The following is a 120,885-nucleotide window of genomic DNA, read 5'->3' as shown; positions in this document are numbered from 1 at the left end:
TTTATTAGTAAGGTCACGCTTAGAACATGCAATGTGACAGATGCTTTGTGACACTGTATGCAGTTTTACAAAAATATTTCACAAAGCGCGCATATAAACACGAATTGCGAATTAACATTCTTGTACATATGTAAATGCATGTCTACTAGTGTTTTTTTAGGAATGATTTCCTTCAAGTATAAACAACCACGCGAATCAAAGGAGTTGACTGACAAGCGAAAACAAAATGACTGACAAGTATTGTTTCTGATTCTTGTTATTCAAGTTCTATCTAATACATATGCATTCAACCTTTGACGTTCTCTTTTAGATGCGAGCAAAAATGCATGTCCATGAACGTTATAATTATAAGCATTCCCTTTAATGTGCTCCGATACAAAACTATATTTATAATGCAAGCCCTCGTCAAATGCTGCGTGATAATTTACCATTTTACATACGTTATGACATGTGTCCTAAGACCCTTTACGTTTAACAAGAATGTGTCACCAACGCGTGCATTTTAAATTGTTTATTATTAAACGTACTAACATATATATTATGTTTTACATATGCATTATATATACATGTATTTGCTAATGCATGCTTAAAAAATCTTCAAGCTTCTATTAAATAACAAATAAACACATGTCGTGTAAAAATACAGTTTCTTTACAGCTTCGCTTCATGATTACCATTTAATCTATCTTATCTTTGATTTGTAATCGCAACTCAAAGAGACAATTTAGTTTCATGCACATTACAAACATGTATAGGTCGTTTGTTTTCATGTAAACATGACATTTGCAGTTCAAATCTGAAATGAAAAATTATATTAAATTTTTTTTTTTCTGTTAAAAAATAACGTTATGTTTTAGATATTTCTATCCTGATGTGCTTTTAGAGGCAATATAATGTGTCATTAATTTGGTTAATATAACAAATATAAATAATGAGTTATATTTAATCGAATGCACAGAAACATCTGCGAAAAGTAGAACGCGATGATTGAATTAAATTAATAATCTTTACAGTTTGTCTTTCATAAAAACATGCCAAAAATTCATTTTGATTCCTTTTGAAATATGGGTAAATAAATGGGGACAGTTAATAAGTAACAAATAGTTGATAAGTACATGTCTATTTCAAATTTAACACAATATCTCAAACAATTTGCGCAATGTTCCTTAGTTGAAAGCAAGGATAATGCTATTCATGTATGTTTTTGAAAAGTTCATAGTTTGAGAAATATAACAAAAATAATATCTTCGCTTGAACTGCATATTTGTAGCAATGCACAAAGCGCGCATGTATATTTTAACACTTTCTTTGCAATGAGTGACACATTTTACATTTTAATGTTACAGTTGATTTTAATAAATAGACATCAAGTGTTAAATTACAGAGTTGAAGAAATGTCACGATTGTATGATAAGACTATGTTTTTTTTTTAATCTTATCATTTTTTTGAAAAATATTATATTTAAGATGACAATACTGTTAGTTTCAAATTTTGCTTTCCCCCGAGAAGTTTTGTTGAGGTTTTGTTGAGGGTTGGAAAAACAAAATGTTGTCCTACATCCAAGACAAAACTCCCCTTTCTTGCATTTATCCCAATTCTTCTATTTCGGAACATGATCTGTTTGGATAAAAACATTTCTTGGTGAAAACTTTACAACTATATGAGACATTTTGACATCGCTAAATCAACTAAACATTCGGTGTGTACCGGTATTTAGAAATAATTTCTCATTATTGTTTTTATGCAAACAAGTAAACAAACTTAAAAAAGATGTTTTGTTTGTTTTGTAATTAATATTTGTAGTTTGAAACTTGTTTTTCTATGAAATCATTTGCAGTTTAACAAGAATATTTTACCAACGTGGGCAACAAAACATGCATTATGATTTAACATTTTGGTACAAATGTTAATGTATGTCAATGAATGCATGTTCGAAGAGCCTCTCAAGCTTGCATCAACAACATTAATAGTTTACTAGCAAAACAATAAATAACATGATATTGTTGCAGTCACACCTTACATGATATCTCAATTATACAGTGTTATTATTTTTTTCCTTTATTGTTATTGTTGATAACATTTATATTTTCAACTATATACTTTTACAATGTGACAATGCCACGTGACTTCTCTGGTATGGGAACACGCCTATTTTCCGCTAGGTTCAGGAATGTTTTTTTTCACGCAAAATGTTAGTGCGTGTTCTGTACCAGTAAAGCCACTAGACCTAGCGTCTACCTTTACCAATATTGACAATATTAAATGTGCAGTTCAAAAATTGCAGAATCGATAAGCATGGCTGATTTTGCGTCACAATTTTCGGCAAGCAGAAGACAGATTGATCAAATGCACATTTTCAATATTGATTGGGTTTCGATGACAACGATTTCGATGAAATTTTAAATCCGAAATAACAAGCTATTAAGTAGTGCATTTGATGCTTTAGTAAACTAATAGTACATGAAAATTACAGACTTTGTTTGATTGACTCTGTTCATAAGGGATAAGGCAAAGTTGCAACATCCCTCCTCTCCCCTAGCACCGGCTTATCTGGTATTTAATCTTCATCACTAAATGTGCTTGAGTAAATCATCCTTAATGAAGAGAAAAATATACCTAAACTGAAAGCATATATCTAGGGTAAATTCTCTTGTTTTGAATTGTTTATCTTGTGCTAGTCCTGTTAAGTACGTCATAAACTATAATTTTATATCTTTAATCATTACGATTGTTAGCCAAAAATTTTATTTTGATGTTTAGTTCCAGTTTACTTAGAATCATCGTCGGATACCCGTGGGCCGAACCATTAACATTTATCAGTCGTTGGATTTTTCAAGTCGATTAGAGGTGTGTCAAACACAGCTTTGTCATTGGTTGCCTCACGATTTCATGAGGCTATTTAAACCGATCAAATCGCTTGTTCCATATGATGTTTTGTGAAACGTTAATTCTTGAAAAAATATCACTGTTGCGGTCTCTGCTTATAGAATAAATTAGTTTGGGGATAATTTTGCCTTTTATATTGGCAAGACATGTGAAACAGGTTTACATCGTGGGCGCTGCTATTTGGTTTCTGATAGTTGTTAACCTTTGCTGTCGAAGAATATAAATTTTAAACATGATTTAATTGGTCGATATGCTACGCACCTCTTGCTGTATATCGATGCAATTTGATTCACTTTACCCACGGTTAATAAACCGTGGGTATCCGACGATGACTTAGAATGTACTGGTCCAAAGTCAAAGCTGACAGAATCAATAACAAAAAGGTAAAGGACAAGAACTGAAAAAGTGTCCGCACATTTGCGCTCTCTTTAAAAGCATACCTTAATGATACGCATTAAAGTGACAGATTAAAATTCTAATTTAGTATGATTCCCTTTCAAGTTTAATCTTATATTTAAGTTCTGAATGGGGAGATAAACCGGGAGAAAAAAAGTTAACTTGTAGGCACAGTTCGGTCATGTTCATGAGAGATAATTGAAAGTCCAGAGTTTTCCACGCCAACTAGCAACGATCCACAAAATACCCAGTCCTAGACACAGAAAGAATCGAAATAATGGAAAAAATATAAAAATCATGAAGTACAAAGTAACGTATTTCAACTGCCTAACGGTAATTAGGCTTTTATAACTATATAAATATATATTCGTATATACAGTATATGACTGCTTACGCAATGTGTCATAAATAGAAGTTTTCCTCGAACAGAGACTGGTTTTGTAAAAGACTGGTTTTGTAAAAGTCTTGTTTTATAAGAAGGTCGATCGTAATTATATTGTCCTTGTTTTACACAAATCCCAATTGCATCATCTCGGCAAGATGCTAACAGCAAATTTCTGTTTGTTTTAAAATTAAATGCTGCGTGATAATTTATTAGTAATATTCTCCTTGGACTTTCATTTTGACAAATGCCCTTTGACACTATGTTCAGGTTTAAAAATATTTCATCGACGCGTGCATGTTAACACAGTTAAGAAATGCTTTCACCACCTAGAATTATGTGAGTGCTTACCAGCTTAAAAATATTATAAACTTCCTTTAAGTGTAATATTACACAATCAAAGGATCTGGCAAAATATCGAAATATCATGAGTGACACGTTATTTTCTATTAAGATATTTCTCAGTACCGCACCAAATATGCGATACTATTTATTTTCTCTTTGAATGGTCATTAAAACTCAGACTCTAGCTTAAATATAATTAGGTCCTCGTCATTGCAATGTCAAGGAGTTGAAACCTTTTCAACGATATAAAACTGATTTTTAACGAAAACTTAAGCTTTTTAGCTATGTTTTGGTCAAGGGCTTTACGACGGAAGTGTCGAGGGCTCTCATAAAAAATATCACCAAAATGTAAAAGAGCCATTTAGTAGGGGTGTATAGGAAGCATACATTTTAGAACTGCCTTTCTCTGTGGTTTTTATTGCAAATGTGTTATTTAAACATCATATCTCAATTACATGTTTGTTTCGATATTAAATTCTGCGTGATAATTTACAGTTGTAATACATGTTATGACATATGTCCCACGACTCTGTTTACATTTTAAAAGAATGTATCACCAAAGCGTGCATTTTATTAAACGTACTACTAACAATGCATTACATTAATATGTATTTCAGCTAATGCATGTTTTTTTACAAAACAATTCTTCAAGCTTTTATTCAATAACAAACAAACGAATGACATGTAAAAATACAGATTGAAGTTTCATTTCAAGAATACGATATAATTTATTTTCTCTTTGATTTGTCATCGTAACTCAAAGATATATTTTATGTATTATTTATATAAGAAGCATGTATGAGTCGTTTGTTTTTATATTTACATAACATATGCAGTTCAATTCTGAAATGAAAAGACTTAAATCCAATTTCCTCCCTTCTGTTTGTTATCTTTTAGATAATTCACTAGCACAAAGACACTTTAGTGCTTTCTGGAAAGAAAAATGACAAAATTTTGTGGTGTCAGTATAATGTGTCACTTTATATTTTGTTCATTTAATAAATGCTTAACATGCAGTATAATTAATCGCGCATACCATATACATCTGTGAAATTAAGGACGCGGTGATAGTAGTAAATTTAAATTTTTTACATTTCATCTTTTATAAAACATGCCGAAAAATATGGAAACAGGAAATATGCTTCGACAAAAATAAAACCCGTATAATCACTACTTCCTAAATAATTTAATAACCAAGAAAAAAAATCTTTACTAAATACGGGAGCAAATTTATCTCATGGTTTTGCAAATTGGGATGTATGAAAACATTTCATAAATTTTGGCAAAGGGGAATATACTTAAACAGCAATGAAACCAGTATAATTACTGATACCTAAAAAATTTAATTGCCAAACAAAAAATTCTTTACTAAATACGGGAGTTTATTTATCTCATGGTATTGCAAACTGGAATGTATATTGAATTAAAATGTGAAACATTTTATGTTACAGTTGATTTAAATTTATAAAACTGTCACCTGTTTGATTACAGAGTTGAAGAAAATGTCACCCTATGTTATGTTAATTATTCATTTTTAATCATTTTGTTTCAGATATGATTAGAATGATGATTATATTGTTAAGTTCAAAATCTGACATTCTGCTTTCTCCAAATAAGTTTTGTTTATAGGATTGGAAGAACCACATGTTGTCTTACTTCCAAGACAAAACTACTGTTTTTTGCATTTATCCCATTTTCTCCATTTCAGAGCATGTGCTGAAATTAATACATAATGAATATTTCTTGACTGCATGAGACATTTCATTATCGCAAATCACTATTTTTTCGAAATACATTTTGACGTAATTTCTCGATAATGTTTTTATGCAAACAAGGAAATAAACTTAGAAAACTTTTTATTTTGATGTTAAATGGTGCAGGTAATTAATATTTGTAGTTTGTCACTTGTTCTTCTATGACAGTATTTGCAGTTTAACAAGAATGTTTTACCAACACGTGCATCAAAACATGCATTATGATTTAACATTTGGGTACAGATGTTAATGTATGTCGATTAATGCATGTTCGAAGTGTCTTTCAGGCGTATATTAACGACAAAAATAACTGTTTACTGACCAGCAAAACAATTAATAACATGATATTGTTGCAGTAACACATTATTTGATATACTCAATTTAACATATATACAGTATAATAAATGTAATACTTTATTGTTATTGCTGATAACATTTAAACTGAACTATATATATTTACATTCTGACAATACCACATGACTTATCTGGTATGGGAACACGCCCTTTTCCGCTTGGTTCAGGAATGTTTTGTTTTTCACGCAAAATGTTTCTTGTTCTGTACCACTGGTATTCGGCGTCTACCTTTACCAATATTGAATGTGAAGTTTACAAATGGCAGTATCGGTTTGAATGGTTGATTTTGTATCAAAATCTTTCGGGAAGCAGAAGACGGAATTAGTTTAAATTATTTAATGCACTTATGGTTTAGATGACAACGAACCTTATTGAATCCGAAATAACAAGCTATTAAGCAATGCATACTGACTTGATGCATCGGTCAACTACTAGCTACATAAAAAATCAGGAAAAATGAAATCCCTCGGTAGCAATTAAAGCAACAAGTATAACATGAAAATTGCCGACTCGGTTTGATGGACTCTATTTATGAGAGATAATGGAAATTTGCAACATCCCCCACGCCCCCTAGCACCGGCCTATACGGCATTCAATTTACAACACTAAATGTGCTTGATTCAATTATCTTTTAATGAAAAGAAAATATAACAAAACTAAAGTCATATATCTAGGGCAAATTATCTTGTCAAAAGTTTTCTTGTGCTTTTCGAGTTAGGTACGTCATAAACTACTATTAATTTATATGTTTTATATATGATTTATATAAAACATGATTCATGTATTAAATGGCAATAACAATGAATTAGAGTAACAACTTAGTCAGGTTTGGTGAAAAACAAAAGAAAGTGTTTTTCTTTTGACTTTTGTAATATACATATATTTATCATTACTAATTTTAAAATTGTTCACATTAATTATATTCTACCCCCCACCCCGCCTGTTAATATAATCTACGTGCTAAAACCAGTTGTTTATCATTATATTAAATGAAAGTAGCAAACTAATTTACATAGACAATTATGTCACAATTACAGTTTCCTGGTGACCTTAAAATAAAACGTCCCGTCAAGTTTCTGGTTTACTGCCTGAATGATAAAAATAAATGCAAATACTTCTCACTTATTATTTATATAAACAGCGTACTCATTCTTTTTAACTTAATATAAAAAATCATCACTTTTCATATTTAGCGCGCATACATGTCAGCGAAAAAAATCGTTTCCGCTGGACGGTCATGCTTTCTGTCCGTTCCGCTACAAGAATATATTTTGCAATCATCATCTTGGAAAGGAATTGCATTACATAAATAAAAGCATAACTTTAATAGATTGAAGAAGGACATTTGCACAACTAAATCATATTGTATACGGATTTAAACGTTTAGTGCTTGTTAAAGACAGAATGGGTGTAAAGGATAAATTGCCAATTAACGGTAAAAAGAAACAGAATTTTGTTGAATATAAAGTACTAAGTAAAGGGTAAAAAGAATTAATTAAATAAAATTACAAAAAATAATTAACTATTTTGCATAAGTATGCTTTATATTTTTTGTTTCAATTAATGTAATAACATTTTAATTATTAAATGCTATTTAAGTCCCCAAAATGTTTACAATTTTTATTTTTCTGTGCAGTCTGATATTATGTTTTCCGAATGGCACTATGAAGCTGAACAATATGTTTTGCATTTGGTCATTAATAAACTTGTAACGATTTAGTGTTTTCGCCAAGAAGACAAAATACCACTTTGTTCACGTTAATCAATTATTTCACATTTAACACTGATTTGGTAACGTGCTGACATGCTATAAATCCATATTAAAACATTTATTAAAGAGAGGTTTCCCTTTACTTCAGAGTAAAAGTCGTTTTCATTTCTTTGGTTAAATTTGTGTTTAATAAATGAGGACAATTATTTGTACAATGGGAAAAATCCTTACTTAATGTTTCAGAAATTGTCTTTTAGTGAAATGATTTTCTTTTGAATGTTATATCATCTAATGTTTTGTAATTTCGGTTTTACATAACATTGGCAATTCCTCAGATAAATTGCACATGATTGATAATTGATTGACTTATTAATAATTTATTTCGATTGTTTTAAAAACTTTAGGAAGGTTATCAATATAATTCTAAATGAAATATTGAATACACTTATACCTGTAACTACGTGTTTAGATCTCAGTTTGTTCTGATGAATTTCGACATAATTTTGTAAAGATACGTTTATCTTTAAATTGATCTTTACGCTGAAAGGCACATTAATTATACCTTAGAAACAAAAAAGAGTTCCTTCTTTAAACAAAGTAGTATTTTGACTATCACAAAAATACTCAATCACTATACCTGTACGTAAAAATCAACAGAAGTCAAATATTGTTCAGATGATTGTCCTATGAGTAACCTTTTTGACATTTCTATTGGTAGCTTATGTTTTTGTGTTTCGATATTATTAGTTCCAATTAACTTAGAATGTACTGTTCCAAATTCAAAGCTGACAGAATAAATAACAAAGTTTCAGCAGATTAAGGATTAAAATTGAATTAGTTTCTGCATGCATTTGCATTCTCTATAAAAGCATTACTTAATCATATGCATTGAAGTAACTTACAGACTAAAATACTAATTTAGTATGATTCTTTTTTATGTTTAATCTAATATTTAAGTTTTTGAAAATGGAGATCCATAGAAAGAGAAAAAAGGAAGTGACTTGCAGGCTCAGTTTGATTATGTTCATGAGAGATAATGTAAAATCCAGCATTTCTCACGCCCACTAGCACCGGTCTAGGAAGAATTCAGTCCTTGACACAAAATGGCCACACATGACCAGAAAATATAACAACCTTGAGATGCAGTACAGAGCAACTTATTACAGCCGCCACACAGTACTTAGGCCTTTATAAGCTAACTTTCGGATCCAATCCATTTTAAATAATTCATGTTTGTCTCATATATGTGATGTGATTTTGTTGGATAAAACTATAAGTATTTCTGTTACTTCATATTGCAATGTATTATAAATAGAAGTTTTCCTCGAACAGAGACTTGTTTTATAAAAGACTTGTTTTGGTTAAGACTTGTTTTGGTTAAGACTTGTTTTGGTTAAGACTTGTTTTGGTAAAGACTTGTTTTGGTTAAGACTTGTTTTGTAAAAAGGTCGATCGTGATCATTGTCCTTGTTTTACACAAATTACAATTGCATCATCTCCGCAAGATGTAAACAGAAAATTCATGTTTGTTTCAATATTAAATGCCGCGTGATAATTTATAAGATATATTCTCCGTGGGACTTGCATTTTGACAAATGCCCTGTGACACCATGTGCAGGTTTACAAAAATATTACACCAACGCGAGCATGTTAACACGGTTAAGAAATGCTTTCACCACCTAGTACAATGTGAATGTATTTCAGCTTATATATGTTTTAAACTTCGTTCGAGTGTAAAATAACAACAATTTAGCATGGAGCTGACACAAAAGCGGAAAACAATGTCAAGTATTTCTCTATATCGCCGCAAATACACGATACTTTTCATTTTCTCTTTGAATGGCCATCACAACTTAGACTCTAGCTTGAATAACATTAGATCATCGGTTGCTTTAATACAAAAATAATATTATGTTACAATAAAGGCAATATAAATTTTGGTTAATTTGACACGGAAATGAAATAATTATATCAAGTCTTCCTTTGAAAAAAAAAACCAACAACAACAAAAACAACAACAACAACAACAACAACAAAACAATCCGTTTTCATTTGCTTTGATTTGCCATTGCAACTTCAGGGAGTAGTCATTCTTTGCAACGATATAAACCTGATTTGAAAATAAATTTTTACTTCTTTAAATCACTGCAAGTCAAAACAAATGTATTTTTTAATTAAAAAATAAAATGAATAAGAATAAATAAAAAATATGAATAAATGATAAAGTATTATTTTAAAAGGACGTCTGAATTAATAAAAAGAAAGCGTTAGTTCGCCGTTTAATACAACAGAATAATTAAAATTATTAAAATTATAGTGGTAGACTTACGTCAACTTATGTAAGATATAGGGTAGTTTGTTAACAATACCTATGTGATATATGTAAACTAATATAGCGAATTGCTGCTTTAGCCACAAAAAAGTGAAAGAAATATATTACAATGTCACTAAACTAGATATATTTAAATATCTCAGCGGGTGTGTGTGCGTCTATATACATTGTTTCATAGTTTATGCAAAATAATCTTAGTACTTGTAATTTCAAAGGACACCACCTTTCGCCGTCAGTAGTCACTGTCAAACTGAATGGAAGAAATTAACCAAACTGAATGTTGTTAATTGATGTTGTCAGCTTACGTGTCGAAATAAACTACTTACTTAAAAGATTATTTTTTTTGAAAAACGTTATTTTCTTAAATACATGAATATATATGTATATCCATCATTTACTCGTGATCAAAGACAAAAACAAGGTTATGAGCATAAATAATAGTTCGTCCATTTAATAAGACAAATAAAATGAATTCTATCTTTCGTTGTCCTAGAAAAGGGACAGTGTTATCCAAAAATAAACCATACACATTCATTTTATTTATACTTCGTCAACGAGCTATCATATAAAGTCACGAATAAAAATGGTTAAATATTTGTACAAAAAACACATAAAGATGACAAAATGCTGGATTTTCAAGGGTTACGTATGATAGTGTTAACTGTGTTATCTTGAAATGAGAACATTGGTCCAATGATAATAACGCTTTTTTTTGTTTTGCTTTCTTCATATATGATATTATGATAGTTCGTTCTCTTACTTTTGATATGCTTCCTTAACTTTTTAAGAGGCAACTCTTATTATTATCATCTTTTGATTAAAAAAATTAGAAAGCATGTTAGATGATAATAACATAAATAGTATATAAATAAAGTAATTTAAGCTAACGTGAAAGCACTTCGATTCCCAAATTAAAATACTTAAAATATATATTTATATAAATATGCCTTAAAATATGCCTACAAATGTGATATGATAAAATATTAGGGTTTTAGTATCCATAAAGCGTGCACAAGTTCATATGCACATGTGGCACTAACGTGTCACATTGAAGGTTCCTTGATAACCGCCGTATGAACACAACTGCGGATGTTTCTAAATTCAAAACTTCACCATTTTCGTGCTTAAATGTTGAATTTTACTTAAGCCGGTACTAGGGTAGTTTGCAATTGACAGTATCGTCCATAAACAGGCTTAAACAAACCGAGCATGCAACGTTTTCAATTTTTCCGTTTTAGAATTTCTTTAGGGTTTCCCATTTTCTCTTTTTGGCAATATATTTGTATTATTGACGACATTGTTATTTTTAATATCCCATAAGATGTTCGAGTTCCCGGATGTTGTTCACAGAGATGGATTCTTGCCTACGTTGGCTTTTTTGGATTCGCCGTCTTCAACTCTTTGCGAGTAAATCTGAGCGTAGCGGTCGTTTGCATGGTGAAGACTCCAAAAATAGACTTTGATGCCATCAAAGGTGATATAATTATTAACTTAAATAACATTCAGAATTGGAAACACGTTTTTTTTAATTCATATAAAGAAAGTTATTTCCTTTATGGCAATCTTTGATATTGTCTTCTTATGTAAGAATAATGTCCAGCTCTTTGTCATACATATCTAAGGCCTATAGCAGATATTTATATTGCGATGTTAGGCTGGAACACGTTAACAAGTATTGCCTCAACATATCGAGTAATCATTCACCATTACATTCTATAATGTCTGTCTGTTTGCCAATTTCCTATATAAGTCTCACTTTTATAATATCATAATCGCCATCACCATAAACTCCATTTGCAGATAACAGATAAGTAATGTCATCATTATTTTAATCTGTATTCAAATGATATTTATATTTATACTTGGATACAGGTTATTCTTAGCTTTACATGCATTGTTGTATTTTTTTGTTTAGAAATCAGAATTAAAGCGTTGTTTGTTCACCGCGTTAAGGCTATTTTTGGTCAACATATTTTTTATAGGCCCTTTCATTTAAGATTCTATAAGATTTCAATTAATAATATGATATTGTATTAATTCTATCTGTCATATTTTTGTCATTTAGTCATATTTTATCAATATGTCTTATGAACGCTATTTCATTTTAAGGATTGAAGAATTATACTAACGGGACTGTTTTGCCAAAAGGATTTGATTTGAATTGTATCAAAGAAGAGGAAGAAGCATCGCATTCAAGTGACGTAAAAATATTTTGACGTCATCGACTTAGTCTTAAATTGCAATTACATACATATTGTAATCAAATATTTGATATATTCAAAAGTGTGACAATTTAGGGAACTGAAAAATTAAAACGGATTCGAATCATTCTGATATTTAGTTAACAGATCAATATGGCTGTAAAAGAACTGCAAAGGTACTTTGGCATACATACAGTATTAAAATTCAAGGGCAAAGACCTTACTTAAGATATATTAATCTAGTCAGATTGACATTCAGAGCTACATTGTAATTGAGCACTTTGGTTGTATTGCAAACGTATTTGTATAAATTCGTAATCCAACAGATTTTCAGCAAAACTGTCGAAAATGATTCTTAAAATACAATTATATATGTTTGTTGCTGTTGAAATTTAAAACATTGGATTACTTATTCCAGATCGGTTAAAAGAATTCAATGTTTGATTGTTCATATAGACCTACTGGAAATGAAATGAAAAAACTACAGTTTATGATATACATGTATCCCAATTGTTCTTATATTATTTAGAGAGCTGAATTGGAATGGGATGTGGCAACAAAGGAACTTATACTGGCATCGTTTTATTACGGGTATATTATAACTCAAATTCCAGGAGGCTGGCTGGCACACAGGTACGTGATAAGGACACTTCTCTCATAATGTTTTCAATTTATGTTGCTATATGTTAAAGGAAATTAAATATGTTTACCATCAAAGTTTAGAAAAATATTTAATCCTTCAACTGCAACATGGTCCTTTTTTAAATTGGTCTTGATCTGCAACATTATTGGTCTCTAATTTTACAGAATATTTTAGGTAAGAAACACAATGTCACAGCGTCTTATGGTCTGTGCTGCATGTTATTCTGTGTTTTTGTCAACGAGGCAAACAACTTTGATAATTTTCTAATTTTTCCTTCATATCTATATCCTTGTACATGACATTCTTTGAAGTTATGAAGCAATCATATTTGGGGGTTTGTTTTATGTTAAGTTGATAGTTGATATAATACATACACCTGTTTATTTCAATTGTATACATTTTTGACAACTTTGTCTGCGATAATAAAACAGTAAAATTAATAAGACAAATTGATCTTTTGCTGTAACTAAAAATATTAAAATTTAATAATAATGATAAAAAAACCTTGATAAAATTAAAGGGACTCCACTGAGGTTTGTTTTTGACATGAAGTTTCTGTAAATTTTGTTTCCAGATGTTCATACCATTTGTAGCTTTATGTGCAAAGTGTCAGACCGTTCGCTCCAAAATAATATCCTTTATTGTGCAAATTGACCTATAAAAGAAAAGCGTTTCAACGCTTTAAATAACTAAAATCAGGTCAAGAATCGCACTAAATTTCGATTTTTCAATTTAATCCTGTGTATACTTCTTTAGTGTCTTCCTTTTTATTTTCTCAGAAAAATGTTAGACTTTGATTGTATGTTTTTATTTTTTGGTTTTTGGACTTCAGTGGAGCTTCTTTAATTTTAGGTAACAACTTTTGAACACTAGTTCAATGTCTTGCGTTTTGTTTCCTAGGTTCGGCGGGAAGAGAGTTTTGTTCATTTCAATATTTGCTTCATCTGTTTTGACATTACTTGTTCCATTATGTTCCCGTACCAGTGTTTACCTTTTGTTTGCTCTCCGAGTTTGTATTGGTTTGTTTTCTGTAAGTATGAAAGCTGAATGTTTCTTTTAACAAGAACAATATTTGCCTTGTGCTGAACACTTCCAGCTCAAAACTATTTTTTCCATTTTTTAAAACTTTTATAAATATAAGGGGTTTGAGGTTTCCTTGAAAAGGATATACCTGTTTTATGATTTACTGTGTCATTTGTTTATTGTTAATCGTCAATGAATGAATGGTTGAAAGAGGCAATTACCATCACAGCATATGAGAAAGCATTTATTTAGGAATTGAATTTTATAAAGATAAATTGGTAAAATAAAAAAAAACGAAACATCTAGTGAAGAGGCTCCAGTTGGATGTTATGCCATCGACTTCAGTGTATCGTCAATAACTTGGAATTAAGTTTTACAACTGAAACTCAATATAATATTATAATTTTAAATGCAACGCTTAATACATGTTCTAGCTAAAGAGATACATTTGTAAAATAGATAAAAAAACAACAACAAAAAACAACGAAAAAACAACAAAAAACATACATGTATTTTGATTCTTTTCCAAATAACATCTTTTTGTTGTATGTATCATACATATATTCATATAACAATATGTAGGCAATGACGTTTCCTGCAATGCATGACATGTGGGGGCAGTGGGCACCGCCTTTAGAGAGAAGTAAACTCACGGCGCTTTGTTATGCAGGTTAGTCAAGATTGTGCTCTATTTTGTGACTCCATGCAACTGGAAAACCATTATATTCAGAACCTGTAGGCTTACTTTAATAGAAAACTGGTTACCAAACCCAAGGGAACCAGTTAATGCTATTATGTAAAATCGTGACTTGCTGGTTTATCCCTTTATCTGGTGATTTTTTTTATTTATTGCTCTAAGATTTACACTATTTTAAATTGGGTTTAACAGTTTATTCGCAGTTGAGGAATTTCAATATTTAGATATATAAGTAATGCACCAACTGTATAAAGTCTGAGGACTGCCAAGGTGGCAAAAGTTCTAAAAGATTATAACGATCCAAAAGCAAATAAGTGTCTTTTTATCGACAAATTTTAAGAAAACACAACTAGATTAAACCAAATAAAGGAACTAAGAGTTTTTGAAAAATACATGTCATTTGTTAATTAAATTTTAAGGCGCCACATTTGGAAATGTTTTGACATTTAGCACTTCCGGTGTACTGTGTGCTTATGGATTCGACAGTGGCTGGGGCTCTATATTTTATATAACAGGTAAGAATTACGAAACAATCTAACTTTATGATTGTACTGACTATCAGTTGAAAAATATAGACTGTGACCATTTAGGAGGTAAATTATCTAGACTAACTGATTTAAATAAAAACTTGTTACCGCAATATCCCTGCAACTATTTATTTTGTTAGAGTCCCTTTTTTTCATATCAGGTACTTAAAGTGCAATTGGCTTACTCCACGAAATTGGATAAAAGCCACTAGTGAAAATATGAAATTTCACATAAAAAATCGGAGAAAATAAATCGTTGCTTTTCATAGATCGTTCTGTAAAAAAGGTCATAAATAAAAGAATAAAAGTATTTGGCCCACCCAGTTCACAAATCATGACCAATTGTCCAAACCCAATGCTTTTATACATTTATAAATATAACGTCAATGAAATCAGGCGAACACATTTAGATACAAAAAGTTAGGCGAGATGGTTTTGACCCCTGGTGTTGATTTAAGTTTGTAAAAGGTTAGGCAAACTTTCGGCGCCATATGACCTAAATTGTGTTGGTGCGCCATAAAACCAAACAAAAAAAAATAAAAAATATAACAATCTTGTTTTTGTATTTTATATTTGTATATTAAGATAGTAATTATAGTATAAGTTATGACAGTAATAGTCTCAAAGAAAGTTCTATCTTTAAGAACAAGTTCAAAATTAAGATAAACTGTTAAAAGTGAATTAAGGTGATATTGTGAGTTAGAAATTTTTTTACTTGCATGTAACATTTTAAAATATTTTTTACAAAGCATCACGCAACTTTCTAGACTTATTAAGATTTAATCATATGAAATACATCATTTCAGGCTCTCTCGGGATAATATGGACGGGGTTATGGCTGTTATTTGTTGCCAATAACCCGGCATCACACCCGAGAATAACAGCAGCTGAAAAATTCTACATCATTGACAGTATTAGTCATGGCAAAAAGAATACGGTACTATAAAACCACATGTTTATAAATAGTAATTCTTTCATTAAATAATCAAACTTTTCCAACGGAAAATTGTGGTTGGTAGATTGGTGAATGTCGGTAGATGGCTAGGCGTTCACATTTTCTCGTACCTTTCCCCGAGGGATTTCATCAAGTGAATATTGCCGAGATTTCAAAATTTGATAATTTTCTGGCAGATTAGCGTCTCTTTGTTGTTTCTCATAATTATGTAATATTGGATGAGTGGCAATCTTGTTTTTGTTTAAATTCAAATTGTTCAGTATAAAATTCATTAGTTGATTATCGCCTCATCTTTCTTCATGCTTTTTTTTCAGTATACCATCGTGCCTTGGTTGTCTATAATAAAGTCACCGTGTCTGTTCGCTTGTTTGACAGCCCACGTGTGTAACAACTGGACGAACGCTACACTGCTCACAAATATACCAACATTTATGAAAGACGTTCTTCATTTTGATATAAAAAGTGTAAGTTCATATAATTGTTTAAACGAAGTGATTACCTGAAAGAGTTATCGACAATTATCATTTCGATTGGCATGATTTGATCACCACCATTGTTGGCCAACGTTTATGCCTTGGAGTATGCACTTATCTAGACGAAGAGAGTTTTACCAGCGTTGCCATGCCAAAGATATGACAGAAACGGAATATGAGTAATATTTAACTAAAAATATCATCTCCTAGCTAGCTTGTTTTAAATAAGATATTTTATGTATGTTATGTAGAAATGTTGTCCACAAATATGAAGGCGTACTGTAACCGGTACTGTTGGCCTAGTGGTTAAGGCGTAATTCAAGGATGAACGTTTCTCGTGGGACTCGTTCCGAAATGGCCGCTTCGTGAGCCACGAGGTATTTAAAATGAATGGTTACCGATTTCTATCCGCCTGGTGCCTTGCATAGTGGTAGGAGTTGGGAGGTTCATGATATGCAAGCAAAAGGTGTCTCATAAGTCAGAAATGGCTGGCCCTTACAGTAGGGGTGACACTATAATAAACAAGACCTTTACCTTTTATATGATATGCAACATGTTTCGTTTGTAATTTCAGAATGGGGTATTGTCAGCGGTACCCTACATTTGTCAGTTTTTGTCAGGAATATTGTCAGGCCAATTCGCTGACTTTCTTAGATCTAGAAAATATTTATCAACAACTGCCACGAGAAAGACTTTTCAAACATGCAGTAAGTGAACTATGATAAAGAGTATACATCCTGAAATGATCTTACATAATAATGAAAAGGTTGGCATCGTATCACATTTAGTTGCAAATACATTTATGTAAGGTATATGCTGTTTTTTTGTTTTGTTTTTGTTTTTTGTTTTTTAATGTTGAAATGATTTTATTCAGTAAATCTCACGATTAATTCAATATACAAACATGCAATTATTGCTTATGTTTTATTTGAATACAAATGTATAAGTATACATAAAAATGCATTTTTGTTTCATGTTAGGGCATAATAGTTGTCACAATATTAGTCTGAAAAAAGTCAAATATTTTATTCAACTGCCAGACTTGAATATTTTATTGCTAAAGTAAACTTTGTATTTTAATCAAGATACATTCAATTAGAAATATAACGTTATCTGATGTCTCAATAAAGTTACCGAAGGAACTTGAAATTCTATCGAATAATCAATAAATTAACAATACTATCCAAAAATACCCCGGGCTATATAGTATTAAAATCTGTATCTGTATCTGTATTTTTTGGATATAACTGTTGATATTGATAGAATTTCAAGTTCCTGTGGTTACGGATATGCACATCTGTTTATTTTGGGTTTCGGAAAGCAAATGATTCACATATATTTCAGGTTTTATGGGTGCTGCAACATGTTTAATTGGAACAGGTTTTTGTGCATGTGATCATAGAACATTAGCAGTAATATTGTTGTCTTTAGCAATGACCTTCATGGGACTCGGGCGTGCTGGATATATGGTCAACCACGTGGACTTTGCACCTGCGTACATTTTTAATTTAAATTTTTACATCAAAATAGTATACATTATATTTACTTTTATCCACGTTCCTAGGCATATCTGTTAAATAGAAATTATATTATGATTTTATAATAGTAAGTAACTGATTATAGGCAGTATACTTTAGATAAGCCGAGACCTATATTGATTCTAAATTGGTTGGAGTTATCTATATGATGACAAGTTGATGTCGGCTCAACGAGGGCGCGATTTCATGAATATAAAAATTTAAATCTCTAAAATGTATTTGAAGAGAAAATAAATCGCACTACACACAAGTATTAAAAATGATTCCCCTAACAACGTTTCATTTGAAAAAGTTATTATATCTGTAAACATTGGTTGTTTGAACAGAAATTGGCCTTTTCTAATTTGAAAAAAAGTATTATATCTATAAACATTTACATTTGTTTGAAAAAAAAGTATTATATCAGTTAGCTATGTTGGCTGATATGGTACGCTTTTGTGCGTAGCGTTGGCGTTAGCGACAACACGACGAAGCGTCAAACGGCGTGTTGTCACGATGTCACATTGTCGCTCGATTCAAATTGAAGGATTGGTTTATAAGCCAAGCGACAGGGCGATATCGCAAAAAAGGGGCCGCACGACAACGCGCCGTTTGGCGTGCCGCGCTAGAGACAGGACGACAAGACGACAGTGCAACAACGCGCCGTTTAGCGCTTCAAATGGCGTGTTGTTGCTAGCGACAGGGCGACAAGACGACAGTGTGACAACGCGCCGTTTGGCGCTTTGTCGTGTTGTCGCTAGCGCCAACTAGGCGCACAAAAGCGTACCAAATCAGCCACCATAGCTAGCATATATACATTTGTTTTACATCAATCTAGGTATGCGGGAGTCTTGTTTGGAATAACAAACACTTCAGCTGCACTGACAGGAATGACTGCGCCATTATTAGTGGGATATCTTACACCAAACGTATGTATCATATTCCGCTTTTCATTTTTCCACTGTAATTCATTACCCTGAATTGATCTATTACATTTATTATTTCATTTAGGAGTAATGAGCCAAATAACTTGTCACAAGAATTTCAGAAATAAAAATTTTAAGATAGTATATTGAGAATCATGTATCATCCTGATATTCTTCTCGTGCACTTGTAAAAGAAAGTGTGCACTTGGTTACAAGGAAATTTTGTATACTGATATAAGAAAACTATTGGCATATTTAGTATCAAAATGTGCAGAAATATATTGACTGTTGGGTGGTTTATACTTAATTGGAATTTTATTGTTATCAGAACTTTTTGTAACATGCAAACAGCTGAGGGATGAAAAATAAAAGTTGAAGAATTGTGTATTTTTGTAAATACACATTTGTCTTTGGACACTTTTTAAGGTTTGAATGGAATAAGGTCATATGACGTTGCGGAGGGTCCATGCAGTCTTCAACCTTTTTCTTGATCCATAGATGAGATGAGCCATCAAATATTGATAATTGGTCACGTAACGAGTAAAAAAAATAACTTTTACTCAACACCCTGCCGCTATATACACGTAACCAAACTTCTGATAATTATCAAATCTCAATACAAATCAACCATTATATGGTTAATATATTTCTGTAAATATTGATACATGCACTAACTTTGGCACTGTACTGCCTTTGTATACAGAATTTCTAAGTAACCTAGACATGCAAGCGCACACTTCCCCGAGTATATAAACCATATTAAAAACGGGACAGACTAGGGCGGGACATGCTCAGTGGTTAAGCTGCGGTCTAACTTACTCCCGGCAGAGCCCAGGACCACACCGGTAAGTTACTAAATGATCCGGGACGATCCGGGGTGAAATTATTGTTGCGGACACACTTACCCCGGCAGCACTACGGTAATTTCCAACTAACCACTCAGGATGCGCTCCGGACCATCCAGGCAGAGCCCAGGTGCAGCTACGGTTCATGCCGGTGCTTCCCCGGTTGACGCCGGAAGAGCCCAGGTTGACCCAGGCAGAGCCCCGGTCGATCCAGGCAGAGCCCATGCAGGGCGATCCAGGCAGAGTCCCGGTGGATTGAAAACGCGCGAAAATGATAACATTTAAACATATTTTTTATTTAATATAATATCTATTGTTCCAGAACAGTAATTCATGATGATTTTCTAAAAAATCCTTATGCAAGACTGGATAGAAGGGAAATGGGAAGGGTTTTAATACAAACAAGTGCAATCATCGCAAATTGTCGTGATTCTTTTGAAATGAACCGGGCTTTACCGGGATCAACCGTAGCTCCATCGTCATCCTCCGGGGCTCTGCCGGCATTCACCGGGCTCTGCCAGCATTCACCGGGGCTCTGCCAGCTGTATCATACCCCGGATCATCCCCGGTTTGTGCCGACAGAGCTACGGTGCTTCCCCGGTGTCACCCCGGTCGTTCCCGACAGAGCTAAGGATGAAGCCGGCAAAGCTATATTTCCCGGACCACCCCGGTATATGTAGATCAAGAAACAAACTGTAATAGCCAAATACTACAAGATATAATGGGGAAAATGTAATACAAAAATCAATATTAATGTCATTCTAATTTATCACTTATTCCAGGCAAGTGCCTCCGAGTGGCGTAACGTATTTTACGTGTGTGCTGGTTTCGACGTGGTTGGAACTATAATATTTGCTGTTTTTGCTTCTGGAGAACTTCAGGTATTATGCTTGAAATATATCTGATACCTAAAATTGAATTATTTTCATAACATTGATATTGTCCTTGACTTGTTTGGAAGGCAGAATCAATCAATCAATCAATCAATCAATCAATCGATGAACACGATTATAAGCCATGTTAAAATTCAAAAGAAATTTGTACTTAATTGTGTACGTACCATGGTGAAAAGATCTCTTTATAATAATGATTAATATAATATGAATAACTTTCTTTCTAGGAATGGGCTAAACTTACAGACAATGTAAAGTTAGAAGCACATTCAAATGACTGCTGTGATGAAAATGTGACAGAACCAAACTATGCACGTGCAATAAACAACATATCAAAAGAGGCAGATACAAGTTCAAGTGAAAGAAAACACAAGTATATTGAATCTGTGGATTATGGACAAAGTGGCAGTGTTAAATCAGAACAGCTAAGTGACGGGGGAAATAGTCATGTTAATTACGGATGTGAAGACGATAATACCCTTCATTGCAGGCTTTAACATATATCTAAGTGACCCTGTTGTCAAAGAAGCCGAGCAGTTTATTCAAACTAATCATAGCCTTAATTGCAGTTACAGCAAGGAGCTAGTAAATGAACAAAATAAGACTGTAGAGCTAGTAACAACGCTTAAAAAAACTTTACGTACAAAAAAATCAAGCTTAAGTCATTAATACAAATTAAAATAGCTTATACCGTATATATATAATTTATATATTTCTTTTTGGCAGAATTATATTTCATATATAATACATTTGTATAGCATGATGTTCCAATCCAATATGAAATACATACTACAAAATTTGCAGATTTCTTTTCTTTCAGCTTTAGTCAATAACAATTTCAAACACTACATCACTTGCCTCTTTTAATGCAAGGAACTTAACCGAGATCCAAAAGCCTAAATTTTAATTTCTTTCATAGATAAACGCTGGCAGTCCCCAGTATACATTATGGGCAGTGTACATGGACATGAAATGTACATAATGAACGGGGTCATCTACGGGTACTATCCGAGATGCATGAAGTTATCAAGCATGTCTACAAACATTGGTAGACCATTATGACTGTACTTTTAAATTATTATCAATAACCATAATACTTTTAAATTATTATCAATAACCATAATACTTTTAAATTATTATCAATAACCATAATACTTTAAATTATTATCAATAACCATATTACTTTAAAATTATTATCAATAACCATATTCATCTAACCTGATTGTTTTCTTTAATCTTTATTTCGTTTAATCAGATGACCTATGTAGTTGCAGAGTGGCATAGAAGAGGTCCGAGTAATATGTTGGATGTGCACAGCAGGCAAGATGTGTTTAGCAAATCTAATGATAGATATACATGATTTAAACGTGAGCAGTCCCATCATGTCAAAACACCTCAGTGAAGTCCCTTTAATGTTACAATCTGACCTTCGGAGGTAACCGAGTATTGACTGAAAAGATAATCTCTGGTCAAGAAAGAGAACAAAACAAAACACATATTTTAAGATGGAACATTTATTTGCCTTCTAGTGGTCACAATATGGTATAAAATTAAAACAGCATTTCAAACAATAAAAGTCATTAACCCTTGACCTGCTAAATATCTTAGATGAACTTGTCCATTTTTCTATCTGGACATAACCATTTATCATCTTTAGGGAGAATTTCAAAGTAAGTACCAACTGAATAGCCAATAGTGCAGACCATGATCAGACAGCAGGGATGTACCGGCTAGTCATGGTCTACACTAGTTGCATGGGTAGCTGTTGCTGTAAGCAGGCTAAGAGTTATTCAAAACCTTGATTTAATTATAATCTTAACAGAAGGGATTAAAAAATGATAAAATTTTATAGTTTGTCTTCATTCTACTAATCCAAAAAAGACTTAACTTACTTTTTTTAAAATCCTAAATTTTATCAGAAATAGAAAGATTTTTTGTTGGTATTTCATAGGTAACATCAATGAACCAATATCCTATAGAATGTCTCATATAAATTATATATCATGACAAAAAAACCTCTTTTGCAACCCAGCATGCAATTCTTCTCAAAAAGTAACAGTTAAGTTCCATATTAGGGAACTTTTTTTTGCATTCTCTGATTTTAAACTAAACCTTACCCACCTAAATATGAGCCGCGTCACGACAAAGCCAACGTAATGGGTTTGCGACCAGTATGGATTCAGACCAGCCTGCGCTTCCGCGCAGTCTGATCAGGATCCATGCTGTTCGCTATCAGTTTCTCCACTTGTAAGAGAGTTGGTAACGAACAGCATGGATCCTGATCAGACTGCGCGGATGCGCAGGCTGGTCTGGATCCATGCTGGTCGCAAACGCACTATGTTGGTTTTGCCGTGACACTGCTCATATATTTATTGGACTTGTTAATTATTCAATCCGGACAAAACCATTCATCATTGTTAGAGGAAATTCAAAATAAGTACGGACTGAAAAGCAAACAATGCAGACCATGATCAGATGCCACAGATTTGCCGGCTGATCTTGGTTTGTGTTAGTCACATGGGTAGAGTAAGGTGTCACCAGCAGGCTTAAAGTAGTTCCTGTGCAATGAACAAGAAAGTAGTTCCTGTGAAAATGAATGTAAGATGAATGATGAAAATGAAAACTTATATCTTGCGATGAATAATTGAAAATACAACATCAATAAAATCTGTTTACTCAAATGGATACATTATTTGACTATTAACGAAACAAATCGGACAAAACTTCTAAAAGACAATTGTTTAAGACATCAACAAAAAGCAAAAATTCAAAATTTCTTAAAAAGCTAGATTATCCTTTGATTTCTTTGTGATAGAATGTTTTGCTTGTTTTTAAGGTTTTCTACCAATAATACAGAGATGTTTTTGAAAAGAAAGGCCATAACTCTGCCAAAAATTTTCAAATTATTTAATTTCGATAATCATCCTGTGATGGTTATGGTTAAAAACACTTGGTAAATGCACAAGTTATATACAGAAGATATTATTAACACTCAACAGTCAACCAAATGACATTTACCAATCTAATAAAACCTGGTTAATGTGCCAATTTACTACAAATGACAAGTCAACATTCATAACTATACCATACCATACCATACATTGGTAAAGAAGTCATAAACACTTGGACAAAACTGAAAATTACTGCAAAATTCTTATATAGTGATGCATGTATTTTTAGAAGGACAACATTGGACATTTTTTTAGTTTCTACCCCTAAAAGCAAACACAAATACTGATCATTCACACTTTAAAAAATAAGTTTAAAGTCATTTAGAGTAGAAAAAATGGAATGTACATGTCAAATAATTTGACTCCAATGCTGTTAAACTGAATTTTTTTTTTTTTACTTTTAAACTTTTTTTTTTCAGTTCCAAAGATCTTGAACATGAACAGAGAAAATACCCAATAAAACACCATAATCATTTACAAAGTGCCAAAAATATTTCTATAACCGTAACCCATGTTTATTCTACTGTGCTTGAGATTAGAAATTAAAGTTGACATGGTCTTCAAGATAAAACATAAGCCCTGTGATAGTGAAGCAATTTGGAACCGATAATATTCCATTAATCAAATCTTTGACCTTGAGCTCTGACCTTGACCTCAAAATGATATTGTGACCTTGGCCTCAAAATGATATTTTTAAAACTGGCATCTTGGTTGCAATAAAATGAACTCAAATAATCAAGTTAAATCACTCTGGGTGCATAAAAATGTCACAACAAACATCTCCTGTTATAACTAAACTAAAATCAAGTTGTCCATTCACTCAATAGACAAGAATATTTTACACCGAGCTCTAGGCATGTGACCTCTATGATTCACAAATAACAATTCTTATTCTAAACGAATTTCTTTCATACACTAATATCACATCTACAACAATACTTTTACATAAATTCATAAAAATATCAGACTTTGAAACATTCAAATAATGAACATTTCATGTTACCATGTGTAAGTTATTCACCGATTGCGTTTAAAATCAATACATTAATCTCAGTTTCTTGAATTTCTAATATGTTCACAGCATCTGTTTATTTCACTCATTTCTTGCCATTCAATTTTAGCCAAAAATAATTTGTTTTTCTTTTAAAAAGGTCCAAAACATGCAAACATAGCCGTTTTTAACCAAAAATAGTATTCTGTCTTTTACAGTACTATTCGTACATCAGTTTATCAAATTTCCCATCATTCAAATAAAAGTTTTTTTTCTTCGCTTCATTCCACTTCCTCTTTCACTTCTAGCCTTGGATCATCAACTCTATCCGGTGAATCGTTACCGTTTTGCTCCGGACTTTTTGATTTCGACTTTGATTTCTCTTCACGTTCTCGTCTTGGGGATTTGGAGGACGAATGCGCTCTTCTAGACTTGGATCGACTCCTTGACCGACTTCTGTGAAAATGGATTCATTAATGATAAACAGTAAACGCATATATAGGTACTCAAAATGTGAAAGAAAAAAAAAACAAATACATTTTGTACCAATACATGAATTAATCAAGTATCAAGGAAAAGCAATGAATTATGAAACAATACTTAAGGAAAATGGTTACCATATCTACATATTCATGTGCATAAAACTTTTAGTACTTAGCTTTTTACATATTTAATCTTTATTGTATAACAGTGTTTAATTTTTGTCTTAAAGTTACGAGAACAAGTACAAGAGCTGTCAGAAGGACAGCGCGCTCGACTTTTTTAGTGCTTGCCTATAAAACAAAACTTTGACAGTTAAGGGCACACAAGACTTTAACTAGGAATTTCTAAGTACAAATCAAGAAACATTTTCACAGAGTTATCTTCTCTTGCTTACAGATAGGTCTCATGATGGCACATAAGAACTCCAACTTCCAAAGTAATATCTCAAATGGTTAAGTCAACAAGTGGACAAGAATGAAAATCTTAACTGAGTTTCTAAGTCAAAAAGGGCCATAATTCAAATAAAATCCTTAACAGAATTACCTTCTCCTGCCCATGTTTTGGGACCATGATGGTAAAGAAGTATTCCAACTTTCAAATTAATATCTCAAACAGTTCAGTCAAAAAGTGGACTGGTACTAAAAACTTAACCAAGATTCTAAGTCGATAAAAGGCCTTAATTTTTAAAAACAAATCCTTGACAGAGTTACCTTCTCTTGCGTACAGATGGGGGTAATGATGTGAAATAGCATTAAAAGTTTCAAAGCAATATCTCAAAGGGTTAAGGCAATAAGTGGATTTTACCCATATTCAATGTATTTTCTAAGTCAAAAAGGGGCATAATTCTGTCAAAAACCTTGACAGAGTTATGTCCTCTTGTCTGTTGATGAAGGTCGTGATGGTAAACAAGTATGGTCAGTTTCAAAGCAATACCTCCAATGGTTTTGAAATAAAGTGAGGTGGTACAAAAAACTTAACCAAGCTCAATACACTTTCTAAGTCAAAAAAGGGCCATAATTCTGTCAAAAACCTTGACAGAGTTATGTACTCTTGTCTGTAGATGGAGGTTATGATGGTGAACAAGTATGGTAAGTTTCAAAGCCATACTTGTAATACTTCTGAAATAAAGTGGGGTGGTACGAAAAACTTAACCAAGGTGTGACGCCAACGCCGACGCCGGGGCGAGTAGGATAGCTCCCCTTTTCATAGAAAAGTCGAGCTAAAAATGAAATATATTCAAGTTCACACAGTAAGACAAATTTTCAATACCTGCTTCGGCTGTCTCTCCTGCTTGTTTTCCTCTTCCTTTCTCTACTCCTTGACCTGGACTTTGACCTACGCCTTTCCCTTGATCGTGTCCTCGATCTTCTCCTTTCCCTTTCCCTGGAGCGTGACCTTGAGTAACTTCTTCTTGGACTAATCAAATAAATACAATACTCTATCAGTACTAGAAGTTTTCAAATTTTTCTAGGTCAATCTTAATTACTGTCTACAATGACATTATCCAGAACAAAAGTCTGACCTGGTTTTGTACTTGTAAAGGTCAAGGTCAAACAAACAGGTTCTACTTTGAAACAATCAAGAGAGACTATCATCACTGGATAATTCATTGACACTACAGTAAGCCTACTTGTTAAAGGAAGAAGCATATAAAGCATTATCCCAAGACATCACAGTTTATTTGGCAAAGTTTGTAAAGGCTCAAAGGTTACCCCCACCCACTCTTTAGTAAAAAAAGAAATCCTTACCAATTAAGTGAAGTAGAAGAGTAAAGATTGGAACATAATAACATATTGCAAGATGTTACATCTGTAAATTATATCTCTGGACCAATTTTTTGTCAAATCTTATCACGTTTACAATCATTGGAATGGATTTTTTCAGCTTATGAAATATATCAAATTTAAAAAAAGAAAAGAATTTAAATCTTGGTTAGAACTGGGCCAAATTTCCCTTGAGGCAATTGTCCATGCAATTCATAAAGCATGACTATTTTTCTATATTTACAGCATTAAAATCAATTCCATATTTCATACCAATTAAGTGAAGTAGAATAAAGTCCAAGGCTTCTGTCAGAGCTAGACCTGCTACATATCACAAATTATCACTATTGACTATTTTCCCTAAATTTTAACCTGATCTAATTAAGCAATCATTAGAACATCTAATAAGAGTTTTGTTTCATATTTCAATTTTCAAATTCAAAAATTTATTCAAAACATTCTTAAATACATACACAGATTTCAAAAAAAAATCCTGGATTTTTTCTTCTTATGTAATTAAGGCAAAAAATTTTCCCACGCTAATATTAAGCTAGTTGATTTTAGTGGGCTAAGGAAAATATAAGAATATAAGTTATAGCCCCTTTATGTGATTCTGTTCATATTCAACTCTTTTTAATATTTTGCTATATACAAAATTTGTTAATTATTCACATGCATGACCTTACCATATCAATTTAATTTATTACACACATGTACATTTTTTAAGTAAAACTTCTTCCCTAACATATTTCAAGTCACAACCTTGTAATCTTTCCCTGTTAAAAAAATGTCTAAATTACAAGCAAAGAAAATAAAGACATAATTTAGCAAATAGACTGGAAAAAAAAATAAAAAAAATAAGTGAAACAAAATGCAAAATGAACTGTGATGCCAGCATAGAAGCAGGAAAATGAAAAATAACATAAATTGAAAAGGAGCATGCAGTTTTCATTGTTCCTTAATAGATTTAAACATTCACTACTTTACAAAAACTTTACTACCAACAATACAAAGCCTGGTCAGTTTGCCAGAATGTGCACCCTGGCCTGGCTCTATACTTCTGGCAAAGGCTAGTCACTTACGAATCCGGCAAGCTGAGGCGTGAGCCTTATATTTGGGAACAAAATGATAACATGCATGACATTATAAGTTAAGCATTATTTCTACTAGGTTAAATCATATAAGACATCAAAAGTGATGTTTCACCTCATATTAACAAAGGCCTTGTAAAGGTCTCTTCTTCCTGGATATTTTCTTCAAAATAATGCAGTTTTCCATCAGCTTTTCTATTTCCAAATTAGCAAATTTAGTGATAAGTTTTCCCAAAATCAAGAGGCCAAGGTCTATTCCCAATTAAGTGAGAAAACCACAGAACATTTTTACTCTTGTTCTTCTAGTGAAATGGACATGACCCTAACCTTTTGATGTTTTAACAGATTTAAATTCACTAAACCAGTCAACAGCATATAGTCTGGTCAGAATGCAATCTAAACTGACCACGCATTGGTAGTATAGGCACAACTTTTCCATCATTAATACTTAAAGGGGTCTAAAAATGTAAAATTAACTTAGACAGTATGCTCACTTGCTTTCAGAGAACAAGCCTGTAAAGGGATTAGAAAAATGTTTAAAGGGTTTTGATCAAGACATATCATATTAACATGATTTGTGTGAAGTCAATGGCAGCTAGCCTGATTTACAAATAAAACTTCCATTACAAATTTTCTAAAATCGTGAGTTATGAATATGAATCTTGAACACAGACTGATATACAATTATGTTCCTGAAGACTTGTTTCAAGACAAAAAATAACCAAGAATTCTAAACAAAAACTTTGGTCACAGCTAGGATGAACAGAACATACCAATGTTATACCAAGTTTTAAAATAGTGAAGCTGAGAACACTTGTCATTCAATTAATCAAATAAGCCAGTCTGTTGCAGTGAATAAAAGAGGTGGGGGGGGGGTAACTTTTGGTGATCAACTTGGAACAGGGTGGACTAGCCTACTACATACACAATGACTCTACATCTAGTTTTTTATGGGTATTTAACAAAAATAAATAAATACACATAACCAAAGACTCATAACAAAAAAATCACAGACAAATAAAAAAAATATATTATGGCTTTGCTATAGGTTGCATAGAATAAATAAAATATTTGCTACAATTATGCAAAAACAACATATTATATATTTTAAAATATAAAAATGCAAAACAAAACATATGTAGCCAATGTATAATTTAAACACAAAATATACATATAAACAAGAAAAGTCAAAACATAAGTAATAGTTACATGATCCTTTTGATTAATTACTATACTATAGATGTACATTAAAACCTTCCACTTCATTTTTTGGAGACATTTTACTTTAAATGTTAATATATTAATACAGGCTCTTTCAAATTCAATTGCAAAGAACCTAACATTTATATATGATATTATATAGAAGTTCTTATTATTCCATTTCCAGTCACATATCCTAGCATTTTAAATAGCATTAATTAGGATAATATCTTCAGTTATATGACTCCCATAATTATTATATCCTTCAACAAATAGCTAACATTTCTATCAGTTTGAAAAATAACACACTTAGCACTTTGCAGAGGAAACATCCAGTCTGATACAAATTTTTACATTTGTACTAAATGACACTTTATCGGGTTACTTAAAGAAGAAAAACAATAACAAATGTTTAGAAAAAAAAACCCCAATAGAAACTGTAATTCAGAAGTTGGAGTAATATTAAATGTCCCCAAGCAAATACTAAATGCAATATTTTGCAGACTGTATAATTTGGGAATCTGCATAAAGAAATGTAATACTATATGTCTGCGTGTAATTATATAAACAATACCACTATTAATACTTACCTTTAACTTCACAAAGTTTTATAACATCTATATATATACATGTACATGCACAGTTTGTATGTATGAGTGTGTGATGATAATTCCTTCCTCAAATCTTTGAATTCTTAGTGGACACTACTTTTTTTCAAATATTCCTTCTTTTGTTTTTTTAAAATACATACCTCAAAGACATCTTCCACTATAATTCAAACATATCACTTACAGCCAATCAACATCTGGCTGACAAAATCTCCCACAATGCCATATCCATTGATAAAAGCCCTCATTTCATTGGCTCTCATTCCATCAGACAACCAACCAACCAATCAGGGATGGCAATACAAACATTCCCACCACACACCATACCAATCTTTTCATTTATAGAACCATAAACCACAAGCCTGATGAAAACAATTATAGCGGAGTAATAAAAATATTCAGTTATTTTTTTCTTTAGTTTTCTTTTAGATTTTGTTGCCGTCAGTGATTTTTTGAACTCTTTTTTAGCAACAACCCAGGCCTTTTGATTTATTAAATTCAAGAGTAGTAACCCTAAGAAATTGGGAAAATTTAACAAACCTAATTAACATTTACCTTTTTCATATGATAATATGCATTCATATGTATTAACAGTAATATATTTTTTACAAAAAGCCATAAATTGGGAATCTATAACAACTTTCATTATTTTTCTATCCTTGGTCTTACGATAACATTTTAAGTCCCAGTCCTATATAATTTATATACCTGTGTTAATTTAAGCACTTTGGTTTTTAAGTGCCAAGATAAACCAATTGATTTTTTTTTGGAACAATTATGACTTTTTACAAAATGGAAATATTCAAACAATTTTGTCACCTACAATGTAGTTTAGCTTTACTGATTCTTATTATTTAATCACTTGAATTTAGAGCCTTATGTACACTTAATATCAAACATGTCAACTTGTATAAAGATATGTGATATATGAAACAGGTTTTCTATCCTTTGCCTGCACAATGTTTACTGAATCTATCCATGCAACCAGTGCAGACCAATATCAGCTGGTACATCTGTGTGCTGTCTGATAATGGTCTGCACTGTTTGCTATTTAGTCAATACATATTTTGAATTTTTCTCCTAAATGACATAAATGATTTTGTTCAGACTGAAAAATGGACAAGTCTATTTAAAATTCATATGCATTTAGCATGGTAAGTTATTAAATGTTTCTTATATTTCATGCATTAGCTCATAGATGTAAAATGTTTACCTACACTTTTACACATTTGCAGCTGTATCTTATAATAATCTACTGCTGTGAAAATAGCTTAACTAAGTTCATTCTCTTATTTCATTGCTTTTTCAATCCGTATTTCCATGAGAAAAGGATGTTTTTTTCTATAAAGTTAACATCAATTTACATTTGATAAAATTAAAATCAATGAAAATTGATGAGCAATCTTTGAGACAATATTGGATCATTACCAAGAAAGTTATTTATCAGATACCCTTGAAACATGTCCTTGAAGGCAAAGAATTTCAAAGTTTTAAGCCTTTATCTTTTCAGTTATGCTTGACAGTAAGACTAATTACATGAACTGATCCATTTTTGATTTCCCTGGCATTTTTACTGTGTGACATAAGCCATATGTTGACACCGATGCATAGATGAGTACAATAGCTCTCCCCATTCTTCCAATAGTTGAGCTAAGAATTGAAACTGAATTAGAATATTGCATCCAGCATTATGAATACCTGATCAAACTGCATTGTCAGGAAAGCTTGGCACACACTAATGGCATAAAGTTAAAAGAGGTTAGAGCGGATAGAATTCAATATGTCCAAATCAATTACAACTGGTTAAAATTTGAATTATATCATTATACAGCACATTTTTGTTCATATATAATAAAAGCAACAACTTTGAAACAGTTTGCCTTCAACTCCTTCAACATGAAATGTTGGGACTTTCTATTTAAATGAGCATGCAGAAATGGTAAGGGGGTTTGGATGCTTGGATATTTACCATTGTATACCCCAATTAAGAACTTACACAAGTGCATTTACATAAATAAAAAAGATTTAAGTTGAGAAAAAAATAGAAAGGTTTGAGGTAAACAGTGACACCTGGAACCATTTAAAAGAATTACAACAACTTTTAGTCATGAAAAATGGAAATAAAAAAATAAAAAACCTGTAAAAGAAATAGATTAAAACATAGAAATAAAATCTGTCAATCTTGGTGACAATCCTTATGCTAGCAATACATCATTCGGACTTGTGGAGTATCAATATTCATTCACTGGGTTTTTTGAAGTTACTTGTTTAAATCTCACTCTTAGTTTTTCAGAGTGACAAAACCTGTCTGAGTACCAACTTTTTTAAATTCAACTACAAATGTTTACTTCTCTAGGAACATTACTAATACATACACATAAAACTGAAATATACTATGAAATACTAGAAACTAAAAATAATCACTCCCCTACACAGTTTGTATTTCATCAAAGATATTCTAAACACATAATGCTTAAAATTCTCAACAGTAAACATGTGTGCCGTACCTGCGTCTACGTTCTCGATTTCTTCGTCTCTGTCTCCAGATCTCATCACAATCTCGTGAAAAATGACCCCTCTCACCACACTGGTAACATCTAAGACTTGCATCAAAACCGCCGCGCCGTCTTGGTCCACCACCTCGCACACGTGGCCTAGCATATGAACATCTGATTCTTCCACCTGACAAAACCCTGAAATATATAACAGAAACATTTAATAATTGTTTGTTTTGCCAAAATAAAGTTTCATAATTATAACAAAATATATTAAAATAGATTTATACTTCACCCAGAACATGTGCAAACAGTTTTATACTCTGTTCAAGCCATGTATTAATAGTTTTATATTCAGCACAGACTATAAGCCAAAAGTCTTAAAACTAAAGTTTAGATCATATATTAACGGTCTCGCTGGCTTGAACTGTTCACTATTTAGGGGAGAAGATGTGTAAGCAACCAGATACCTCAGTCAGTAGAGCCTCAAAACTGTGTTCTGGGGGTCCCAGGTTCGAGTCCTAGCCAGGCTGCTAAATTTTTCTCACCCAGACAAATTTTGCTACATATAGCTCAGAGTTTAAAATCATGTCTTTTTACATATTGTTTCATATTATGATGCTTACATGCTCAATCTACTGTTGTGTAGTTGTATTTTTTATGTTTGAATGCATTGTGATTATATATCACAGATTAAAATCAGCTCCTAATTAAAGCTATGCATAAGGATCTGACAAGCATCTATAGGAGGTCACCTTTCTGTGTGCCAATCATTGGCAAGCTTTCACAATTTTTAAAAAGATGCAGTTTCTTTTTTTCTTTTTTACCACTGGAAAACCAATACTGAGTAGGTTAGTTTTATGATTGCAAGAACAAACATGGCATTGTCCATATAACCAGCAGTCAAACTGGCCAAACAATCTTACCCATGGCTAAAAATAGCTTTCTCGGGGAAATTCGAATCACAATGAAGGTGAAACAAATATGGACGCAGTCAGATATTGATGCCAGCAATAACTTTTAAGTAGAACCAAACTTCAGTCAGACTGATACAAAAGCAAGTGTCTGGTTATTTAGACAAACAATTATAAATGTGAAATATTATTTTTAAAAATAATAATTTTCATGTGCATATTATACATATTGATTATAGTGATACATTCATAAATTCATAATTTTAGAAAAAGAAATCAATTTTCAATATCAGAAGGACGCTTTTTTTTTTATAATTTTCATGTTACCAGACCAATTCACAATTAAGGGAAAAGTCAAGCCAGTTTAACTTAAATTTACACTTACTGTCCATCCATTTCCCTGATGGCATTGTCAGCATCTTCTTTATACTTGTAGACAACAAAAGCAAAGCATGGTGGATTCCTGGCTACCCACACTTCTATCAGTGGTCCAAACTTCTCAAATGCCTTCTCAATTTCCCTCTTGCTAGGATCTAACCCAAGATCAGCAACATGAACCCTGTTGTAAGCAAGACTTTGTCTAAAAGTGTAAAAAGTGGTATTGAAAAAATGGACCGGTTACCCACGATGTGTTTCGCAAATTTCAAACTGGTCTGGTAACCTTTTGGCCAGTAGTGACTAAGAATAGTAAGATGTATGACAGAATTTGTGTATAAGAAATATATAATAGGTTTTTTACAATATTTTTTTTCCAGTTACCAACTTCTGCATGGTTTTGCAAAGGCTGTTGTTTTTATGACAGAAAAGCCTTGCTTCATATCCATACACAAATCAATATTGGGTCACCTTACCTGTATGAATCTGGTGAAGAACTGCGACTTCTACTTCTGCTGTAACTGCGGCTACGCCTTCTTCCCCGACTTCGTGACCTTGACCTAGTATGTGATCTGGATCTTGATCGTGAACGACCCATTTTGAGTGATAAATGCTTCTTAATCTGTTAAAACACACAAAAAAAATAAATTGACTTCTTGCAATTTAATTAAGATTGATACATTTTCTATGAATTTACCCTACATTTTTCATAATTGGTTATGATATATTTTACTTTGTTTAAACTTTAATGAAATTTTATTCACATTTGAGCTGCACCATGACAGAACCCTATTACAGTTGATTTCATCCGATAATTAAAGGATAAACATCATACTAATATTTCATAACCAAATAACAACGAACACCAAGAAAACAATTGTTCTGAATTGTCAACTTTGAAGAACGTTTATCAACGATTTTTACGAATTAGGTCAAGAAAACTGATAACATGCATCGCGAAAACACATTCCATAAATTATACAACATTTACCGAATAAAATAGATAGAATGCAAGTAAACAAATAATGTAAGTCGAAGTTAAAACATAGAAATAAGTATATAACCTAGTAAAAAACCTGTCTCAAAAGAAAAGTTTCTAGAAATTCGTGTTTTAGAAATTCATTTTCTTTTCCTCGTTTCAATCGATGGTTTGCTTGATTACTAACACGTGTAAGAAAATTTGACCAGTTCACAATTCTAAATTTAATCGAGTAAAATACGTCAGAAACATTACGTGATATGGGGTATATTTACCATTGTAGACTGTATGTCTACCTAAGTACCTTTCCTAAATGAGGCTTTGTAAAATCAAGTAACCCCTGGGACTAGGGTCATTTTTTAATAAATGTTAAATTTTATGACTTTAACAAATTTTGTAGTAGTGCACTAGTATAAAATGCTACCAACAACATATTGAAGCTCTAGGTCAAGCAGTTTTACTAAAATCAAATCCCCTCCCACCAGAGCTAGCTAATTTTGACCCCAGCTAGGGTTAAGCTTAATATTTAGTGGTCCGCTATACAATATCACAGCATTATATTTAATGCAGTTATAGAATATAGAAGATTTAAATTAATAGTGTTATTTTTCCTAAATGAGTTTAATAAGTGAAGTTAACTTCAAGCAGGGTCAATTTTGGTCACAGGGTCATGATTTGAACCAACATACCTCTGGTGTAAGACATGAATTAAGACAACGCTACACATCAAATATCCAAACTTTAAGGCTTAATTGCTTTATTAAAGATTGTGCTTTTAAGTTCTATTTTTAGCTTTTGTGATAGGCAATGTACAGAACGATACACTTGTTAATAACTTTGACAGGAAGGTCTTAGGCAAGTTTTAACAAATTTGCCCATGTGAAAATGTGTATGTATATATACAGTGGAGATGTCATTTAAAACAGATGTGTACAAATCCTAAATGACGATCTTAAAAGCGTACCATGACTGTGCTCAGTTGAACTTAATAGACTATTGTACCTTTTAATCAAAAGCGCACGAATCTCTGGCCAAAATAAAAATAATCCATGTATTATTTATTTCCCCTGATTAGACCAGAAGCGCCGCGTGAAAGGTAGGCCAAAATGAAGGTGAAATCGGAAAGTATGAGAACTAAAATGTATAAAGCAATATTCGACATCTCATTTCGTCAGTGCTTTCGGTACTTTGATTTTACAACGTTCTACTTATTAAAACATCTGTTACGATGCCTTCATCTCAATATGATTCATCATTGTTTTATATAATAAAGATCTGTATACATGTATGTGTAACGGGTTAACATTGTTTACTACACCATCACGAATGTCGCTTTAAATAACAAACGATACGTCACCGTTAACAAATTATACTAAATTAACTTTTACAAAGATTTATAATGTGTATAATCTAGCTCCGTGACTTTAATTAAGACATGAATTATAAGTTAAGGTATTTATATGTACCTCTTGCCTCCGAAGTGTATTTTTCTTTTAAAAAGACAACATGTTTTTGTATCTTACATCAAACCCTATGATTTTTATAGCTATCTATGTTTTAATATCGGATATACTTCCTGTAGCAAACAGTAATCGACCTCTTCAAAGGTAGGAAATTACTAATTTCAATTTATTAAAGACATAAAACATACCGAATGTCACAAACGACCCAGTTATTAGTTACTTTTATAAAATTTTCACAAATGTATCATAATTATAGATCTATTAATGATATTGAGAATGTATTTTATTAGTTTTTTTACGTTTGATAATCATTGTATGTGTATATAAAAAACAAAAGAAACGACATTAAATTTTACTGTTTATTGTGTAAAGTTCGTCCAACTAATTGTATTTTGCGATGATTTATTGTGCTATTTTGTGTATAAGCGAACAAATATATCTCAGAATCCAGCATTTGCCACGTCAATATATTTTGACAACGTGAAAAGTATGCCATTTTGTTGCAATGACAGCATTGAGAAATATCAAATATTGACGAAGTTGACACTGAGAGGGTAACGTAGACAGTTCATTGATTAAATTAAAGGCCCATTAAGTCCCAAAAATGCTATTTCTGATTTATTACGAACGTTTTAATTTTTGTATTCTGTTACGATTTCTGAAATAAAAATACTCGTTACCATCATTTGCTTTTCGGCAATTTGTATACAATTTATAGTAACAGTGATTGAGTATTTTGCATGAAAGTCAAAATACCACTTTGTTTATGTTTTAGAAATTATTTAACATCCAGCACTGCTTTTTTTCCAGAATAAAGCATCCAATATAACCCAATATGCTTTAAAGATGCATGCCTCCAAATTCAAATTCTGAAAATGTGTTTAAAAGTAAAATATTGTGAAGTGAACCAAGAAATTAATTTACACATTGAAATCGGCATTTACAATGTAATAAGAATTCTTGACTCTTGAATCCTAGCTTTGGCTTTTCTTAAAATTTCAATTATTTTTCTGAAGTTTGCTTTTCTTGAAGTATATTTTACTCATCTGCATGGGGGCATGCAACTTTAAAATATCAATTATTAAACACATGTTTGCCCCTTGTAGAGGAGTAAAAATATATCTATCTATGAGGCCTAAGGCGTAGCTTCCCATTTATGCATTAAGCACTGTATATAACTAACTACATTGTATAAAATATCCCTTGTAAGGAAACTTACTGGTTACATAGTTATTTATTATACCGCGCTGACTGATACATATCTACGCGAGATAGGCGACACTGTCCTGTACAATTATTTGATGTCTTCGCTCTGTCTATGGTTTCACGAAAACAAATGAAATTGGTAATTAGAGATTTTTTCCTTTTTGGAAATCGGAACTGCACGAATTGAAGACCACGTGAATTTACTTTTTATACCATTAGCGCGAGATTGTATGCCAATGAAATCAAATGATTTCACAGTTCTATGCTTTGTTTATTTTTTAATTGATATCAGTATGCCTAGGTTAAAAACCTATTACAACTTAATAATATTTAATGGCAAATTATTGATTTTATAGTCCAAGGATACCTACAATAGTCACAACTCAGGCATTGAATGAATACATCAACAAATATCCAACACCTTCAAGGAAAGTCAGAATAATCGAAACATCGTTTAATTTCAATCAAGCAAACAACTACCCACTGGAATATACAAGGTGAGTAATTCAAAATTTAATTTTAATCAAGCTGGGGTATATAAAGGGTGAGTAATTCAAATTAATACAGCTCCGACTTGAAATATTGTACACCCGTCTTAAATGGAGAGTAGTATGTGCAGCCAATAAAAAACACAAAGGCAACCATAATGATATATAATCTTTCTTTACAATTCCACAATAAAACAAATGATAATTCCTAACGGAGAGAGACATCAAATTATGTCAGTTTGAGAAATTGAGTTCATGCGTGAAAAGAAATATCTTATTTAAGTTTAAAGTTCCAGAAGTGCTTGAGAAAACTTTCGTTTTAAAAATAATATTATTTCGTCAATATTTTATTATAGTTATTGTATAATGTTTGTATAATACTGTGAAATATTCATTTTTAATATTTTTATATTGTTTTCCTTCTTCTGCAACAAGTTTTTCTAGAGAACTGCTACAAGCAGTCAGACACTACTTATATGTTTGGTAAAGAAATGACAATATTGACTTTTAGACTATAACATAAATAATATAGTGCCTAAAGGACAACATGATATTGAAAAACTTACGGTTTTAATAAGGTGATTCTAATTTACTTCCCTCACTATACTCCTTAAAAATATCTGTATGTATGATAAGCCAGTTTAACCAGCGTAAATGATGAACTGGACCAACTAACATCATACCCTCAAAATATTTATATTTACTGTAGCAAGTATCTATATATAAGCAGTTGAAATGCTCGGTTAGTCTGTATATGAACAGTAAGTCACATATTTATGTGTATATAAGTCTAATAACGTCCCGTACAAAGTGTTTTCTGGATTTCAGTGGACATATTCCTCAAGCAGTCTACTTTGACTTGGATAAATGCGTCACTAGCACGGCGGAAATACCGAGAAATCTGCCGGAATTGAAATGTTTTACGGATTATATCCAATCCTTAGGGGTATGGCCAGAAACTCATGTGATAGTCTATACCCAAAGAAGCATTGCCCAAGCCTTTAGAGCGTGGTGGACTTTCCGGGTATAAAATTTTCATTATACATGTACATGACAAACCCTTCAACTGTTTAAAAAGTACGAAATCAAATTATTTTCCAATGGATGCATATCGTCAGTACTATTTTACAAAATAAGATATTTTATAATGGATTGAATCCTGCCGACCATTCTTCATTCCCTAGTGGTTAAGGTGTCTGCCTCTCAACCTAGTGATGGGTTCGAGCCATAATTCTTCATATGAATCCAGTACTGGTTGGTTCCAGGAAGCAGACTAGAAAATGATTAATATAAGTTGCAAGAACTTGTTTCGCCCTCGAGCTTAGATAAATGTGTTTAAACCCAAACAAACATGTCTGCCTTCGGATTATTTCAGCTGTTTGGACACAAGAAAGTATCTGTTCTGGACGGTGGTTACCAAAAGTGGATAGCTGATGGATACAATACTACAGCAAACATCCCTCGTGTAGAAGTATGTTCACATGTATATTTACTTATACAATAAAAATCTGGATAAAATGTGATCTTTCAGAAGCATTAATCACAACTAAATTTCATGAAAGTTTCAGACTCGGTTTTATTGAGTCTGTTAATGAGGGATAATGAAAAGTGCAACATCTCTCAACACTTAAAATTGTTGTAACCAATAATCCCAAAGGACCAGAAAAGTACAACACTGAAGTGAATTATGTGCCAACTTTTACAGCTGTCACACAGCACAGTTGACAACTGCTAAATTGGCGTGGCTAAGTTGAAGTTAATTTAATAGACAGTGAGGAAAATACTTTTATTATTGTTAAACAAATAAGGAAACATTCTTTTCAGATTAAAGTAGGTGTACCATATTAAATGATTGTTTCTATAGGAAACTTCTAACATTTGTACCTCTTTTTCACTCTGTCGTACAAACTGTAATCGTACATTAAAATAATGATTCTTGTTTTGGTACTTGTAATAACTTATTTTAATTTTTTGTTCCTTCAGCGTTCAAATTTCAAGACAGAGTTGGACCTATCTCTTATACGGACATATGAAGACATGGTTGCAAATGTTGCTTCAAAGAACGAACAGCCCATTGATGCAAGGTCACCATCTTCCGTATCTGGAAGTATGTGATTTAACTGATAACATATATAACTTTTTAATACTTTTTAGCAAGTCTTTATTCTTCTGACAAAGAGCTGTTGTTTAATGAATTTCATTTTCTTTCCCAAAACATGTTATTCAATGAAGGATGTACTGTGACAGTGGTACGAACCAGCTGATGTGCATAGTTGCACGATCATTTCTTTTTATACAGGTTTTGTAACACATTTTTATTGTTCAATGGATTTTGAAATGATGCATTAATGTGAAGCATGTATGGGCGATGTGCCGCATGCAAGAACCAAATGTTTAGGTCAAAGGTTATGGTCATTTCTTTTTATAAAAATGTCATTGAAGGCAGTGTCAGGTCAACAGTTCCGATGTTCGTTTAATTTAGAATAACCAGGCATAAACGTGTTGGACATGAAGGCAACCTGTTGGAAGTAAGAACCAGGCCTCTAGCTTAAAGGTCAAGGTCACACTTGTACGTAAAAATATATGATTGTGTATACATTGTCTTCTTTTGAACATACATTTGTAATTCATGGATTGATTTTGAAACAAGTATACGCACATATAAGATTTAATATTTAGATAGCATGGTGAAAGTGAATAAGAGCCAGTTTAGCAGTCATATCTTTGTCATTCATTAGAAAAAACAACAACAACAAAAACAAAACTTCGCTTATGTAGTAGTTTGAAACAATGTGAAATGACCCAGAACATCTTGTAGTTTAAAGACCAAGGTCACACTGAGATTTATATGGTAAAAATTTCATAAAAGTACGTCGATGGTTGTTACTAGTCATCCATTCCGTCATTATTATATAGAGGTACATTATGCACATTAAGAAGACATGTCACGTGCACAAGTCAGATTGATAGCTTGAATAGTGTAGGTTATCCTTGAATGTCAAAGTAGAACATTGACTGTTTTGTCTGGTCATATATTTGTCATTGGATGCTTTGAAAAAAAAAACGATTAAGCATACAGAGTTGATGAAAATACATGTTTATGTTTCTTTATTCTTGGAACACCCCTTTTATAGTCACCATGCTTCCGTTAAGTCAATGGTCATGGTACCTTTACTGGGCACAGCTTAGGACGCATTTGTCTGTTTCCAAGGACAAGTCTTTTTTTCTCTTTTCAGATAGACGTGGCAGCGGTATTATTCCGGGGGCCAAGATCGTTTACTTTGCAACATTGATTAATGGAGATGGCACAATGAAAAATAAGACAGAAATAAAAACGAGTAAGAAAGTGTACTGAATTTTGCTGCTTTGGCTTCAATTTTTATTTATATTTGAAGTGGTGTTGAAATATGTTTGATTTATTATCACACCACCCGCTCCCCGTTTCTTTTCAATACAAGCAGCAAATATTGCAAATGCATCTCATTTGTATATAGTTATCAAATACAAGCGAGGTCATTCGTTTCAAATTTGTTTATGTTGGGTGCTGTCAATTTTGTTAAACAAACGCTGGAATGAACGCGAGTTAATTAACCGTCTGATGTTTACTTTTGATAACCACAAAAAGCTGTTTCAAATTGTTTTGATTAGGAATTTCATGTAGAGTAAACGAACATTTCATAGAATGGAGTTTTCGAAGCGGATGTCTTATATCAATGCCGCTATAAACAGGTCGATTTGAGATTGTAATAGCAATAGTGGCGAACTAGATGTAGCCTCAAATAAATTAGACTTAGAAATATGTACTTTTGTCTAAACCTATTTTGGACCTTCTATATTTGATTAAATAACACATGATATTACATAAATTCACAACTTGAACTTGAAATTCTATCAAATAACGAATATTAACGATAATATTGAAAAACCTCCTCCTATATAGTATAAATAAATAGTGCTTATTTATACTATATGTATATTTTTCAATCTTGCTCTGGTTCTCTGGAAAAAATGATGAACAACACATACTGCAGACATATTGTAACATCAGAATTATTGTATTTCAGTTTTTGAGGACAGAGGTGTAAATCTCACTTCACCAATGGTAACCTACTGTAACAGCGGGATGACGGCGACCATTGTCGCCGGGGCGGCTCATATCCTTGGTCTAGACATACCTGTATATTACGTAAGAATATTTCCTTTTAACAGAATATTCTTTTTCGTAGCGTTTGAAAAAAAGATGTTCTTCCTATTGTATGAAATAATATCATGACAAAGTAGAGTATTTCATTTATTGCGGAGAATCGCATAATGTACTTTTCTTTTTTTTTTAGGTTCTAAAAAGCTAATACATCACTTTAAAAGTTAACTTTCATTGCCAGGCTGCTTTCTCACGTCTTTTTGGCATATTATTCTGTGTTTTCAGCTGAACAACATACGGTAAAATACCCGGTATGATTTACGCAATACTTTTTTTCAATAATTACATTTATTTAAGTTTTGTTTCGTTTCAGGGCTCTTGGAATGAGTGGAGACAAAGGGCTCCGGATCATCTTATCCAGCATGTAACTGTGTAGAATCAGTGGATTATATCGACATATTTCTGTAACAATAAACGAATGTTGTGTGTTAAATACAGTGCATCTGTTTTCCAAACTTTCAGTTGTTCATCTAGCTTTGCTGTTAGATAGCTACACAAAACAAATACATCACTTTTTCATATGAGACCTTCTCGATTATATCGCATGGTCTCAGGTCTAATCATGATTTTTTGTTTGATAAAATTTTTCCAAAAGTTTGCAAAACTATATTTAAATACTGTCATCTTGGAAATAACTTCACACGAGAACCGGCTACTATTAAGACAATGCGACATTTAAACGACCGCTACACACCGCTTATCTTCGCCCAACATCCTAGACCCATGACACTAGATAAACTTTTCTTCAATCTTCAGAAACTGTTCATCAAACTATACGCTGTACCAGACTCTTTACCAAATTTAACACTTTGTCTCACTCTGCTGGGACCGAATTGAGGGTCAGGTCATCTTGCATACCTAAGCTGTATACTGATGGTAGATCCACAGGTGCTTGTCCAGTCTTGGTGCCCATATAAAAAAATTGAAGTTAAAAAAAAAAAAAAAACAAAAAAAAAAACAAAAAAAAAAAACAAAAAAAAAAAACAAACAAACAAACAAAAAAAAAAAAACATCAAAATAACTATTTTGGGTTGAGTGTAAGAAAAAAAAATTTGGAATTTTTTTTTCCTATATACCATTACTACGTAGGAAAAGGTCACCTAGTCGCCGTAACGCTATGGAGCTTTACTAGCTAGGACACGCTGTGGAACAACCACAATGTCAAGTTCTGTAACAATACAAGCTATTTTGTTACTCTTTACACATCATGCATTTAGAAAATTGTTAACATTCTTCTTCTACCTTACATACAATCTTAAATAACTTACATTTAAACTCGGACACTCCAATTTGTCAAAATCTTGCAAAATTCCGTTGATGGTCGGCCATTTTGTCGAAAACGAAAGTACAAAACCTACATCGTACTGGTCCGCTCTCCTGGTTTCCTACGACTACGTGCGCAGAACAGTAGACAACGGTAACCATTAATTTATTGGTTAATGTTGTCTATTGTTCAGCGAACGTAGTCGTAGGGGACCAGAACAGCGAAACAGTACGGTGTATGTTTTGTACTTTCGTTTTCGACAAAATGGCCGACAAACACTGTTGTTTTACAAAATTTAAACAATTTGGAGTGCCCAAGTTTAAATGAAATAGTTATTTTGATGTTTTTTGTTTTTTTTATTTTATTTTTTTTTTTGTTTTAACGTCAATTGTTTTTATATGGGCACCAAGACTGGACGAGCACCTGTGGGTAGCTCAACTATCTATTTTGATATTGTAATCCCTTAAACTTTGAATGGACTGATCCAAAGTCAAAGCTGGACACATTTATAGCACAGGTTCAGCAGAGTTTTATTAATTATAATGCCAGTAAATAAATATTAATCAAAACTAAATTGCTTATTATCTTGACAGTGCTCCCATTGTTATATATCTCTCAATAAACAATGACTACTTCAACGTTTTAATTGTTCCCATATTGAAATTGATTATATTGACGAATGTCAAAAGTTTGGTGACATTGTATAGATCTAGAGTGTTATAAATAAAAAAAAACCGACAAAGATGGCGCACAATACAATTTACACACTGTATGTTGAGGGACACTTTTTTTGCAATTATTGAAATGGCTAAGAGCTGAAGTCTGGTGAACAAAAGAAGTTGTGTGTGAAATAGGGTAATGGAATAAACAGTTTATTGTAAATTTAAATTTATCATAAATGATCTAAAACGGTTTCTATCTTTCTTGTGTGCTTGTGTGTTTCTTATTTAATATTTTAAACATGGATTGCTAGACATATATATACCTGGATGAAAATAAGAGTTTAATTTTCGTTTATCAGGTAAATTAAATTTACATCTGTCTGTTTTACTTTATAAAACACAGATTTCTATATTAAAGTGGTTAAGGTTTTTATCCGAATTATCGAGATATTTATAAATGATGTCCGAAGTTAGACTTTGCATGCCTTAAAAAAGGTAACAACTTATCAACAGTTTCCCAAACCCAACATGCACGAAATTTTAATTTTGGAAACTTGTGACTAACAATGGAGACATTAACAGATTATTAGAGCGGCAATACTTTTACTAGTTGAATCGCACTTTCAAAAAGTGAAGTATGCCGATACTGATTTGTTTCCAAAGCGTACTCTTATGTCATGTAGAAGCAACGGAAAGAGACTTAGGGCTGGGACAAAAAGTAACATTTTTTCCAGCTTAGGGATAAGCCGGATTCCCAAGTTTTTCCTTTGTAGATTTACATTGTAAGGCAAAATCTTAGAATTACATTTGTATGAAATTATAAAATATGTGACGTTTTTGAAGTGAGACTGATATAGCTGAGGCAGAACAATCATGACGGTATATAGATAGGAGCAAAATTCTTCCGCCGAATGCCGTCGTACATGATTTTCTGTACGAGTCACTTATTAATTAATTATGTCAAATGTAGACGCATTTTACTGAGACACAAAGAAATAGTAACTGTTTAGCATTTTCTCTCATCTTTATATTTTTTTTAACGAAAATGGAATAATGATGAAGTGGCGTATAAATTATGGAAACACAGTTATAGTTGAATTTTTATGTGAGAATTAATTCATATTCCGGGAAAATAATGCTTTTAATATAACCAAAAAATGTACATTAGTACTTTAGTTCCATGTTAAAAACGTCACATCTTTGTACAAAATCCTAATAACTTATGCTTTTTAAGCTGTGCTATGTTAAAGGAACTCTGAGGGTTATTAACATGACGGGACTGAATAAAAGAAGCGTTTAAAATGAGCTTATAACAGCATAAAAATACGATTTTCAATTTAATTTGGAGTACATATTTGTATAATGTTTTTCCTTTATAAATGCCCAAGATAATATATGTAATAATTTCTAATGCATGTCTAAGGCTTTTGGACACAAAATATTATAAAATAATTGCCTTTTTTGAAGTTCAAACACCGTATGTGGAATAAGAGACGAGATAGTGGAAACATTTTAAATTATTAATGAAAGAATTCAACACTTCATAGAGAAAAACCATGATAGTTGTATAAATATTCTCGGTTTAACACTTGCATACGTACAATCAGAAATGTATTAAAATGCTAAATTGCTACTTGATATGTGTAGTTTAAGGTCTATTTAATTCACAAAATAGTCGGGTAATTATTTCTATTATTAGTATGCCCTTTTGTATAGGAAATCTAATTGAATGGATATACTATTTAAGACCTTGTATATCATGTTAAACCACTTTGCATAAATCTTTATCCAGTATTTATTGTAGTAAGAATGTGATAAAATGAAATGCAGTTGACAAAAATTGAGCTTAGCTATTTTCGATTTTTCCAGTACAATGACGCATATCATATGTTTACTTTTCAATGAAAAAGGCGTGTGCTTTTTTTCGTAGAACTTTATTTTTTTTTTATTTTCTGTGAAATTCTAGCGGTTCATTTTTGAAAACTTTTCGTGTTTATTTTTCCTGGACATTTAGTGTTGTTGCTTTTTACTGGATATTTAGTGTTTTGTCGTCTTCATCTGAAAGGTAAGTAAGCTTTCCACGTAATGCTAACAAAAATCAGTGAATATTATAAAAGATCGAAGGTACCATAGTATTGTTAATAAATGCTATTTATAAAGTTTGCAGCAAATTAAATGAATCAAAATGTAAAAAATATTTTTTTTATTAAAACCGTTGAAAATTTTGAGCAAACAGAACTTTTTATTTTTGTTATATTTCAAATATGACTCTTTCAGATGATTTGAAAAAAAAAAACAACAAGAAAAACCGAACGCGACTTGCTTGCATTTTTTCCCAGGTGCCTGTTCGTAAGGTCAGAAATATCTGTTTAAACTACACGTAGTATAGTTTTGAAAACTATCGAGAATATAAATATCGATATGATTTAAAACTGTTGTGTTTAATCAGCCTGTATAAGGCGGGCAAACAAACTGACAACTTTCATTTCATTTTGTTATTTTAAATAAACCTTACATTTACGTTTTTGATGAACAATAATTACACAATACATTTTGGGATTGGGCAGAAGTTACGAAAGCTTACGTGTGTCTTCTGGCAGTTTACAGATATTATACCAAAATGTCGAAAAGAAAAATAAAAGAGAAAAAAAGACACAAAATGGAGGAAAAAATTATATGACACATTGATTAAGTTAATAAATGCAATGTTGCAGTTTCACATGGGTGTTTTTACACGAAGTTGCCAAAGTTGTTACGTTTGCGTGCATCTATTTCTCTTACAAATCACAAACTAAGATAAAACGATATGCTTATTGGTAAATCTTTCAGCTATTATATATATTTTATGCTATCTGAAATAATTATCAAAGGTGCGGACATTATCTCCCTAAAATTAAATGAATGGAATGAATTAAGTTTTGTCAACACCTGACGAAACTGATTGTACTAAAGTATTGACCATAAAATTAACATTTTTAAAGTATGAACTTAAAACAGGTTATATATTGAATGTTTATAAAGATAATAAGGAACGCAACGTAAAAAGAAGTGTTTCGGATAATCCAAGATTATACGATTAATATAGAGGTATCCTAAACCTCTATTAAAGTTAGGAGGGTATAAAAGCTAAGCTTTCCTATCCTGATTTTTATGTTAAAAAACGTCAACTGATTTATGATGTAAAGTTATGACGCTTTTGTTCAACTCGGTCACATATTACGCCATCTTTAGACAGAACAGAAGAGAAGGTTTACAAAACTTCCGGCGGGTTTAGAAATGTTAGAATTAACTATTAGCCTAGTGGTGGCAATATGACCCGTGCAGACCAAGATTATCCATGCCGCCATCTGAGCATGATCTGCACTGTTCGCTATTTAGACTGTACATTTATTGCATGAAATGTCTAAAAAGCTGCACGCCTCCAGATGAGCCATTATATTAAAAATCAAACTTGTGAAAAATGCACTAAGATTTTAAGATTTGTTGTCAGCAAATTAATTCATATCAAAACAATGCATATACGATTCATGCGCATATTCATGCGCATACGATTTATGAAAACGTTTTTCACCATGGCATCTTTATTTAAAAAGTTTTTGCCACCGTCCATAGTAAGTACATCATCGGTGTGTATGATCTTTTCCGTGAAAACGTTCACGTTCTGCGAAGAATTGAGGTATTAATGGAGAGTCCCAATCGCCTTCCTTGAAAATCAAAATCAAACTTGTGAAAAATGCACTAAGATTTTAAGAAAAGCAAAGCGATTCAACATTCAAGTAATAATTTTCAAGTTTTGTACGATTAATGACTGATTTTTCGTTATTTATCGCGATATTTCTATGGCGTGACTAACGCATTGTGGGTTATGTTTGCATGTTTCGGCTTTTTTTTTTTGGGGGGGGGGGGGGGTAAATTACGTGGATTGTAAGTGCCGTTTGCCATTTATAAATTACTTTCTTTGTTCATTTCACAATATTTTACTTTTTGATTTTTTTTCCCAATATTTTCATGAAAATTAGCATGAATCTGGAGGCATGCTGCTGTAAAATAAGTTGATTTTAAAATGTAACTTCTAAAATCTCTTTCGCACATTATGAATTTTGGAACTCTTTATCTTATGCAGATCTATAACATGTGCATTGTACTAGCACGGTTATAAATTAAGTACAATTAGTACAAAAATTGAAACATCTATATACTTTAACAAGGTACTTTGACATATATTTAATTGCAGTAGTATATCAAATTATGCGATGCGAGCAAAAGAAATGTATTGAGGAAATTGGGTTAAAATGTATTTTTTTCAACATAAGAGGACAGCTGAAGTTTTATTAAATGTTGCTTATATGAACATGACAAAGTGTTAATATTTCGCTCCATTACACAAGACAAATGTCTTCACGTTTGAGCAACATACCATAAAAAATCCTGTGTTGTTCTGTCTCCGTATATATTTATATAGTAAATGTATGAGTGTATACATTATGTTTGTGCTCAGATATTAAAGATATCGTTTTCAATAAGTTATTTTCACAAGATATTAAATTGTGTATATGGATGTATTTGTCACCAGGGGGGCAGATGTTACTATGTATAATGCTATCAAATTTGTATCAATTCTTTGGGAGACCAACAGAAACCATCAAACAACAGCTGTTAGTAAACATATTTAAGGTTAATATTGGATCTAATGTTCTGAAATATACTCCTTTCCAATTAGCAAATATCTTGCATTATCGAAGGCACAAAAACTATTGTAACTTCATTCTTTTTCATTTTTGTCCAAAGAGGTTAAAATCTCACAGCAAGTGTATTCGGGAATAGTAAATGCGCAGGTTTTAGTGCGCATGTACTTCAACGTCACACAGACAGATGTTCCATATCTAAAACCTGCAAATGATTACCACGTGAACACGATACATTTTCATATATACCGTCAAATAAAGCAATTTCACGCATTTGCATTATGTCAAATTTTAATTATATCCATTTACATAATTTGGACAACACGGCGGGAAAAAAAAAAAAAAAAAAAAAAAAAAAAAACATCAACAACCCCACCCCACCCCCTCCCCATCCCCCCAAAAAACACCCCCCCCCCAAAAAAAAAAAAAAAAACAACAAAAAAACAAAAAAACAAACAACAACAACAACAACAAAAACAATAAAATAAAACAAAAACGATGTATATCATTACTATTAATAAATCTGAACTTTCATATTTAAGACCACTTTAAGCTTATCGTAAAAGATATCTATCTGTTTTTACTATAATAACAATATGTGTCAAACGGTCAGAGATCTTACGAGTTGGTTAGAGAACTTGTATTAGTAGAAAGGGTGTATTCACTTAGGTATTTATTGTATAGCAAATTAGTGTACACCCAAATGGTTTCATTATAAATTTTAAGATGGGAATCTTCACACTTAGTAAGCAAAATAAATTACTTAAAAATACATTGTTACGTCTAAATTGAAATTTAACCCATTAACCTTCGAATAATCAGTGTTTAACGCTTGATTACATTTATCTATAGATCTTAAGTTTTTTTCTTTTTAAGATACAAATCTCTGCCATTAATGTTTTGAGGGTTGTAAATCACCGAACGAGTTTTCGCACAGCCCTGATTAATCATCGAAATTAAATTGTTAACAACACATGAAACATGATGAAGGATCGTTAAGAAAAAATAATTTGGGATGTGTAAAACAGTGGATATATAGTATATATTTTGACATATTTTGACTTCTGTATCTGTTTTATATGTGAATATATATAAAGTATATAAGAAATTCCCGTTACGTTTGGCATGTTTTATATAAATGACATAGCAAAATAAAGAATTTGATTAATTTCACATATAGGATTTATATCATTTGTATATTCAATCGAATCGTAAGTATAATTTATAATAAGTTCAACACTAGATTTAGGCACCTTTTATGTACATAGTATCTTAAGTACAATGTAAGTTCAACACTTGATTTCGGCATCATTTATATGCATAGTATCTCACGTACGCTTAATTAAGGTATAATCTATATGCATAGTATTTTAAGTACAATTTGAGTTCAACACTTGATTTAGGAATCTTTTATTTACATAGTATTTTAAGTACAATGTGAGTTCAGCATTTGATTTAGGCATAATCTATATGCATAGTATCTTAAGTACAATTCAAGTTGAACACTTGAATTAGGAATCTTTTATTTACATAGTGTCATAAGAACAATTTAAATTCAAGACTAGATTTAGGATCCATCTATATACAAAGTATACTAAGTACGATTTAAGGTCAGCACTATATTTAAGCATCGTCCATAAGTATATAGACAGATTCTTAAGTACAGTTTAAGTGCAATACTTTATTTAGGTATCATCGACAAATTTTATTTAAGTTTGACATTTTATGACACACAATCTTTTCAAATGTGTACAGTAAGGTCGAAATACTCGAAATTTAAGGCAGGAAAATGTAAAACACGTAATGAATCTAATTTATTGCTTAATGGGAAACAAAAAAGTAAGTAAGGCAATGGCAAGGTTAAGTTTCTATATTTCAAGGGATTTATGAAACGATTCGTCGTAATAGATTACACATCAATTCATTTAAATTATACTTTAGTCTTTCACAAATTAGTACTTATGTCTACTTTTTCCTGTTTCCTTAACTATAAATGTTATATACCAGTGTAAAGAGAAATCTGATGAAAATTTCTGACCAGTGTTGGTGCGGATACCAGTTTTCTTAAAGCGTTTCTTAAAGATTTACTTCAGCTATTTTGGTTATTTATTTTTCTAGTTTTAGACAAGGTTAAACATTACTTTAACTAGATATTTGTAGGTGTTTGAGACTTGCTACGGTCTCGCGAGATATCAATTTTCCAACGCTGCTCGTAGCAAAATACAAAGCCTCAGAAAGCTACTACAACATAATATTCCGTATGTATTTTATACACAAATGTGTCATTCATCTACTGGCTGTTTTTTTCTTACAACCAATTAAGATTTTACATTATTTTCGTGACAGTTATTGATTTTGGATGCAACCTTAATGCAATCTTTTTGAAATATCAGTCAGAATGGATCTAATATATCAAAATGCACTGCCTGACATTTAGAAGTACACTCGACAATGTATTTATGCGTTTAAACAATATCTCAAAGAATTTATTTAAAAAAAATCATTTCAAACAAAAAATAACAAGTATGCTAATGACATTGAAAACAAATGACCCATTTATTCGCTCACTGTCATTCAAAATAAAGTAGAATATTGTATGACTAATTTCGTTTTGAAAGAAATTTTATTAAACATTTGTACTGGTACAAGGCATATTGTTCTACTTTTGAGATTCTTTGATTGTTAAAGCACGAAAATAGACACATCGATTTATTGATAAATGCATAACACAAATTGTTTTGGAAGTAAAAAGATTCATAAAGTAATCACTTCACTGTATTAAAACGTTTCCAGCCACTATAGATTTGGACGTTTTTATATAAAAATTTTCCCAATAATTATAATATAAATGAGAAAGCTGGATATTAATACATGTATTTCCACAAAGTGAAAGGCACACTGTGCTTTCCAAAAATCCATATGTTTTAATTCTTTAGAAATGTCAAATATTGGTTTAATAATGTTTAAATAATGGATTAAGAGCATGTTAGATGCTTTACAACTGACAATGAAAAGCGCTAAACATACAGTTTTGTGTCGTTATGGTAATAAAATGTAAACAAAGTAGTAGTTTGACCTCCATACAAAATACTAATTCACTATACATGTAATTACAGAACTAACGATGCGAAAGATAGTTCATAAATAAGGTTTAGATGTCTGCATCTCAACCATGGGATCATGGGTTCGAGCCCTAATCATGTCATGACCATGTTTCTTCATATGACAGCAGTACTGGTTGGTTCCAGGACGCTGACTCGAAATTGATAATTATAAATCGCAAGAACTTGTTTCACAATCGAGCTTACATTATGTTTTAAACTAACATCTTTTGATAGATAAAAATGACAGCACTTCCGAGGCATAATGGACCTTTTATTGTCCAGTAAAATAGTTATACAGCAATAAAACGTAAGAAATTGGAGCCGCTTTTCATATTCAACAAGACTGAATACTTGTATACTATACTTATTTTTCGAATTTTTGCATTCTTGAGACGAAAATGGGAGAGGACGACAAAATTGGCCGAACTGCATGTTGTCGCCTCTTATAAACGTTTTTGAATTTTAGCTTCTTCGTTCGCATTTTTGCATTGTTTTTCAATTCGTTTTTTTTTTTGCATTGTTGCTTTTTTGCATCTCCGCATTACGGTTACGCATGCCACTGTTGATTAATGGTTTGAATGATATATTAAGCATTTTATCAAAAATTATATGTTATCATATTTCGCACGCTCTCGTTTCCTTTTATACTGATGTGCGCTTGTACTTGTTACCGGGACGCAAATATGCAACAATGCGAAAAAGCCAAAACGCAAAAATGCGAAAATGAAAACATGCGAACACACGACAGAGTTGTCGTACTTTTGTGTTTTTGCATTAATGCATTTTCATTTTCTCTACGAAACTGCAAAGACACAATAAAGATACAACAAATTTGGAACTTGTCGTGTCATTTTGTTTTCGCATTTTTTGCGAAATGCGAGTAAACGACATGGTGTAAATCAGCCACCATAAATTAGGACCTTATACATGCTGAACTACTATTTCCAATATAATATAATATTTGTTTATACATCTTATACATAAACCATATAGGCACTTGGTTTCGGGATAAATTCTCTTTTGAGAGATTTGTAGAACTCAAATTTGATTGAATGGAACATATTAATTAGTAACATTGGAAAAATGACGGTTTTAGAGGTTTTAGAATCGAGACATCTACGTTCAAAATTCGTTACATTCAATCAAATTTGAGTTCTACAAACCTCTCAAAAGGGCTTCCATCCCAAAACCAAGTGCATATGACTGAAACTTGTGTTTTCACTTGATATTTGCTTGAGTATTCATTATGTATAAATATATCGGTACTTCAACAGAGTCCTCCAGTAGAAACGACTCATGGATTCCAAGATGAGCACGCCCAGACGTTCTGTTGGTCGGTCAGACAGTTTCAAATCTTTAAATCACACCTTAAACCGGTCATACCAATCTATCATCAGTTCCGGCAACAAGGTCAACCAGTACGACACACTAAGGGAGCGAGCACTAGCAAGGTAATTTCTTTGAGTATCATAATTATGTAACATTGATTTGACATTTCCAAATACGTGTCAGTGATCATAAAACACTTGGGTAATATTAAATTTTATTAGTTGATAGCAAATGTGTTTTTATTAACAGAATGTGTTTTTCAACACTCACATATTTCGTTTAAAAATTGTATCATTTTGCTGTGTAATAACTAAGGGATGGACGTCAAGTACTGTCTATGAGGGATGCTACAACAAACGTATTGCACATCAATAATAAAGTGGAATCTATCCTAATAACCAAAAAAAAAAAAAAAAAAAAAAAAAAAAAAAAAAAATACACACAAGCACAATAACAATTAAACAAGATGTTTTCAGCAAATTAATGCATATCCAAAATAAATGCATATTCATGCGCATACGATTTATGAAAAAGTTTTTCACCATGGCATCTTTATTTAAAAAGTTTTTGCCACCGTGCATAGTACATCATCTGTTTGTAGGAGCCTTGCCGATGAAAATGTTCATATTCTATTAATGGAGAGTCCCAATCGCCTTCCTTAAGTGTGCTAGCGAGTCCAACTTGTAACTCTTTAACTGTCGTATTCATTATTAGGAAATTGAAAAATAGAAAACTGCCAAATCAGGAGAACCTCGAATGTTCGAAGAACCGGAGAGCTACTATACTCACCCAGTCGTCTGCGTCACACTTAGGTTAGGTTTTTGTGACAAGTTGGTATTTTCAAAACTACTAAAGGGAATAGGTTGAAACTTCACGAACTTAATCTCGGTGATAATCGTTCATCATGGGTACAGGTTCCATAACTCTGAGTTACCTTTTTTACAGAATTGTGCCGGATTTCTAACTGCCAAGCTCTGAGAATAGTTGAGCGCGCTGTCTCACGGGTAGCTCTTGTTATATAATGCTGATTCTTTGGCGGCAATAAAGAGGAAAGCATATGCATTTACAAATTATGTTTTATTTCTATTTCTACTGCAATATAGCTTTAAGGCATACCAAGACTTGTTAGTATTGTTTCTTTCGATATAATAAATTTAATTCACTTTAGGCGTGACAGTAAAATTATAACTTACAGCGGAAACTAACGTTAACAAGCACTGAGCAACTCTTCAGTAAGGGTATCAATAGTTCCATAGCCAGCAGAAAAAAATAGGTAAGATTGGTGCACGGTAGGACGTCTGTATTTTGCAGGCGCTTCGGTGGCCGGGGTAAAAGATCGTTGTGTATTAGAAAAAAATGTTTATGAGTTAATCAGAATTTTAGCTAGATGTCCTTTTCGCGTATCTTCATTTCAACAGCTGCGACAATTTCCCAACCATATCTGAACTTGAATCTTCCAAATGTTCCATCCCTACCTTTCACAGTTAAGTTAAAATGTATGTTCATATTTGGAAAGGCATTGCATTCCAACGGATAATACCACCAACCGGACTCCGACGATATAGCACAGGAACTATAGTGTTGTTTGTCTCTTGTACCAAATTTAAATTTATTACTAATAAAATTTCGATAATCATTTTCTCCCGAAAATTCATTCACTTTGATCATATAACTATTACTTTCAGAATAAATTTGGAAAGTGCCGTAATTGACATAAACTGAGCGTCCAAAAAAATCCTTAATTTCAATAAGTAGCTCATGCTTTTTACTTGAAGTTATTTCATGAACTAATTCATTACCAAGCCAAAACTCCTTTTCCAAATTTCCGAATCCTTCTTTGTAATCACTCCAATCGCGATCAAAATTTTCTGATCCATCAACCCTCCGTTGGAAAACCATCCAACCGCCCCCGCTAGTCGTTTGATCACAATAAACTTGAATCGTTCGCCAAGCTGTTTTCATAAGCAGCCTATAAACACCACTGGTTCTTGCACCATTATCAAGGGCATCTTTACAGGAAGTGTAAAGTTGTGTTTTGACCTTTTTATTTAGCTGATCCTTTTGTCAAACATTTCTCGTAGCATTTTATTTTCTTTTAAAAACATCAAGCTGTGTCTCTAGGAGGTTTAATTCACTTTTGACATCAAACAATTTATCATTGAAATCTACATGTTGCGCTCTCAGTTCTGGCAAGATGTCTCGCATTTTAGCATTTATTCGTTTTTCGTCTTTAAAACCGCGATAAAGTTTAGTTATTCTGTTCTCAAGCTCTTTGACAACGTCAGGAGTGACATATTGCAGTTGTTTGTTACCGCCAATACTATGAGACATTTCATCACCGTTGTCGGCTTGTAGGAGATCAAAAGATTCGTTGAATTGTCTGTGAAGTTCGTCTATTTTGGTGAAGATTGATGCAACATCATGACTTCTTGCATTACTTTCTTGGTTTAGCCTCCGTTCCAAAATATTAACTCTTCCAACGAGACGTGTATTTCTCACTTTAGAACAACAATGGGTTGTGAATAACAAAACTATCAAGATCCCGGCCACTCGTTTTGATTTCATGGCAAAACTGTAATATTTTCACACACGAAAAAAAAACACGCGTGTTTTAGAATCACAATACATTCATGTGCGAAAATACAAAACTATAAATGTAACATGTAACACTCTTTACGGGAAATTGCAACATTCATGTAGAAAAAACTTGACACAGTGGATGTATCAACTTGTAAACACTTGAAATAAAAGACCCTGTACCTAATTTGTATGAGTGTCCTGTTTTCATTGTATCAAAAACATGTCCCTAATTACTTAATTTCGTTTTGTTTTCTCTCTCTTCTCAGTTGCATTAATTATAAATGAGCCTTGCCATGACAAAACCAACATAATGCGTTTGCGACCACAGTGGATCAGACCAGCATGCGCATCCGCACAGTCTGATCAGGATCCATGCTGTTCGCTTACAAACTAAATAACAAGTAGAGAAACTGATAGCGAACAGCATGGATCCTGATCAGACTGCGCGGATGCGCAGGCTGGTCTGGATCCATGCTGGTCGCAAACGCATTACGTTGGTTTTGTCATGGCACGGCTCAAATCTATAATGCTCTTACAGGAGGGTTTTGTACGAGGATCCAGCATTTCCAGCACACGATACATCCTTGCAAATAAGATATAACTCTACATCAGACTTCATTGAGTGGAAACGACCTCATGTAAGCATTTTCCTTAAAGCAACATGCCTCCAAATGATTCAAAATAGTTCAGTCAAATCAAACTTGAGAAAAATGTACTAGTAATATTGTACATGTTATGTGCGATTAATGACTGATTTTTCAGTATTTACAACTATATTTCTACTACGTTACTAACGCATTAAAGGCTATTTTTGCATATTTTGACCACTTTTTGGTAATTTACATGGTTTGTAAGTGCCATTGATACAGTGTAAATTGCTTCCTTTTGGTTACTTCACAATAATGCACATTCAAATACATTTTCAAATTTTTCATGAAAATTAGAATGAATCTGGCGGCGTGCTGCTTTAGGCAAATTATAGCTATTTATGAGTGCAATAGTTTTTTTTCCGGTAAATCATTTTAGCCGTTTAGTCTGCAACGACATAAAAATGATAAAATATTTCGTCAAAAATCAAGTAAGCTTCGGTGATAGGTCTTTTTTGCATGTACTAGAACCACTATCAGGATTTACATTAAAGGTGTTATCACTTATTAACTTTGTAAAGGGAGATAATGATTAGAATGATTCCAATATTTTTTTGAATATAAGAAGAGTTTTCATTGATCATTTTAAAATTACAAAATGAAATCTGGGAATCTCATTGGCCATTTTAGAATAAAATGTAAAGGATAGTTCTTGTCATTCTAAGATAGTTCTCAAATGTAAATGTCTTTAGGGCTATCTACTTCCGTTTAAAGTTGCATAAATATTTTGAAATAATTAAATAAATGTAAAGTGTACGGTTGAGCAAATGTTAACGATTATGCAAATATATATCATCAGTCGATCTTTATGCAGGAAATTTCAAAGCGGCCGAGTTTCATTTCTAAGAATCCAGGAACCTTCGATATCATACCCGGAAACTATGGTGACACGTGGTTGGTACCAGCGTTCTCCTGTTTAACATTGGCTCCAGCGTTGATTCAAAAATGTATCCCGGAAGACCAAGCTTTCGACGAAAAATACGGGGGAATATTTCGTTTTCGATTTTGGAGATATGCAGAGTGGATAGAAATTGTTATAGACGATCGTTTACCTACGTATAATGGTAAATATTTGTTCGTTTTAAAAGCCTATATCGTGCGTGGAATGTAGTTAGAAAGAGAAGAAAAGATGGATTCTTGAAATTGTACAATATCTATCAAACTGTATAAATACAATGGAAAGGCTTTGTCAAGTATGTCTCTATTAAGTAAAATAAAGACACTAATTCTTAATTATTACTTTGTGCTATCTGTAAATATCTCTTTAAGATTTATGTATGATTTCATACTGAAATGAATTCCATTTGATTGAAACATTATTTTGTTTTCTTCTAAAGGGCGAATACTATTCACATCAAGTATGGACCCCAATGAATTCTGGGTACCACTACTGGAAAAAGCATATGCAAAGTAAGTAAAAGTTTAATAGATTATCTTAGTTAAGATCGTTACTGCTTCGAGATATAAAGGGAATGACAGTAATAATTTTGCTCGCTTGTCACGGCGAGTTGGTTTTATGCTAGTTGGATATTCTGAATAAAGCAATATCTAGAAATAACGTTAAACTCCGTATTCATCCAAATTATCCAACTTTTAAACCCTGGCTTAATACCTTTCAACCGCTACTGAGTTAAGTAACAAACTTTATTAAGCCAATGAAAATTAATCTAACATAGCAGCTTTCAACCTACTTTATAACTAACATCAGGCAATTTTAAGCGCAAAGATACAATTATAGTTAATAATCCGTTTTACTTTCCTTTTTCAGTATTGGTTTTCTGTTGTAACGTATACACTGCATTTCGATTAAAATTATTTTCCTAATATTTCTGATGTAAGCATGTTGTTTTCTCCTGCAAATATATGAAAGAAAATCTTCACCCTGTTGTCTACATATACCCGTTTAGGTTTATTGTTAACTTTTGTGTAGCGGCCCGACATCTCTAGTGATTTCGCAAAACTTAAAGGTCAGATTATCGTTTTGTATTTTTGCATTACGCCGAGACGCAATTTAAAACAATGCTCGGACCCTCGCTGTTTAAAGGTATAAACTAGTTATTTTAACATGCACTTTTATGTAACAGTGTACTTTCCCTATTGTGTACTTTATAGGATGTACGGATCGTATGCTGCCATACAGGGTTCAATGGTAAACTGGGCACTTCAGGACTTAACGGGCGGTATTGTTGACACTTTTATTTTCCGAGACAACTTAAACCTCCTGCAGAAAATAATCGACTTTTCAATGGCTCGAACAACTCTCATAGCAGCCACGATAGCGGTATGTACTTAATGTTAATAAATATATGAACCGCGTCATGACAAAACCAACATAATGGGTTTGCGACCAGCATGGATCCAGACCAGCCTGCGCATCCGCGCAGTCTTATCAGGATCCATGATGTTTGCTATCAGTTTCTCTACTTGTTATAGAGTTTGTAAGCAAACAGCAAGGATCCTGATCAGACTGCGCGGATGCGCAGGCTGGTCTGGATCCATGGTGGTCGTTAACTCATTATGTTGGTTTTGTCATGACGCGGCTCAATTATGTCCTTGTTATAGCAAGATAGAACATAAAATCTTACTGAAAAAGGTATTTCCGGTGGAAAATGCAGCCTCGCCTTTACTAATCATTGTTAGCTCAACTGCTCACAAACATTATCATAAAATAAATCATGCGTTCTTTTGCCTGTACCAGAAAGTAAGTGACTATGTATTAGGGGTACAACCCGTACTACAGTATATTGCGATACAGGATATCAATGCTGCAACAATGTTGCAATGCATATCGCTATACACTGATTATGATAAAATACTACGCTACATTTTCATTAAAAAAACTCAATATACTCTGAAAAACTTTTATATATTAATATAATAAAATAGTTAGCATAAGAACTCTTAATCTAGTATTCGTCAATCTATTAAATAAAACAAGAAAAAAAAGAAAGAGCGGCATCAAACAATTCGTTCCTTTTGGTCTTAACTTGAATTTCCATGTTTGCAGAAACATTTTACTCAACATTTTAGCCCAATAGTATAGTATTTCTTGAATAAAAGCATACTGCTTGTGGTTGGCCGGGGAGCGTCATGGGACGATGTTTGCTATTCTCTATGTGATAATGACACGCACTTGTAAATGGCAATGAAGTTCAAATCATGACCAAATCGATACATTCTACTTAATTACAAGGAATGTATCTTTCTTCTTTTCCTTTATACATGCATTACTATGAATAATATAATATGTTTACAGCTAGCCCTGTTAATAAAATGATTAAATACTTTATAGAATTTGTAGGGACAATGTACTTTGTTTCTTATTTCAAGGGTCAAGGTGTTTCGCAAGGTAGCTTCTCAAATGGCTTGGTGGCCGGAAGAGCTTATTCAGTAACTGGATATGCTGAAGTAAGTTGCAATTGTAATGTATAAAATAAATTATTTTTTATTTCATTTACAAGTATTTCTGGTTGGATAAACAACAATCTCCACACAACTGGATAATTGTGATATTTTTATAATATACAGATTACTGTTGCTTCTTAAATATATCCATGGAAAACAGAGCGATAAAACCATTTGTTTGAAATTTTAGGAGGAATATGCGTATAACTAAAATCTTTCAAAGGGTTAAACTTATCTTCAAACTTATTTTTACACTAATTTTGTAAATATATATACCATAGAACAATTAAATGTCAGACTTTGAACATCGTCATCATTTCAAAGTATTTAGATGTATCTTTTGTAAGAATAGTGTTTCATAGAATGTATTAGTTTTTCTACATTAATTCTGTTGTTCATAGTTCTGAGTTTGCAACATATTTGTGTTGAATCCGATTACATAAATGCATAAAACCATTTATAATTAAAAGAAAGGGTGAAATATATTAACCAAAAGAAAGGTTGAAATATGTTAACCCTGTCCAATGTGTCGCAAATTAACAAACGAAAATATTCACGCCAGTTATTTCCAAGAAGTACATTAAGCATTAGTAGCCATTTTGGATAAGTACCCGGAATTGAGTTGTACATATAATTTCATGGATTGTGCAAATAATTTCTACCCCATTCATACAGGTATTGCTTTGTGTATACGATAAATATCAAGGAAACTCATTTTTTTATAGAAAGATTAACTGATTTTAAGTTAATCATTTTGAAACGAAAAAAAAGTTGCTTTCATAAGTTGTATATATTGCAGGTTCCATTTCAAGGCAGTAGTGCAATATTGGTACGACTGAGAAATCCATGGGGGACATCTAAATATACAGGACCATGGAACGCTAGGTTAGTGTTGCTTTAAAATAAATATGTTACAAAATGCGTGGGCATAAAGTGAACAATAAAGCACTAAGACATGTAAAGTACAAAAACAATAATGTAGACATCCAACTTTGGCAACAATTTATAACTTACCAAAAACGTTCCACTAATTGATTTTTGTAGGCAATAAAACTCCTTACGTTCATCCCAAGATGTTTATTTAAATGGTAACACATTCATCAAAGGTAGTGACATGCTACACTTCTATGTCCAACACAAACTCAATAAGCATCTTAATGACCGAGAGCAAAGACAAATGAACTCAACGATTTTAAATTAAGAGTGACAATGTTTATGAAATTTCTACGATGTTTTGTCAGATGAAAACTTTTTTATATCTTTATTTTTTGTTGTTGTTCTATTAAACATGAGCCCGTGTTACTCAATTAAGCAACTGAAATGGTTCGAAAATGTTTTAAATATTTTTCTCTGGTCCTAAATATCCATGAGCATACACTTTACGGTAACGACAAAAATCTAAAGTTACTCGAATGTTTTAAGATACCATTAAAATATACTTCAGTGTATCATATCTCAAATATTATATAGTCATATGTGTATTGATATCTAATGGTGTTTTTATTTATTTCAAATCAGGTCAAGTCTTTGGGACGCTTTATCACCAGGTATGAAAGCAAAGCTAGGTTATGGTCAGTTGAAAGATAATGAATTCTGGTGAGTAACAAAAAGATATTCCTTTCATTGTTTGGCTTGTTCTCAAACAATTTTGGTTTTACGATATTTCTGCATAATGGGGTATTCAGTGTACTTTTAAATTATCGAAATATATATGACTCTGGCTACCTCACTTGACGTCACTGGGTTAAAATACGTCTCGAAAAGATCGATATGATAATTTCGCTTCATAAAATACTTTTCGTGAATCTAATGGTACCAACAAAGAATTAGAGTACATTATTATGATAGTTGTCGTTTATTATTATATTATTTTTATGCACGATCCCAAAGTTTATGATTTTTGCCGCTTTACTGCTCAAGCTATATTTTATAATAAAAACATGTGATCTATATATCTGTCAGAAATTGAACGGTTTGACTTTTATTCAGGATGCCATACGCAGATTTCGCAAGAGTTTTTACAAATTTAGAGCTGTGCCACCTACCCCCCGAGGCATGGAACTTGGAACCGAAACTCAAACATCGGTTGCCATGGAAATCGGTCGAGGCTCATCGGCAGTGGAGGCGTGGTTACAATGCAGGCGGAGGCATTCATTCCCGTACGTGAATTATATCTTCACATTTCACTTACTTCCGTTAACACTATATGCATGTCTATATTTATAATATTTATATAATAAATAAACGATTACTGTACAGGTACATGAGATCGAATGTCAGACATCTCTATAAATACAGCATTCATATGGTTAGCAATATAAATTGGGTAACGTACACTGGACATCTATTATACAATATCCGAAAATAGTTTTGCTTTAATATCCATGTCTCAGAATTGTCATGTAGACAGTGAGGGAAGAATGTCGCAATAAAGGGCTTTAACGAGGCCTAAACTATAAAAATAAAGTAAGCTAGTTCGTATTTGCAGTATATTACTGTGTACAAAATATATTGAAAAGGTGATATTTTCCAGGAGATTGGCCAATAATTGTATGGGTCATATTGCTCCAAAGAATGATTTGTTTTGCATGACATTGTTCAACAACAAACAAATACCGGTTTATTACTTTAATTTTTAAATTTACTATGCGGTTAGTGTAGGCTTTTTCTACATAAACAAATCTTCAAAATAACCACAGACAATACAACTGAAATGTAAGAAATAAATCAAACATATTGACTTGACCCATGACACAAAAAGTCCTTGCAGTAAAACGTTTTTATTTTTTTATTTATCAATTTTTATAAAATAACAACATTAATAAGGGAAGTAACCGCTGCAAGGAGTTTGCCAAAGTCGTGACACTGGTTACCTCCCCTGTTAGTTCTATAACGGAATGTGACGTTGACTGCACCTGATTATCTACAGCCACTTCAATTTCACCTTCCAATTTGTAGAACTTATGAGCTGCAACAATCAGTTTTATCTGGAGCTGAAGAAATCTACGGGAGTTGTGCTCTCATTAATGCAAAAATACCGTCTTTTTGGTGAAGTCAGAGAATTTGTGCCGTGCGGCTGCATTGTTTTTGAGGTAAGTTGAAAGGCAGAAAATAAGAAAATCAAACCAAGAATTTTACCACATATTAATTTATACGATTTATATATTGTATTTTATTTTGATGAATACATTTTAATATTCTAAATACACATGACGTTGTATAACAATGGCTTCTATAGCAATGTGGCCATACCACGTGACTTTTCGGGTACGGAACACGCCGATTTTTCATCCGATTCAGGTATGTTTTTTATTCACAACTTATTTATTACTCAACCGATTTTGATCAGATAAGGCGCAGAGTACCCGTAATTATATATGCTATCCACGGTATATCAAAATTCTGAAAACCCCTGAATGGTTTTTGAGAACATTCGAGTACAGTTTTCTTTTCATAGCCTGGGCCGAGGGGAACGGTACACACTCATTTGTCAAAACAAGCAATTTCTAGCAAGTCATATGTTTTTTCACACTATTTCATAGAAAAATACATGTTAAATCTGATATATTCACTTTATCACACACCCGTGCCGATTTTGCGACTCCGTAAATATGGTATTGCACGGCCGTGCATATATTTTGACGTGACGTCATTAGCGTTATGCAAACATAGTTAAAAGACGCGCTAAATGTTAGCGTTCTACTATAGGCGCGTCAACGGAAAATAACTCTTATTTCACTTTAAACGGTCTCTTTATTGGGTATGTGATAAATAGAATATTAAATTCGTGTAAGTTCATTACTGAATTTATTGCACTCGTTGAATAAAATAATATTATGCTCGCCAGAGGCTCGCATGATATAATTTTATTCAACTCGTGCAATAAATTCAGTATTGAACTTACACTCATTCAATATCCTCTATATGTCCAATGTATCGAGTGAATGCAGTGATGTTTATTATATTTTCATAAAGTTATGTTGAATTGGTACGGAACACACTGTTATTTCAAAAGATACGGTACACACACAATTTCTGTCTTTGTAATAATTCTAAAATAAAATATATTAAAATTTAATTTCAATTATAATGTGAGTGATTTTTTTTCATAGTTATACATTTTATTAATTTAAACGAGAACCCAGGGACGTGTTTTGCAATGTCTTTTAATGTTTATATGTATTTGTGCACTATATTTCAAGAGATCACGCTTAACATTTACAACCTCTATGTAATTGTCCTATTTAAAATCACCTAGGGTATGTTAAACACTTCGATCTTCACAGAATCAGGTAGTTGCGCTGTATAGAAAGAATGTTGTTATAAAATGCTGTGTTTATTGTTGTTTATTGTTGTTTTTTTATTTCTTTAAATTTAAGTGAAGTAAGATATGTCTTTTTGCTTCATCCTGAAAAAATAAAACAAGGTCATGACCTAAATCGCTGAAAAGTATCATTACTTGATAACAATTTATATATATTTATATTTTGTTAATAATAAGCAAGTCATTAGGAACAATTTTGCAATATCATGGTCATGTTTAATTAAATCAAATCACAGAAGGCGCTGAATTTGTTTGGGTCTCAGAATGTCAGAAAGGTGAAGGCTGTGAGATTGTAAACCAATTTGTTTTTGTATAGTGCCACCAATGTTAATTCTAGTGTTATAACTGTAGTCAATTGGCTATAATGCTTATTGCAACACTGATATGTAAAAAAAAAAAAAAAAAAAAAAAAAAAAAAAAAAAAAAAAAAACATGAGTTGCCTTAACTTGGATTTGAACTCAGGACATCTCTCTTCCTAACGAGCGTGTAACCCCTCGACCACGGGGAAAGTTATAAGATAACAGCCTGAAGAAAACCATATCATTCTAAATTAGGGTTTGTAACCCTTATTAATTTCGTTTGACACTGATGTAAATAATCATGGAGCTTAATATTACATGTATATCTGTAAAGAATTACACAATATTTGAAATCTTTGACCAATCGGGAACTACTTTTTCTTCTCCCGAGAAGGCTTGAAAATTAATGCGCCCGTCATTTGACAATCTTAATACAGTGATACCCCTTATTTTTTCAGCGTTAGAGTACATATAAAGGTAAGTAACCGCTTCCAGGGGTTCGGACTACTTTCTTATTTTGCAAATAAGCATATCCGAGCCTGAAATTTCGCTACCATTATTTGTTTGTTCTAACGACCCAAACAAATAAAAATGTAGTCGCCATTGCTTAAATTTATAATGTTTAAAGGCATGAAGCTTTAAAAATAACTTTTAATTCATGTAATTAGGTCGTTTTTGGTTTGGTTTCACGGCTCATAAAACTGACATTATCATGTGGCGACTTTCAAGTTTTACAAGTGCCCCTTTGGGTATAAATAAAGGAACGAACGGGCATATAAAACGACCGACATTCTGTACGGTAGTAAGAAAACTTTCTCACATAAAAAATCGAAACATCGAAGTCACTTGTGGTCTCGTACCTACTTCATGTAGTATATAAAACAGAACGCAGCCTCCAAAATCCATAGCATTTGATTGACAAAATGGATATTATTAAAATATCATTTTATTTTTAACACAAACACGCAAGCACACATATCCATGAACTCAACTGTTAAATGCATCTTGAAATTAAAGTCCAAGATAGGCATCTTTTTACCAAATTTCCTAACATGTATATCCTTACATGTATATGTAACAAGGTTACCTTGTATAAACTACGTTACGTTATATAACAGACCTTGTTCCCATATGGGTTCTTCAAATTATCAAATTATTAATTTTGATTGCACGTTAAACTGCGAAATATATTGGTCCATATGTAGATAATTTGATAATTTAGATACATGCAGTTAGTTTGAGACCCTGGCAGATGATTCATACCAAATATCATGTGGCCGAAAAAAACTTTAAACTTTCCGTGATTTAAAAAAATCCACTTACATCAAAACCAGCGTTTTTCCTCCAAATTCGATTATTTAAACAACATTTTGCAGGGAACATATATTTCCAACTTACTCCTACTTCTTGTTTGTTTATATATTCATACTACGTTTAGACAGTCATTTATATATTCGAACAAACAAATTAAATGAAATAATAATCGCACATAACAGATGTCCATGAATTTCACAATTCGTTTTATAATCCAAAAGAATATACCTAACTGTTTCAAATGAAAATCAAAACAAAACAAAATTTTGAATGTCTTCCGTATCCCTCCCTAAAATTTTAACATTTTATAGCCAAATATTAATTGCTCAACATATAAAATCGAATTTTGCGCAACGTACTCTCAAAATGTTCTTTTTTATTTTTTGAATAATCCTGATTACATCAAACTGTAGGCATAATGATACTTTGCAAAACAGGTCCCAGGGTTCTCGTTTAAATTAATAAAATGTATAACTATGAAAAAAATCACTCATATTATAATTTAAATTATTTTTTTTATATATTTTATTTTAGAATTGTTTCAAAGACAGAAATTGTGTGTGTACCGTATCTTTTGAAATAACAGTGTGTTCCGTATCATTTCAACATCACTTTATGAAAATATGCTAAAACATCACTGCATTCACTCGATACATTGGACCTAGTAAATATATCAGATTTAACATGTATTTTTCTATGAAATAGTGTCAAAAACATATGACTTGCTAGAAATCGCCTGTTATACCAAATGAGTGTGTACCGTTCCCCTCGGCCCAGGCTATGAAAAGAAAACTGTACTCGAATGTTCTCAAAAACCATTCAGGGGTTTTCAGAATTTTGATATACCGTGGATAACTGATATAATTATGGGTACTCTGCGCCTTATCTCATCAAAATCGGTTGAGTAATAAATAAGTTATGAATAAAAAACATACCTGAATCGGGTGAAAAATCGGCGTGTTCCGTACCCGAAATGTCACGTGGTATGGCCACATTAAACTTAAAAGGAAAGGGAGAGAAGTTTCAATATACAATGCCAAAATATTACTTCAATTCTCTCCCTTCCCGTTTTATGTTATCAATATGGGGTATTCATATGAAAACTTAAAGTTTGCCAGCCAGCAGTATAGAGCCTGGCCAGTCTGCACTGGCCTGTCTTTATACTGGTGGCAAAGGCGTATCACTTCCGGTTCTAGTTGACGCATTCAAAACACGATGATATGTTGTGTATATGTTTTGTAGTTTTAGTTTCCTTTATAACGTATCTACATACATTTTGTATAAAGAAGAAAAAGTTTTAAAATATTATGATTGATAATACTGGTGAAATAAACATTGTTAAAGGCCCTTTATGCCCCAGAAATGCTTTCATTTTTATTTCTCAAAATCAGTTTATTTTTTGGTATTCTATAATAGTTTCCAACAACTTACTCATTGTCTTCTTCTACTGTTGCTTTTTGGCAATAAGTACGTTAATAGTCTTTTAGTATTCTGTATGGAAGTCAAAATACTATTTTGTTCATATTTTTTTCTACTTTTATTGCATAATATTTACATGTAGCGCTATTTTCTTAAGGTAACAAGCATCTAACATGCTCTAAAATCATTATTTAAACGTAATAAAACTCATGTTTGAAGTAAATATCTAATCATATCTGAGGCATAATGTGCCTTTAAGCAAAATAGATGACTTGACCTTTGATCAGAGGCAATGTTACTACAGCACATTTGATTTCCATTTGAACAAGTTTGAAATTGCACAAGCTTAGTTATTTGACAGTCGGAACATCTCGGCTATTGGAATTGGCCGAAAAGTTGCGATAGAGATTACTTGATATGCTGATTTATCATCATTGCTGTCATCATGTCACCTTAAATTACATATAGGCTCCACCTGGCCAGACAAGTCGACTTGGTATGGGTCATTTCGTACAAGCCAAACAGATCACTTCCACAGGGGTTCGAGCAGAGAGAGAAAATGTTCGATTCTTAACATTACCGGCCGGGTCATATGTTATAGTTCCGGTTACTGGAAAAGTCGGAGTGGAAGGAAAATTTTGTCTCAGAATATTATGTGACAATCGGGATATTGTTGTAAGGTATGTTGGTAATCGAACACGAGCAAAACTGAGGGCTCTTTTGCGTATTAATGTCATGTGCCCTTATTCGTAAATAGATCGTAGCGGCATCTATATAAATAGAATTCCTATTTTCCTTGTCCACATTAAAACCTTTAGAATTTGGTATCTTTTTTTTTTCTTTCACAAACATATCGTTTCATTTTCATTTTTGTTAATGAAAAATTAGCAGAGCAAGATATTTATCACTTGAACATTCATATATAACTTTGTTTCGTCGGATGAAACGTGAAGGATTCGCACGAACTATTTCGACAAAATTGCTGTATATGAATAGTCATCATTTCTTCAAGGATATACATTATCAAATATGATATATTTCAGGGAGCTGGATGATATAGATACGGCAAATTTCTCTCCACAGGTAAGTTACAATCCATGGTAATGTACAAGATAAAGAAACGTTTTACATATTGAATTAAATGCTCACTTTTGATGAAACGTATTCTAAATTTTGCATTGCTAATAATGATCTTCAATTTAAGAAATTTGCAGCACTCAATTCGAAAAGAAAAGCTAAAATTTGTATGTTTTAGTAAAACATGGTATGCATTTATTGGATTTAATACTTAGGCAATCGGTGTTTTTGTTTTGTTTTTCAAAAAAAAAAAAATTAAACATAATGCTTCACTCTGTTGTTTTATCCAGATAGACCAAAAGTTAGATCCGGAAACTTTGTATGTTTTGAGAAAAAGATTCAGCATGTTCTGCAACAGAGTAAGTTTATAAGAACTGTTTATATTTTTCGGTATCTAAAAGTTATAATATTTAGATTTATTTACAAAATGATTCATAATAACTGGAGTTTTATTTTTTACCTACTACAATTTCGAATAAACAGGATATCTTTTTCTTAAGCAGAGATGTTTTTGTTTATTCTTGGCAAATATAAACTTTATTTTTTGTTTGCATATATCCTTTCGTATTGCCAGCTTTATTTCTTTTTTACTACTTCATGTATTTCTTTCCGCCCATTTTGTTTCTTTGGGTTCTTTCAATGATATGAGAACAGATATGAAGTAATCACGAAATGTTCTTTCATTCCAGTACGAAGAAGTGGACGGTTACGGGTTAAGACAAATATTGTCGTTTAAACCACAGAGCGGTGCTTCAATGATACTTTGTTGTGAACCAGAGAAAGATGGTATAACAATTAAAATTATTCAGTTGTTATTTTTTTGTCAAATTGTGCAACAAATCATGTACTGGTATATTTTAAGAGTATTTATTTGATCATGATGATGTTTCCCCCCTCAGTTGAGAATAAATGTCAGGAAACTGACACAAAACCAGGTTTTCCGCCATCATAACACATATAAATCATTACAGAGACCATGATTTTGCTAAAAATTGACCAATCTCAAAGCAAAGTGCAAGACTCATCGGGAAACTTTGTAATTTTACTGTAAACAATTTGGTTGAAATACTTTGAGAAATGTAGGAGTTGTACATCCTTAATTATAAGGGAACCTGTATTTCTCTCATTCAGCAATGGACACACCTCAATCAATGTCTGTATATGAAAGAATAGTGTGATTATTTTAAGACGATGTAATATTTATTCTTCTAACGTGTATTCATTTATGTAAGTGACACATTGCTTGCATGTATTTTCAGAGATGCATATAAAACGGTTGTTTTTGTCCCCGGAGACGAGCAAGGCTGCAGTTACCATCGAAGATGTATCCTTAATAGTAAAAAGTAAAACCTGAACAATAATGTCAAAACTGCAGATTTGCAACTTTGCATGACCTAAAACAAAATGAGAAACTTTCAAAATATAAACTACTATAATACATATCTAACGTTCTTACGATTTTAATTAAGATAAACTACTATAATACATATCTAACGTTCTTACGATTTTAATTAAGATAACCTGTTACAATAAGGAAATGCATTCAAAAACGCAGATTACGGGTAAATTCGTATTTTTGTTACATGTATGCCAAAGCACCAATAAAGAAAAAAACAGACATGATGCTTTTACGAATTGCTGCGAAAAGTCTGAAATGTCCGTCATAGCGTGTTTGCACAGTATTGCAGCGCGAATAAAATGTAATGATGTGACCATATTACGTCTGATTAACTGTGTTGCTTTCTACGTTCTGAATATATAAATAAGATTACTACATGCATTGACCTTGACCTCTGTTCAGAAAGATATGAATGGTCGACTTAATTTCGAAGAATTCTTGTCACTGGTGCAGAAACTTTCATTTTGGCAGGTATGTACACAGTTTATGTCTCCATTTAAATGGTAAAGGAAAACTTCTTGTGAAAATATTTCTTTTTTAATTTTTATAAAACTTTTTTTTTATTTTCGTATTTTTTCTTCTGATGGATGAAAACTTACCGTCTATAACTTATTTTATTTTGTATATTTGAAAATGATGGTTCATTACATGTGTTATGTAAATCTCTGATTGGAAATAAGATATATTCTGCTTTAAGAGAACTCGTTTATTTTCGGCATTGCTCGTTATTTTCCGTTCTTTTCTTCCAGAGTATATTCTTGAAATTTAGTGTAGGAAATGGTTCTGTCATGGATTCATACTCATTAAGAAATGCATTTAGAATAGCAGGTATGTATTATTTGTTCACTTATCTTTATATACATTTGTGTTTTGCTATAATGTCGTGTACAATGAAGGAAAATTTTAATTTTGGAAACATAATTATAGTATGGATAAAATATCAGAACAACATATAATTAATTACACATGTACAACCTTTGCGGAGCAACAGAGCAATACCTTTTGGGAGACAAAACGTGTGGTTGTTTCTCCACAAAGTAGATTATCATTGTTAGGTATTGTGAAGTGTTACTTGTTAGGAAGTTATACGGTTGTTGTAAAGAGGTAATTGATCTAAAGATTGTCGCTCTGTAGAGATTGCACGGTTGTTATTTGGTCATTTCTTGTAACTTGCATTGCAACTTTTTACCTTTGATCGATATGTCGTGATCTTTTATCCATTTTGACTTGCTGACCTTTTTCTTGAGAAATCAGAGCGAAATCTATAGAAGTGATTAAACAACAGGGGTGCGTTTATCTCAAGTTTGCAACTAAAATCGGTCCTATGATTCTTTATGAAAAGCACCCCAAATGTACAACATTATTACACTACATGTATTTAAACTTTGGAGAAAAAAATTCTTTTAGCTTAAAAATATGTGTACGCACGGAAGACATACTATGGATTAAAGCTATACAGTATATTACCCTTTTTAGATGCGCTTCTCAAATGTTTCAGAACTAGATTCATATAATTTGTTTATCATTTTGGCATCTTATATAAGAAATGTTCATCTTATGTTTTTGCGATTACATATCGCATTTCATATACTATTACCTAGTTCTGTGAATTTATTATTTCACGTTATTATACTTTATTTCTAGGATTTTCAGTCAGTAATAAAATAATGGAGGCCTTGGTTCTCAGATTTGCAGCTAAGGATTTTATACATCTGGAAGGGTTTATGAATTCCATCATTAAACTCCATGTAGCACACAGTAAGTATTATTCTCTTCAACGTTTTTTTACGGTATAGTCCGTTTCAACGTGACCTTGACCATAGAACTTGGAGTATTCCATTAAAAATAGTAAAGGGGGTCATTTGGAAAGCCTCGCCAGTTATCAAGCATCATCCCAGATATAAGTTCTACCACGTGACTTTTGATAGGATGTTATCTTTGTATAAATATCCGAATATATCTATTTGACATCGGAAGATATAGTCCATTTCAGTAGTATTATTATTGAAAAAATATGTCTGATAATCAAAACCAATCAATTCTAGAATAATAATATCTGTCATATTTTGCGGTTCGGATCGGAATATCCGTCCCGAGGTGACCCGCCCATTGGGCGGTAACGAGGCTTGCCGAGTTACCGCCCATGGGCGGGTGACCGAGGGACGGATATTCCGATCCGAACCGCAAACATATGTCAGATATTTTTTTTTGCATATCCTACCATATTCCATTATATTTTAAATTCTTTATCTTTATTTTCAATGAAAATTTATATCATTACAACCGTAACTACTTTCATTCAACAGCGTATGAATTACAAAATCATTCATAACGGTAAAATGACGTCATCTTTATCGTGCCATTGTACAGCACGCGACTCATCTGGAACCCCCCATGCCAGATGAAATTTCCATCATGGGTAAAACTAAAGGCCTCAACAGACGGTAGGATTTAGTTGTACAGCACTAATTAGAGTTAAGATGTACAATTTTCAAAGCTATACAACACTTGCATTCAGACGGTAAATCTACACTGTAAGAATCATCTGAGGTTTCCCCTAAAAAGGATCCCTTTACATTGATCCTTTACATACCTTTACTCACTAAATACTTTTTTCGCCATGAGTAATGATTAAAACATCTCCATTTTTTTAATATGAAGCCTGACAGAGACTCAAACCTGGGACCCTCGGAATACCGTACTGCGGCTCTGCTGACTAAGCTATCTGGCCGCCTACAAACTATCTCCCCTCCCCTAATTAGAGAACAATTCAATACCTTGACAATCATTTTCGGAATAATTTGGGATTCGAACATAACACAACTTTGGGTCTCCTGAAGAGTTTTTCAACATCATTTTTACCCCATCTTACTACTATGTTTACCTTTTAGCAATTGTTCTGGAATTTCATTCATTACACTCATTATCAGGAGATAATTTGGTTATCTGTTACTTGTCATTGTTGGAGGTCTATAAAAATCGCTACGACAAGATTTTCAAAATAGAACATGTCCTATCCCTTACATCTAGACATAAGGTTTCCGAAATCAAGAAATAGTAGCCTTCACACATAAAGATTTGTCTGTACATCATAGTTTTAATTGGTGTTGTACTTCAAAATCCTACCGTCTGTTGAGGCCTTAACGGAAACGCCAGTCTGATATGCAAGAATAGCCATTACAAAACCGTAATATCATGAACAGGTGTATTAGAACATTAATAATGTACACTGTATTTTTAACTGTATAAAACTTTAAGCCAACTGTTACACGATATCATGGAATAAACAAACTCAACAAATCCAGGCATTTACTTACCAGTTATTTTAAATTTTGTAGTGTAGGTTAGAATTACGTACCGTGCCCGTTCTGTGTATTCATACTATAGTGTTCGAGGTTCTTATCCAAGGTTTGCCGGAAAAGGGTCTGCAAGTTGTTTTGGGCCTGGCGATATCATTCAATTGAGATACAACGCAAAGTAATCAGCTTAACATCTTGTTAGATATGCCCACATGGAAGATTGGGAAACCAAATGTGTAGCCCTTTAAATTAAGCATTTATTTACTTAGAAACTTACTTAGTAAGGTCGCTTTGAAAGAGACTGTTTGGTAAATGTACTTACATGTATAGCCAGCCATATTATTTCATTCCGAATAAATAATACATATAAAAATTCTTAGAAATCGTGTAATATGAAATTCCTGTATACGATATTTTTTATTTAACTGTTATTTTATATTTCTCAGGAATCACTACGTCTAATAAAGGTTGATATTGCAATGCATATAGATATAAGTTTATATTTATAATTATGTAGGTCGTATCAACTTGACCTGTCCAGTGCAGTTTTTATGCAACTGGACCTATTAGTAGCAGGTTAAATAACACTGGCTTTTTCACACTGACTATAATGAATTTCGCCCTGTAATAGTTAAGTAATAGCAAAGAGATTTTTAAAGAATTCTTTGCATATTGATTTGTTCTTTAGAAAATAGCACACTAAGTTTATGTACGTTGTGATAATCTTTTGATGCTGATTGGACAAATAATCACATAATCACGTAATGATAAAGAATGTGATACTCGTCAAAGGTCTTATTGATACGAACTATATGATTATGTTAGAGTAGGGTTCACCTTTGTAGAAAACATGTCGTTTTTGTTTCTTGTCAATTGTCATAGTTAATGTTTATGAATGTTACAAATTTTTGTACACAAACTTTAATTTTCATTGGTGAGAAACTTATGGAAAATGATGTTATAGAGATTTTGATTTATATTGACAGAAATTGTAGCATTAATAGGTAACTTTAAACAAACATTTTCGCTTCTTATCACCTATATCTTGCTTTTGACTCTTTTTACTGGCCAGTCATACACAGTACTAAACATTTAAATATCTTACTTGGTTAACAGTCGATCCCTGGCCGAGTGTATTTAAACCCCGTCAGGGGGTAAGCCGTTGTTTCCATGCGCAAGGAACTTTACCCTCATTGCCTAGTACTGGTTAGTTCCAGGAACGGATTCGAGATTGTTTCAATACACAATAGAGCTAAAATGAATTATTATTAACTAAACTAACTAACAATCGATCCCTTGTGACACACAGGTTATGATGCTTTCATCTTCAGCTTGTTACATTTGTAGATTACTTATAATCGATCACCAATTCTTGTTTAGGCTTTAAATATACTGTACTTTAATCTTACAAAGGAACGTATCTATTTCGGGTGTTTGGAGGTAATGCACTATTGAAGTAGTTCCACTTTGAGTACATAAGCAGAGTTTACAACGAATAAGCGTTATTTTTCGTCGTAGATTTTCCGACGTTTAATCAAGATTTTTTTATATATTTGTTTAACCATTGAAAACACTTACTGTAAATTCAGGGAAAAGGAAGGTCTGTTGTTTACACTTCTCTGTTCAACGCCATCATTTACTTTAATTTAACTAATTATTTGACTTATATAGTTCTTGGAATAAGAAAAATAACGCTTACTGTCATCTAAAGTAGAACTACTTTCAAGGACCAGAGGATGAATATTTCTCTTTAAACAACTGCACTTCACATTTGATTTGCGCCATAGCTGCACGATTTGTAAGCTTTTTTTCATACTCATGTTATTCGCAGAAATGTTTGTCACAATTCTATCGTACTGTTTCTAAGTTTTATGTTTACACTATGCCTTTGTTTAAAAAAGGCCCATCTATAATGTCAAATAAACTTTGAATTATCAATAAAACTACCAGCCTAATTTGACGTGTACTAAAGTCCAGTTTGGTATCTTCTGCTATTAATTTTCACAATAATTCAATTAACTTTGATTTAATAATACCCATGTCCTGATTTGTTTTTTTTTAAATGTTTATAATTTATCTGTAACATCAGTTCCCTTTTATAATATGTAATTATATTAACAGCTGAGAAAGTTTCAAAGTTTGACAATTAACAATATAATTAGTAACCACTAAAATAATTCCAATGATTTATTAAGTATTTATTACTTAAAGATTCAGTTGAAACAAGGTTTTATTTTGTAATTAAGAATTTCCCGATCGTACGGGATCCTTTACATTTTCTTTCCTATAATTATTTCTTGCCACATGTGTAAACCCTTGTTTTCATTAATCAAGTATATTCCCAGATAAAGATACATGTAAATAATGGACAATTCAGGAGTTGTATTCCTGTTTAAAGGTTGTCTTTTTAAACAATTGGAAATATAAAAGTTCAGATCTACTTAAGTTATTCCTAATACGTAGCGTTATTTAGGAGCTGATTTTAATCAAATATGAATGAATATCAATTTTTGTTAACCTTATCTGACAGGTTGCTGGTAATGTAGCTGTGTGCTAGAAATGTCGTCTGCTTTTTTGTCGTCTGCTTAATATTCTAATTTTATTCAATTAAAGGGTGACTATCAAACAGTTTTTTTTACTTGAAGAGAAACCGAGTTCAGTTTCTGCTCTGGTACAAGGCTGTTTGAAAACACTATTTAGCAGGCTAAAGGTAAATTAAGTTCAAATTGTTCTGTCCTTCAAAAGTTTTTCTAAATCTTTCGTTTTTTATCAATAAAATACTTTAATCTTTTAACAATAGATCGACACTCCAGGGCGGCACAGAATTTACCAGCTATGTCAGACGAGGACCATCGGAAGTACTTACAAGAGGTAAGGCATCGTAAATTGAAGAAACCTAATCAGGTTCGGCCAGGAGCCATCTCTAGCTTTTCCATTGCGTCTCCGTCTGTCTCTAAATACAATACGAGGCGCTGGTTGCCTGCCTCTACTACTTTCCCACCAGTTTCCTACGAGCTGCTCCCACTACTTCCACCATTCCTATTACAGAATAGACAGTATTGGCATCCTCCTTTGTCGAATGGTTAAGGCCGCTGATTTCAAATCAACGCTGTGGGTTTCAAACTTGCAAGAAAGCTTTGATTAGTTTATGTGAGGAAACTATTCAGTCAGTCTTTAAAGGCCGATGGATCTACCTGTGTCGTGTGCCTGACAATTATAAAGCATGTACAGTGCCTGATATACTCCTATTAATAAATTTAAACAACCACACTAGCATTGTGGTCACTTTGTGTCAGTGGGTCTTGATACTTGAACTAACATTTCACAATTACAATGTAACCTCTGTAAAGCGGCCCTTTATTTAACAAGAACATCTTTATAGCAAAAGTATCATTTCTTCCTAGACTTCTAAATATTAAATAAACTCCCTCCAGCACCCCTTTAGTAACAACCAAAATTCCTGTCACTCAGCAACGGTTATAACTAATGTTTGGAAAACGAAGTGTCTTTACACAAACATATTTGGGTTTGAACTGTACACCCGGTCTGTAGTCTACCCTTTACACTTACCCTGAATCAAATTTGAAATTTTAAAATTAGACATTTTACGTAAATTTCTATTTTTGATCTTCAATAGTTGTAAGAAATGAATGAATTAATATTTAGATTGGATACTCCTGTTTTGCTTATACATTGTACTTTCATTTGCTGTATTTTTCATTAAATTCTTTACAGCTTCTACGTACATCAATCTACTCATGATTTCGTCTAGATGAACGGCGGGATTTTGTAACAGTAGCCTTGAGAAAACCGAACTTTGATAAAAACCATTTTCGAGAAAAGCAACGGAAAGACTTTGGACAGAAATGTATAGAAATTAGAGTTTGGAATTACGGATGGTTACGGATAGTTACAGAACAAGTTCTTGTTTCATTGTATAAACGTGATAAGTAAAGTACAGCTTGTCATCTTTTAAAGAAAGGCAGCATTGATAAAGAACTAATGAATGTATTATATAATTAACCTGTAAATTTAATTATGGAGTTTGCTATGTATTTTACGTATGTTTTAAATACTACAAAAAGGGGGCGAGGGGAGTAGGATGTCAGATGAAAGTGTGCTCTCTGAAAGCACGCACTCTGTGTATATAAACATGTACATATAGACAATTAAAACTGCCAAATATTGCAGAGGACTGGCTTTCAAAGTGCATTTTGATCTGACAAACTCATGGAAAATGTCATAATCGTATGTGCCTAAAATATGAGGTCATGTGTTTTTATTCGTTATTGTAATTACACAGGAAAAAACTAAACCGGTTATATAATAAGCTTCAAACATCTAAATATCATTCACAGTGTAAAATAATACATCATTTTATACCAGTGTATATTTTCTGTACATTAATATTTATTTAGCATTTTGTAGTCAATATTTTACAAGCTTTAACTTTTTGTATTTCAAATGTGTATATAATAAATGATATGACTTTTTATCTTTGTTGTTTCTTTGGCTGCGCAAGATATCAAGCACAACTTGAAGAATAACTAGTTGCTGTTTGTTTGTTTGTTTGTTTGATTTATTTTACGCCTTTTCCCAACAGTATTTCAGTCATATAGGCGGGTAGTTTCCTTACCATCGTTTCTGGAGAGTTACACCAGTACTAGACTACCTTCCTACGCGCTAAACTACCAAAGCATCTCCCGGGGATCGAACCCACGCCAGAGAGGTAACTGGATAAGAAGTCATTGACTCTTACCCCTCGACCACGGAGGCGGTTATAACTAGTAGCAACAAGTTAGTAAAATGATACTATCAGTCTGTGGACATAAGTGAAGACAAGAGACAGCGGTGCACGCTGATATCCTCAACAATGCAGGGACGGTCCATGAGATCTTCTACTACTACAGGTGGAAATTAATTATAAACCCTCCACAGTATCGTTTTGACTATATATACAGTCCCTCCAACTCTGTCAGCTGGAGCTGCCATTTCCTCAATATTACAATACTGGATCTTCTCTCAAACAAGCGCAGCGTACACTTAACTATACATATTTTCAATATTCGGTTTCATCATTATCACAATAAGTCACAATGAAAACATAAATCATTGACTTGGTAATTAAGACTGCAATGTACGCACGAGCGCGCACAAGTTCAAACAATTAGACATTTTAAGGATTTTTTTTAAAAGTTCCATGCATGGATTTTACATTATAAGAAACTAAAATCTATTATAGAACATTTATTGCCGTAAAATACAGAAAACACACATATATAAAATTACATATATAAAAATTACAATAATAATATTATGATCATATACAAAGGCAACTAACTACGCACTCTAACATTTCAAAATTTAATAGATCTTTTAAATTCACTATCATTTGCAAGAATATAGGCCTTTATTAAAAATAAAATAAAATGAATAATGCTAGATCACGAAAAAATCAACTCATCAATTTGTTATCAAAGTAGTCATATCTAGATGGAAATGCTTAAAAAAATTTAAAACAACTTTTACACGTATAAATTTCGTCTAAACTTTCTCGAACGGTCTCTAAAAGTAGTTTATAGGGCTACGCTCTCATGTTACTTTCGTCAAAATGTAAAAAAAGAAAGCATTTTGCTAGGGGAAACGTAACTTCCGGATAAGAACATAACGCATGCGCAGTTTATTTTTGTCCAGTTTGCGACTAATTCCCCAAATAATATTTGTTCTTTACAGTTTGTTCTTTATTTGTTCCTAAACTAGACAGCCTGTTTCATTTGAATAAAATATATCAATAATATTTTTAAATGTTACATAATAAGCTCTTAAAATCAGTATATTTAGCCACTTCCATTTTGTCAGAGATTTTATATTAATGTAATATGTATCTCCGAGCTGTCTTATACAATCATAAAAGCGCCAATACAACATAGAGCAACGAAAATCCTGTCATCTGGTAAGTGAAACACTTAATTTATTTGAATTTATATTCGCTTTTGGGTGGGTGGGTTAAACTTTCAGAGATAATTTAAAAACACGATTGCAAACTTTGGTGTACCCATTTATCTCCTATTCTTCTTTCTGATTGCAACATATAATTATGTTATTTCTTTGAATTTTACCAATTTTTTCCTCCTGAAGTTAAAAAGACTTTTTGCCAATAGTTTTGTCTACTTATTTATACTTTTACATTAAACCGAAACATTGAGTTAATTTTAAATCTTATGGTTCCTGAATTTTTACCGGTATGTTTGACGCAGATATTCCATCAAGAAATTATCGGTGTAAGGTTAGTTATTTTGGAACTGTACTATCAGAATATTAGTTTACATTAAAACATTAAACAACAAAGCTACAAAACACATATCTAAACTCTATAACATATAACATTGCAACCTTATAATAAAAGTAAAAAAAAACTTTTCAAAGTTTATCAATATTTATGCTAAAAATACAAATATGCAAATATAATTCACTTGTTATATTTACATATATGCAAATATAAGTCACAGTTATATATACATATATGCAAATATAATTTAATGTTATATATACATATTAATGAGATGAAAATATACACTTGTAACTTTAATGAGTATACATGTACATTATTTGTGATGACTCATTCAATCAGGCGAATATAAAAGGTATCCAAAAAAACATATAAAAATAAAACACGCACCCATAAAGCCAAAAAAATATATTAAAAAATAAAGAATAAAGCACCACGTGATTCAATATAAGTATCATAGATATATTTTTTTTATCCGTAGAATTTGAATGATTACTTCTTAAATTTGTGACTGAAATTAAATAAAGCATATTTATAATTGTCTTTAAAATTTGCCCGAAAATATCCTGATTTTGTGAATTGTGAAAGCAAATACAAATGGTGAACAAAAATGTTTTTAAACGATTAAAACGGAATCTACAAGCTATTTTTGCAAGAAATGGGGTAAGAAAATATATACAATTTTTAAAATAAAGACCATGACTGTGTCATGAAACTCAATAGTGGTGTGAAACCTAATTTGAATCACTAATGCTAAGTGAATGGAAAAAATGCAGGTGCGACAGCTGAGATGCAGGTAACATGTTTGTAAAGGGCATGTTTGGTATTTATAATATTTGCGAAAGGTTATGTCTGTGAATAAATCTATCTCATTTAAAATTGTCTAGTTCCGATGTTCACTCGAAAATTCACTCGACGAGTCAAGTGTACGGCGAAACATTTATAACATTCATCAAAATTGTCGTCTGCAATGAAAAATCAAAATTTTCAATTTTGAAATACAAAACTGAATTGGCTAAGCGTACAGCAGGACTAGTTTCAACAGAATTTAACAGTTGAGTCAGAAATGAAACAAAACATTTAACAATTAAACAAGAACACCGCATGTGGTGTTAACACTCGTCTTTTGAAAATTAAAAGTTGAAAGGGGCATAACCCAAAAATATTGACTTCAAAATTATTCCCCTTGTCTTTCAACTGATAAACAATCATTCCAAGTTTCATGTTGTTATCTTTTGTTATCTTTTAAAATGTTTGAATAAAGGACTACAGGAATGTTATGCAGGTCGACAACGGCGACTTCAACGACGACGGTGCCGCAGCAATCAATATCTTCGAAACAGACGAGTTAAAAAAAGAGAGAAAAAATCTAAAAACATGTAAGGTGATGCATAAAAGTTCAGTATAGCTGCCGTCAGAAAAAAGAACGCAACACGGCACGCGAAAATGTTTACATTAAGCTCTTAATTATTTAAGTCCTAAAGCTCGTTTTTGTAAGCACTGAAAAAGTATTACAAAATTTTTGAGTCGTTCACATTTCTTAAAATCACAATCTTCTATGTTCTTAAAAAAACAACATTTGAACAGCATCTGAACAAGACCGCTGATAGGCGCGCTTAATTAGGTAAATACGGTACTGTATTTGCCATAATAAAATCACTAAAGATAAAGAAGCAAACATACATAGTGCATAATATAAAACAAAATATACAGCCGGGGTAATGAATGCGAGAATATTACAATGAATAAAGCATATCTTATAATATAACTAAACTTAAAGTCTCAAAAACATGAGGTCGGCTTAAATCATACTTTCTCCTCATCATGTAAAATAAAGTATCTTTCTTTCATATTTATTCAAATGTTAGCAAAAATTAAACTTCCATTGCTTGCTACAATATGGTATAAATTTTCCTACTATTTTTTTTTAAATTCTTTTCAAATCGTATACAAAAATAACAAGGCATTTTAAAATCTTGGTACGTTTTTGAACAAGTTATATTGTCTTCCCCTGATTTCTATTTTTAGAATTCCAGGTGATGGTCCTAATGATCTGTCGACCCTTCACAGTTTTATAAAAGTATCACATATGTTTGGAAGGTCTTCCTGATTTCCTTTCATCGCATTGTTTCAAGATGACAACGATACTTTTCTCATTTCCTTCGGAAGTTTTTTGATGTCACTATCTAATCCTGTAAAAGAAAAAAATACAATAAATGATTATTACTCAAAGAACAAAATTAAAATCACTTAATACACCTTATTCTATCTGAAATTTATATGTATAAAAAGAGATAGCTTGGCCCTTTGGCCTTCTTAAGACTATTGGCGGCGAGCTAGCTTGGCCCTTTGGCCTCCTTACGACTATTGGCGGCGAGCTAGCTTGGCCCTTTGGCCTTCTTAAGACTATTGGCGGCGAGCTAGCTCGGCCCTTTGGCCTTCTTACGACTATTGGCGGCGAGCTAGCTTGGCCCTTTGGCCTTCTTACGACTATTGGCGGCGAGCTAGCTTGGCCCTTTGGCCTTCTTAAGACTATTGGCGGCGACTGAATCATTCAATCCAAACTGTTCAGATCTAGACTAGCCGTCTGTTCATGGTCTGCACTGTTCACTATCCAGTCAGTGCTAGTTAAGAAATTTTCCCTTCAACTGATGAATGGTTTTGTCCGGACTGAAAGATGGGCAAGTCCATTTAGGAAATAAGTGAGGTAACTGTTAATTCAAGAGGCTATAATGATTAATAATGATTTAATCTTCTTAATGTGTCGAATGAAATTGTCATGTTTTCAATTTTGAACAAAAGTGTTCGTGATTTAAAATGAACTATCAAAATTGTAAAATTAAAACAGTCAACAGTTATATGGTTTGATCAGGCTGCTTGGGTGGTTAACCAGGCTGGCCTGGTTCTAGCTCTAAAAGACAGACATAATTACTTTATACAGAATTAATTTTGAAAACTATAAGCTCACAGACACACTTTCGAATCCGTTTTTGGAACCAATAAGTACTATCAAGCAATGAGTGTAAACAAATCTTGTCTAAGATTTTCGGCCTTTTCCTGACGGGGGTTTAACCCATAAGGCCATCAATCCAAACATAAGGCCATCAATCCAAACATAAGGCCATCAATCCTTAGATTACTTGCCCATCGCGTTTACCAATCGACCAGGCCGCCGAAGACATTAACTGATTTAACTCACTGCAGTGTTGCAGCAGTATTTATAGGGTAATATAACGATTCGCCACAGTAACGATTCGCCACGTGTTCAAATACAAACTTTTTTACCCCTATTTTCAAAATGTTGATGAAAAGTTTTTTTTCCCACTTATATATTTTATTCGTTAATGACATAAATTAATTTTGAAAATTATCAAAAAAAACAGCTTCTATTGACTAAAAGCACATGAAAACAAACATAACACATTGTAAATTAGTAAACATTTGTTAATAATATAAGCTGGAAATTATGTTAAAAGCAGCTGTTATTGAACAAAAGTGCAGGAAAAGAAACACACTTATTGCCAAAATTACATTACACCTTGTGAATTAGTTAAGCTTCCCTATTTATCTAAACAGGAAAAATATACTAAATTGACAGAGGTGTTCCTCGCCAGTCTGCAAAATATAAAATATTTTAATTTCAATTATAACATTAAAATATTCACAATGTTATATACATATAGACGCTTGCAGAAATCATGATCACAATGTAGAATTTTTTTTCGCTTTTTGCCAATTCTCACATTTTTCATTCGTTATTGTATATAAATCGGTGTGAAGAGATGAATACGACGTTATTTAAGTCCAATCCATTGGATGAAAAAGCGAGATTTTAGCATTCATTCTGAAAGCGCCTTATCCGGTACATAGCGGAATACGGTATTTAGTAAGTTAGCACGTGCTTATATAACATAAAACTTCTACATGTACTTACAATCTGAGCATCACGTAGAGCGCAGCATAAAATCATTGAGAAGATCATGCCCAGTATCTACAATACAAATGAATACAGTAAAACCCCCATCACAGATGTACACATTCATTACAATAAATACTATAACACCTGATTCATTAGTCCACAACCACTCTAAACGTTATGCATACATCTTTATTATCATCTTATCATTTATGTAATGAGGAACGTTCATCATAAACGCAAATTCTAAAAGGCTATAAATCTTTGTTATTATCTTATAAAAGATGTACGGTCATCCTAAACGAATCACAAGGGGAGGTAACTAGTCACAACTTAGGAATACTGTTTCATAAAACAGATTCTTTAACTGACTGTACATCATCGCTTTACTTCAACTGGAGTTATTTTTATGCACAATTTTTTCCATAAATAAACCATAAGAGTAATTATTCCTTTGATCCTTTTTAAACTCTAAAATTACAGTATCAAAGCCAATAAAGGCATTATCCCTATAAGGTCTTAACCTTATAAATAACACGATTTTACATAATTTTACAATTCAACGGCGACATCACGTTGTTTTTTCTAAGTGACTAACAGATCATTGAAGAAGAGAACAGAAATGGTGTAAAAAAATAATAAATGGAATTAGTAACGCTTACCAGAATAACTGCAATACCAATAGATACACCAGCAATTATGACCAAATTCTCCTTTACAAACTCAAACAACTGTTTATTACATGGCTGAAATAATAATAAAAAAGCAAACATTAATAGGCTTTTAATTCAAAACTGTTTATTCAGGTACTTGATTTTTTAGACAATAATTAAGTTATGCAGCCACGACTGTTTATCAAGCAGGACTTCCTGTTTATCAAACAGGAGTTTCGGTAACATAATAAAACTGATAAAATTAATATTTATATGTTACCACGTTTTATCAATTCTTGTACATATATGAGCCGTGTCATGACAAAACCAACATAGTGCGTTTGCGACCAGCATGGATCCAGACCAGCCTGCGCGTCCGCGCAGTCTGATCAGGATCCATGCTGTTCGCTTACAAACTCTATAACAAGTAGAGAGACTGATAGCGAACAGCATGGATCCTGATCAGACTGCGCGGATGCGCAGGCTGGTCTGGATCCATGCTGGTCGCAAAACCATTATGTTGGTTTTGTCATGACACGGCTCATATTTACCTCTGTATATTTCTGACAAGCTTCCACCATGCCAACCTTGTCCGCCCCGTAGTCATCACCGCCCTTTGTTGCTCCGCAACACTTGAACTAAAAGCGAGAATATAAAAAAAATCACTTTTTATTTATTATAAGGCGACTACTGAAGGAATATTGTGTTGTATTCCAGTTTGTCAGGGACTATATTACATATAAAAAAGACTGTGCATTACTATAAGCTCTTAGTATACAGAGAAAACAAACATCTGCCTGTTTTTTTATTTGTTTTTGCTGAACATTTTTATATTGAAAATAATATTGAAAAATACTTCGGCAAATAACGGTTATAAGGAGTCTTCAAATGACATAAAAGAAAAAAAAATTAAGAATATTTATTTTATCCAGCCCACATAGCTCAATTGGTTAGAGCATGAGACTTGTATTCTAAACAATATGGGTTCGATTCCACGACTGATAAACTTAAAAGTACTGGACAGTCTTTCAGGGGAGAGGTCCGTGTATGAGTGCTTTAATAAACACTTGGCATGCTAAAAACAAGGAGAAGCTTCTGTCATTGGGGCATTTTTCTGAATCTGTATCTTGCACTATCCTCCAAAAGCTAAAATGAGTAATACTTGAGTACTCGTATGTTCAATCGATGGTTTTGCGAACGTTTCGGCACTTGTAGTTGTATCATGTAGTTTAAAGTGCATGTCTCTCTGTCCTATTTCTTCATGCAAAACACTAAAAGTTAGCCAGTGGCAAAACAACTAATCTCCCAGAGTCAAACTGGATAAATGCGACATGAGACCATCTGGTTAATTAATTAAATTTAATGATTCTACCCATGTGACCTGTGCATAGTCACTGCATACCAAGATCACTGGCACACCCAGCTCTCTGATCATGGTCTGCACTGGTCGCTTGTCAATTAGTTCTTACAATGCAACCTTCCCTATAAACGATGAATGGATGTGTCCAGGATGAAAGATGGACTCGACCATTTTAGATATTTAGTGTTGTAAAGTTTAAGACTTTACGACCCAACCATTGATACTTCGCTTTTTGATATCTGCTTCTTCATTCCAGAATTTGTCTCTCTATATAAATGAATAGTAGGTGCACTATCCCTAGAATGTTTGCAGTCTTAAGATGATTAAGCTTTTCTTCGTCCAAGAATTTGTTTCTCTACATTAATGCACAGTTGGCGCATTTTTTCCTGGAATTTTTGCCGTCTTAAAATGATTAAGCTTTTAAAAGTAATTCGGACCCAATTGCATGCCATATGAATTAACCCATATTACAATAACTAGCGCTCACACGACAATAAGGCTATGTGAACTTTATATTTATATAATATAATTAAGAAAAAAATGTATTAAGTACATACATCATTTTGAACAATATCCATGAATTCTCTTTCAGGAGATTTTTCATTAAAGTATCCTTTCACACCATCATTCAGAGATTTATTAACAATACCTTCCACCTAAAACAACAAAATAACAAAGTCAGTTAAAATACATTGCATATAACGATGCCTTCTTTTAAAACGATGTATAAAGACAATTCAAAACTAGAAAGAGAAGGCCCCTAAATGGATATTTCAGTATTAGTTTTTTACAAAGCAAAGAAGAAATGTTTTACTAGTTCCAACTAGTCGGACAGTTCCGAAATAAAACGAGAAACAGCTAAAAGACAAACAGGTTCAATGATTTTTAAACCCCACTTTGCACCTCTTATAATGCGCGCTTGACTGATCCTGCTCAAGAAAGATAACAACGAAAGATTATACTATCAATACAGACGGAGTTGTCTACCCGCAAAGTAAAAATAAGAGTCAATCGCACACATAAAGATGTACTTCATAAGGACATACTTATATTTAGTTAAATTGTTTGCAGAATTTTGTGGAGTGAATCATAGTATAAAATATTAGGTGACTGAACAAACTATTAGAATGGACAGAGTGCAAAATATGTTAACGCATTTTAGGCTACGTTATGGAATGCATCTTAAAATTTACATGTATATTCCAATGTCTCCATGAAGCAAGCGGCTTTCGAACATTATTTTTAAAAAATCATGTAGAAAATCACACATTTAACTTTTTGAAACACCTTACTGCCGCAGTCAATGTTGCCAGACCGCTTACATACAGTCTGGTGTTGTCCTTAATTTTCGTTTCGTTCATATTTTGATAAAAAGTTAGGATTCCACCTCGGAATTCATATAAAGATATCAGACAATTACCTCGTCTCGAGCTACAACGGCCCAAATACCAGCTCCCAGCAGAATGACGAAAATAATGAAAAGCAAGGCGAAAAACTGAAAAGAAAAAATATATGACATTAATGTATACAAATATTTATATGTGGTACATTATTGTTTATATTTGCTGTGCACCGTTGCTGAAAATTTGCCAAAACATAGCAGTATATCAGCTTTTCCTAAGGCTGCACTGAGCTTTTCTTGTTTATTTTCCTTATAAACATTAGATAAATGGACATCCACTATTTAAATTACAGAGAAAATCGCCTGCATTATTTGTACAAAACGTCTATAATGAGCTGATATTTCAATCTTGCAGGTAACAGATTAAATCTGCTAATACATTTTGATAACAGGATCTCTCAAATGCACATTTTTATCTTTTTTAACAGATAAGGGTATTTTCCACTTCATTCTGGAATCGACCAACTTAAAGCTTATTTATAAAAACACATTTCAATCAAATTTCTGATTACTATGGAACATGTACGACATGTTTTCCCGAAAGAAAACACAAACTGCCTGACCAGATGAGCTTAGAAACGGGATGTTTTGGCCTTTTATCAACGAATGTAGTGTGCCTTTATCAAAATAAATTACGAAAATTTAATTGTAAAAGCAATCAGGTAAATAAAGCAGTAAACACAAAGGGCTTTCGGTTCAGAGATTTTTTCTTTAAAACTGCATGACTCCAGATTCTTGCTATCTTAATGATTTTTTTAAAAATGTTTATGAAAATAAAATATAGTAAAGAGAACAAAGAAAGTAATTTACATATTGCAAATGGCATTTACATTTCACGTAAACTGCAGAAAACAGGTCGTAATATGCACAACGGTCCTTTCGGCCGAAATATAGTGATACGTATGGCAAAATTAGTCATTAATCGAACATAACATGTAAATTATTTCTTGAATTTTGAACGTTTAACTGTCCTTTAAATCTTTGAAGTACTACATTTTTCTCAAGTTTGATTTTCTTGAAATAGTTTGGCTCATCTAGAGGCATGCATTTTTAAAGAATGTAACACGATAAGGAAACTTTTAACTGAAAATGCAGCTTTATGTCGGAACAGGAAGAAAATTATTCCAAGTATTCAATGGTTTCCTTATAAACTGTGATGATTTAACACTTGTGTTATCAAGTACCGACACTTATACTTTTATCTCTGCATGCTTCTATATTTTCCTTTTTCTTCAAAATTTCACGCGGAAGTTTGAATAAAAATAACGTGAAAACGCAAAGATCTGCGTTTCTAGCGCTTCAGATGTTCAATTTCCACCAAACAAAAGAAAACATCACAAATTAATTTATGCTAAGTCGGTGGAGCACTACTTTTCCTCATAAACCATGTGATACTTACTAATCCCAGCATGCACTGGTTTTCTCTAATGGCGCCGCAACATCCTAGGAAGCCTACGACCATAATCAGAATGCCGACGACAATAAAAATGTAGGCACCGGTGTACAGGAGGTCAAAGTGGTTACTGTTGTTGACATATTTCCCAAAGTTTTCATCAACTCGCACCCATATTCCAATACCCAAGATGGCGCATCCTAACAACTGAAATGATAGGAGAGAAGATTGTGATTAAATGATCTAATGAAAACAATATTTCAGTAAGTGAAGTTTTGAATATTACAAACTCTGTATTATTTGATGACACATTATCTACACCAATACCGGTATTTGAAGACGATCACTTATTGTCGCTAAATGAAAGAGACCAATCACCTGGTACTGATGAGTCCATAACAACTTCAGACAAAAACTTTCAATCTAGAAAAATGGAGGCTGAAATTAACTTAAACCCAACTAATGCTGACATTTTATGTTATTTGAAGAAAATTGATGCAAAAATTGAAAACATGGATGTAAAGTTACAGTCATTAGAAGCATTAGAGAAGAAAGTAGACAGTTTTGAAAATGAGTTGAAAAAAATTTGGCTTCATGTGCACGACAGTACTAAAAGTAATGATGAAAAAGTTATGAAAATTGATGAAAGAGTACAAAATGTTGAGTTCGCCGTAGTCGATAAGGATGATCAAATCGAAAAACTTTTAAATGAGAACATTAAAATGAAAGATGAAGTTGTATATTTAAAATCACAATCAATGAGAAACAATTTAATCTTTGGCGGAATTAAAGAAGAGAAAAACGAAAAACCCGAAGAAACGGAACGTATACTTCGAAATCACCTGAAAGAAAAGTTAAACATGGCTGAGGAATATGTTAAGTCACTACAAATTGAGCGTGCCCACAGAATGAGTGTTCAAGGGCATGACGAAAGATCGTTTTGTAATCGCAAAATTGTTTGCAAATTTACATATTTTAAAGATCGGGAGTTCGTCCGAAGTAAAAGAAAGCTGCTCGAAAAAATACCCTATTTTTTACATGAACAGTTTCCCCAAGAAGTTGTACAAAAACGACGCAGCTTATTTCCTAAACTGAAGAAAGCCCGAGAGGAAAACAAAACAGCATGGATTGCCTACGACACGCTGTTCGTCGATGGTAAACCAGTCAAGTCAGCCTAGGAATTACCGGAGAGTGAACTGAAAGTCTTAGCATTGAATTGCAAGATGGTTTAAGTGACGCTAAATTAAAAAATAAAGACTTTATTTCTAAAATTTCGGAAAATGATATATGTATTCTTACTGAATCCTGGACTGATGAAAATTCTAATATTGAAATTAATGGTTTATACATGCTTTAATTTCTAATAGAAAATTTAAACATAAAAAGGGCTAAAAGAAACAGCGGTGGAATTGTTATATAATGTAAAAAAAACAATATTAAAAAGGAGTAACTATTGTAAGAAACCATTGTGACACAATTATATGGATGAAACTGGACAGTGAGTTTTTAAGACAATGACTGATATATATTTATGTGGAGTTTTTATGTGGTTTGATGACTCGCCTATTGCGAGTATTGAAAATGTAGACTTATTTGAAATGTTAACTAATGATGTTTTTTATTTTGAAGACCTAGGTAAAGTGTATGAAATCAAGACAACAATTAACCCGTCTCAGAATATCTGCGCATAGATAAGAATCTAGTAGATATGGTAGAAACAGAATTGAAAGACATGAGCGCATATGTCAACTTTGTAATACACAAGATATTGAAGACGAATTTCATTTTATACTTGTTTGTAATTTGTACCAGGAAATACGCACTAAATTCATTAAAAGATATTATTATAAAAAACCTAGCATGTTTAAATTCATAGAATTACTTCAGTCATGTGAAAAGTCTATATTATTAAATTTATGTAAATTTATATATTTTGCAAATAGTAAAGAAAAGATATGTTGATAAGCTTAGGTTATACATAAATGTAATGTTAAAAATGTTGTTATTATTTTCATAGATATTGTAAACGTTTAGATTTCGCTAGTAATTTTTATATTTAAATGAGATTATTCTGATATTAAAAAAGAGATTATTCTGATATACATTTATTTTATACAAAATCATTTTTTTTCGCAGCAATAAATGTTCATTCTCCAATATACTGTAAATCTTTGAATTATATCATGTGTTTATCTATTTATAATATTTGATATATGTAATGTAACAAGATACTGTATTGTATACGTTACGAAATAAAATTTCTGTTCTGTTCTGTTCTGATTAAATTGTCTAAAAACGTTTAGTAAAAATAACGCGAGCTATGAAACATGTTGAATGTATTCGGATGGCTGATGTTTTCATCTATACGACTGAACTTGGTCATTACATAAAGTTCTATATTATGTCCAGGGACAAAAGTACATCTAAAGTAAATTGTCATATATATACACGTAGACTCTGTGCAATACAAGTAGACTCAGTACAATACACGTAAACTCAGTACAATACACGTAGACTCAGTACAATACAAGTAGACTCAGTGCAATGCACGTAGACTCAGTAAAATACACGTAGACTCAGTACAATACACGTAGACTTAGTACAACACACGTAAACTCTGTACAATGCACGTAGACTCAGTACAATACACGGTCTGACAACTGATTTATAACATATTTCACACTAGGATCAATGTTTAAGAGAAATGCAACGAAATGCAAAAGAACCCCCTTTTATGTTAAGAAAATAACATTCATTCACCCATTAAAATAAACAAGTTAGGTTATATAATTATGTATATATCATGTAACATAAAAGAAAGCTATGTCAAACGCTTCTATAACTACGTCAATCAGACTATGTCAAGGTTATATACTGACTATTCAAATTAAATGGCCGGAGAAATAATTAAACATTCAACGCAGTAATCAAATCCCTAGATCCCTAGTTCCAGGAATGTGACAAATCATGTGATAATGTATTAGACTGCTTTCTTCAATGTAAATGTTTAAGGACTTTATGTTTTGAAAATAGGCTATGCCGTGGTATTTTTTCTTTTCTTTTATATACAAGTATAAAGCTCTCCCTCAGTTAAAAATGTGAAAAATACTAGTATAACAAAGTATATCATACAGTAAACAAATAACCGTTTTATGTAGAAAATTATGTTGTAACGACATAGCAAACGGAACGTTTTATGTGCATTTTACAAATGAAATATGAGGAGACAGTGAAACCTATATAGTTTTATAACCTTCAATATATTAGACACATCGGGCTATTTAAAAGGGCCCTTTTAAAATTTCTTTTTAAAATTCAGCCCAGAAATTTGCCACATACCAATATTCCCCCCATGTAAAAATTTTAGTCATAGGTTTAAAAAAAATTTATTTTACTCAGATGGGATACCTTGAAATAAAATTAATCTATGAGAAAAAAATTCAAAACAAATCCAAAAATCAATTTTACAGTTCACAGGTTGCTAGGATATCGATCTGATATTATATCGAACCGGAGACAATAACGATACAAATTATCGTAGTAATATCAAATCGATTCGTTCTTAAAATGTCACGTTTCATACTGACATATCGCTTAAAAGAAACTAATTACTTACTTCAACTTACTACATGTACATTTATTTTACTTTGAAACATGGTCAATGTGAAATCACACATTGTTTTCACTTTCATCGAACACTGTCTTCTTTTTTAAATCTTAAAAAAAGGTGCAATCTTGTACTTTGCCACTATCACTATTTCTTTTCATTCACGTTATAAATACAATGTGGTAAATGACACCAAAGGAAAAATGTTTAAAAAAATCCCCTGGCATTATGTCAATTTTATCATAAATCTATATATAGACTCCATTTCCCTAATCAGCTGAACCGCTTATTTTCATAAAATTAGTCATAAGGTGGTTGGTGGTGATTGGTAGTTTTCACTCCGAATGGCAGTAAGCCACATTGAATTACCCGTTTCTTGTCACGCAGTTTACCAGTACTAGTTGCCTTCACTTGTGCAGGAAATTGCAACTGAGTTTTGCAGAGGATATCAGTGCGAATGACCGTATCAAACTTTATTTTCGCTGATCAATCACTATGGAAAGTTCCTTAGGCTTCGGTTTCGAACCTGGGTTGCCCCGATTCACAATTCAAAACAAGCTAATACATTTGGGAGCTAAACCAGGACGGTTTTAGTCTATGGGGTAGTCATTTTTTAATTGTTAAAATAACAGTCCTACAAAGACAAGTGTTGAAACTGTTACGCTGAAACCGTGAGGCCTTTCGCCCCACAAATCTTCGCCAATTAAATTGAAATCTGGGCAACCAAATTAATTGGATTTTTAAAGCAACTTTGCTTGGGAACATAAAAAAAAATGTCTGTCTGTAAAATGTAATTCTAATGTTACACCATTAAGTGGTTGCATATACTGTTTTGGTGGTAATTGATCATTAAAGTAAGGAATAAACGTTTGTAATGTTTAGAGTAAGAAATTTTTTATCACTTTTTATAATTAATCGGTATGCCTCCAAAAACAACAAAAATTGCTTAGCATTTATACGTAACACGAAACAAATAACCAAAAAAATATATTATAAAATTAGGTTTTCCCACACAAGTCTTAGGGAAAATTAACAAAAAATTTTATTCTAAAACTAATTGTACGAACAAGAATGAAGTTCGCTCATACAATTAATTGCAGGTCTTAAAAGTAAGAATAATTTAATTAATTTGGGAACGCACGATAATGCTATATGATTGGGGAAACAAAGGTATTTTCTAGTTTCACACGGTTAAAAAAGGCTTAAAGATTTTATTGAACTCAATTTTCAATTTTCAATTTTTATTTACAAAATACTCAGTTTTGTAAATGTACAAAACATGAGCAAATCAAATAAAACATAAAAAGAAATATTCACTTAAAAATAGGTATATACATTATAAAGGCTTCCCCAAGGCATAAAACTAAAACTTTCGAGGAACGCGATTAATACCACCACAAATTCCCCTTATAGAAACTGTTTTCGGAAATGGGAAATAAACCTTAAGTAACAGAAAAAAAAAAGAAATTGTCTTCTAAAGGGAAAAAAAAATAAAAGAAAAACACTGTACACCGTAACAGTATCAATAATTTTTAAGATTTTAAAAATAGTCCAAATCAAGTTTGGCATAAGTGAGCAAAATAAGAAAGGGGCACAAGTATTTCAAAATGCAATCAAGAGTAATATTCCATAATAAAATTCAAGTGATTCTCTGGTCCTGGTTTTAAGAATTTATAGTAATAAAATGAAAAATAAAAAGGGGCCCTAGCTTTGTCAATTTTTGGCGAAGAAGATAAATCTTGCCTACTGAGCCAACTTTCCCCAGTGCATTTTACGTACCAAATATAGCTTAAACTTTGTTTTATTTTTCAAACAATTCCAGAAATCTTATCGTTGCTCTGGTACAACACGCGATTTCAATCTAACGACATTATTTGTTGTTATTTCTTCCAAACAGAATGTACAATTCCCCAAGACACCCATAACCATATTGAATATTGGTTTTGTTCCTGGGACGATACACATTTACCGGAAAAAAAGACATCTTTCCCTTTATTAGCCCGCCATTAAATGAGCCAATTTACGTTAGTGGTAGAAACATTTTGGAAAAATTTATGTCAACAGGCTCATCAATTTCGCGTCTTCAATGGATTTGTGTGCATGTAAGCAAATCTAATCTGCACGCATTCAAAAAAATAAACTGATAAATGAAAACAGAGCAATTTTTGTAAAAAAAAAAAAAAAAAAAAAAAAAAATTTGCAAACTGATAGAAAGGAAAACTGTTTTCATGAAAATTTGCAGGAAACGCACAGACGAACACAACAGCTTATACAATATCAAATCAACAACTCGCTTTAATCAACCGAATTCACACAAAATCACTCATCGATTGAGCTACATTTGTTCCCCCTTTATAAACAAAATCAACAAGTAACGCCATCATAAACGAAATCTTATTTGGTACAATGCGCGCATTATGAACGGGGTACCAAAGGTTTTCATTCAGAGTCAATGGACGCAATTAAAGCGTTCAGTGTTATATTTCCTGTCACAGAAAGTGAACAAGAAAAGCATTGATGCAAAGCATCAAAGGCGTCCAAGCAAAGAAATGCAGAAAGTGTCCCTTATTATGCGTTATCCTTTTAGCAGAAGACCCCCTCTTATAAGGTGATTATGTTCCCACTTAGTAAAATTATGACACGGGTTATATTACCATGTTGGATCAATGTTCCCCAGGGTTTTTTATTTTTAAAAATTTAATTCAAATTTTATTAAAAAAAAAACCCAAATTTTATGAAATTTTTTTTCCCCTGTCTTTTTTGTTTTTTGGGTGTTTTTTTTAAACATTTTTTTTACTTTTAATACCCCTTTTTTTTTAAAAAATTGAAAAATAAATTTTAAGAATTAATTTCTATGACCGACGATTAAAACTTAACGGGGAAAAAATCAGAAAATTATTTTAAAATTTTTCAAAAATTAAAAATTTTGTTTTTTTTTTAAAACCTGTAAGTACATTTGTATTTTTTTTATCTTTTTTTTTAAAATTAAAATCCTTTTTAAAAAATTAAATAAAAATCAAATTTGAAAAACTTTAAAAAATTTCCCGGGCATTTTTTATAAACACGAATAAAAAAATTTAAAAAAAAAAGGGTTAAAAGTGATAGTGTCATATTAATACCATAAAAATGTATCTTTTTGCTCAATTATATTGTACATATTATTGGGTTTTTATCTCATATAGAGTTAAAAACTAAGTGGACAAATTTATTTTGGAAAAAAAAGCTTATTTAATCTGTAAAAAAATGGTTCTTTTCTGAAACGAATATCAAAAACATCTACTCAAAAACCGGAAGAAGACCGGAACAATAAACGTGTGATTCTATATCGCCCGGTCACTAGTAAAGATAAAAGGTCAAAATAGGACCGGGAAAGAGGACCCGGAATTAACGATAGGAGTACATCCTTCTAAAATAGATTTTCGGAATGTTTAGGTAGACAGTAGACATTTAGGTCATCAAATCTTATCATTCATGTACTACAAAATGATAAATAAAAAAAAATGAAAGAGACGGAAAAGGGGTTATTTCATTTGAAAATGTTTGCTTGCGAAATTCTCCAGTTCGCTTATTCATTGTTACAGTATCGCGCATTTTCATTTTTAATTAATAATAATCAAGGCCACCCTCATTACCGGGGATCGGAAAGATCGGCTTTTATTATTACCGGGGACAAAAAGGGCTCAAAGGGGTTTCTTGTTCGCCCTTTTTCACAAAACTGATTTCGTTTCCATAAAGGGGCGCCCGCTTCGGCACGCGGACGCCAATAATTGCGAAAATTATTATATTATTCCATACCTAAAAAGAACCATGACCAGCATTGCACAGGCGACGGAAACAGTGAGGACCAACATTTAAGACACATGGCGACAATCCAAATATAATTAAAAAGAAAAACACGAATAAAACGCTAAAACATTATCACACCACAAAAGATCCAAAATTTTGAAAAAAAAAAAAAAGAAGAGGAAGGAGAAAAAATCCCGAATAAAGATAACCCAAAAGTTTTGCACGTTCCGTTTTTAAATCGGTTTTTAACTAACTCAATAAATCGGGTTTGCAAAGCATTTGACATAAGAAACCCAAAAAAATTGAAAATTTTAATATAAATTTTTATTTACAATAAACCCAAAATTTTATGCAATGTAAAAATAATAAGATGCACTGTCAAAGGAGCAAATATTGAAAAAATACGCAATTGGAAAAAACCCACCAAAATACAACAACAAAAAACATTTAACACCACTAAAAATTGGTGATTGTAAAACATCAAATTAGTTAGGAATTTACATCAAACACACTGACAATGGTTTGTCCAAAAACCCATATTTTTCAAACATTAAAACCGAGCCAATGTCCATGAGAACCCATTTTGACCAACTTGGTCCGATTTGACATGTAAGGTAAAATTTAAAAAACATACGGTTTCGGTTTTCAAAAAATTGAATTTAAATAAATACAAAACATTTAAAATAAAAATACCTAAAAACCGTCAATAAATAATTCAAATTGCAACAGTTTAATTCGTTTGAAATAATTTCAAATTCAAACAGCTGGTCGTTTTTTTAATCTCGCTTGGTTTTTAGATGTGTTTTTATTTTCAAATTTACTACTATAAAACCGAATTTTTTTTCCTCGTTACGCGGAAACGGTTTTCTAAGGCTTTAGCAAAAACGATAGCTAATTTATTATATGAACAAAGAATAAGAATCAATAAAATGTTTATGACAATGTGTACCCAAAACGCAGGTTAAAAATGGCACTCATAAATAAACAAGATGTGTATGCGTGCGAGATTAAAATTAATTTGATAGGAATAAAATTGTTATAAATTTTTCTGCATATACCTTTCATTTAACAAGAATACCATATATAATGCATCGCATTATTAGTCTAGCCTAACAATTCAAAACTAACGACATAGATTTAAATGAACACAAATCAGGCATAAATCAAAAAGAAAAACTTTGCAAGTCCAAAATAACTGGCTTCCCTTACAACACTCAACATACCTATTGGAAACGATAGTAAGATCTCGTAGAGTTGTTTACATTGACATTAAAGCTGCATGCCTCAAAATATGCCAACATCTTTCAAGAAAATCAAACTTGAGAAAAAAAAACGATGAAAAAAATGAACTAAGGTTTTAAGAAAAGTAAACAGATTCAAGTAATAACTTTTAAACATGTTATATGCAATTTTTTAAAATATACTTTTTACCCCTTATGGATAAACTACACATATTTAAGTGCAGTTGGCAATGTGCAAGTTGCTTGCTTTGTCCCCTTCACACATTATCAAAATGTTCATGAAAATGTGCATAAAATCTGGCGGCATACTGCTTTTAAGCGTTAAACTTGTAATATGAAAATATATATGCATATAATTGTTTAAAAACTTCTACAGATTTTACATTTTCGACATAACTTCAACAAATTATCGACGGAAAAAAAGTCAAGTTAGATTGGTGAAAATAACAAAAGTTTACAATGGCCAAGCTTTTGTGTTATCTTTGGCAAAGGATCAATGATTGTAATATAGTTTGGTTTTATATCTTTTCCAGCAGTGTGATTCAACATTTTTCTCCCTGAAATGTTAGTTAAACTGTGTTATAAAACCGGTCAGATACTGCTGTAAAATTGTCATAATGTTAATAACGCAGGCTCCTCCGACACCTTTTAAAGTCAACCAAGCAAACACTGATACAAATAGTAAAACAATTACAGGGTAAAAACCAAAGTGAAAATTTTACACGACGGAAAAATTTAATTTTAAACCCCCAAAAATACTGCAAGATTTTTTTTTTCGCTTTCCCTGCTTTATCATAATTTCATTACCAAACTTTTTTTTTCCCCCCCTTGGGTGCTTTTTTAAGAAAAACCCTTAAAGGGACCCCAACGGGGTTTTGGGACATGGCGGGACTGCAAAAATTTGTTTGGAATAAAAACAAATTTTCGCCCACTTAAAGTAGGTATAGCCCAAAAACTTTTTTTTGGCAAAGTTTCAAAATAAATTCGCTCCCCATTTATTCTAAATTTCCCAAATTTGCGAAAAATGCAACGTTTTTTCCCCCCAAAATTCCGGTAAGTATTCACAAAAATAACGATTTTCAATTTTTTTTTTTTGTATTTTTCCCCTTAAATTACCCGTTTACATATTTTTTTATTTAAGCTTTCCCAGTTAAATCTGAGTAAAATTTAAAAATTTCCCGTGTTTTTGGGGGGGTTTGGGACCAATGGAGTTCCTTTTAAACCCTATTGTTAGCCCTTGCCACCAGTATATAGAGCCCCGGCAAAAAGACTTGTAAACGCCCGGGCCCCCCATAGGAATCGGTTTAGAGCGAAAGACTGTAATCCCACATTGGGGGTTGGGTTTCCCCGGGCGGGCCCAAACAAAAATTTTTCAAAATCATTTTTTCGGATGAGATTTTTAAATTTCGAGGTCCCCGTGTAAGGGTTTGCTTAAAAAACATTTGGGCCACTTAAAAACCAGGGGGAAGCTTCTTTTAATTGGGGCATCTTTCGGGTATCAATTTTAAAACTATCCCCCCAAAAATCAAAAAGGGACTAATCTCTTCGGGGGACCCCGCCATATGGGCAAACCGGTGGCGAGTATAAATAAACGCAAATACACACACACTTGTATACAGTTAGGACATTCTCTATACTTCCGATAGGTCATTTTTCTTGTATCTTTCAAATTGAAATACCGAAGTTTTCGAAATGGATGGACAGGGCAATCTATCCGTTAAACAAATTAGCCAGGTAAAGAGTTAAGTAGTAAATCTTCTACCCTACGTTTGATTCTGAGTAGGCTTTATATATCAAGACCCCAAGTAAAGACTACAATGTATACTTGAAACTTGGTCATTCATTTAAAGCATTGTCTGAAAAGGCGGCCACTTGTAAAGTATCTACACAACATCCCAATAATTACTTGATTTCTGAGTAAAAACATTGAATTTCACTCCTTTAATCAAACCGCACACTTCAAATAAACAATGTATCTATTGTTTTTTAGTAATTGTATATACGTATACAAATAGATATTTAGATTGTTTCACAGAAGATAATTAAAATTGTTATCCTAATTACGATCAAGCAAATTTTATATGGTTATATGTGGTTGTATGAGAGATAATCGAGGACGAGAATTCTGTACAATAATGCTTTAGAGAAGAAACAATCTGAGTAACGTAGAATGTTTAAAATTAATGAAGTAAAAGAACGGGAGTGAACGTTCAGTAGAGACCATATCCGGAAACACTTAAAATATCCCTGACGTGACTGTACAAGTTAGCTTACAACTTCACTCTTGTAAATCTGTCTGCCTGCTGAACAATGGTGAAAAAGCGTGATAATTAATTTAAAGAACGTCACACGTTAACTATGACAAAATCAATGAGTTTCCGAGTTGTCTTAAAACAACAGCGGTTAAACGAAAACCGATATCCGAATAGCTTCTATCCGAATTAGTGCATTGAATCAATGCTTCATGGTACGAAATATGTTTGTTCCCACGACCTTGTACTTCGAATATATAGACATAGAATCTAATTCAAAGAAAATGAGTACAATATAGCTACACGTTTGCATGAAATTAACGAATTGGTAAGATAGAATTCAGATTTTACATTGTAAATGTTATCTGTTGCCTATCATAACATATTCTGCATAATTAAAATACTTTTTGTTTAACAATTAATGTTAAAGTATGTGTGTTTTTTTTTTGCAACAAAGCAGTGCTTTTGTAGAAAACCATTTACTCATAATGATTCGCACAAGCTTTCTGAGGCAATTAGAGATGAAGGGTTTCGTTTTACTTTGAACTTACATTTCGCCGACGGAGAGTATGTGATACCATCATCAGCAGAAACCATGTCGAGCCTTTCAAAACTGACTATCAATATTGATCGCTAGAGTTTGTAAAAGAATTTTAATCACTATCGATTACCAAAGCTTATTAGAAAATTGTAAATATTTAAAAACCTAAATCGTTTAAAAGTGTCATGTAACTGAATCTATAATTCTATTCAAATTAATTCTATTCAAATACAACTGATCTGATTGGCTAGGAACTCTTCAAATGCGGAGGTCAACAATGAAGTTTGAAACGGCAACAGCTTTAGTGTTAGCTATTGTTTTTATCATGGATAGAGCATGGCACAGATTCAGGACAACAAATCATCGGCTAAAAACTAAAATGATATCTACGTCTTAACTATTGTACGAACTTGAATATCTTTGAATAGTGTGGAATGGGCCTCCACATGTTCCAAGAAGTGCAACATGTCCCGTCTTTATTTAAGTACGACATTCTCGAAACGTGTGGATCCAAACAAAATTATGCACGTTTTTGTTTATACCAGAGTCACACGTACAGAAAGACACTTGGTTTTCACTTAATCGTGCGTGTGTGTGTTTGTCATCATATTTGCGGACTCCAAAGGCGAAAGCACCCCAAGATATAATAAGTATGTAAAGCTTTGACGGTCGGAAGAAGGCAATGATAACTACTAAAGATAAATAAGATGTACTCAATGTTGTCCTTAAATAACCCTTACACACATCACTAATTCATGTTATGTGGTCGTTAGCTATTTCTTGGCTAGCCTTTAAAGTATCCCACGCATTACACTCTTATGCTATTTCTTAATCATAAAAGTGCACCAAGTTAGATTTATTAGTCACTGATGTGCATGTGCAAATAAACACCACTACCACCACCACCACCAACAACAACAACAATGACGACTACAGCAACTTCAATACAAGAACAATAAGAATACATTCAAATATGTCATTCTTCAGAATATAAGTTTTATTCCCATGTTTAAAGTATGTACCCAATAAACATATAATTTTGAAAGACAATCAAAATGATAAACTAAAGTCGGGCACAGTGTCCAAGATCGCAAGTTCGATCCCTGATAGTACTTCAAATAAAATTACTTGCAACTCTTAATTCTGGTTACACTAAACATGTTTAACAACCACTTGCCTCTATTAACACTGTATTTATTACTAACCACAGTTATTCATGTTAACATGAAATGTGTTATAAAGGAAATTTGACTTTACTTTATTTTCGAATCGAGTACCCTTTGCTAAATATTTACATATTTACATTTTGGACTGAGTCGCAGGTATGGATTTTGGAGGCGATAACAAATAGATGTACATGTATATCATGCGCAAACTTGCGATGTTCGATACTTAGCTATTGCTTTTATTAATGAACATTATAAATGTGGACACTAACGCGTCATGCGTATCAATCTGAAAAAAAAACCACCAAAACTTCCTGACCTAAATTATCGCTTATATTAATCGCTACATCTTCAAACAAACAGTATTTGTATATATGATCTTCACACTGCCTCCAGGAATTCTATAATGAGATAACCGTTTGTTCATCCAAACATGATTCACCTCTAACATATATACGTGTATTTATATATACAGATACCAATCTTCTATACTCATCTCTTTGTATATTTTATCTGCTTTTAAAATACCTTCATGAAATCTTCCAAGATATCATCATCACTTATCGTAAATTGAATAACCTCTTTCTGCTAGTCTTGCTTTAAATACCCTCAGCGGCCTGAATTTTACGTGTACATGTATATTAGAAACATAATATTATAAAATAAAAACAATGATCCCATTTGAAAAATGTTAAATAAGTGTACATGTATTATATATACATACAATAAATTAACTGCTACCTTATCCTTACTTATAAATTTTGTAAGTACTAGAAATGTGTCTATAAGACACAGAACTGATGCCGTGGACGAAATGGCAAACTCCTCACAGTGATTACCTCCCTTGGCATATTACTGATAAGGGGAGATCAATGAGTAGGAGATTAGCGAAATGGGTAAATCTATATGAAACCCTCACCCCCTCCCGCACTCCCGGAGTAGTGGGTGAGTAAAATCAAACAAGATGCATATAAACTGCAACGCAGTAATGTTGCTGAGGGATGTAATCTTAATTGAATAGATAATTATTAATTTAGAGCGTGTCAATTAGGGGCGTAATACCAAGAAGGAAAAGTGTTAAGTACTAAGATAAATAGCAAATTGTATAACGACATTCTATTCTAAGTAGATTAATAAAGTTTTGTCTTCCGAAATAAAAGTATATTTCTCGAATTGATTAAGTTGATTTGATGTTCGTTGGTTGGTTTTACGCCGATTTTAACTGACTAATTTCTTTAGTGAGAATTCACTTTACGCGAAAAACGTTTGATATCCTTTAAGGGAAAACAGATACATATAGTCAAGGGGACTCAAGCAAAGAGGGTTTTAATATGTGAAACATTATATTAGAAAATAAATACTTGTATTTGGTATCATAGTTTATACGATTACATTGATACAACCCATAATACAAATTGCTATGTTTGTATCGGGTTAAGTGCGAAGTTTGCAACCGTCAACACAAGAAGTCGATACAATATAAGACACTTGACATGATAAAAGTTCCTAGAGTTTATATGATACATGTATAGCTATAGAAATAATTTGCTTTCAAATATATGTCAACATTTTTTCTATCAATTAACTATTTTTAACCATTTCTAGTTTGGATAAGCGGGACACGATGCCATTCGTTAGTGTTTCACTCATTCTTACCAAGCAGCCTGTGTTGTGTATATGTATGTGAATCGTATATTTGTAATCAACTTGACTTTTGAAGCAGCACGCCTCCAGATTCATTCTAATTTTCATGAAAATTTTGAAAATGTATCTGAATGTTTAATATAGTGAAGTAACCAAAAGGAAGCCATTTACAAATTTCCAATGGCACTTACAACCCTCGTAAATAACCAAAAAGAGGTCAAAATGTGCATAAATAGCCCTTACTGCGTTAGTAACGCAGTAGAAATATAGTTCAAGTTGTTTATACTGAAAAACCAGTCATTAATCGCACAGAACATGTAAAATATTACATGAATCTTGAATCTTTTCACTTTCCTAAAATTTTCGTAAATATTTCTTAAGTTTGATTTTATTGAAAAATTTTAACCCATCTGGAGGCATGTAGCTTTAACGTAAAATGTACATTGTCATGATAAGGGCTCAGTGTTAAATGGTATATAAGTCTGTAAGTTAAACCTGTACAATGCATATACGGTACTTAAATCCCATTAATCATTCCGCAACAGGAATAAAGTACGAGGTTAATGCGTCATACGTGAATTAGTTCATATATTCGATGACATGACCGGAAATACATGTACAAGTACCGTGTCGGATTCTAATTCTTTACTATTTTCCTTAACATGTAAAATTTTGTACATGGAACAATTCATTACAGTAATACACAAAAAAACATCAGTGATAAATAAACAATTGAACGACAAAGGATGAAAATCGTTTTTCTTTTAAAATGTCACGTTTTGCCTTTTGAAGTCGTGTTAACACCATTTCGATTCCATGATCGCAAATGTTATGAATAATGTATGCAGGAATAAAGAATTAACTATATATTTATTTACATAATCATCTCTTTAAAACTATTCTAAAATTCTGACTGAAAAAGATTCAGGGACTTATGTGCAACCAAATGTGGAAATTATTCATAACACGTGTATTGGAGAACGAGGGTATTTCGGGAGAAAGTCAAACAATATACAGTAATGTTCAATTGTATCATAGTTTGGAGACCTTTCTGTTGAAAATGTGTCAGGGTTAAATCGTATACATATACATGCACAGTGCGTTAACTGGAGTGCGGGTATTAGTTACCCGCACTCCAGAGCATGCCCATTGATTAGCTCATTTTTACTGGGGTTTACATATTGTGACGGCAGAGAAAGGGAAAGCGACAGAAATATCATACTCAGAAGTCGTTCATTGGTTCATTTTTGCCGGGGTTTCATATTGTGACAACAGGGAACGTGTTTTTATGTTTGACTATGATACAAAAGAGAAAGAACACCAAAACACTCGTTAATCTGATTAATACTCGGGGGCTACGCCCCTCGTACAAATCAGATAACCTCGTGTTTCGGTGCTCTTTCTATTACTTGTACCTTTCTGTTGAAATGTGTCAGAGTTTAATTGTATAAATATACATGCCCAGTGCGTTAACTGGAGTGCAGGTATTAGTTACCCGCACTGCAGAGCATGCCCATTGATTGGTTCATTTTGTCTGGGGTTTACGATATAGTGACGACGGAGAAACTGAAAGCGATAGAAATATCATATTCAAATGCTCGTTCATTGGTTACATTTTGCTGGGGGCACAGGAAATATCAACCGGTGCCCGTTTAGCTAAATCTCTCCCTACAGATAACCAAGTTTTCTATCGATACAGGATGCGCCCCTTGATAAGCTATAACGTTTTAAAAAGACATTTTATCATAGCCGAATAACTATGCGGTCAAACTTGTCAAAGTATCCTAGTATCATGAATATATTTTAGCATATATATACATACATTACACCTATATGTTAAAGCGACTTGCGTATATAAGCTTTGGGCCATAAAAATGTTAATTATCGTGAATACACAAGAAATCTTTGAAGTTTTATTTGAGTATATTGGACGTGCGCCAGTCTCAATTCAAATGTTAATGATTTCAGACTTGCATTTTTTTTGAGGATACAATGAAATATCGTAGAATGACTCTCAGTTTGAATAATTAAACCATTGAATACTGTACAAAACCTACGCAATGCAGTCCATGTATATAAGGTATATTGCACTTTTACAATTCACTAGCATCATATAACTGATCTAATCTATGCATTATCAGGCCAAGCTATCTATACATTAATATATGTTTCCAGTCCCAGATAAAACCCATAAGAGCCTTTTCTCTGAATCTTAAAAACTCGCCGACTTTCTGCTGTTATTGTCTCTGTTTGTATGAGCCCTAACCGCATTTATCTGAAATGGACTTCTCAATATTTCAATCTGGGCAAAACCATTTATAATTTTTAGGGAAAATGTCAAAATATGCACTGACTGAACACAGACCAATACAGAGTCTGCACTGGTCGGATGTGAAGTGTAGGTTAATGGTTGAAGACCACCTCGACATTTCTTCCCAACTAAGAACTATAATGAATACAATGAGAGATTATTATCTTATCATACAGGTAGGAATCGTGCAATAATGGTAGAATAACTCCATCTATATAACATTATAATTGTTGTACCCTACCTGTTTCTATAAAATAACGAATCAACCAAGTCATTTCTTAAAAGCATATATAGGCCAATAAGATATATGATACAATATGGATAATCACAATTTGTTTACTTTTGATGAAAAACACCAAAAGTAAATGTGTAAGTGGGTGTTAGTTTAAGACAAGGTGAACAGTGGTAAATACATCATCATTTTGTATTTTGCGTTGGTGTATTCATGCAAACATTTGTACAAGTGTTATCATCGGATCCTGTGATAAAGGTAAAGGATAGGGGAAGATTTTGTGGTTTAATATGCATTAACCGCGGTATTACGGTATGAGGATTTTACCAAATTTATCATTTTTAAGGCAAATTTATAAAATGTGAATAATCGTTCATATATGCACAGGAAGAGGTCTAAACCTACGTGCAGACGCGTTAAATATATCGTAGTTTTAAGACCCTTAAAGCTTTAGATAAAGTACAATTTACATAATTTTACAATGTTGCATTTCGCCAGAAATCGGTCAAGGTCATTGTTACTGAGAACATTGACAATTTTTCCATACATTTTCAATTTATATAAAAATATACGCTCCCTTATCAGATTATACAGATTATTCTTATATGTATACAGTATGCCAATATTTATTAGGTGCATAAAGAAGCTTCAAAGCTAGACGAATGAAGAAAATCTATATAATTTTGTAGGTTATAGACCTACTTAATCAGTTTTAATGCCATATTCAAAACAATTTTAACATCGTGCAACTTTTCATTACATCTTATTTGCACAGCTTGCTGTTGATGAGTATTTATATATAACAAACTAAAACTGAGAAAATTAACTGATATATCACGTTTTGCATAAGCTGCATAAATAAAACGCCGCCTAATGCATGATGAAACGGCATGCAATGTACACTATATCAATTATCTGGTTTAGAATGGGTTGTTACGAACGTTATCAGTGTTGCAACTCAACTTGCAAGGTCGTCATACACGATAATAGAAATATGTGAACAATATCTATCCCATTTTCATATTATCACATAATGTTCCCGAATTTTTATTCTAGTCAAAGTTGGAATGTGCAATCGTTGGCAGGTTGTACACATACATTTGTATCACCATGCTGACAATAAAATTTAGTTTCTTTCATCCGATTCTAAATCAGCAGAAGACTAATGCACATTTTATACTTGTTCCTTGCTACCTTTGAAAAGATGGTTGTTTTTTTTTAAAGACAAAATCTTCACTGGCGGGAAAAGAGCAATTCATTCATCTCAATTAGGGTTTGGATAAAAAAAAACAAATGAAGCCCAGTTACCCCCCTTTAAAAAAAGTTTCGACGGTTCGTAATGATTTAAAAATCAATATTCCTGATCTACTCATCAAGTCATTAAGAAAGATTATTCAGAACTGTTACATTTATTCCTTGTGCTAATTCGCGTAGCGAGATGTTACATGGTTTAGTCAAATATGAATCATAAAGAAACACAACATGGATTCAACATCATTGAACTAGTCAGACTCCGGGCTAGACATCCGCTATTTCTAAATATAATTTTAGCTAATAACGTTTCTTTCGATTGGAATTTGAGTTATTCACTTGGAACGCCAACAAGCATTGACGATTAATCAAGTCAAATTATGTATTAAATATTTTAACATTTACTTGAGTTCAACTGCAAGTTAACCAGACAAAAAAGAAGTCTTATAGGAAGAATGTAAGTATTTGCAATAAAATTTTAAATAACTTTATTTCAGAAATACTATGTATCTAGGTGCTCCCTCTAAAAGCTATAAAATCAAGTGAAGTTGAGTACCGTTTTATTAGTTCTTGAAATTGTCTGCTCTGAGTGTTTTCTATGATGATCATTAACACAGCATGTTGCTCTTATCTGATTATCAATCAGTGCTGGACCATGCACATCTCACTGAAGAGTTACTCCTTGTTCTTTCAAATCCATGGGAAAATAATGAGATAAAATATGAGGGGAATAAAAAAAAAATTTCCACTTGTTTTTGTGACAAAAAAGTAATTAACCGGACGCTCCACTAATTAGTTTACACCTGACCTACATGTATATATCTATTCATTATCAGGCCTATGAAATGAAGTGCAGGGATTTATTAATTGGGTGGAGGACTTATACCAGTGTAATTTAAGAAAGCTTGTAAGATAACAGGATTAAATTGCTGCATTCCCATTGGTTGACATGGATATGTTAATACCCCTGATTTTTGTTACAAGTTTTTCAATTTCATAATTGTTTGTATTAAAATGCCGGTATGAATATGACTCATATAAGCTTATTAATTTTTCATAAACTATCTTGTATATGAAATTAAATATCATGCCATTATGAAACAGGAAATCAAATTTCCATTCTTATCATAAGAACAAACATTACAGTCATGTAACTTTATGGTTATAATAGCTTAATGTATAATAATTTTAAAAGTTAATGTTTACAGATTACAAATTAACAAGCATTATCTGCAGAGATTTTAGAAGTACTAGGCCATCATAAATCATAATACAATATACATGTAACAGGGCAGGGCCCATTTGACCTGAATATTATGGGCCATTTTGTAACAGCTATGGGCCATAGTTATAAATTTCATTTATAATCTGAATTATATGACTATCTCTCACAGTAACATAAAATACACATAATATGACCTGGTTAGAACTGAAGAAGTGCATTTTTATAAAAGTCATAAAGCTGCACGCCTCCAGATGAGCAAAAATATATCAATGAAATCAAACCTAAGAAAAATGTAATAAGATTTTAGGAAAAGTAAACAGATTGAAAATTCTAATAATAATTTACATGTTATGTGCGATAAGTGACCGATTTTTCAGTATTTATAACTATATTTCTACTGCGTTACTAACGCAGTAAGGGCTGGTTTTTTTTGCATATTTTGACATCATTTTGGTAATTTACATAGGTTGTAAGTGCCATTGATAATGTGTAACTTGCAATATTTTGGTAACTTCACAATATTATACTGTTAAAAACATTTTCAAATTTTCATGAAAATTAGCATGAATCTGGAGGCATGCTGCTTTAAATTTATTTATAATCAACTGCCTTTAGTACATTTAGTGATCTAGCCATGCATTAAACAGGCCCAAACTTTGATTTACTGTCATTAACTTAATTTCAAATATTGTAAAATTATCTTTATTTGAAATTGCATCACATATCTTTTAATATAATCAAGTAAGAATTCAACTTAAACAGAAAGAACAGATAAATTTATATGACAGAGCAAGTAATTTTTGTTACACTTAACATGAAAACAGAGACCATTTACAATGGGTATCTGGTGAAAGATAAGGGAAATTAATATCATTAATTACATCAAAACTAGCTTGGAATATACAAAATTAGATCTATCCAAGCTATTTGTCTCATTAATTCCTATTAGAACTGCTAATTGCTTTGATACAGTAAAATCTGGTTTCACAGGAAAGCCTGGTTCCAGAAATGTAAGTTAGGAGTATATTAATTTTAAACCCTTACCACACCAAATATTAATAATGGACATGCCCATCTTTCAATCTGGACAAAAACCATTCATCATTTTAGTAGAAATTTTACTGACTGAAAGTGCAAAATGTGCATTAATCTGGTACTGCCAACGATACTTTGGTTTATGCACTGACAATGTCAATTTATCAAGTATTTTTTTGTCATTCAGTTGCACTGAAACTTCAAAAGTCAAGCAGTGGGGGATGAAGACATGGTTGACCTAATAATGTGCATTACTGCAATGTCAAATTAAGTGGACACCTGAATAAAAACCACAGTGTCCATCAACCTTCCAAAAGGACAAATCATGGTATTTTTAAGGTTAACGTATTAACCTTATTATTTTTAAATACTGTAGACTTATTTTTTTTTATCAATCAATATTAAAAACAGTTTTATATTCAAAACTTATTATCAACTGCCAAATCATTATACATTTAGTACAAATTTAAGTTTCAATATTGTTATAAATACTAACTTAAAGTGTTAGATTAATTCATATACATGTACATTAATATTTATATGTTGCTCATTTGTCAAGCTGTACCACAATATTACAAAATACAGGTAAAGGTTTTGAAATATCAATTAATTATTAAACTGCTCATCATTTTTAAGTTTAAAGGCACATTATGCCTCAGAAATCAATATTTTCTATTCTTTAGATAGGTCAACATGTGTTTAATGTTTGAATAATGGATTTGACAAAAGCAGCGCTAAATGTGAGTTATGTGTAATAAAGGTAGCAAAATGTAAACAAAGTAGTATTTTGACTTCCATACAAAATACTTATTCACTATAATTATACCGATTGCCAACAAAGCTATAGAACTTTGCAAAATATAGTCCATGTATATATGGCAAATGAGTAAAAACTCAGTGTGAAAACTGTACCAAGTATCCAAAAATGAAAAGGTTTTGGGAAATAGAATGGAAGCATTTCTGAGGCATAATGGGCCTTTCATACGGCATCTTATAAGGGCCTTTTTCCTTTTATTGCAGAGGCTGTTAAAGGGCCACTTTCATGTTACATCCATGTTTTTCTTCCATTTTTGCAAAAATAGTGTTATTTTATATGCCAAAATTTAACAGAAGGACCCCTTCCCCAAAGTGTATCAAAAAAGGCCCTTATTTCAAGCAGGCTTTAATAGATAGTTAATTTCCAAATGTATGATTTATTACCATTTGAGTGAATATTCACACATTTGTCAGGAATTATCTACATGTACATGTATATGCAGATTATACTTATCTATAGATACAATAACACTCAGCCTGCTGGCATCGCAGCAGTTGAATCAACCCATGCCAGCATGTTCAAGATCAGCTGGCCCAGCATGGTCTATACTTTTCGCAGTTCAGTCAGTAATTACTAAATATATTTTGAGACTTTCAATAAAACTGATGAATGGTTATGTCCAGATTGAAAGATTTACTAGTCCATTTAAGATGCATGTATTTAGCTTGGTAAGGAAAATACAAACCATACGGTAAGGCTTGAAGAATTGCTTGAAATCATTTTTAAATGTCAAAAGTGTACAGTGCCTCATTTGGTTCAACAGGCATTGACCAAATGTAATTCATACATTAAAACACAGGGTGTTCACTAGCTATGAAATCCTAAAGGATCATTTTGACTAAGTTTTACTGACTTCAAGGCCCAATCCCCATGATTTTAACAAAATTTGACCCTCCAGTTTAAATCCTGAGGGTCAAATCAGGCTTTTTGGAAATTTGAAGGGTCAAAGAGTCATTTCAAGGGTCAAACGGACACCCTGAAATTTAACATATTTACACATTTTTAGTTTTAATCTTTATGTATTAGATTTATTGCATTAATTCACACATTAAATATGATTTTGTTATTTTTCAGTTTTAATCTTAATGCATCAGATTTATTGCATATGATTTTGTTACAAAGATTGTCTAGACTTTAATGATTATCCTGGAGTAGCGTCTAACCAAACTGTCAAATATATGAAATACTTATATGAGCCGCGTCATGACAAAACCAACGTAATGCGTTTGCGACAGCATGGACCCAGACCAGCCTGCGCATCCACACAGTCTGATCAGGATCCATGCTGTTCGCTTTCAAACTCTATTACAAGTAGCGAAACTGATAGTGAACAGCATGGATCCTGATCAGACTGGGCAGCTGGATCCATGCTGGTCGCAAACGCACTATGTTGGTTTTGTCATGGCGCGACTCATATAGATTTAACTTTATTAGTTAGTTAATATATTTTGTATTTAACCTTTGAGTACTTCACTTTCATTTAATATTGACAATCGCTATGATAATTAGAAAAGAGACAAGTATTGAGTATTAATCATTAGTACACTAACTAATTAACAATATTGATGATCATGTGTCTCTGTCACTTGTTCGATTGGTGAACTTGTTACTCAAGATTTATCAATACTGTATCTTTACATGTATTCCCTAGAAAATAAGTTAATTATATAGGCTGTATATAGATAGATTTATCAGCTTCGTTAACAGCTAATATATATTCAATGAACTGTTCTTGAAATTTGTCTAATACAACATTTCTGAAAATATTTCAAAAGCATTCAAGATTGACAAACGCTTTCACCACTTAAAAATTTGAAACCATTTCAGTGCTGTTCTTGAACCAAGTTTTTGAATATGAATCCTGGAATAAATCTTAAACTGCTGTGAGTCAAAAAGATCTCAACTGCCAGGGTATTCATCTCTAGGTTAATTTAAGGACAGGATGCATGCACGGATCCGGAGGGGGCTTTGGCTCTGGACCATTGTCAAACTATTGTGACTTCCGTCTGGTAAAAATCCTGGATCTCATCAAAATCCTGGATCTGCGTCAGAGTTAAGGCTAGCTTGTTCTTTTTCAGTCTACTTTTTATACTTCTTATTGTACATTCATGAGTCTTGCAAGTCCAACTTTCTCCATCAGGTTTTTATAATGGCTAAGTTTGTTATTAGCTTTGAATTAAACAGCACTGCTCAGTCTGCTGGTGTTGATGACTAAAGCTGAAAGTACCCATGTGACCAGTGCAGACCATGATCAGTTCTAATATATATACATGTATAATGTCACTATTTTAGTCAGTATACTTATTGTGAAATTTTCCTCAATAAATTGGTTTTGTCAGTACAGTTATTTAAAAAAAGTAAAAGTCAATACTTATAAGTTTGACATACAACACTTTCAAGAGTGACTGGTTTTTGCTGAGTTTAGAAACACAAGTAACCATCAAGAAATTGAAAATAATCATGATTTATTATTAATACCCTTTTTTTTATCATACATTAATCATTTAAATTTATAATATCAAATTCAGTGATCAGTAGGACAGTTAATTGATTAATTAATTTATCATTATGAATAACTATTAAATATGTATGATAACCCATAGCCCCATCTCTGATAACTTGTTATTAAAATTTATCACACGATTCATGAGGCTTTGAATCCAGTTACAATGTACAAGAGAAGTATTTTAAATGTTCCATAAATAGGTCAACCTCCAGTTCTTTATGCCTTGTAAAGCATCCTTTATACATTAGACTTTCAAAATACACATGCATAATATTCATGAATATAGCTTGCTTTAAATTTCCAGTCCATGAACCACTAATTTTCTAATTTACATTTCTGCTAGCTAGTTCAGTTGTAATGTTCATTTGTTGACAGATAAATGTCATGAACAAACAATGGTTACCACCCTAAGGGACTATTGAATAACTTTATCATATGTTATTAATGATTAATTCAGTTGCATTTAACTATATAGAATATTAATTAACAGTTAATTAATTTAGATAGCACAGGCTATGATAATTGAATAATTGAATTAACCACTGATAAAGTAATCACTTTATCAAGGCAATATCTACTAATTTTTCAATTACTAAAAAGATATCTTAACTAAAGTAAATACAACTTAAACATGATAATGATTGTATCAAATGTATTCTTCAAGGTTTTCTTAACCAAATTGCCTCATATGCAACACAAGATAAATGTTATGAGATCTACTTGAGACTGTTTTATCACTGTTTTCATAATCAAAATAAGATATATATGATTAATATAATCACTGATATTCTAGATGCTTGTAAACATTGAGCAAAACCCTGCACATAGTTTACACAGCTATATACCTGTCTTATGTTCTCACTAAGGTAGAGTCAGTATGCGAAAGCTATACGTGTTGATGATAAACAGGTTAAAACATCAAAGCAAATGTTTTACTATATGCCCACAGGTATGGGCGCTTTCTTCAAATTTAATAAAAACAATGTAAATATAGGTCACATCGATGTAAAATTGACTGATATCGCCAGTGAATAAACGTCTTAAGGTCTTAAAAGCATAAAAATAGCGCGGGAAAGTTTACATTATCAATAAAGAATCGATTGGTGTCCGCTTTATTTGCATAAATACGGCTTACAAATTTCTTTAGATGCAACAGTGTGTGTTGAGAAGTAAAACTTAACGCTAAAGTCATGACCTATTTAAACATGTTAAACGATTACATTCTTTTATGACATTTATGTTTATTATAAACGTTAACATACTTTTCTTTTCGAATGCACTGTGTTACTGTATAAGGAAACTTAATATGAAAGTTATACACTATTCTAGCTACTTACCCAAAATAGAAAGTTGAAAGCGAACATTAAATAGCGAATACATGTGTAACAACTTCCAAGTGCCATTTTGAGATCTTTGATTTATTCCTTAATCCAAATTATGAAGCAAATAAACGCAGTTATTTCTCACACCAAAAACGAAAACGGTATAAAATTCCAAACACAACAAATTAACTACACTCGAGGTCGGCGTCAGCGTAAAAAGCGTACAATCAATAAAGAGCGCACCGGTGCGTATATAAATGTAAATGAGGCACCAGTGGGGGGCATTAATGGGAATATATATAAATACGCTTCCTGACACGGAGGCTATTTAGTTTAATCATATTTTATTGCTTTTACATTTAATACAAAATTTAATACGTAATTCTTAAAAAAAAGATTTTAGGGGTTATGCTCTTTTTAGTACTTTTCGTAGAATAGAGAGGGCTATTCTTCTCACTCAGTGCAAGTTGGTATTTCCAAAACTACATTTTTTTGTACCTTAGGGACTACTTTAAGGCCCATAACTCTAACATGGAGTTTGACTAAGTTATGGCCTTTTTTTGAACTAAGAAAACTTCTTTATTATCCAGGCTCTTGTTTTACTATCGAGCACTGAAAATAGTACATGTAATAAACATCTTTTTTTTTCAAAATATTAAGTTAATGAATAAGTATGTAGGGAGATAATTCATGAGATGCGGAGATCTAATTTGCAACCAGTAACTAGTATCGACTACTAGAGAAAAGTACATGTGATATAATTATAATTAACATGTATGTAACCTTTGAATTGCTTTAAAGGCACATTTAGAAGTCGACAATTTTTCAATTCTATTGAAATGCCAAGCATGTGTTTAATTATGTTTTAATGATGTATTTTGAGCATATTAGTTGTTTAACGCATGAAGAAAGTAGCACTGAATGTGCAGTAATGTGTCACAGATGTAGCAAAATGTAAACAAAATAGTATTTTGACTTCCATACAAAATACTTATTCACTGTAATTATACCATTACCAACAGAGCAAAAGAAGCAACATATACTTCAACTATGTGGCAAAATAGTAAAGTTTTGGAATCTTGGAAACTGTAACAAAATACCAAAAATATAAAAAGTTTCTGAATAATAAAAATGATTGCATTTCTGAGGCAAAAGGGGCCTTTAATGGGCCTTTCCAGATTACATTTGTGTAACTGTCCATCATCAATTAGATGAAGAATTGAAGTTGGTCAGCGATGAATACGTGTTTATCTAGTCATCAGTTTATAGCAGGGTTTTAAGTTATTTATTTGTTAACAAAGAGAAAATTTTATTTTGATTACTACATTAAAATATTAATATTTCTGCCCCCTCTCCTAAATGCCAACTATAGCAACACATGTCGTTACCTCAGCTTTGCTCTATCTTCATATTCATGATACGAATCTGTTAAAAATTAAAATAGCACACTTATACAATATAATTATTTAATGTCATTGAAGATATAGATAAATTTTTTTCCATTTTTTTTTATAAAAGTGTACGAGTAAAAGTTATCATGCACTGCTTTTGTTAGAGCGTCTGCAAATTCGCGAACTGATAAGCTGAACAGAATCCACTTAACAACAACAACAACAACAACAACAGTAACACTGAAAATCACCTTTTTTCGAGTGAGTAATGACTATAGTGATGAATGTAATATCAGCATAAAATTAACTAATATTTTATCAACTAATAACTGTGCCAAGTTTCATGGTGCACAATCCGTCCTAAATTATGCCTGGATTTCTTGGACTATAATACTTTATTTTCGGTCTCTTTTTAATTTAATCTTAAATGTAATGACTATAATTTTATTATAATCAAGTGCATATTCTTGTTGTTTTTTTTGCTGTATATATGTATATATATAGTGTTAGTTTGGAAGTGTTTCTCTTTTAAATACCTTCGAAAAAGGGATATAACCCATCAGGAAAATATAAATAAATCGAGAAAGATTATGCCACTTTAATGTTATGTAACTCTCATGTTATTTAGAACGGGGAATGTTCAAGGTAGCATTTAACAGAAACGCATGAAATGATATACTGACATTTGTGCTTGCATTGACATCTAACATCACCAAGAAAAAATGGTTGTTTGAGTTGTTACTAACAATTTCAATGAATTTTTTTTTCAAATTTCGAAAATCGCCTTGCTTTAAAGTGGAATGCACCTTTTTAATAAGGATTTCAAAAAAAAAAAAATGATAAAAACAATAGAAATGTGTCATTTGGATATTCTTATAAAATTTTTATTGATAAAAATATTGTTATAAGTGATTAAAATGAACATTTATATGATGACTGGAACAAATTATTATATGCTGTATAAAGTTAACAATAACATCCATATGTAATTCTTTTGTAATTTGTCATTATAAACCCAATATTTTTCAAAAATACTATTAACATTAAATGTTTCCTTTGGGGATAAATTATGATTACATATTTTTATTTTGTTTGTTTCGTTATATACATACTTAAAATACAGAACTAATGATTTCGTTTTGTGTTTGTGTGTGGTGGGGGTATGCTGAGTCGTTCAGTTGGGCGGTCGGTTCGTCCGTCCGCTCTATATATTAATTCAGTACACTGAGACATTTTTTTCAAACATGATTCAAATGTTCACATTAACAAAACGATGTGCAGAACACATGCCCCGCTGTTTCAATCTAGGTCAAGGTCATATTTGAAGGTCAAAGGTCAAATATCAGACACTTTGTGTCCGCTCTACGAATCAAATTCCCATTTTCTTCAGACTTAGCTTAAATGTTCACCTTTACAGACGATGTGCAGAACCCATGCTACGGCTGTGCCTGTTCCAGTTGAAAGTCACCATCGGAGGTCATAGGTCAAACATCAGACAGTTTCGTGTCCGCTCTATTAATCATGTGCTTATTGAAGGATTTTTCTTGGCTTAAATTTTTACCTCAACAAGTGATTGTGCACGATCCATGCGGCCGCTGAGTAGACCCAATGTCCAGGGTGCCATTGAATGTCAAATGTATGACTATTTTGTGTCGCTTTATAAATTCTATACCACTTGAAAGTATTTAAAATTTTTTTTTTACCTTATTAAAGCAGTGCGTAATGACCTTGTTGCCACTGTGCAAGCTCAATTTCAAAGCCACTCTTGAAGGTCAAAAATCTAAGCATTTTGTGTCTTCAACATAAATTCTATATTTTCAAATGATTTTTTTCCAAACGTAATTCAATATTTCTTTTTATAAAAAATCCGGTGTGGGTATTCGTCACTCCTGTGGCAGCTCTAGTTTTCCATGCTGATAAATGAATGTTAGGACGTTTTTACCTTGACTGTGCAAATTTTGATTATTTATTTGCTCACTTGACATTACTATTAATATTCAAAACAACTTTTCAGTAAAGATATTGTCCAGTGTTATTAACCTGTCAATTGCACATTAATAATAACTATGTATATAGAATAGTATTTTTCAATTTGCGTAACCACTAATTGTTCTTCCTTTGTGCGACGTAACTACAGGTTATGTAGTTACGTCGCACATCCTCGAAGCACGGAATGGCCAAGCAATGTGAAAACAAAACTCAAAACAGCGTTCATTCTGAAGTAGAATATTTTTATCGTGGAAATAAATTGAAATCTATGAAATTCTTTCTGAATGTGTCTAATTTGAATAAAAGAATGTAAAAACTGTGTTTTGGAGGCTGCATTTCCAATATTACAATTGAAGTAAAGTTGGTTTTTTCTTAAAGAAAACTGTCTGTTTTTTATGACAATATATATTCATACCGTGTCCACCTAAAGTGTGTAGAGATTTAAACATAACCTATCTTCTTTGTGTGTAGTCACACCATGTTTAGTATATATTTACAAAGAGACTGTGTAGCAATTATCAATATTCTAATATATCAAATTTGAGCATTGTCGCGACCTGATATTCTTGTCTATCACACTTCAGATTTTACAGAAATAGCCGACCGAACGGTTATAGCGATCATAACATGCAACAACACGAATAATACACGGAAATAACCGAGAGACATCATGACTCAGTCGCTCTAAGACCATCACTATTGATCTAATCTGAGAATAAAACAACTAGAATAATATTCTGAGGATTTCTTGTTGCGATTGCGAGTTGACTTTCTTAAGCTCATTAATCAGTTATATTAATATCGATTCAACACGCGAGAGCAATTGTGGAGTTTTACTCGGCACGACAATTCTTTGATGATAATATACGATTGATAGTACTGGTCAAACTTTTAACAGATTTATTGCAAAACTAGAGGTTATTGTTGGACAATATTGACCCGAGACATTTTAATATTCAGTGACCCTTTGTAGGTAATAGTTGTCTGAAGGTGAAGTGACATTATGCCCATCAAAGGGTATATGGTGTGTGGACATATAAAAGTCAAAATAAGTTTGCATTTTACCATAATTCCTTTCAATTTTATAAATTTCTTCGCATGAATGATAAATAATTCACATGTCGCAATAAAAAGTATGTACATGTAAATATGCATCAGAATTAAAACTGTAAATTTCAATTTTGAAAAATAGTGAAAAAGTCTATTTTATATTTTAGGCAGATTAATATTTTCTGCTTAACATTTTCCAATTTACAATTGTTGATCAATCATCATTATTATAGTCAATCTTTGGAAATATTAGTCAATTTTAACATTAATTGATAACAAAATAGCTTCTCAATCATAATACATGTAGTTTAATACCGTCCTGTGCCATAATTTAAATCATACAAAGCCGGTTATCTACTTAATACTGATATATTTTTATTTCTGAGAAAAACGTAGGGCAAATATTTTGCATCTTTTGAAAATGTATTGGAATACATAGTATCTTAAGAAATAAACTTTGCAATCGATTGTACACAGTAATAGCATTGTTTGGAATAATATATTTGAACTGTTCTTAGTTTTTTATTCCTTCTTCACATAAAATCCCGCCCTTGATTGATGTGTGTGGGCCTTAGCATACTGTACAACATTTGTCATTTAATAAATACAAGTACATGTACGATACTCAATTCGTTGGGAAAAATGTACTAAATACATTATATTTTATAAATCATAGTAATGTAAGTAATGTATGTTCGATTAAAACTGTGGACTCATGTCTGTTTGTTTAAAAGTAGATATTGGCCGTTTTGATTGGTCGAAATTCATCACCATCATCGACTGTAGAACTGCTAGTGGTAACTTAGGAAACGCCTTGCTTGCAGTTGTGATACAGGAACCATTCGAAATACTTGATGACGACATTGATGACGACATCACGGGAAAGAAGCTTCTTTCTGCCTAAATAAAATAAAAATGAATAACTGATGATTAAACAGGATTTAATGTATATCTTAGCAAATGCCAGCTTTGATACAAGTGTGTTCAAGCTTTGTTTTTACCTCACTAAATTTAACTTGTTATACAAAAAATAGTGCAAGAGGGGGCTTTATCTTACAATTTCTCATGTTGATATTAAACTCACTGTAACAATAATATGAGGAAAAACAACAAACAAATAAGCAAAACATCATATAACAATATATATTACAAAATATTACATAATATAAATGACAACTCAGTCAACTAGAGATACATTTTTGCACTTTTAAGTGTTGATTATTGAGTACCGCTCAAGACGGTGCTAGGGTGTGTGGGAGATGTTACACTTATTCATTATCCCTCATGTACAGACTCAGTCAAACCAAGTCTGCTATGTTCATGTTATTTTGATGTGATAAATGCTTCCGAGGGATTAACCTTTTTCTAGGTATTTTTTTGACAAGAATATTTTAAATTCATGTTTTTGTTATTGTCAGCCTGCCATTTTTCGAACGACTTCAAACAAATTTATTTGAGAAAAAAGTATCACCGGACCATTGGCTAAGTTCCACGCTGAAATCGTAAGCATAAACAAAGGCCATCGTTGAACATAGCATCATCCCGGGCCTGACAAAGTAGTGGGCCGTGACCGACTTTCTTGTAAGCAGACGTAGAACGAGACCAACCCTTCCATCAAGAGACTATATTACATGTAAATTGTTCTCATTTATAATATATATTGAAGGCATTGATGTTCAAAATGATTGTGTAAAGTCCAGGAGGTGGACCTTTGTTGTGTTGGTTGAAACACGCTTTCAGAATACATGCATGTATTATTCTTACAAAAAAGCTGACAACTTACGTACTCCATTTATTTTTAAAATTTGGTATTGTCCTACTTGTAAGTTAACCTTCCTAAAGCATTTAAAAGAACACAACCAGGATCAGTGTGTCATAAAATGTATTAGAGGGAGCTATTAAAGAAAACAACACTTGTTTGACTCCTGAAATTACAAAGTACATGTACATTGACGATGCTTCTGTTGGTAAAATACCACAACATGCGCATGAATACATACCTTGAACGGTGTTTGTTGTTGTGTAAAGGGAAATGGATAACGTGGATACACAAGATGAGCACTTTGTTTCTCCCGCTTCCTCCACTTAGCTCTCCGATTCTGGAACCACACCTGCGAATATAAATGAACGAATATTCCAAATAATTTAGTACCGTAATACCACAAATATTCCAAATAATTTAATACCGTAATACCACAAATATTCCAAATAATTTAGTACCGTAATACCACGAATATTCCAAATAATTAAGTACCACAAGTATTTTTATACTTATGATAAATGATATATACTGGCAATTTATTGAGTTTATTAATTCAATAATTGCACTTACTGGTCTCTGTAGGTTCATTTATTCATTTCATTAGCTTTGTGTTTTTTTTTGACATTTCCATCGATGTTAATAACACCATTGGAAGTACGAGACATTCGTAAAGTACATGTATAATGCATTGATAATTACTGAACTAGCTTTAAGTCAACCAGATGTCAAGCACACCAATAAAACATGTATATATAAATATAAATGACGTATGTATGTCCCAAATTTAGCAAATACTTGTCAATAAAAATTATTTAAGGAAAAAGAAAAGATTTGTTGTAAAAACAACAACAAACAACTTAAATAAATTGTACCATAACTTTTATTAAATGCTCTTCTTAAGCCGGTGCTAGGGGGCGTGGAATGCTACTTGCACTTTCCAGTACCGTCCATGAACACGCTCAATCAAACCGAACTAGCAACATTTTTAATTTGGTCGTTTTGGCCGTTCTTTAGGGATTCATTTTTTGTTCTATTTTACACAACCACAACCCTGAGAAGAAACGTTACTTTTAAATGCAGGAAATGAGATAGAAAAAGAATATTACTATGAACATGTACCTGTATTCTTAGACTCTGGTAGATGTTACTTTTGTAGCCAGTTTCTCCCTCATAAATATATCAGGATAATGAGTTCTTCTAAAAAGCAATTTCTAGGTCCTGTAAATCTGTCTTGTTGTAAATGTTGTGCGGTTACGTTTCGTTTTGGAACCACACACTTTTTTGCGACGTGGGTCGAAGTTTTTGTGGGACAAGTTTTGCGAGCGATGGGTCTGTTCTGGGTATCAGCTGCAAAAAAAAATAGTGCGTCGTGTTGTTTATTTAAAAGGCCCATTATGCCTCAGAAATCCACTTTTTTTTAGAAATGTCAAACCGTGTGGTTAAATAATGTTTAAATAACGGATCGAGAGCATATGAGATGTTATTTCAACTGCAAAAGATAGCGCTGAACATGCAGTATTGAAAGGTAGCAAAATTTTAACAAAATAGTATTTGGACTGGCCATAACAAAATACTAATTCTTTATAATTATACCAATTGCAATCAGAGCTTAAGATGCAAAAAAATAGATAATGTATATAGCATTTGAACATGTTATTGGAATCTGTTGCAAGATACCAAAAATAAACAGGTTTTTAAAGAAATAAAAATTATAGTATTTCTGAGGCATAATGGGCCTTTAAATAAATTCCTTTTTAAACCAAAATACAAGCTGAGGCCATTTGCTTTTTTCCCAGTTAACTGGAGCCACAAATACATCAAATTCCTTAATAATGGTTTGTTTAAAAAAGGGAATTTTTCACAAAAG

General features: G+C 32.3%; 5 protein-coding genes across 9 annotated transcripts; 3 read left to right on the top strand and 2 right to left on the bottom strand.

Moving 5' to 3' along the window:
• Window positions 1-7,301: 7,301 nt before the first annotated feature.
• Window positions 7,302-21,660, top strand: LOC132719823 (uncharacterized transporter slc-17.2-like). Its single transcript, XM_060703745.1, has 14 exons — window positions 7,302-7,553; window positions 11,483-11,635; window positions 12,271-12,362; window positions 12,892-12,995; window positions 13,906-14,035; window positions 14,611-14,698; window positions 15,145-15,240; window positions 16,059-16,189; window positions 16,522-16,671; window positions 17,255-17,387; window positions 18,025-18,175; window positions 19,036-19,126; window positions 20,751-20,849; window positions 21,089-21,660. The coding sequence occupies exons 1-14, from the start codon at window positions 7,523-7,525 to the stop codon at window positions 21,356-21,358; spliced, it is 1,719 nt and encodes a 572-aa protein (XP_060559728.1). The 5' UTR covers window positions 7,302-7,522; the 3' UTR covers window positions 21,359-21,660.
• Window positions 21,661-24,043: 2,383 nt separating this feature from the next.
• LOC132719829 (probable splicing factor, arginine/serine-rich 6) lies at window positions 24,044-34,938 on the bottom strand. Of its 2 annotated transcripts, none has more exons than XM_060703755.1 (6): window positions 34,809-34,938; window positions 34,209-34,354; window positions 33,743-33,937; window positions 32,456-32,641; window positions 26,556-26,702; window positions 24,044-25,259 (listed from the first exon to the last, which is right to left on the bottom strand). In XM_060703755.1, the coding sequence occupies exons 2-6, from the start codon at window positions 34,328-34,330 to the stop codon at window positions 25,085-25,087; spliced, it is 825 nt and encodes a 274-aa protein (XP_060559738.1). In that variant the 5' UTR covers window positions 34,331-34,354; window positions 34,809-34,938; the 3' UTR covers window positions 24,044-25,084. The 2 variants fall into 2 exon arrangements, with proteins under 2 accessions (XP_060559738.1, XP_060559737.1); XM_060703754.1 differs by having other exon boundaries at window positions 34,797-34,900.
• A 1,109-nt stretch (window positions 34,939-36,047) lies between these two features.
• On the top strand, window positions 36,048-42,850 carry LOC132719822 (thiosulfate sulfurtransferase-like). Its single transcript, XM_060703743.1, has 8 exons — window positions 36,048-36,318; window positions 37,737-37,877; window positions 38,697-38,892; window positions 39,244-39,339; window positions 39,852-39,975; window positions 41,105-41,206; window positions 41,933-42,054; window positions 42,383-42,850. The coding sequence occupies exons 1-8, from the start codon at window positions 36,218-36,220 to the stop codon at window positions 42,443-42,445; spliced, it is 945 nt and encodes a 314-aa protein (XP_060559726.1). The 5' UTR covers window positions 36,048-36,217; the 3' UTR covers window positions 42,446-42,850.
• Window positions 42,851-45,913: 3,063 nt separating this feature from the next.
• On the top strand, window positions 45,914-77,382 carry LOC132719827 (calpain-A-like). 4 transcript variants are annotated; one of them, XM_060703750.1, is made up of 22 exons: window positions 45,914-46,060; window positions 53,059-53,235; window positions 56,232-56,331; window positions 57,155-57,404; window positions 57,678-57,750; window positions 58,453-58,621; window positions 59,671-59,748; window positions 60,545-60,630; window positions 61,264-61,341; window positions 61,735-61,904; window positions 62,704-62,837; window positions 67,571-67,782; window positions 68,146-68,185; window positions 68,470-68,538; window positions 68,869-68,965; window positions 69,439-69,503; window positions 69,981-70,049; window positions 70,328-70,406; window positions 71,223-71,336; window positions 74,291-74,317; window positions 75,678-75,748; window positions 76,613-77,382. In XM_060703750.1, the coding sequence occupies exons 2-22, from the start codon at window positions 53,081-53,083 to the stop codon at window positions 76,637-76,639; spliced, it is 2,163 nt and encodes a 720-aa protein (XP_060559733.1). In that variant the 5' UTR covers window positions 45,914-46,060; window positions 53,059-53,080; the 3' UTR covers window positions 76,640-77,382. The 4 variants fall into 4 exon arrangements, with proteins under 4 accessions (XP_060559733.1, XP_060559735.1, XP_060559734.1 ...); XM_060703752.1 differs by lacking the exon at window positions 74,291-74,317 and adding an exon at window positions 73,864-73,881 and having other exon boundaries at window positions 45,915-46,060; XM_060703751.1 differs by lacking the exon at window positions 74,291-74,317 and adding an exon at window positions 73,324-73,344 and having other exon boundaries at window positions 45,915-46,060.
• Window positions 77,383-78,111: 729 nt separating this feature from the next.
• Window positions 78,112-113,106, bottom strand: LOC132719826 (CD9 antigen-like). The gene is made up of 8 exons (XM_060703749.1): window positions 112,842-113,106; window positions 87,897-88,097; window positions 86,516-86,590; window positions 85,653-85,751; window positions 84,287-84,373; window positions 83,745-83,828; window positions 83,101-83,157; window positions 78,112-81,358 (listed from the first exon to the last, which is right to left on the bottom strand). Exons 1-8 carry the CDS (start codon window positions 112,905-112,907, stop codon window positions 81,353-81,355), a joined length of 675 nt encoding a protein of 224 aa, XP_060559732.1. The 5' UTR covers window positions 112,908-113,106; the 3' UTR covers window positions 78,112-81,352.
• Between the last annotated feature and the right edge of the window lie 7,779 nt (window positions 113,107-120,885).

The sequence above is a fragment of the Ruditapes philippinarum genome, unplaced genomic scaffold, assembly GCF_026571515.1.
Source record: "Ruditapes philippinarum isolate M1 unplaced genomic scaffold, ASM2657151v2 ctg3314_1_1_1_1, whole genome shotgun sequence".
NCBI classification, from domain to species: domain Eukaryota; kingdom Metazoa; phylum Mollusca; class Bivalvia; order Venerida; family Veneridae; genus Ruditapes; species Ruditapes philippinarum.
The sequence above is the reverse complement of the archived record's forward strand: the minus strand, read 5'-3'. Positions and strand labels throughout refer to the sequence as shown.

Excerpts from the sequence above, each read along its gene's own strand:
- LOC132719823 (XM_060703745.1), top strand. The coding sequence starts at position 7,523 with ATGGGTGTAAAGGATAAATTGCCAATTAACG. Across the intron at positions 7,554-11,482 it reads GGATAAATTGCCAATTAACG|ATGTTCGAGTTCCCGGATGT; the intron begins GTAAAAAGAAAC and ends ATATCCCATAAG. Across the intron at positions 12,363-12,891 it reads AAGCATCGCATTCAAGTGAC|AGAGCTGAATTGGAATGGGA; the intron begins GTAAAAATATTT and ends TATATTATTTAG.
- LOC132719829 (XM_060703755.1), bottom strand. The coding sequence starts at position 34,330 with ATGGGTCGTTCACGATCAAGATCCAGATCACATACTAGGTCAAGGTCA. Across the intron at positions 26,703-32,455 it reads AATCGAGAACGTAGACGCAG|TCCAAGAAGAAGTTACTCAA; the intron begins GTACGGCACACA and ends TTATTTGATTAG. Across the intron at positions 25,260-26,555 it reads AGGAGAGACAGCCGAAGCAG|AAGTCGGTCAAGGAGTCGAT; the intron begins GTATTGAAAATT and ends CCATTTTCACAG.
- LOC132719822 (XM_060703743.1), top strand. The coding sequence starts at position 36,218 with ATGTTTTTGTATCTTACATCAAACCCTATGATTTTTATAGCTATCTAT. Across the intron at positions 38,893-39,243 it reads GAGCGTGGTGGACTTTCCGG|CTGTTTGGACACAAGAAAGT; the intron begins GTATAAAATTTT and ends GGATTATTTCAG. Across the intron at positions 39,976-41,104 it reads ACCATCTTCCGTATCTGGAA|ATAGACGTGGCAGCGGTATT; the intron begins GTATGTGATTTA and ends TTCTCTTTTCAG.
- LOC132719827 (XM_060703750.1), top strand. The coding sequence starts at position 53,081 with ATGGATTCCAAGATGAGCACGCCCAGACGTTCTGTTGGTCGGTCAGAC. Across the intron at positions 71,337-74,290 it reads TAAACTCCATGTAGCACACA|GAACGTATCTATTTCGGGTG; the intron begins GTAAGTATTATT and ends AATCTTACAAAG. Across the intron at positions 75,749-76,612 it reads ATCGGAAGTACTTACAAGAG|CTTCTACGTACATCAATCTA; the intron begins GTAAGGCATCGT and ends AATTCTTTACAG.
- LOC132719826 (XM_060703749.1), bottom strand. The coding sequence starts at position 112,907 with ATGGCACTTGGAAGTTGTTACACATGTATTCGCTATTTAATGTTCGCT. Across the intron at positions 84,374-85,652 it reads TGGATATTGTTCAAAATGAT|TTCAAGTGTTGCGGAGCAAC; the intron begins GTATGTACTTAA and ends TCTCGCTTTTAG. Across the intron at positions 83,158-83,744 it reads TTGGTATTGCAGTTATTCTG|ATACTGGGCATGATCTTCTC; the intron begins GTAAGCGTTACT and ends TTTGTATTGTAG.